Below are 143,237 nucleotides of genomic sequence, written 5' to 3'. Positions count from 1 at the left end.
AAAATAGTCAGATTAGGCCTTCTGCTAGTTTTCGTGAGCTAACTGTGCAACTGGGCTCACTCATCAATGCAAAAATAACACCCAGAAGGAAACCATAGCATTTCAAACTTAACACAAAAACTTAAGACTGAGCTATGCTATCCATATATGTTTGCTTCACACACAACCACAGGTTGCCACAAGTACCAGAGACTCTGAAATTAAGAGCACAGATGACCATCTTGTTGTGGAGGAAAAATGTACCACTTCTTCCCTCAACTGATGCTGCAGGACTGGCAGGACCGCAGCTTGAAGAGGGCTGTGTTGAAGCATGATGGAGGAGGTTGTTAGCAGCCTTTGATGATGGATGTAAAGGAAGAACAGCAAGCTGGAAGCATCCCCATTCCCCCAAGATGCTCAGCTATAAGGCCAAGAGGTACTTCCATGGGGTTGTGCTCACTGAGTGGCCAAGCCAGCCCCAGCACTGACCGCACTGAGAAGACTGCTTGTGAAACAGGAGATGCTTGAGGCATAAGGAAGATATGGCTAGAAAAGTGGTGGGTGAGAGCTCACTAGCCTGGGGATAGAGTACACAGAGCTGCTGGGCAGTCAGGAGCAGTGTGTAAAACAGCCAGGGCATGAGTTCTGCCAACAGTACAGCAGGCTTGAGCAGGAGCGCTAAAGCCACCTGAGAAGACCTTGTGTCATGTTAACATCAAAGTAAAAGAAGAAAGAAAAAAAAAAAAGAAAATAGTGGAATGAGGACTTCAAGAGTAAGAAAATGGAAAAGCAAAAGCTACAACCACAGAAAAAGCTGGAGAGAGAAAATGTAGCATCCAATGAAAAGATATGTGAAGGACATTAATGTTTTAAGGCTGGTATTTCTGGTGTTGTGAAAAGCTATCCAGAGCTGTGCAGCTCAGTTTCATACAGAAGAAAGAGGGAGAGGAGAAAGATCCTTTTTTAGCAATTTTCTGATCTGTTATTCAGTTTTGCCTCACTCATGGACTGGAGGCAGTGCAAAGTATCTGCTTCCCTGAGCTGCTGGCAGGGAGTCATCTGCCTGGCATGGAGCTGAAGTGTGCCACTGGGCTGGGAATGCATCCCGGCATGGACTACATGGCTCTGTGATCCACCTTACACATGCAGCAGGGCTCTTCTGTCACATGCAAACCCAAACTCAGCTCCTTCTCAGTATCAGATCCAATTACCATGTTCAGTGTGGGAGTTCAGGTTCACTCTGCTAATGCAGATACCCACGCTATTAGGCATGTGTCATCCTCACATACCTGTGTACCTTCAGGATACTGTGGCACTGTATGGCAAGGAGTTACACTGGTCTGCAGTGTCTTCTTGGGCCTTCGCTCCTGCTTCTGCTACAGAATTATCCTCCCTAGCTCCTAGAATGGTGTGGGAATGCCTGCTGCTCCCCAGAACAACGGCTAGCTTGGCCTGGACAGGTGGTTGAGCCCCAGGTTTACACAGTTTTAGAGGATTTCAGCTGGCTATGGTTCTCTTTGAACTGCTATCTGCACAAAGCAATGATTAGAGGAACTTAGTTCTGGTCAAGCTCATTTTTTGTCCTATTTATCTGAACACATTGGCTTAAGAACAATTCCCTAGAAATGTAGCCTCTGGACCTCTTTTTACAATAATGATCACAGACATGCCCACAGCCATCCTCAGCTATGCCCATCCAGGTGGTCAGTGCAGCCAGGACAATGCCCACAGTCATGCAGAAAGGCCCAGGAGGTAGCTCTGATCTCAGCACCTCATCTGATCTCAGCATCCCACCAAGCTGCATCCTTGAGCAAATGCAGCTGGGCTGCAGTATCAGCCAGAGACCTCTGCCAGGGCCAGAGCTCTGCCCCCAAGACACACAAAACAAGCGTCCCCAGCCAACTGCTCTAACTGCCATCCCAGTTAACACCCAGAACTCTGCAGGGAGGTTTAGGGCTTGCTGCAGATCCAGGAGAAGTCTGAGACCTGGGTGCAAGTACCCGAAATAGCAGAGCCTGTGCCAAGGGCTGTGGATTCTTCACATCTTACCAAGCCCGGAGCTGCCTTTGACTGGATGGTAAACCAGGATCTGTTTCAAAGCATGATGATTTAATCCAACAGAGCAGAGCTTTTAAGTGAGTATCTCCTTGCTTCTCCCTAGTCTTTCTCAAGACCTCAAAGTGGAATTACTCTCAAACACAGGAATTTTACTGCCTTCTTCCATTGTCTCCAACACTCCAGGAAAGCTTACCAATACACAAACTGGACACCAATGGAGTAAATTGGTGTGAAATGCCTCCATGGCAAGCAGGGCCCCAACACATCACTCCCCTAGGCAGGTAGCACACTCTCTCCCCTGGAGCCCTGCAGAAGGTCTGACAGGAGCATTTCCAACCGTAACTCACTCAATGGAGCACAGCATAAGCATAATGCCTCTGAACTGGAACAGTGGGAGAAACGTTGAAGAGAGGGAATAAAAAAGAAGAGGGGGAAGAGAAAACAAGTAAGCCCGTGTGAACGGACAAAAGAGAGAAGCAGTGCACAGGGACAGGGAAAAGATGCAATAGAGATGAGGTTGAACTACCATGCAAATGGGGAGCCGGCAGGTTGCTAGGCTTCCTAGTACACTGTCTGTGAACAGAAGCTATTCATGGGAACATGCCAGAATCAGTAGGCAGAATATTTTTATCCAACATCTTTATTAATGACCTGAAACAAAGGCAAACACCATATTAATTTGGAGCAGCAGCCAGAGACAAGAAACGCAAATGGATCCATGCAGGAACACAGAAAGTAAAGCTCTGAAAGATCTGCCTGGATAGAAGCAGCAAAGTAAAGTAGTTCTAGGGCATGATAACTGCACATAGGGATCTGCAACAAGCATGAGATGCTGAGGGAAGTGGAAGCCTGCAAGTAGGATTACCAACAGCTCATAAAATATTCTCAGTGTGCAATATGATGAGACAGCAAGATACCAGTGTGATTTTGAACAGCAGTCACAGAGATATCACCTCACTGTCACAGAGAGGCAGTGAAAACCGTACTATACAAAAAATTTAAAAATAGATGGGATGGGCGATCAATAACATAAAATATGTATAAAACATAAAACATAAAGCATAAAACACCTTTTTCAGAATAGCTCTTTATCCCCATGGCTGGAATTCCAGAAAACCTTTACCATGACCAGTATCAAACTCCTGAAATCCTGAGTGTCCAGAAGACTGACCTCTTAGAAAGATATTGCCACCATCTGTAGCTACTTCACAGGCATCAGGAAATCATCCTCTGCTTCAACTAGTTGCTTAAATTGGAGCAAATCTCTCCCCCCAAAAAACTGGAACTCTCTTGTATGTGTATTTGCTGTTTGCAGATCTAGCAGCTTCCAAATTGCTTTTGACTATTAGCTGGCTATAAAAAACAAAAAACCAAAACAAACCAAGCACTTCAACAAGCTCTGGGTTCACTCTGCACCATCTAAACAGACCATTCCAGCTCCTGAAAGGGAAGACTGGACATCCTTCTTAGACACAGAATACAAGGAGACACTGTGTCAGATCACAACCATCTGTGCATTACCAATGTCAAACATAACCTAGTTACATGGAGCAAACCACAATTGCCTCTGAGGGACAAAACATCAGACAAAAACAGCAGCAGTGAAACAACCAGCTGCATTTTCACAACAACACTACTGTCAATATAGAAAATGTCTTTAAAATACAGAATAAAGTCACACAACCATTCTGCTGGGGTACCAACACATGGAGCCTGGTACTGACAGGCACCCAGCACCTGCAGTCCCTGCTGAGGTGGGAGTAGGGGGTGAGGAAAGGAGCAACAGCAGGGCCAGGAGCAAGGAGAAAAATCTGCCCTTGCCAGTCCCACTGCTAGCATAGAATGGTCAGGGTTGGAAAGGATGATCTATAGATCATCTAGTCCAACCTCCTGCTAAAGCAGGTTCACCTTGAGCAGGTCACACAGAAACACACCCAGGTGGGTTTGTAAACCTCCAGAGGAGATTCCACAACCTCCCTGGGCAGCCAAGGCTCCCTCACAGGAAAGTTTTTCCTTGTGTTTCAGTGGAACTTCTTGTGTTCCAGCTTATGTCCATTACCCCTTGCCCTGTCACTGGACACTACATGAAAAAATGTAGTTGGATGGGACAGTGTTGTCCCATCCCCTGTTGCCGTTGACATCCACCCTTTAGGTTGTTGAGATTACTTCCCCCCTCAATCTTCTTTTATCTAGGCTAAAGAGGCAGTCTTTAGTCTCGCAGCCTAACATGTCATCTTGCAGCCTTTCCCGTAGGCATGTCTCTCATGTATGCCTAGAAACCTCACAGGCCCTTGCAGAAGCGATTTGGACACTACATTCAACCATAGCAAGGTGATCACTTTGAGCCTGATACAAGTCTGGAGAGCTGTCATCCCCACAGTTTGGTCTAGACGAGTTGTATCAAACACTGATGCCACCACAGCCCCATTTTCTAAGCAGACTTTGGCACTAGGGAAGTTTTGTGAACAGTTGAGCTTTTTTGGATGTTAAAAAATGAAACAAGTGTTTTTTTGGTCCTGACTCAGTTTTAAGTCAAGTGATTACCAATCTTAGGTCAGGCAGCAAGGGGATATACTACACCAAGTGCCTGGAAGCAGTACAGGTACTCCCAGGCCATCTCTGTCTCACCAGTACCAACAACAGGGAAAAACATCTGGTGAAGAGTACTCACAAAACAAGACAGATTGCATGCCTCATGAGATTAGAGCAGTAACTCACCTAGCCCAATACTTTTTTCCAACAAGGGTAAGAGGACTTGTTATACACAGACACAAAAAGAAAAAGACATAAAAAGGCGAAACAAGGCAACACAGCCCAGTTACTGTTGCACTAATAGCACCTGTTCACTGGTGGACTTCAACATACATGTGTATGGGTATGTGGAAAGTCACATTTGGAGGGTGATAGACAGATATCTTGGCTCAAGATAGCCATCAAGGGTCAGGGCCTTGATTTTATGTCTCATTCTGAGGACATCAACTCCATTTACTCCTGTGCTGATACTAAGTGCAGTGCAGAGAGCTCAAAACAAGCTGCATGAGCTTTGCTGTCTCCTAGGACTGGCTACTATCACTGGTATCACTGCCCAGTTTTGGCAGCTGCTGTTCCCATGGCCTCAATCCTGCAGGTAGGAACCCACAACTGCGGCTGTCAGATCCCCTTTCACTTCCTCTGTCTTCTCCCAGCATCCTACTCAATGAGGCTTCTGGCAGACAAAGAGATCACAAGTCAGCAAAGACTGGAGCACCAACAATGAAACATAGACTAGGAAAATATCCAGTGCACTACCTGTGGTGAGAAACAGGGCAGAAGAAACCTGCATACTCCAACCACAAAAATACACCTTGTTTGAACCTCTCTTTGGAGTTCATCTGATTTCACATTGTGGTTGCCTTTTTCTCCAGCTCTGTATTGCAGCCTCTGTCCAGCTGCTTCCTGCCAGCCCCCTGATGCAAAGCTTCACTCACAACCAAGCTGCAGTGCTATTTTACATCTGTTCAGGGGGATTAGTTTTCAGTTGCTATCATGGAAAAACTTTAGCTCCCCTACTGCCATAATTTTGAGGACAGCTACAGAAGCATACAGCACCCTGACTCTGTCTCACTGGGGTGATGATTACCCTAACACTGTTTAGCCTATAAGATCTGATGCTTTCCCAGACTCAGGTGGAAGTGCTTGGAATTACATTCAGTAAAGGTTTACACATTTTTGCACACACACTGTCTCTGTCAGTTCAAAGATCAGGAGGGAAGAACCCATGGATACAGGAAGGAATAATTTCTGTAGAAGACTTCAATTCTAGTGACACTAATGGCCAAGAGACCGTATCTTTTGCTTGAGGAAGCAAAGTTACCTGTTAGCACCTCAGCATTTTTAAGGTCAGTTGTTTCCAGCTGCCCTGTTGCTGTTGCATGATGAAGGCATTTTATGACATGATACGGTTTGGTGGAAATACTCTCTCCACAGATAGAGTAGTCAGAAAAGTCTCAAGCAAAACTTCGTGTAACAAAGCCTGGATAGAAATTTTCATCTCTGCACAGGCCAATTTTTTATCCCTTTATATAAAGGGTTATCATAACTTGACTTATTTATACAAATAACTGAGGATTTAAAATAAAATAAAATTAAAAAAAATAAAATAAAAATAAAATAATAGAAATGGACCTGCAATGTTTGTCCATTTTCACATCAGCACTTTACCCCTGCTTATTCAGTCAGATGGAAATGGCTTGCTAGGGAATTTTAATAATCGAATGCCTGTCTTCCATCAGGCTACAAGAACTGCATGAGAAATACACACAGCGAGTTTCTCAAGTACAAGGTGAGCATGATTAAGCTGATTGCCATAAACATGGAACATTTCCCTATCTTGCAGTTCAATTTTTTTTCCTTTCCAAAAATTAAATTACATCTGCATACCCTGCATCTACCTTCTCTTTCTCACTTGCATGTTTTTGCTGTTATTCAGTGGCAGATTTAGGACTAATGAACCACATCAGCTAATCTGACCAAACCAGGGAAAGCACTTCCAATAGTGCTGCGTGGTGCCTAACTCCACTCCCACTGAATCTCAGGGAAGCACTGACATCTATTTCAGTAGTTGCTCCATGCTTGGCCTCTTCCAAACACCTGAGAGATCCTTTGCTTCACTATGCACACAGACAGTGATAGAAGGCTCTCTCCTGATTCAATATCAGGGCTCAGACCAGAAATGCATCTAGTAATTTCATGGTGCCTCCTATCACAATGTTTTTTTGCAGTGTCATTAGATAACACGTCATCTAATATGTTTTCTTAAAATGCTGTGTCAGCCCCCAGAAAGGAAACTTTTCATTTGCCAAATTAGATCAACACTTGATCTACTCAAATATCCCATTTAAAAACACTGGCTGGTGTCACACACTGTGTTGGTGGGAGGGGGGCCAATATGATATCTAATCTAGATCCAATAACACTGCAAGTCTCCAGTACACATCTCTACTTCTGTCACCTTCCAGGGCAACCTGGGAGATCCCTTCCTCCACAGCAGACAGATATAAGAAGTAGCAATACAGCACTTAATCCACATCATCCTACCAAAAAAAGCCTTATTTCCTGACCTGGAACTACATTTACTAAGAAAGGAGAAATTTTCCACTTTAGATCTTAAATTGCTGGCAAGGAGAAATGTTGAATTAGTGCTCGGGCCCCGGAGTCTCTGAGAAGGAAATGCTTCTCTGCTAGCTGAGTGAATTGGCCAACTTGCTGAGCCCTGTTAACTATGAAAGGCTGTCACCAAAAGAACCTGAAGCTAGACTCAAACTAGCAACTGAGAATTGAAAAGCAGAGGCATGCAGCAGCACCAGCTCCCTGAGGCACCCACCACAGCATGTGCCAGCTCTCATGGGGAGCCCTACATTCCTGCAAAGTCCAAATGTGTGAAATCTCAGGCCAAATGTGGGTTCATCTAAAATTAGATCTACACATTCTCTGAGCTACTCAAAACTGAGCCAAGAGAGAAAGAGATAAGGGGAAGCATATCAAAGGCAAAGGAGGAGTAGGTAGAGTGCTTATGGATAAAAAATAATGAGGAGGGCAAGGCAGGTGGTATTGTTGTAGCAGTTTGCTACAGGCCACCTGATCAGGAGGAGCAAGTGGATAAGGCCTTCTATGAACAGCTGAGAGCTGCCTCATGTTCACAATCCCTGGTCCTCATGGGGGACTTCAACCTCCCTGATATTTGTTGGCAAAGCCACACAGCCAAGCACACATAGTCTAGGAGGTTCCTACAGATTCTTGACAACAATTTCCTGTTGCAGGTGACCGAGGAACCAACAAGGAGGGGTGTGCTGCTGGACCTGGTACTGATGAATAAGGAGGGCCTGGTTGGGGATGTGAAGGTTGGAGGCAACCTCAGCTGCAGTGACCATGAGATGGTAGAGTTCAAGTTTCTGTGTGGAAGGGGCAGGACACAAAGCAGGACTGTGACCCTGGATTTCAGGCGAGCCGATTTTGGCCTCTTCAAAGATCTACTTGGACAGATCTCATGGGATATGATTCTAGAAGTTAGAAGTGCCAATGAGAGCTGGTCAATCTTCAAGCACCACTTCCTCCAGGCCCAGGATCAGTGTGTCCCAAAGCACAAGAAAGGAGGAAAATGAGGTAGGAGGCCTCCATGGATGAGCAAGGATCAGCTAGGACAACTCAGGAAGAAAGCAGCCATGAGAGGTGGAAAGAGGGGCTGGCTTCTTGGGAAGAGTGGGAACATTGCCAGAGCATGCAGAGGTGCAACTAGGAAGGCTAGAGCCCTGCTAGAATTAAATTTAGCCAGGGAAGTTAAGGACAGTAATAAGGCATTTTTCAAATACATTAGCAGCAGGATGGCGAGGGGGAATGTGGGCCCACTGCTGAACACAGAGGGTGCCCTGGTGTCTGAGGATGCAGAGAAGGCCGAAGTACTGAATGCCGCCTTTGCTTCAGTCTTTACAGCCAAGGCCGACCCTTGGGAAGCCCAGTCAGGCAAGGATAACAGGATGGCCAGGACAGCAGAGGACTTGCCCTGGGTGCAAGAGGTTAAAGACTTGATGGCCAAGACTTAAGGCTCATAAGTCAATGGGTCCTGATGGGATGCATCCTAGAGTGCTGAGGGAGCTTGCTGATGTGATTGCTAAGCCTCTCTCTATCATTTTTGAACAATGACTAGATGATCTATAAAGGTCCCTTCCAACCCCTACCATTCTATGATTCTATGAAAGACAAAGGAGAAGGGGAGTTTTAGAGCTGCAGAGAAGCTGAGTTCAGATGAGGCCATTCTCCTGCCCTTCTGTACAGTAGTGGGGGAGCTCCAGGAGAAGCTGTCTGCCCTATCCTCTTGGCTCTTCCATCAACAGCTCATGACACTCAGCTGTCTCTGTCTGGAAGCACATGCCTGCGTACACATTTTCAGGAACATTCCCCAGAGCCAGTCCTTTCGGCTGAGTATACAAAAGACTATTCCAGTTGGAATAGCAGAAATGTTCACATTGACAACTGCAGCAAACATGACAAAAATATAGCAAAAAGAGCAACGGAAATCATGGCTGACAGCAAGTATTCCAGTAAATGCTAAAATTCCCTTAGGAAGCAAATACTGATTCCCTGAACTCAGCAGCAACTGAAGATTGCCTTAAGACACCAAAGAGTTTTTATACATTTTTAGACAAAAAGAGAAGGCTGGAAGATGCTCTAGTTTCTCTGAAATTTTTGATGCTTATATGTGGCCTCTCTCAGCTCAGCCAAATCCTGCGTCATTACAAATCTATGGGCAAATTTCACTTTTCTCCCAGTGACCTCACTACTGTCCTCAATCAGCATGCTGGATAGGGCTCTGGTGGGTTTTAAGAACTCTGTAACGCCAAGAAAGAATTAATGCCAATTTTGTCCCTCTTTTCAAGGACAGAGCAAAGCAGCAGTGCAGTTAAGCCATTAGCATGGCACTCCAGAGCCCTACATTCATCAGCCAGTTCTGCCTCAAGGATTAGTTATTTAGCACTCCTGTCAGCCAGCAGACAAAGCCAGCAGCAGTTAGTGGAAACAAAGATGTGGCACTCTACGTACTTATGATTTGGGCAAACTGAAAGCTTCCACTTTTTATGATCTCTAGGCCATAGGGCACAGGAAAGGAACAGGGCTCAGCAGGGAACAATCCCCTTCTGAGCTGCTTGGCCTCTGGGCACAATTCTCCAGGGAGGCAGCAGCCCCTTCGTCCCAGCCACCTGCCAAAAAAGAGTCCTCTGCACAGGACAGATCCTGCTCTGACCTGGTGCCCTCCCAGGCCAGCTAGCAGCTGCTGAAGTAGAGTTCTCATGACTTTGACTTCTCAGGACTTTGAACTCTGGATGATGTTGCTGACCCTCTGATTCACTCACTGCATTTTGCCCTGATGCTCTGTGCTGCTTCACCTGTATACTGTCAGCTCCTACAACTTGCCTCTTGCATCCAGCCAAACATGCTGCAGGCAGGTCAGTTACTCAGAGCTCTCAGGTTACAGGATGGTGCCCAGGGAGAGGAGGACACTTTTGTCTCCAGCACAGTGGGCAGGTTTGTGCTGTCAGTTCTTCGGGGGTACTCACAGGATAACTCCTTATCAGGCTTCCTGCATGACTGCTCACTGCATTCCTCCAGTCCAAACATCCCTAGCTCAGCCCAGTTATGCTCCTGCAGTGAGCTCTGGCACAGAGAGAAGGCCCACACATCAAGTCTCTGCCTCCACCTATCCAGCAAGATGCTTTTCATAATTCTCCGCTGCACTCCCACCCCGCCAACCCCTGCATAAGGAGGCCAGCTTTCATCTCCCTGTTGAAGAGTGACCAGGCAGTTTTCAGACAACTCAAGCACACATCTCTATTCCTCCGCATCAAAGGTAGGAGCCAAATCCAATGGAAATCAAGGAGAGCCTTGTTATGCCTCCTGTAAGCAGGTCTGGCCACACTTGTATGCTTGCCTCACTGCAGCTGAGTCCAACCAACTGCAGCAGAGGAAGAAGCAGCTTAGAATGAAAACAATCGTCCATGACCACCATTACAACTGAATGCTTCAGCTGACTATAAAGGTCCCATTTTCCACATGAACCAAATGAGTTCTGGACAGAACTTAGAACCTCGTGGTGCTGGACAAAAAAAAAAAAAAAAAAAAGGCAACCCCCCTTTTTATCACCCTTAATCTCCTATAAAAATCTTGAGTTTCTGACATTTTCATAAGACATGCTGTCATTTCCAACCTCCTCTGTTACGCAACACCCATAGCTTTCCCTTTTCAAGATCCTGAAGGATCAACCAAATATAGCAACAGACCCCAAGGGGGAGCCCAGGACTGCTCTTCCTCTACCCCACATGCTGCCAGGCCTCAGAAAACATATTTTCAGTCTTTCCTATCAGGATTTACTTCTACTGTCCTGCCCAAGCACTTCTCTACATGAGCTGCATCCCTTCTGCATCTCAACTCCTCCCTCTCCACTTATTAAGAACATGGAAGAAGCCTCAGAAACTCCTTGTCTCGCCTTGGCCTCCAGCTTCTTTCCAAGCTCTTGCGTGTCCAGGAGGGCACAGCAGCTTATGTGTCCAGCCCACCTGGATTGCAGCAACTGCCAGTTAGAGCAGTGCAAACCCCTTCCAAGTGCCTTCTCCTTTGCTCCTGAAATGCCACTCAAGAGCCTGGGCTGAAGTCCCTTCACCAATCCAGTTGTGTGGCCATGAAAGGAGACATCCTTGTCAACTACTCCAGATGCAGAGGGCAGGGTAGGAACAGCCAAACACTGCAGCCCCTTCCACTGACATAGCAGGATTCCACAGGCACAGAAGGCATTACAGTGAAGCAGGCTTGGGGAGGATAAGAAATGTTGAAAAACACAAAGTCAATCAAAGAACAGAGCCAAATATACAGGCAAAGAAAACATCCAGTCAAGAAGAGGTCCCTCATGTGCCAAGGCCAGGTTATTTTATTCTGAGTCGCTCAAAACATCATCTGAGAAACCATGGGCCAAAAATGGATTGAGAAATATCCCCATTTCAGTCTCCGTCCAGAAATCCCCATCCTCCTAGTGCTGAGGCCTCAGCACAAGAGGGATGGCATGTCAGATTCCTGGTGCCAGCACCTGATAAAAAGCCCTCCCCCCCTCTCTTTTATGTCAGCCTTGCTTTACTTAGCACAGTAATTATTACTGTTTCAGCTCTACAGTGGAACAGCACATTTTATTGTTAGTCTATATGGTAAAAAAAAAAAAATCTGATTGCAAGAAATTGTTTGGCTTCAATTATAATATCAGTGTTAATTATAAGTGCAACTGTAATTGCAGGGAGGAATGGCAGAGTGGCAGTGATGAGGAGGCATTTTAAATTCTGGTGGGTGAGCCAACACTTTCCAGACCGGTCTTCCAGGGGGGAGAGCAATACTTTTGCCTCCTTGACAGCAGTTGCAGCAATTCCCAGACAAGAAGGCCTGTGGGGCTCACACTTGCTCTGCCTGGTGGCACCTCCTAGAGAAGAGGCATCCCATCTCCTCCCTGACCTTTGAGACTTCCTTTGATACTGACACAACTCTGACCTATGCATTCCCCCTGTCTAGAGCAAAGTCCAGCCCAGTTCATCCATGGAAACTCCTCAGAGCCTGTATACTGCCATTGCCACCTCCACAGGTAACCAAAGACAAAAAGTCAGAGACACAAATCTCTGTTGCCTCCCCAAAGCCTGCCTGCATCAGTCCACGAGCTGGCAGACCAGAGCTGGAAGATGCATCTGACGCTTCCACAGCCCTTGGCTGGGTTTCTGGGTGTTTCATGGAGACAGCTCTGGGGCTGTCAATAAACCTCCCCTGCCCTCTCCTTCATAAGACTGCTTCAGAGGGACGCTTCTCCAAACTCTGCAATGTCAGGGGCCAGCCTAGAAGCCAACAATCCCTGTCAAATTCAGTAGGAGTAAAGACACGGTCTTCTACCTTTGCTGCATTCAGCTCTCATGTCAGTCCTCACTGTACAGGTCAAAGGGAAAGAGTATTTTGAGGTTCTTCTGGTTTACCCAGAGCACGCGTCAGAGCTGCCAAGGGCCTATTGTCCTGGTGTCTAAACACCAACAGCTTCACTGCTCACTCATTCACACTGCCCAACTGCAAGAACTCATTAAGAGTGCCTTGAATCCACCTCCTGAGAACAACGGGACCAAAGGGCCACCACATGCATCCAGAGCTCAGCACACACATGCTCTGTGCCCACAAGGACATTATATGTTCTTCTCCATTCCTTTATTATACTTATGGTGATGATGTGATAATGCAGCACACAAAACAGAGGGAAACAACGCAGAACACAAGCACTGTACTGGGGATGAAATCAAGACAGGGAACAAAAATACATACTTATAGGTGAACTGCATGAAGTTCACAGACAAGACCTTAAAGGAATGTTTTCCAAAAATAGTTGAAACGAGAGGCGTGAACACTGGGGAAAAGAAAATGTCTGATGGACAGGCAGGTACTCTACAGTAGAGCACCTCAGAGCAGGATTTGTAACAAGCTCAGGACCACTCTCATATGTCTATGCACTGCTAGGTGGAGGACACCTTCCTCAGTTTTACACTAGACAAAAAGCTCAGACCATCCCCAGATGGAAATGCTAAGAACAGCATATTACAGCCACCCCCAGCTCCAGGTCACTCACCATTTTTAATGAGAAGTACTATTTGAGAAAAGACTCTGTTCCCATCAGAGATGATGGGAGTTCAGCTCTGGATGGCAATGGGGAAGGAATAAGCCAAGAGCTTGACTATTAGAAGAGATGGCTTCAAAACAACACTTACAAGTGGGCCATGGGAGGAATAGCCAGTCCAAATGTGCTCCAAAGATAAGCAGGGCTGATGTGCACCTAAGAGATGCCATTCCCATTCTGAAGTTCCACCTCTTCTCAGCTGATCTAGTGGACCAGTTGCTGTCTTGAACTGCTGAAAGCGCAGCAGAGATAGGGGCTGATGGACAACAAAGCTGGCCTCCTGTATGTCCCAGAAACCTCTCTGAGCTGCTCACTGATCATGATCCAGGCTGTTCTGCAAGCCAGCAGACAGGAGCTCTCTCCAGGGACTAAAAGTGAGGTAAGGTCCTTCTGTTCATTAATCCCCTTCTGCCAAGATGGCTGCAGAAGTATCTAAGAGGAAAGCATTTAATACCTGTTTCCTGACCCAAAACCTTGCCTACAGAAGTCATCTAAGCATAAGCACTTTGCAAGACTCAGAAGGTACTCCTGGCTAGAGTGGCGGCAGGAGTGACACCAAGAGAAGTTTTAATCAAATGTCCCCATTTCATGTCTGTGAAACAGAGACAGTATTTCCACTCTTGTCTGCAGAGGCCTCAGAGGTATGGAGCAGAACTTCCTTGAAAGAGGTGATGATCTCAGTGGCATCCTACACGCACCACAGCAACCCAAAGCGCTAAGTCTACAATAGTTTTAATCTCTCTCATCAAAGGGATCCAGGTAGCACGATTTGGATACAGACCCATGCCTGGAAGCAGCTTGGATTTAGCAGGGATGCAGGCAAGCAGCCCTGCAACTCTGCACTCCCAGCCAGCCAGCACAAGAGTGCAGGGGAAAGCTGTTGCTAAGCATGGCAGTGGGCCTGCCACCACTGAATGTCATCAATCTGGCATTTTCAAGAGCATGATAATGTCTTCTAAACACTGCTAAAATAACAGCAACAAGCCTCTCGTCCCATATGAGCACCATCAGAACAAGGCTCTTGCTAGGCCTATCAGCCTACAAAATGACATCTGCTTGGCTGTCAGGCAACCCTGTGAAACACATTCAGATGATACAGGGTGGTTTCTGGGTGGCAATGGCTGTATCAGTTTTTGAAGTTGTTAGTACTAGTCATGCTCAGTAGCCCAAAAGAAAGGCTTTTAAAGCATGTAAACAGCTTATTCTGTTATGGGGCTTTTCCATTTCCTAGATTGCATTTGGCTACTTTGCTTCCTCACAAGATCCCTGTGAAGGCTAAAAGAGGCATCTTTCTCAAAAAAACAAAACAAAAAACAAAGAAAAACCCCAAACAAAAAACCCTGAGACCCTTACATGTCACATGATCCCCCAGAATTGAGTCTCTAAGAAAAAGGAGCTATGATGAGCCCATCAAAAACAGCAGGCCCTACAGCAAAACATGCTGGTAGTTTTTTGCTGTACAGGAATTTCAGAGTTTTGCTTTGCTTTCCTAACCCAAACAGATGAGTTCACTGGGTCTGCAACAGGATAGAACAAAGAGGTTTCTGGTTAAGAACAATCCTTTAACAGTACCTTACAAACTTAGGGGACAAACAGTGCCCAGAGTTTCCTACCAACTGGTTGGTGGAAGGAGGTGCAGCATGTCCAGCCCAAAAGAGGCCACTGGTGAACCCCAGACACATCCACAGCCCTAGCTGGCCACAAGGACCCCTTTGCATGAGTTCACTCCTGGGAAACCTGCAGGTCTGGCCAAGCCATCAGATCCACTGCACCACTCCCTGGTTTCTGGCCAGGGTGCTCCCATCCTGCTTCCGTTCCTGATGCCAGTCTGCAGGGAAAGGTGATTCTTCTCCTTCAATCCTCTCTACAGGGGGTGTTAAGTCCAAAGCTGCACAAAAACTGGTAGACAAAGAGAGGCCTGAAGGGTCCACTTGCTAGGTCCCTGAGCTGCACCATGCTCTGGGCTTTTCAGGATGGCCAGTGAATCCTGTCAAACCTGCCTGCTGTGCCCAGCAAGCATACTGGTGGGACTGGGAGCAGATGAGACTCAAGGCATGTTTCCTGAACAGTTCCCATCCTTTTCCAAGGTTGAGAACCCAGAGTGAAGGGATGCCCAAAAGCAGCAGCTGTCAGCAATGAAGCAGCATAGGCACAGGCAGCAAAGCACCAACAAAGAGGTCACAAGCTACCTAACTCTTGATCCAGAGTGAGATGGGAAGCAGCAGGGTCTTCTCCACACACGCAAACCACAGGTCCCAAACCACAAGTCAGGCTGGAAAAGAGCAAGGCAAGAGGGTTCCCATTGAGCACAATCAGGCTATCAAAGCGAGGGACATTTCAAAGGTACACTGCTAGCAGGATCTGCTAGGACAGCTACACAGCTGTTCTACCGACACAGCCCAGGGCTGCTGGATGCCTTCCATATACCATGTGCTGCCTCTTGGGTCAAGGCAGTTCCAAGCTCATGGAAAATTTTGACATGAGTAATTTTATTGGTTTTGTTCAGCTTGGTCTGAAAGAGTTTCACAAAAACACTGATCTGTACATCCCTTGAAAGATTAACCCAATTCCCAGTGCCTCCTGGGCAAGGTGGCTGTAACATCCCAGAATGCTGTTTGGGATCCCTCATGCAGCCCCAGCTCCATGGGGGGTGCAGGAAGCTACAACATAGGCCTCAAGATGTTACCGTGGGAGGCTATGGGAACAAGGCAGCACAGATAATCCTGACTAAAAAACCAGTCAAGCCTTCACTTGGCAGCGCTTTTCCATTGTCTATTACATACAGTTGGACAAACGTCAATAAATTGGCAATGGAAATGAGCCCTGTTAAGCAGTCAGTTTGGTTTAACAGCTGTTTTCTAGGTGGCACCCTGAGAGTCTCTCAGTGGGGCCTTGACACAGGTGTCCAACATGACATCAAGCTACTGTCGTCTGACATATTCTGCAGGAGATCCTGTATTTTCACCTGCCTGCCCCCCCACTCCTCACCTCTGGGGGGGCAGACACCACAGCAGCCAGCTACAAGAGTGGCACATGGTGTCCAGCTGGCCAGGACAGCTGGAACTAATGCACTTCCAGCTGTGCAGCCTCAGTAAAAAACACACCACAAACTCCCATTAAAAACTTTGTGATCTGCTTTTCGGCAGCTGTTAAAAATAATGACGTCACAAAACGGGAGGCTCTCACTTTCAGAAAGACATTAAGTTGCAAAGCCGTTGAGACCTACTCATTTTTTAGCATCTGGTAAATTTAAACTAGGAAAAAAATACCTTGGTGGATGGAGGGCTGAACTAGTAATTCAATCCTTCAGCTCCAGCCTTAGGAGGTTTTGTAATTAAGACACAGTGAAGTCAGACATGATTTCAACTTTTCTCCTTGGAAAGCCAAAACAGATAAAAAGAAAGCCTACTTGTCCCCATGCTATAGGAGCTGAAAGCAGACCACAGTTTGAGTGTTCTGACCATTCAGGCTCCTGCAGGCTCTCCTGGTCTCTCCAGCCATCAAGCTACAGCCAAGGTAAACTATGAAATCAGCCTGAACAAAACAAGGTCAGCAACAGGGAGGGGAAAGGATTAGAACTCACAATAAATCCCCGAACCTTTTCTGGTCATGAGAGAGACAGGTAACAGTCTATGCAAACCAGGCAGTCCATGAAAAACTACGTCCTTGCCAGGGACTCAGAAACACTTTCCCAATTAAGAACTTGTCAAGAGTACAGTAAACGACAGAAAGGTTCATTTCCCAGCTGCAAACTGCTATGGTTGCTATTTCTAAGGGTTTAAGACAGACTTAATATCAAAAGCTGAACCAGCACAAAACAGATTTAGGAATTCCTCAAACAGACAAACACGATTTCTAAAGCATTTGGCTGAGGCTTTTTGAGAGTCATCTCAACACTACTGATGGCAGTCTGAATTCCCTTCATCTATTTGTATAAAAGAATACTGGGCCACTACATTCTTCATTCACTGAAAAGCTCCCCAAAGCACGTCTTTGATCCAAGACACTGTGCCAACTACAAGCAGCATTCAAGTTTTATCCTCCTGGCCACCCATTTTTATGTGATTCAATATACAATTCTAACCGGATGACAACCACCAACCCCAAGAAGCCTTGCCCTGAGAAGCACTGCAGGGCTCCTATATAGCACTTCTCCCAGCATTGTTCTTTTGTGAAGAAAGGAGAATCTTGCTGTAGTATGGAAGATGCTGTATTTCACATTCTCCTTCCCAAATCCTCAGCTTTTCATAGCTAGCAAGATGCAGCAAACCAGCTCACCTCGGGAAGCACAGCAGGTCTTATTTGTTAGTTGCTAGCGTCTTGCAACTCTTTTTCAACTGTTAAGTCTTCCCTAATTAGAAGATGCAACACCTTCCCCAAGAGACAAAGGAAAGGGTGATTTTCTGCTCCCAAATGGAGCATGTGGGCATTCATAGAGTAACAAGAAGCACCAAATGCGTTTTTCATCAGACTTTTAAACTGAAATATCAGCCGCAAGAGTTTTTTAAGTAAAAAAAACTGGGGAATGTAACCAGAGGGCGAGTGCCTCCTGTTTCTACAGCAACCTAGGCCCCAGTTCGGCGCCGGTATCCTGGGAGCTGCCGGGGGCAGAGGGTCACGACACGTGAACAGAAGCGGCGGAGGGTGTGCGCCCCCTCGGCGCCCCGCGCCCGCCCGCCCGCGGACACGCGCCACGCCGCGCGCCGGGAAACAGCCGCACACGTTACCAGGAGCTGACGACACGGCGTGGTCTACTGCCCCCCGGCCCGTCGCGCACCGGAGCTGCCAGCCCCCGCCCCACCTGTGGCGCTGCGCAGCCGCCCCGCACTCACCCCAGAGGAGGGTGAGGGGCTGCGCTTGCGGCACCAGGCTGAGCGCGTAGATGGCGCCCAAGTGCAGCAGCCCCATCAGCACCACGTTGCGCCAGACGATGGCTTGCCCGTAAGCCGCCGAGCTTGTCTCGCCGCTCACCGCCCGCCGGGACGCGGCCATTTCGCCGGCGGGGCGCTCGCTGGGAGCGGCAGCTCCCTCGCAGCGCGGCGGCGGAACGGGTCAGGGATGGCCGGGCCGCGCAGCTGCATCTGTTGTTGCCGCCGCCTCCATGGACCTCCCGTGCCGCCGGCTGCGCCCCGCACCGCGGCGGTGGAGGGGCGGGCGGCCGCCGGCCCTGCATAGCGACAGCCAATGGCGGCTTCGGGCTGCGCCGCCCCGCCCCCGGCAGCGCGGCCACCGCCAGGCAGCCCGGCGGGGGGGTTCCGCGGCAAGGCTCGCGGTGGCGGTCCTCACCGCTGACCGACCGGCCCTGACCGCGGGGCTGTCGGCGAGCCGCGCCCGGTGGTCGGAGGCGTGGGCCCTGACCGCCCTGCTCGGCGCTTGAAGAACGGTGGGCGCTTCTCCCACCTGAGCGCCAGAGGACGCAAACGCGCCCCGCGGGCGATGGATTTCAAAGACGTTTAATTTGGGAAGCCCGTGCAAATTGAAGTAACAGATGGCACTGGTGCTGGAGAGGAGCAGAGATTAGAGGGACTGTTACTAAACTTTATCTGACTGAGAGTAACAAGGTGGGTATTGAACAGCCCTCCCCCCTAAAAAACCCAGACAGACAAACCAGCAAACATTTTATGAGCAGTGCCCAGCCTGATGAAGAGCATGTCGTGTTCTCTGTTTACCTCCTCCCACCAGGTTTGAGTGTTGTTTTAGTGCTGAGATGCGGTTTTCCGGCGATGCTGTCCACCAGTGCTGCCTTGGCCTCCTAGTGGGTGAGGAAGGGATGTGAGCATCACTCGTGATGCCGACATGGTGTTTGTTAATGGCGAGTTCACCCGTGTTAGAGGGATGACCCAGATACTTAGAGAAGCTGCAGGCAGAAAGTAGTTCACTGTCACTAGCGACGCCCTTTGCCTGCTGCAGAGTGGATAATGTCTTGCACGAGAAGTGTTTGGCGGGTTTAAGGCTTTAGCTGGGAACCAGAAACTAAGTCTGAATAAAACATTTGCCCACAGTGCATTTTGTTTAGCTCTGAATGTTTCTGGGAAGACAAGAGGGAAGGAGGGAGCAGGATAGATGTGTCATTTGGAGCGAGCTCCTCCGTGTTGTATAACATACTATGGCTTTCCACTGCTGCACCAAGACTGCATAATAGGGTGATTTAACTTAACTGGGCTTCTCTGCTCTGACTTCCTCTGAGTGCCCAAGGTCAGCTGTTAGGGCTCGGTTCAAGTGTACCTACTACTGGAGTAATATGTGATGCTTTCCTTCTAGGACTCTGCCATAGGGTGTTGAGGGCAGGTAGGAGGGAAGACTCTGTCCTTCAATGACTTTTCCATCTCTCAGTGTCCAAGAGCAGAAAGAAGCCCCCATCCCACACAGGCTGCTCCCCTGCTGCTGCTGGGCACACTACACTGTGAGTGACCCTCAAGCTTACTGGAGCAAACTGCACAGCCCAAGCTCACCTCCACACACCACAGCTTGCACAAGTATGCTGTCCTCGGTGTTTAATGAAAGAGGCTCAGGATGAGGGACATGGGAGTGCTACCAGGCAGCAAAGGAAATATGGCAACTGGAGAGTACATATCTTTGGAAAGGCAGGATGAAATAATTTGTCCTGGCCCAATTTCTTCAGGCTATTAAAGCATGGCATAGGATAGATACTAATCTTGTTCTCACAGATGCAAGTGGCACTGAAATCCAGCAGCTGCCTTCCACAGACATGCCTGCCACCCCAGCAAGAGGCAAATGCACAAAGAAACTGCTTTTTGAAATTTCTGACTATGCAGGGGTGCATCTGTGAAGGCTCTCTCTACCACCAGTGTGTATGTGATGGCTGGGTGCCAGATGCCCACCAAGTTGTTCTATCATTCTCCCTCCTAAACTGGACAGGGGAGAGAGAAATATAACAAGAGGTTTGTGAGTTAAGGACAAGGAAATCACTCATCAGTTACTGTCATGGGCAAAACCGACTCAATATGGGGAGAAAAGGTTTGCCTCACCTCCATCCTGGGAAAGGTAATGGAACGACTTATCCTGGCTGCCATCTCCAGGTATTTAAAGGACAAGAGGGTCACTGGGAGCAATCAACATGGTTTTGCCAAATGGAAGTCATGTCTGACCAACCTGATAGCCTTTAATGAAGATATAACCAGGTGGATAGATGGTGGTAGTGCAGTGGATGTGGTTTATCTTGTTTTTAGTAAAGAATTTCACACCATCTTTCACAGCATCCTTGCAGCAAAACTGAGAAAGTGTGGGCTACATATTCAGGTAGTGAGGTGCATTGTGAACTGGTTGAAGGAAAGAAGGCAGAGAGTTGTGATCAATGGGGTAGGGTCTAATTGGAGGTCTGTATCTAGTGGTGTCCCTGAAGGGTCAGTGCTGGGACCAGTACTGTTCAATATATTCATTAATGACTCTGATGAGGGAACAGAGGGCACTGTCAGCAAGTTTGCTGATGATACTAAACTGAGGGGAGTGGCTGACACACCAGAAGGCTGTGCTGCCATTCAACAAGACCTGGACTGGCTGGAGGGTTAGAAGGGGAGAAATCTGATGACATTCAACAAGGGCAAGTGTAGAGTCTTGCATCTGGGAAAGAATAAGCCCACATACCAGTACAGGCTGGGGAATGAGCTCTTAGAGAGTAGTGTAGGGTAAAGGGACCTGGGAGTGCTGGTGGACAGCAGGATGATCATGAGCCAGCAATGTGCCCTCATAGCTAAGAATGCCAATGGCATCCTGGGGTGTGGGCAGTAGGTCGAGAGAGGTTCTCCTCCCCCTCTACTCTGCCCTCATGAGACCACGTCTTGAATATTGTGTCCAGTTCTGGACCCCTCAGTTCAAGAAGGACAGGGAGCCAGTGCAGGGCCACCAGTTCAACCAGTTCAGCACAGGGCCAGAAAGTTGATGGAGTGGAGCGTCTCCCTTATGATCAAAGGCTGAGGGAGCTGGGGCTCTTCAGCTTGGAGGAGACCGAGGGGTGATCACATTAATGTTTACAAATATGTAAAGGGCAACTGTCAAGACGATGGAGCCAGGCTGTTCTCAATGATAGCCAATGATAGGACAAGGGGCAAAGGTACAAGCTGGAACATAAGATGTTCCAAAGAAACATGAGGAAGAATTTCTTCACTGTGAGGGTGACAGGGTTGATGGGGTTGTTGAGTTTCCTTCTCTGAAGTCATTCAAAACCCACCTGAATTAGTTCCTGTGTGACCTACTCTAGGTGATCCTGCTCTGGCCGGGGGGTTGGACTAGGTGATCTTTCGAGGTCCCTTCCAGCCTTTGAGATTCTGAGATTCTGTGGATTAATGAACAATCAGAACAGAGCAGGGAAAATAAGAAATAAAACTGAATCTCATAATATCTTCCCCTACCTTTCCTTCCTGGAATTCTCCCTTTGTCCCACCCCAGCGGTGCAGGGGATGGAGAATGAGGATCACAGATGGACTTTGCTGCTGTTTCTTCTGAGGTGGAGTCCCTCCCACAGGAGACAGTCCTCTTCAAACTTCTTCAACATGGGTCCTCCCCACAGGCTACAGTACTTCATGAACTGCTCCAGCATGGGTTCTTCCCATGAGGGCAGCTCTTCACACTCTCCCCCAATGTAGGTCATCCACAGTGAAAACAGTCCTTCAGAAACAGACTGCTCCAGTGGGTCTCTCACAGGATCACAAGTCCTGACAGCAAACCTGCTCTGGCATGGGCTCCCCACAGGCTCCCAGATCCTGCCAGAAACTTCAGGCAGCAGCACTTCAGTGACAACATCAGCCTTTGTCCAAAGATCACTGCAGTGGCTGTGAGCGGCAGCACGTTTTGGGATGGGATGCTGTGAAAACATCTCCTGTCTTTTAAAGAGCTACCCAGCCATGTGGATCATGATGTCAGGGCTACATGCTATAGACAGTGATCTGGACTGCCAAGCTAAGATTTTGCTAGTGTCCAGAGATGCAAAGAAAAGACTTTGCAAAATTGAGTCTTGTTTGCCTCAGTTAAAAATTATAGTGGAAAACATTCAGCGAGCCAGAATCACATAGAGAAGAAACATGAGGAGCTGCAAACAAAATAGCAACAAATTCAAAAGGCAATGTTTCTCAGTAAACACTCCAGAGTTCATATTTTTAAAAGCAAAGGATATGCAAGTGTGAAACAAAACCCAACCCTGAGTGTAGTTTAGAGATCTGGAAACTGCTGTACTTAATGGTGATGGTGTAGTGACTGCAGACACTGGAAATGAGAACTCAAGGCAGTGTTTCAAGAAGGTTACAGCCTTCCTCTCCCCGTGGCTTTGCTGGCAATCCCACTTTCTGCTGTTTTACATGTCCATCTGCTTGCTGAGTTTGGGCTCAATTGCTGCAATAGTGTCTTTTCTGTGCAGGTGAAAGAGGCATCTGACATTTAGATGAGGTTTGGGTGAGCTGTACATAGCCCTTGTGCTATCTTATGAGCTATCTTGTCAAACAAGTCTCACAACTTGTGTTCAGATCTCACTGATGGGTGAGAGGACTGGACAACCGTCTCAAATCCACTTGCAGGCAGCATGCAAGTGTGTTATTACCCCTGGGACAGACTGTGCCCTTCTGAGGCTGTCTGAAACACTGTGCCAGGTTCCTTAACAGATAGACACAGACTTAGACTGTTGCTTCAGCGCATCCTGCACATCACACAGCCTCACCAGTGAGAGAGGGCTCATTCATCATCTGCACTGAGGTGAGAAATGCTGCCTGTGACGTGAATCTCTGAATATCTCACTGGCAAGTTGCTACTGCTGACGGGGACTGCAGGGTTTCTTTTTCATTGTGCAGGGGTTCTTCTTTGTTGTGTGAGACAGGAGTGACCAGACACCAATATGATGTGCATCAGCTCCATTTTATTGTCACATAATCATCACTTCTATACCTTTTCCAAATGCTGTATACGTGCTACAATTCATGGCAAGTAGTTAATACTAAGGATCACGTGCTATGCATAAGGCCTCAAAGTTTCATTTTTGTAACAACTTAGACACCAACCTCATTGTGTAAAAACACCATCCTTATTGTGCTTAAAACATCACCCCATCTGTTCAGACTTCAGTTAGTTTTCTCTCTCACTAGACTATGGTTATGCTTACCTTACATTTACTTAACTTTATACTACTGTTAGTTACATATGTTACAATTTGTTAGTCAGGTGCAAGCAATCATACAATGCTAAATTGAATGCTCTATTCAGTCTTGTACTGCAAAGACACTTCTGTCTGGCTGGGAGGAAGGAGGTTGCAGGTTACTCTGCTAACACAACTGTGTGTCAGATAACCAACACAAGAATAACCAACACAAGAGCAAAGACATATATCTTGTAAGGCTTCCTGTTCCAATTGAAAATATTGTGCACTTGAAGGGATTCAACGCTGATACTGAAGTTAGAAAATATGCTTTTATCACTTTGAAGAGGGTAGCACAGGGGAATGCACTTATAGCTGCAACCAGCCCCAGCCTTTTGTGCTGTGCTCTGCCTGGCAGCGCAGGCGCAAGCAGCAGTGACTGTCAGGGTGATACGTATCCTACCAAAAACCCTTCCTGCCAAATAAGAAGAAACCTAGAGGCTCTTTGCCTTAGATAGCTGAGTTATGCTGGGACAGTGCTCTCAACCTAAGGCTGCAAACAGCTCAAAAGGCTTTGTAATGTCTTAGACAAAGAGTTTTACAGTTTTTTATTATCACAAAGGTTTGAGAAACATAGCAAAACCTGACCTCTAACATTGCATAGCTCCAGAATTTACTTGTCCTTCCTTAGTTATTTGTCCGTAGAGCATTACCCCTTTCAACCTTCAGAAAGATGCTCCAAGGAGTTCAGAGAGATACTCTTGCCAGAGCTGGAACACGGCATGGCAGGGGGAGGCAGGCAGACACCAACTCACAGGAGTCCTAAAAGGCTCCCGGTACAGGAGTGGCCTTGGCTTCTGATGGGCAACTGCGAGGGACACGGGGCTGGACCCAGGGGAGAGTGGCTTCAAGAATGATGTTGGTGCAAAGCACATTAGTCTGCTGTGCTTATTAGTTACTAACTATACCTCCTGAGGCAAATGAATCAACAGAGAGTAAGTAAACCCAAGATTGTATCTGATATATTTTAAACTTCTATAATTCCTCACCTGTAAGAATGAGGGCAGTGACAATTAAAGGTAGCAAATGATTCATGAGAGCACCATGGAATATCATTGTATGCTGCTGCTGCATGCTACTGATGTACTTAATAGCATGGAATTTTCCTTTAAGCAAGGACAAGTAGTTGAGTATCTTGGGAGACATGCTGTGGCAGACAGATGGAGGAGTTAATGCTGGGCTCTAGTAAAACTGTTTAGATTGGGATGACCATAAATCAACAGCTTTATTATGTGAACCTAAGTACACTGCCAGGTTCTATTACTCCCTTGAAGAGGAGCCAGAGACTGATAAGGAGGGAACCTCCCACTTCAGAAGGCCCAAAGTCTGGATGGTGCCTAATTAGCATGAGGTTGGCAAAAATCTCTGGTTACTGGGGGAAAGGTAATGGCAGCAGAGGTTGGTTATGATTACTGACTCAATTCAAGACCAAAAAGCCAGCCTGCCTGCCTGTAGAACTACAATCTAGCACCTAGCTTTGTGCAAACATGAGGTCAAGAGATAGCTCTGCTCTGTGTGTAAGACTGCCTTATTGCACACTTAATATTGACCCAGCTTATAGGACAACGGTACCATCACACTTCACCTCAGAACTATTTAAAGTGTTGGCGAGAGTTCTCTCTATTTCTTATCGTGCCATGAAAAAATAAATTACCTCAAAGCATTGTTCAAATGAAGGCTTAAAGTGGTAAAGAAAGAAGCAAAGCCTAAAGCATCAGAGGGACAAGAAATATGTGCTCTAAGTTTATGTATTGAAGTGCTTCTTGTGTACCTGGCAAAGAAGTTGAGCAAGAAGTATCCAGGCAAGCATGCACTTACCAGTGAGGTCAGCTGGAGTTGCCTTTTTAGGGTGCTTCTTAACAAATCCTCTCTTAATTACTCTCTTCTATAGAAGGAATTTCAATCCCTTTAGGCTCTTTTGAGTGAGGGTTTCACTAAATGTATCCATGCATCCTGCCTGGCCATTCAGGGATGTGTCTTACCTGCAGCACTCTCAAAGAAAACATGAGAATGACCAACTCAGCGAGTCAAGATTGGGACATTACCCTGAGCTTCCCCATTTAAGATTGGATATGTTCAAACTGTTCCTGGTATCAGTACATTATTTATTACACTCCTCGTTATACTTGACAGGGGCCTTGGCTCATGTTCAAGGCTGAGTGACTCAGCTCAGCCCCAGGCACCCTGGAGGGGAGGCAGAATCAGTTGGTGGCAGACATAAGCCTGTTTTCCCATTTAGCTTTGAGCCATGCCTAGCTCTTTTATACATGCAGCCCTGTCTTTACAACAGATGCTTAACACAGAACCCTTATGAATAAAAAGGCAAGAGGGATCACAGATGGGGAGGGGAGAGGGGAGAGGGGAGGAGAGGAGAGGAGAGGGGAGGAGAGGAGAGGAGAGGAGAGGAGAGGAGAGGAGAGGAGAGGAGAGGAGAGGAGAGGAGAGGAGAGGAGAGGAGAGGAGAGGCCAAGCTTACTTATAGCCAGCTCATACTACATTCTTTTTCATGCTAACATTGCTCTTTAGTTCCAATCAACCTGATTCACTCATGCTCATTATGTGAACAAGCTAAGTTTATTACTTAGTCTCCTCCCATTAAACAAATTCTTCAGTTCCCAACATCTGCTTGCCTCACTGAGTCTCTTCTCACTTGACATCCTTGTTTACACAGTTGGAAGCCTCACAAAAGCTTGTGCAATGTCACTAAATGTTCATACTGAGGAGCTCTTCCCAGCTCATCCTCTCAGGTCTGGCTGCTTCTTTTTATTCTCAATTTGTGGGCTTCCAATTTATAGCAATGCTTTTGCCCACCACTTTGCACACTATGCCTACTGGAGCGCATCCCCCTTCTGCTACTGCCATCAGACTCCACAGTTGTTACCGACACAGACAGCTTCAGAAACTGCAGCCCATCTGCACGTCTCTTTTGTCCAGGAGTACTCCCAAACACTCGGAGCATATGCAGGACCAGCTTCTGAATGCACCTGCAACACCTTCTTGCAACACCTCCCATTTGCTGGTTTGGTCCTGAAGATTTTTGGTTCCTTTCCTTCCTCAACAGCGTCTCACAGAACCAGAGAAACATCAGGCCAGCTCAGCACACCTGCTTTTCACCTCGCTAAAGTTTTATTTCTGACACCTTTGAATGTGGTCATTCTGTTAAAATCTATTATTTCCTGCCTTAAATCAAGACACAGCAGCTTGTGTTTCTCTGGCCAGACTGTGCCCAGGTTGCTCTGAGGGAAGCATCAGTACTGAAGTTGAGTGCAGCAGTCCTTCTCCCAGTTCTGGGGCACTAAGCTGTCCAAATGCTGCTGTTGCTGCAGGTGACACTGCTTCTGCCCCTGTGCAACCCCTTGTCTCTCTTCCCTTTATCAGGGCTCCAAAGGATTTAATTCCCAGCTTGCAGAAAGCAGTCCTGGGGCAGGAAAGGTGGAGCACATGGAGCTGTTACCATTCTCATGCCATTTACATGGCACTTCTGCATGGGGAAGTGCTGCCAAGTATTATTAGGTAATGTGGACCCAGCAATCAGGAGTGGAGGCTGGTGACCAGGTTTTTGTCACTGAGGCAGATGCCATTTACTTATTACTAGTTTCTGGCAGCAGTTTTTATTAGGAGCATGGATGAATAAAGGATGACAAGCAAAATACTACCTACTTATAACACTGCTTAAAAACCTATAATCTAAAAGGAATAAAATTGTTTTTTAAACTTCTGAAACAAAGCAACTGCAAAATGATGCTTTATGTTCAGCAATTGTAAAAGCTTATCAGGTCAGACAACACTGGAAAGGAAATAAAGTTAAGCTTACTTTTGTCAGAGGAATAGAACTTGTTTTGCCTGACAAATCTGTAACATAATCAGTTTAAGTCACAGGAGTCAGTAATGATTTGCATTGTTATGTAGAATATTTCTTGCAGTATGGATCACCAAATCTACATTCCACAGGTGCTGATATTTTATGTAGTTTTCAGGCAAAACTGTTTTTTTTTTTTTCTTTTTCCTTTTTTAAAAAACGATCTAGACTGTTCTTGCAGCCGCTGTTCTTCCTAGGCAATACTTGGTATTCATGGCACACGGTTTAAAAATTTTTCAACTTCAAGCCAACACCAACCGTGCCACAGGAAAGAACTGCATGCTGTCAAACTCACCCGATCCAGCTTGCTTACAGCCAGCAGAACCATGCTTGCAGTATCACAACACAGCATGCCCTCACAAGAGTAACAGTACAGCAAGCAACAGGTTCAGGAGACTGCAAGAAAGAATTTGCACCTTGTTTACACAAAAAATAGTAGCATCTCTCTGGTGGTTTGTATCACTCTGCATTATTTCCAGTCTTACCATTTAAAAATACATGCAAATGGCTTCAGAATCTTTGTTAAATCTTTCCTTGAACTGTAAATATCTCAGTAAAAATGTTGAACAGAGCTTTTAGTGATTGATGAGCATGGAGGAAAAAAAAAAAATATGCTCATGCCTAGGATGCAACAGAAAGTGACCCCACTGTACTCCAAGTTAAAAATAGATAGCTAAGTTGAACTCCATAAAGACATGTTTTAATAAATTAACATTTATTGAAAATATGACATTAGCCTTTATTTTGCTGATTTGCCTGAGTGCAAAATTAAGCTATTTAACATGTAAATTGTAGTAATAGAACTGCAAGCAGTTTCATGAAATGAAAGACCAAATACACTTAAAATACAATCAGACTCTTTAATCTGGTGGATAAGGAAGAGTAGGACAGAAGGGAAAAATCTGTTTTAGGGTCTGATACACAACCTGTCTTGTTTTAACACATGTATGTTATTAAAAGTCACTGTTTAGCAGTATAACATGCATCTAAAAATTGACAATGTGGGACACCATCCATTAAATATACTGCTCAAGAATATTGGACAAGAATCATTAGGGATGGGAAAAGGATTAAAATAAGAAGCACCAGGGCTCCACGGCCCTCCTAGAATGAGAGGTTTTGCAGGGAGAGTGTACTGCCATTTGTTAGCACTGTACCACAACGTGCCCTAAGGACTAGCATTTGGTCCATTTTCCTGCATGTTTGCTGTAGCAATGCACTTCTTTGGAAAAGCAGCTGTCAAGGCTTCTCAAATGCAGAGTTCCTTCAGACACCCAGCTTATTGGCCTGCGTGAGGACAACTTTCAGAACCGGCATGAAAGCAGAAGTCTCACTGAAGTTGCTGGTGCTGACTATGTGTGTGTGGATGTTCAGTCCTTCATGGTAGTTGCGGGTTTCGATGCTCTTCACAATGTTGTGCAAACCACTAACGATGGTAGGAGAGAGCTGCAAGAATGCCAGGTAAGGCAGGTCAGCAGAAAGTAAAACCAGTTCATATGCTAGTGTTAGAAAAACAGAAATCTCAAGCATAATGTTTAGCCCTGAGGAAGGTGCGGCAATTAGTTCCTTTCTTTTAAAGACAGTCATCTTCAGAGGTGCACCACACTTGGAACAGTCCCCAAGAAGTCCAAGAGCAGAATTCAACCAGAGTGTACCTCCTCTGCAGTACTGCCAAGCCCTGCAAGCCTTCACTGCCAGCCCCTGGATGCAACTCTCTGAGACAGGAGACCTGCCATGACAGACTGGCATATGAAAAACCTACTGAGCTTTCAAGCTTTTGGGTAAAGTTAATTATTGAGTAAAGATGGCCTGACAATGATAGGATGTGATGGGTTTGTGTGGAGCCACTTGTGCTTGGTAACAGGAGGAGGGAGTTGCAGTGCTACCCCATTAAATACTTCCCAAAACTTCCCCCAGGCTCTGGGTTTGCACCCACCTCTGGCCCAGGCCAATCTGCCACCTCTGCCACCACTATTTAAAAAAGGAAATTTGTGGTGCATGAGGAGGTGGAAAGGAAAGGCAAGATGGAGATGGCCACACGGACCCTGCAGTCAGAGAAGGAGGAGCAATGCCAGATGGAAGAAATCCCCTGTAGCTCAAGACAAGAATACAGGCTGTGCCCCTGCAACTCATGGAGGACAATGGCAGGGCTAATAATTGCCAGCAGCTCCAAGAGGACCCTTAGGAGTGTTTTGGATACCAACCCAGAGGAGGCAGAGAGGAGCTGCAGCCCTCGAGGTGAACATACATCAAAGCAGCCCATGCAGGGATGCCCAGCCTGGGAGGCACCCTGTGCTGCAGCAGGGAGGACCAGTGAGGAGCCCACCTGCTAAGCAGTAGGAGCTATCAGGAAAGAACTGACTGAAACCCCCACTCCCTGCCCTCCAGAGCTGCCTGTGTGGGGGAGGGAGAGGGGAGGGGTGGTAGGGGAAGGGGATTTTAAAGGGCTGCTTGCACTTTTCATAATTTGCCATACTCTGTATTGCATTCAGTTGGGTTTTTTGTTATGTTTTTGGGTTTTATGTTTTTGGTTGTTGCTGAATTGCTTTATCCAGTTGGGTAGTATTGTATGTTTTGTCTGCGACCAAACAGCAATTGAGCTCTCCCTGTCCTTACGGCTTTCCCAAGGCTGATTGTGCTCCTTTGTTCCTGGATAGGCCTAAACCAGGTACTAAGAGATTTAAGCCCAGTCCTTTATTTTGCCACAGGCAAGGCTTTGAAAAAATTACTAGATCTTCAGAAGTACTTGCACATCTGCCTTTCAGTGAAGTCAGTGAGCCTTCAACATCTAAATCTTCTGGAGTTTTCCTTTTTGACCCTAAACTGTGTGTCTGACCTTCTTGCTGGGAGTAGAGAAGGAGGATCTTGCTGTGTTGGCTCATTCTGCCAGTAGCTGGAGCTGGAGACAGGGACCCTTCCCAATGCATTCACCTTAGTGCCTACTACAAGGAGTTCTGCTCTTTGGCTCCATATAGTCTCTACACAGCCCCAGAAAACTCATACATGACCTCAAAACACTTGTTAAGATCTGCACAGGCACTGAAGGCTCCAGCACTCTGCCTAGCTGTTTCTAGGAAATGCACAGAAAACTACAATAAAAGGGTCTGAATCATGCTTCCAAAGAAAGAAGCAGCACTTCCTAGATATTGCAGAGATCCACATCACCAACTAAGTTGTTGGCCACACTTGCAATATGGGAGGGAGGGGGGCAGGGCAGGGATCAGGAAGTAAAAGAGAACTTACTGTTTGTTCTCTAAGTTTGTCATACAGAAACTCCAAGCGCTTATTTGCATCATCTAGTTTCCTTTTGGTTTGCTGCAAGAGAAATAAATACAACACAGCAATTTTAAGAACACCACATTGATCTGATATGATTGCAAAGAGGTCCAGGCAGCACATGATATTCTTTTCTCAGCAACATTTTCCTAATACATCATTTGAGTTCTTTGCTCTGTACTTTTCTCTCCTGATTTTGCTAGGAAAGACCATATGATGTGACTGTAGTTCTCCATATGTAACTGCTCTAGTTAGCTACATGGAAGAGTAAACTGGAGAGGTACATCTCAGAAGCTACTGGTGACTTGCAAAACCCACTGGTATACAGAATTCTGAGTTGCAGCAGGTATTCTTTTTCCTTCTATGTTTTACTGGCAAAGCTGGATATAGTTATTACTAGAATTCAGCATCCAGCAATACCAATGAGAGCTTAAAAGCACATCCAGTCATTGAAGTATAAGTATGTACAACTCAGTCATCGTTTATGGCACATCATAATTACATTTTTCATTATGTGACTAGTAAAGTGAAGGGTTTGTTTGCAAGTTTTTACTGTCAACAGAAAAACTGATAGCATAACCCAAACTGTCCTTGCAGATCCTTTTATTCATGATTTCATATAGGGTAAACTACCCATTGATGTGTCCAGAATTATTTTGCCACCAAAGTCTCTTAAAATAATCCCAACTATATTCCACCTGGAGTGCCACAGCAGCATTTTTATCCACTTTTTTTTTTAAAGCAAACAGCTACAGAAACTGAAGATTATAGTCCATAATAATAAACACTAATAAACGATCAAGGTTACAGTTATAGAAGCATGAAAAAAGAAGGTACTCAACAACAACTTCCTCCTAATTCAGTATGCATGTCAATCCATCTCCACTTGGGATAGTGCCATTTCCCCTGTCAACTGGAAACGTTTCCCTGGATTAAATAATTACCCAGAGAGAAAACAACAAAGTGTATGAGAATGCTCTAGCTCAGGGGTAAAGACAGACTAGTGGCTACCTGTTGTGCCTAGGGAAAGCCTTTTGGATGACAAAAGGCATAAAGAATGCAGCACATGGATCTCAAGCCATGAGATCCATGAGTGAAAAACACCGCAGCAGTAGCTGCCCAGGAACTGAGACAAGCAAGGAAAAAGTTCCCCAGAAGGAGCAGATAAGAAAGTGGCTCATTATTTTGGACTGGTTAACTCTCTCAGATACATGGCCTCAGAACATTAGTTTCAAAACCTGTGGAAATGTACACATGCTGCTTTCATTTTACAGATGGCCAACTAGGGCAGGGAGGAATAAATTGTGCTTATTGAACAGCAAGACATCTCTCCAGCCAAATGAAATTAGATGGAAGAATTGCCACCTGGTTGTTCTGCTCACTCTTTGCCTCCTGTTCCCATTTTCCCCTCCCAAATGTAACAACAGTAGTGTCTGTGTTCATTCTGACTATAACTGATGTACACAGGCAAGGGAGTGTGTCTCAGCTCACTCTTACTCTGCCTAATGCTTACTCTGCCTAAGGAAATCAGACAAATATAAAACAAGCAAAACACACTGGCAGACCAGGAAAGCAATTTCTGGGTACAGATGGGAACTGAATGTTTTTGCCTTCTTTGTGTGCCTGGGAGAGGGGGCACTATGAGGAAGAAAAGGTTAAAAGGTCTGTGCAGTATACAGCTTCTATTCCTGCACTCTGCAGCCTAACCTTTAAAGAAAGGATTTTGAAGCAACTGAGTGTTACTGAGCCTTATGCGGTCTGTCCAAAAGAAAGGTCTATGGCCTCAAAAAGCTTCTGTAAAAGAGTGTGTGGGCAGGTCTACCCTGAAACTGCTGGGCTGAGACTCACAGTAGAAAGGAGTACATAAATAGAAATGGTAAGTCTAAACTACAGAGCCAGCTGAAATTGTCCAATGGCTGCAAGACAAGTGACACTGAATGCTACCACAGAGGCCTCGGACAGCTCAGTTGCCAGTCACTGTAACAGGAGTGAGAGTCTGTGTTGCTGACCAAGTACATTTTGTGCACAAAGCCCTCTGCACACTGTCAGTCTGTCTTTTGTTATCCATGCTGCTGCAGGCATGAGCTGAACAGTTTGCATCTGGAATTTGGGGTAGCATGTCATTTACTGACTGTTGAAAATAAATGAGCAGCTTTGAGACAGATGGCTCCTTTAGAAAGTACTGACTGCCACAGGAAATGTTTTTCCTATCCAGCTCCAGTGGCTGTGTTCAAGTTCATAACCTTCCACTTCTCTGCTACCAGTTGTTTCCTTCTCAAATGAATTTGTTATCAGAAATCACAGATAAAAATCTGAGCCATGTATTCATTTACATGAGCCTCAGCTCAGAACTGCTGTAATTCCAGCTGCTTTCTGCTCTGTACTAAGAAGCACTTAAGCAAATGCACAGGGCATGCCTCCAGAGTGATCACGTGATGGAAGGAAGGACAGCTCTTTCTGAAAGTTTTAGATTTGTTAATAATCGACATCAAAACCTCAACTCTAACCAATGCCAAGCCTCCTTAGAAGAGAGCAGCATGAGGAGCTGCAACGGGTCAATTCTCTCCCCATAAACAGCATCACTATGTTCTACCTGTGCTGAGGGCTGTAAGAACCAGATTCAAAGACCAAGAACTGTGCTGTGCTCTGACACCAAACTGCCACATCCTATGAAGTCATTGCTTGTGTCTACTTGAAGCAGCCTTTAGAAGGAAAGAGCTATCTCAGGAGAGGCTGCGGTGGCTAGTGGTGCTGCAGGTACGAGCACATTCACCTCAACACAGGGGTACTCTGGGAACACCAGAGACCTACCGGATCAGAGGCAGACAGCAGGCACCTCTGGATAAGAGCTTCAAATGTAGTCTTCAGAATAAGGTGCTCCTCAGGGATGGGCTTCTTGGTAATCTTCTCTGTTGGCAGTGCCTGCACGTGCTGAGAAGCAGAGAGCAGGTAAGGCTTTTCCAGGTCACTGTGACCATACATTGTTTTCAACTAAATCAAGAAGAATTATTAGCCAGCTTGGAACAAATCCTATTTCTTCCCTGTGGGTGTGTGGAGGTGACATTTTCAGCATCTGCTGTTGCTCCCTCTGGACAGCTGTAAAACTGGAATGAGGCAGCTTATTGGTCCATACTGGCTAGAGTACTGCCTGCAAACAGGTAGTGTCTAAGTGGAGATTGCAACAGCAAAATGCCAGCATGGTGCTGCACATCTTTCAACTAAACACCCTGCAGTAGGCTTTGGTGGGACAACAAATGCCTGGCCACCAGGCTCCCAGTTGGCAAGGTTCTGCTAACGTACAAACCCAAAGACTGTAGTGCCAGGGCTCATTACCTGAATGGCGCTGCCGACTGGGGCCCCAGGGGCCCCTTCCATGCTGGGTTTGGAAGAGGTGGGCGGCCCAAGGCAGGGACCCAGGGGCTGGTGAGCAGGTGGGTAGCCACCCTGAAACATGGGCTGCCCCACAGGCAGCTGGGGAGGCTGGAAGCTGGATGCAGCTGTGGGTGCTGCCGGAGCCGGAGGCTGCTGCATCTGAGACTGTGGATCCACCAGTGGGTTCATGATGGGAGAGGTGATGGGAACAGGAGGCAGGAAGTTATCAGGGACCTAGGGAAAAAACAAACAGTGCTTTTGTGCTGTGGTGGCTGCTGAAGGCAGAGCACAGACACCCAGCCTCTCCAGACTTTCCCAATCCATCGCAACTGAATGCTCTGCTAAGCAGATCACTGAGCCCATAGTATACAGAAAAAACAGGGACAGGCAATACAGAACTGCACTCTGGCTAAACAAACCCATTCCTCTGGATGCAGCTGCACAGCAAGAAATGCCTTGGGGCAGTAATATTCTCCAGCATTTCCAGTCCTGTGTGCTCTGCCCGTTCTCCTGACTGCACAAGGCAGGAGCAACCTGTCCAGCCTACTCCTGGCCACAAGAGCTGAGTAGAGCCACCTCAAATCAGAGCCATTCTCCCTCTGCTAAGGGCACAAAACCAGAGGTTTGGCAGACCAGCACTAAAAGAAGAAGAGTTGCACTAATGAAAACTAATGCATATCTGTATCTGTTCCTTACTGTTGGGTCACTGTATTTAGATTTTTGCATCTCAGTTCGAAGGGTACAATTTTGACCATGTAGTACACAGGTCACAGCTACCAACCTGCACCAATAAAGCTTCTGAAAGCCTCTCAAGCCTCTCGGAAAAAAGTGTGCACTAAGGTTATGAACACATTTCAGATTCATCCTTGAGCATCTGTCAGTCTTTTACACCGGGGTGTTTCAGAAACATTTGGGAAAGAAACAACCAAGTGAGCTACTGGCCTCTGCTACTTATGATACAGGAACGAAAACAAAAGACAGAGACCCCATGGGAACGCACACATTCCTTTGGGAGTGCACAGAAAAGGGAAAGATTACAGAACTGTCAATACTACCCTTAATCAATTATGCCAGAATTAAGCTAGTGGTTTGGAACAAGAAGAAAGATACTTCCAATCCAGCAAAGTCAGTTACAAAAGCAATGAACTAGGCTGGTGGATAAGTTCTAAGGTGGGAAACAGTTGCAAGTTATCCTGTGGCTTGAAATGCCAGACAGTTTTCTGTTTTACAATAGCCTATGAGGTGAGTCATTTTATAATATCCTAAGCCATCCCTCAAACAGTGGACACAAGGGAAAACAGCCAGAGAAACATTCCTACAGAGGTTTGTTAAATACCCAGCAGGGAATGCAAACAAACACAACTTCTCATTTAGAAGGGAGCTAACCCTCAAGCCCTGCCTATGGCAGAAACTCTGTGACACACACAGAGCAGTAGCAGCTCCAAAGCCCTGTTTGCAGAATATGGCTTCTCAAGCTCTCAGGTTCAGCAGTTTTTCTGACAGCTTTTCCTCCTTCTACTTAAGAGCCTGAAGCCCCAAAAGGCAGCATGCCAGCTGCTGTGTGACAAACTTCCCAACACTGGCATAGTCAGGAGCACACAAAGCATCCCCAATCCAGCCTCCAAAAGCTTCTTAATCTTGAACTGCAGAGACCAAAACCCAAGGGGTGAAGGAGACTTCTACTTTCACCTTCACACAGACCTTATTTTCTCTGCTCAAACTTCCTTTTTCTCCCTACACTTTGCAACTCTCACTTCCCAAACACATCAGGCTCAGAGAGCAGCAGATGACACTGCTGTGGAGATACATAATACAGCAGCACCAGAGGATGAAAAGGCTCACTCTGCTTCGTGCCAAGTGTCTCTGGTTATTGTCTTGCTGCAATCAAACCTGTTTTACAAAATTACCTTATCTCCCATCATGAAAATTGTCTTACTCTCAGCAGATCTCTCAGGGTCAGACCCTTAATCCAGGACAAGTTGCTTTCAGTTCCAGTAAAGTCAGTTATCTGTAACAATTTGCACAGCCTCATATTTTTGCCTTAATATCTCCTGCAAAACTCATCTGCTTCATTGCAGATGAAAATAGTCTGAGGTATTTTCCTCTCTCAAACCAGGATCAATTTTGTTATTAACAACCACAACATTTAGCAAAAGCCACCATCTCTTTAGAGGTTTAAATATTTTGAGAGACAATGCATAATTGGAAAGGCAAAAATGTCATTTCTGCTCAGGAGGTGCAGTTTTTGTTTGCTACAAGCCCTTCTTTATCCTTCTCCCGCCAACAAGTTTCCCAGGCGCAGCTTAAGTTACTGCTTTCCAAGTTGCTGAGATAGGATTTCCTAGAATACCTTCTTCTTGGCAGCTCTGTTGAGGGTGGGAGGGTCATTCCAGCCATTCTGAGGCCCTGGGACAGAAAGAAAACAGAAACTGTAAGGACCTTGGAGGAGGGCAGTGATGTCTTCTTGACTTCAGCTGGGCTCCTCACCATGGTTTTATCATCCAGTGCTTGGCAGAGGTCACCTGCCTGCTTGTCTGCCCTTCCCTGGGGGCCAGAACAGCTTCTGTGCTAGTCAGAGCCTTCCAACACCCAAGCCATCAGACCCTTGAGGCTGTGCACCCACTGTGCAGGTTTGGTATCTTGACCAACTGTTCTCGAGTTTGACAGAGGTTGGTTACTTTTTTTTGTAATTAACCTTTTCTTCTCTTGCAGGAATAAACTTTTGAGCAGACATGCCTTTGAAAAGGCAGGTAGCTGTCTACCAATGCCCCAAACACAACTCTACTACACAGACAGTACGTATTAAAACAGCTTCAGTTAGCACTGCAAGTTTCTCCCAAGAAAGAAGAAATAAGAATTGGTTTTGAACTTCTTTTCCATGACCACCACAACATTATTATAAACACTAATCAGCAGAGAGATCAGAAAACACAGATGAATAAGAACATCAGTAAGCTGCATCCATCTTCTAACAGCTGTTGCTGTGATTACATACTGTGATGTATTTATACACAACAGTTAAGACCTGTTCCCCAGCAGCACAACAGAGAGGCATAAGAAGCAACAGCGTTAAACATTTCAGGATAGATTCACCCAGAGATGCAAAATAGTCACGAAACCATGTCAGGTTCCCCCTGCTAGCTACAGCATGTTTACGAGAGCGTTGTGTCCCAAAAGCAGAGTAGAGCTGTTGAAGCAAGATGGCAAAATCTAGCTTTTTGCACCAAGGTAAATTTGCTTCAAATTAGAAGCACAGAAAGATGCCTGAGCAGATTTGCTCTGGGTCTGGAGTGTTATTCTGTACCAAACCTTCTGCTCTTCCAAGAAAACACACTCCACACCAAGGCTCGTCTTAGTGCATTAGAAATAGTCCCCCAACTCATCACGGAGCATATGTAATCAGGACCACTGCATTGTATCTGAGCATCACTACAGCCCCACTGAGTGACTAGGATTGTGTGGAGCTACAAAATGCCAACAAAACCAAATCCCTACTCAATAGACTTTTTCACCAGGGTTTTCCACTTTGAAGATGGTGAATTCACCTTACATAGCCAAACTTAATGTCACTGCAGAGTTTGCTCAATTTATCTGAAATTTCATTTGCTCCTAAGCCTTTGTTAAACAATTCCTCATCCAGAGCATGTCAAAGGGGTGAATGAAAAACAATTTAAACCCCTTCCACACCTGCTTTCTCTTCAAACAAAGGCAGTGCCATCTCCTGACAGCTATGTGCCCCCAGAGACTTCTCTGTTCACCTCTATCCAGAAAATCCCAGGGTATTTCTGACATAGCAAGTCTTAACATCTGCAGTGCTGACAGTGATAACACATGAAGAAAATCTCCCAGACTGTTACCACCATCAGTTTCCTGGAATAATTTGCTTTAAAAACCCCAAAAGAACAGCATTTGTTTCTGTAGTTAAAAACTCCAGATACATTGTAATTAGAATTAATTAAGGAATTAAGAAACTATTTGATTACACTCTAATTGGCGAACAGCACTGCATTTAATATTGTTTGAAGAAGATATGCATTATTAATGTCTGCTCAATTAACTTAATGTAGTGGCTGTAATTATTTTCAGATTAGGTAGTACCTAGTTCACCTGTAAAGGGAGAGGGTTGGTCTTGAGTTGGTAGGCTTTCTGCAGAGAAAATGCAAAGAGAACTCAAAAAAGTTTTTCTTTGAAAATAATAAAACTCTTATTAGCAATTTAGTTTCAATAAGCACAAGAAGTCAGGAGAATAAACACTTAACCTAATTACAATGACAAGTAATTTCTCCAAATAACCTTGGGGAATTGTTTTTGTCTGCCTTCCCTGAAAATAGGTCTGTTGCTCTTTCCATGCAGTAAATAAATGTTTCTAGGTGTTTCTAACAAATATTGCAGAGCCCTGGACCATTTATCTCTCCTGGTATTCTTATGTTCTATTCCTACGTGCCAGTTGCAGACAACAGACCATTAAACTTAGCAACAGTCTTCTTACCATCATTTTACTATTTCAGAAATCAGTACCTGACATCAAGATGGATGTCAAGTATTTTCCCAATCAAGGCATGCTCTCAACTGCATCCGGCCCAGCAAAAAAACCAATTCTTTTCACACAGCAGCTGCACATTCATGTAAAGACACGTTACCTGCTCAGACTGAGCAACAAATCCAAGCGGCAAAACACAGTTAATAAGGCCTTTGCGATTTCAAAGAGAAGTGCTACGGATGAGGTAACTCTTGTCTCTAGGCTTGGTCTGGCGCACTTACTGTTCTGGTGCAAAGCCTTCCTTTAGCTTAGAATTGCTCTATCACAATTTCAAATAAATTCAAGTGCACCGGAACAGGCTGCCCAGGGAGGGTGTGGAGTCTCCTTCCTTGGAGGTCTTCAAGTCCCGCCTGGACACGTTCCTATGCAACCTGAACTAGGTGGACCTGCTTCTGCAGGGGGCTTGGACTAGATGATCTCTAAAGGTCCCTTCCAACCCCTACCATTCTATGATTCTATGACTCTGAAATTCCTTTGAAAGCAGGTTCGGAGATCTATCACAAAACAAAATGAGGTAGGTTGACAAGGAAATTTGGTTTTTTGTTTTTGGGGTTTTTTTTGGCTTACTGGAGCTTCAACCACAGCACATTAACATATGTGCATTTGCAAAAACCAGAAGGTATTTATAGAACTGATTCTTCATGTGCATGGCTGAGGAGCCTCCGTCCTTGGAGGTCTTCAAGTACTGGACATGTTCCTATGTGACCTGATCTAGGTGAACTTGCTTCTGCAAGAGGGTTGGACTAGATGATCTCTAAAGATCCCTTCTAACCCTACCATTCTATGATTCTATGATTTTTAAATCCAAGGCAGTTCAGAGGTTGGATGTCTTTCAAGACATCAAATTTGACATCTTTTGTCCTTCCTCCCTTACCCTCCTTTAAATGAATCATATCTGCAAAATGAAACGTAATATTCCCAGATTCCTGACCACACACAAAACCATACCACTTCAGAGCCAAGATTAGCATCACTATATGTCCTGCACTGGAACATTCAGAGTTACAGTCAAGATCTACTTCTGGCTGCAGATTTCTGTGGCTCTATAGGATCTCATACCAAGGCGTCCTTCCCTAAGCAATGCAGCTACTCTTGAAAATATTAAACACATACACTGTCATTTCTGCATTTATGGTGTTTATTTCCTTCTTGTTTCTGCAGCTAGAAGACAATCAAGTGTGCTCTTCAGATACCTCATGATTTTTGCATAGTTCTCCAGCTGCAGCATGCAGCTACCTGGCCCTGGCATCCCACCCTGCCCTGGACTGCATCTCTGCCTTTACTCCCAAGGCTGGCATTTGCCAGGAATCAGAGATGATGCTGAAGTTTGGGTTCCTGACATTTTGCACTGGCTGCCTTCTCACCACAGCCACTGGCAAAAACAAGCAGCACCAACAGCTCTTGGAAGGTTTCTATAAAAAGCTGAGTATGGCCAACTTTTAATTTTGAAAGGAAATCTGGCACGGCAATGTGGATAATGACTACTTCAATTCCTCTTAAAGTGACATAAGGCAAGATGTGTTAAGACTGTGTGGATTACACAAGGTTACAAATCAATCAGTATTGTCACAGCATTGTCCCTGATTTCAGTTGTCTGGAGTTCAGACCTTTGTTCGCTCTGAGTGTGCCACATGGACTATGTCACTTCACTGTTAATGCAAGAAACTTAGCAGACCTGGAGTGACAGACCTGCCAGTGACACAAGTAGTAAAATGGGTAAGAAAGAACAATTTTCTTGATCCTTGCATTTACTTGGTGTTGCAGAAGCTATGCCGTCTGCATTGTAGTGTGCTGCTTCACATCCCAGACCTAGAACCCTATCGAATACCTCTTTCTCTGTCCAATTTAGTAAGTCTTCTTGGCTTGTAGAGATACAAGTTTGACATGCTTCTTAACATGGGGCCAGGAGAGGTCACAGTACAGCATCTTCAAGAACAGAAGGATGCCAAATTTGTCTGCAGGATGGAGGTAAAAGGCCTCTTCTCCCCTTGTAGCCCTGCTGGCTGCTCTATGCCAGTCCTCTCTCTTTTTTGACAGAGCAAAAGAGTATTTCTTCCCAAAACACAATGCCACGATGCCAGCAAAGGTAATGCCATGAGAGCTGCGGGCTCTCAGCCTCATGGACACCAGGAGCACCATGGATACCAGGACACCATGGACACGTGGACACCCATAGGACTGCTGCTGCTGAGACAAAGGCAGTGTGCCTTTTCTGAGAGGGGGTCACAGTAGAGTCCCTAGGGCCTATGAGCAGACATAGCATCCCTGCAACGTTCCTTGAATCCTATCTTAATATTTCCTCCACTTCCAGCTTCCCAGATCTGGTCCTTGATTCTCCAAGCTGGACCACCTGGATGTGAGGTATGTTTATGCCCAGGTTTAGAAAAGGACCACTCCCTGCACAGTCTGATGTATGCGAAGCTGTTTCACAGGCTGTTAAGTGAAGAGACAGGTTTGTGGACACAAGTTAGGTCATCGTTCCACAACAAACAGCTATATCTTGGCAGTCACAGGGAGACGTTAAGCCCCAACCATGCCATGCTCAAACATGCTCTGATGTGTCAGCCACACACACAAGCTTTAATTAACATTTAGGAAAGAAACATGTGCAAAGCATTTCTAATGCACTCCTGATTATCCCTTAAGACATTCACAGCTACAGTAAATCCCATCACACTAAGTGGATAGAAAAAAAAAAATAATGGAAGTGAGCTTGTGCCACAGAAAATGCTGTTTGAATTAAACATGCTGCCAATTCTGGGCTTGAAATGCTGCTCACAAATCAGGGACCAACTATGTTTGCAAAACAGTTCGGTGGTAATTGGGATCATATTCTCTGCAGCAATTAGGAAAACTTGATCATTTTTTTATTTTATGCTCCAGCTACACAACAGCTTTTCACATCAGCCTCACAAGATTAAAACTGTGTCACCATCTGTCCTCAGTATACAACAGCCTCTTAACAAGACTTGTCCCCATCTCAGGCAAAAAGTTCAGTGCTTGTGGCAATGTTTGACTAGCAAGAGAAAGAGAATTGCTCGCACCTCTCAGCAAGTGCTCCCCACAGCAGTCTATGGCTGTATAATTGCTAGTTGCGCAGGGTAGGTGGTGTGTTTTAGAAATGCTTTGAATTGACCTCTAAGCAAAAGCAAACTTGGTACAGAGCATTCAACAAGGAGAAAGGGGCCCATTTTAACTGAGTGAGTAACAAAGAGAAACCATCCCTCTCCCTGCCTGCCCCTGTCCAAGCGCAGACCTGTTCTCTGGGATGCAGGGAGGTCAGTTGTTGCAGGCAGAGTACCTGTTGGTCCAGTAGGTAATGCATAAGCCACAGAAGTTGCTGGAGGTCCTGGCCTGCCATGCTGAAAAGATGCACCAGAAGGAGGAAGAGCGAAGGAAGGGACAGAGTTCAGGCTTGTTGGGGAGAGTTGAGGTTGGCCAGGGTACAGTGGGGAGGGCATGGAGTGGGAGAGGGCAGAGGACAGGTAGGGAGGGGTGATGTTAGGGGCAGGACTTGAGTAAGAGGCTGAAGCAGGGACAGCGACAGGTTGCTGAGGCTGATAAAGATCTGGTCCCCCTGTTCCACAAGAGTAGTGCTGTGTGGCCTGATACGCTACAAACGGAGAAAAAAACATATAGTCAGTGAAGTCATAACAAGATGAGCATCTGCCCCTGCTTCCTCCTTCTCTCTTCCTGCCCTTTCCCCCTAAAACCACTTACCTGCCCAGCTCTCACATCTCTGCCTGCACTTCAGCAGGACAGATAAAAACCATGGCCTGCCACTGGAAGCAGTGGGCCAGTGAAAGGACTGCCTTGGCTGTAAGGAAATTCTCCTGTCCAAAGCCACCATGCCACTTGGAGTGGGACTGGGGCACATGGATGCTGCTGCTCTGGTTGTTTACTGTACCACTGCAGTCCTCACAGTGCCTCTCAGGGAAGGGAAACTCCCATCCCCTATCCCAGATCTGCACAAAGGGAAACCCTAGACCAAGGAAGTGCACAGCAGTCTCTGGAAGTGAATGCAAGCTCACAGTCTTTCATTGTGGGCTCTGCAGCTTAACTCACTACCTCTTCTCTGTCCACTGATGTTCACTTCTTCCTCCCTAGTGCCTAGATTTGAGAGTGTATCAGTGCTGTACCCCCTTCCTCACTCACTTCTACTACCACCCTTGCCTCCTCATCCCCTTCCCCACCTTCATTCACCTCTTTGCCAGGCCCATGCTGCTTCTTCGGGACTCACACTGGAAGCTTTGATGCCAGCCTACCCTTGGCCAGCTGAGGAGTGAGTCTAAGAGCTGCGGGCACCTTCTCAGTAGAAGAGACCATGTCTGACAGAGGGTGCCTGATGTCTGGACCACGCCAAGAAATGACAATCCTCTAATGTCATCTCGGGAGCTCTTTTTCCCCCCAAGAATTGAGGGACTGGACTGGTTTGAACTCTTCCAACCCCAAGGGAAGGAATAGGATAACCCCAAGTAAGTGTGGTCTCATCACCTGGCTGGCTCACCTGTATGAGAGGGAGAGGGGAGCTGCTGCTACTCACTGTGTGGGTATGTTGGCCGGGCCCCTGCTTGTGAGTACATGCTGTAACTGGAACACGTGGCTTGCTGTGGTGGCACAATGGGCTTAACAACACCTGGCATGATACCTGGAGGAGGTGGGTTGTTTCCCTGTAAACAAAAAATTGCAGGAAAAAGAGCAGGGGGGGGACAGGATTTAGTCAGCAACAGTAATGTAGTGTTGAAGCAGAAACATAACAAAACAATCAGTTCACATTTCAGGACCTGAAACCACACTCCCTGGAAGAGGCAACACAGGGGCAAATATGTCCAACCATCCCAGTGCTGTAGGATGCTCAGTCTAACACGGAAAGCACAGTCTGTATGTGCTGTGCCCTTGCCAGTGTCTGCTACTCAGGCAGTCTGAGCACACCCTGCCACCACAGCGTTCAGCTAAATCACTTCAGTATTAACTCTGAAACTTCCAATTTCCAGTGTGAGGTGAGGGCTGGAGGATGCTCAGGTCATGTTGAGCTTCCTCTCAAAGGCTTTCCAGAGCCACTCATCTGGGCATTGGTGAAAATATATCTAACATGAGACACACAGGAGCAAACTCAGAGCATGTGTGTAAGCTGCTCCTTCCATCTATCCATACCAGACTGTGCCAAGCACACAGACTACATCAGGGGACATATCGGGGTGGAGCAAGGGCTCAGAGAGGAATAATGAAGGTTATACCTGTGTGTCAGAGGGACAGCCTGCAGGAAGATGGCTGGGAAGGGCAGTAGGAGTTTTGTTACTCCAGGTAGTGACAGTAGGGGCAATTCTAACCTGAATTAAACAAAGAAATACCAATAATGGAAAACAAAACAATAAAAAAAAGTCTGAAGGATTTCACAGAACAGATGCAAAGGAGCGAACACAAAAACATTTGCATGCTGGCACTTGTTACACAGCCACAAAATCTCAGAGGAGGAAGGAAAAGCACATTCGAGACAGACAAAATCACTGTGCACTGAAGTGAATTGCAGAGTGAAGACAAAGGACGGTGGAGACACAGCTACAAGCAGCTGTGGAGCGAGTGCAGTACTACATGTGCCAGTGAGTCACATCTGCCTTTTTCATTACACTTTCCTACTGCAGATGCTCCTCTAAGGCTAGTGCATGACACCCAGCATCACTAACCGCAGTTTGAAGTCCCAAGTTCCACGTTAAATTCAAATACACTGCCTCACACAAAAGCAGTCTATCTAAATCAAGCTTAATTTAAAAAAGGTTAAAATCTGATATTCAGCTCTTGCGCATGCACAAACATATACCTTAATGCTAGTTGCTGCCTAGACAGTCTCCCATAGCTCCCTTTCTCCATCTTCCTTCTTTGCCACTTCAAAGCCCTTCCGTTCCATACAACCATTACTACCTTTCTGACAGGACAGAACCCAAGAACCTCCTATGCCTGCGATGTCCCTGAGCTTGCTGCCCAGCAGTGGGATTCACAGCTGGATCAGGACCTTGACACCACAACCTAAGCACACACAGAGGTAGGTAGAGCTGTGGTCCTGAAGTTCCAGGTGGCTCAGCTGGCTTCTGTCTAACCCTGTGCAGTGCTGGACTAATGGTACAGTCAGCCATACAACAACCACCGTTAATGTCTGCATAACTCAGCAATAGAATAACCTAAAATACTTTTCTATCCCTTCAAGCCATTTTTTTTCTCTGATGAAAAAGAGTTCAAAACTTATAATGAAAGGAAGCCAAGTTTTAAGTATATGTTCCTATTTGTGATAGCAATTAAAGAAAGGTTGACTCTGCTTGAACAAGCCCTATGTACACATGCTCTTAAAACAAAGTCAAACAAAATAAGTATCCTAAGACTCAAATATGTAATTTCTTTCTGCTCTGGTTTATCAGCATACTGCTGTACACCTTTCTGATGTGGCACCTGTCCCCTTCAAGCCTTTCCTGCTGAGCATGGAAAGTCAAGAACACAGTGGGTAACTCGCACTGTGCTTCAGGGCTTGTGATAAACACAGTCTTTATTAATGAGCAGGGCTTGCTTAAATAATAGCTGAAACAGGATAAAGAGAGAACTCTGGTTTAAAAAGCATTGCTATGGTCATGCAATGTTGAGGACAGCTGCTGTTTTCCACAGCCAAAGGGGAAACAAGCAGCATTGGTCACAAGGAGGGGGGTCAAACACACAGGAACAAATCGTACAGTTAGCTATATAACATGTTAGTTATAATCAGTGATGTATATAAGTCATATGCAACGGTGTTAGCAAGGTAATCTTGTGTGAACAGGATGAAGGCTTTGTCTTTTGTGAAATCTACATTGTTAACACTCTGGACAGAAGATGAAGGCACATTTGTTAATATTAACAGGGAGAGAAACAAAGCCTAACTCCCCTCCCCCCCCCCCCATTTTTAAGCCCTTTTTCCTTCCTGCCCCCATTTTTCTGGCAGGCAGTGCTGACGTACTCTGCTTGTGCCAGCCTCCTCTGTGTAAGGACAGCACCTGCAGCACTAACACAGCTCCACTATCAGAAAAGCCCAGCCCAGAGCCCCTTTGTTTAGCAGGGCCATATGAGATCTAGTGCTGCACTGAGGGATTAGGGACTTGGTGATGCTCCTTTTAGACACACACATAGCCAGGGCTTCCCACCACACCACACTCCCATGACAGCCAATGTTGTCTGATGCAGTGCTGTCCTCAGGCAAAAAAAAAAACCAAAAACCAAAACCACACAAGCCATCTGCTTTCCCAATTTCTCCTCTTCTTCCCTGCACAGGTCTCAGCTCCTGTGTTAGTCCCATACTTACTAGGTCTTTCTTCTGCCACAGCTTACTCTCAGCCCAGGCCTGCCTCCCAGTATCCATCTCATTCCCTGCCCCTGCTGCCTGTGCCCCCTCACACCTGGCTAGGAAAGTGTTTTCATAGTAGACTATACCCACAATGTGCCCTTAAGCTTGATATTGCCTCTGCTCAGCAACTTCTGCAGCCAGTATAAGAGCTAGGGGTACAGAAATAATGAGCCCCAGAAGAGGTTGGTGAAAAGCTTCAAGGTCTGAAGGGATGAGACAACATCAGGGCATATGAGAGCAAGCACAGGAAAATCCTGCAGCGCTCTCCCACACAGTTACTCTGAGCACAGAAGGACATTTTCAAGCAAAGGGGAAAAGCCTTCTCCTACTTGACAAGGTGTTTAATGGACATTTCCAGACAAGGGGTAAAGGAGCCATCTGTATTGACTGAAAATTAGCACCAATGACTTCCACCACAAGGCTTTCACTAGAGGTATGTCATACAGCCCCAGCCCAGATAAAAAGAAAAAAACAATTACTCTGTTCATCACTCTCCAGAGCTCAAGCACCAGGTCTCTTCCCTGGCTGCCAAAATCCATTTACCTGTTGGTAATACTGTTGGGCTGGAGCCTGGGGCCCTTGCATCTGTCCAGCCACAGGGCCAGCTCGTCCTTTGGGCATGGGCTGTCTCTCAAATGGTAGCTTGAGGGCCTCCTGTCCCACTGCAAGTTCCCCCTGGGCTCTGCAAAGCCTGTCCCGCAACAGCATGATGTTGAGCTGCAATCAGAAAAGGACAGCAAAGGAAGGTTAACTGCCCTGCCTGTCACCTACTGCATCAACACCAAGAGGCCGACTGGCCACACACTAATGAGCTCTCTCTCAAAAGTCTGCTCTGCTTTGTTTGACCAGAGTCTTTCTACATGACACTGTAACTGCCTTACATTTGCCTTTCTCCCACCTTGGGCTGCATCATTCCCAAGCCAGCTTGTCTGCCAACACCAGCTGATGGAAGATAAGAATTCCAAGAAAATAACCAACCATGTGTTAAGTTACATGTTTCACTGTGCCTGGCTTGCCAGAAGGACTGCTGCCCCTTTGGCAGCCACTGGCTGCAACAAGAAGGGTGTGAAATGAAGAGGGAGAAGAGCAAGGCTGTGTACTGTCAGATCAGCAAGCCCAACACACGGAGAGGGAAGACAACCGGACTGCACATCCCAAGGTGCATTTCAAACGGCAGTCCTGCTGGCTAATTGCAGAAACCTTGGCTCGAAGCACACAGAGAAAAGAAGGAGAAACCCTGAAGGCCCTGTACCTGGTTGGTGTTCACAGGGAGGAAGGTCAAAGCTGCAGCAATGCTGCCCTGGGCAGCCAGGAGGTTGGCATACTGGCTCATCTTCTCAGCCAAAAGGGCCCCCACAGCACTGGGCTCTGCAGCCTGGGTGAGCTGCACAGCTTTGCGTAAGATTATCACCTTCTCTATTAAATCCTGGAAGATCAGAAAAAAACCCCAAAAATGTGAACAGAGTGAAGTATGGCTAATGACTGTTGTGATTCCTGCTGTGAAGGAACCCCTCTCACCCAACACAAGCCCAATTCAAGTGCAGGTGTCCTGGACAGTTACAGCTGCAAAGGTGCAACCTTCCTGGCACAAGAGACAATAAAATGGCAAACGGCAACTGCACACTAAATGGCTTCCAACAGCAAAACCAGCAGTGCATTGGGCAGAGCTCAAAGCCAAAATAACTGATTTTCTTAAACAGGATTTCAGGACCCTATCAGAACTGAGCATGCCCACTAGAAGAGTATACTTTTATAAAAGTATCTGGTGAGAGCCATGAGAACAAATGGAAAACATCATGCCCATCACCACTATTAGTGCTGGGGTGACATACATTAATTTAAAATCTTATAACAGATTGAAGGACAGCATACCACACAGAATTTCAACCTTAGCACTAACAAGGACTATTTCCTGACTGCTAAATAGTATGTTTTTCTTTTTCCCAACAAAGCATCACTTTAAAAAAGGCAAGTTAAAAAAAACCCACATCAAGATAGCCAAATGCTTCTACAAGTTTCAGCGATTCCACATCATAGCAAACAAGCAGCCTAATTATGACTCCAACAATATTTTTCAATGTTGGTCCCCAAGTGAACAAAGCAATGTCATCAAAATGCAAATTCACACTGTAAGGTAAATCTGAAAATGAATCCCTCACAATCAGGTTGGAAAGTAATTTTGATAATTCAAAATCAGAGAGAGTTCATAATGCAAAGCAAAACTAACACTGTAGTTCCTTCAACTAACTAAACAGACTCACAGCACCATCTGGTAACATGGCTGTAAGTACTTTCTAAAATTTGTCCTTCAAAGGTCCTGAACAGATTATACTACAAGCTGAATTAGTTCATAATTGCTTCATCTCACTGGCATCAATCCTATTTTTCCAAGATACTTGTTATATATGCAATGTATTTTGCTGCTGGAAACCAAACCCTGTATGTGCAACTCCCTAGAGAAAACTCTCATGAGAGCCCTCCTACAGCATCCTCTCCAGATTTAAGTCTATAACCTGTTAGATTTCTTCCCCTGAATATCCAAGCCATCTCTTCCAAAAGCAAAATGTCCAAGCATTCTCCTATTGCAAAAGGCCAGTATTCAATGCCCCTTCTTTAACAAAACACTCTAAGCCCTACAACTATCATTTTACATGTGAAGCATATTAGCATGCCTGCCTAAAGAACAGAGTAGACATGAGGTCCACTGTGTTTCACATGTTTTCCAATAGCATATTTATGTTTCATTTCTACAAAAGCAACCTATTCCAGAACAAAAAGATACATCCTGAGATACATGCAGCTATCAGGACAGCATCAAAGCTCTACACTAGATCATTTGATTTAAGTGCCAAAATCTTTCCAACAGTTACCAACCTGAAGGGACAAGGGGCTGTTTCCATCCTGAACTTTGGTCCAACAAGCAATGAGTTTTTCCACATTACCGGCACAAATGTAACAGAGACAAGCCTGTGTCTGCAGAAGGCTGTCTCCCTCACTTTCTAGTCTGTCACCCAGGAGATCTAGGAAAAATATGGACAAAGATGATGCTGGTGAATCACTTTGGTGTTTTGCTCCATCACTGACGAGGCTGGGGAAGCCTGCAACACCTGTTATGTCTCTGCTCTGTGCAGTGAGAAGGAATTAAGTGGCAAGATTCCTGTGTTCAGCACAGACTATCTCATGGGAATCCAGGGCACTTCAGAGGCAGTTCATGTCATAGCAGCAAATATTTGTCTAACATTTGCAAACCTGAGGCACATCAGAGGGGATTGTCTATCTGCTGACATGACAAATGACAAGAGACCGGGTGCAGGTTCAATTCTCCCCTCCACCACTCACTTGTTGCGGTCCTTCATTTCAGGAGCGCAGCCTGAGCATGCCACTGGTCAAGGACCTGTGAGAAACAACACCATGACACTGCTCTGGGTCAGTGCACAAACTGAGAGGCACAGGGGTGCCAGGCATACAGCTACTGGCAATGTAACTTCCCCACGAGTTAAATCCAGCCAGCTGTCTGCCATGCAGCAGGCATTGAGGGCAGGCATGCTCACTGCCTGTGAAAGAGGACTCCTTCCAAGAAGTCAAAATTTCTCTTGAGAAAGAAGAGTGAAGGGCCTCCCTGAAATGTTTCCACTTGTGTCTCATGCACAAATACTTCAGGACATTGGTCCCTTGGCTGAGACACCTGTCACATCAACACCATCATCATCCCTCAAGAGATGATGGTAAGAGACCAGCGGCTGTGCACCTCACAGGTGATGCCAGGAAACAGCTGCTCATAGGGTCTAGGCTCTGTTCCCAGAAAATCAGGAAACGTACTGGGAACACAGCACACCAGAGGTCCCTCTCCTCCTCTGCAACAAGTCCAAAGAACTATATTATCCATCAAAGAAGCTAATGAGGCATTATAATAGTTCACCAGAAGGAAAATAACTGTGGTAAACTGTCATTTTACTGTAAGTGGACGTCTTGGGTACAGGAATAAATAACATCCAGTGTGTAAACTGTCCTTACCGCAAAGGGCTGCAAACTCATCTGGGCTGGCATAAGTCAGCACAGCAGCCAAAGCCTCTCTCCAATTCTGCAGATCACAAGACTGCACGATCTCTTTCCAGTTCTTCATTACTACTGCAGTGATGAGCTAGACCAGAATGAAAGAGACCACAGTTAAGATCTTGGTAGGATTTCCTTTGTTTTTTTCCAATACAGTATAATTTGTATCTATTGCAGTGTATTCATTCCCACTTGTATGCAGGGTCACGGCAGACACTGCACTGCAACTCAAGAGTAGCACAAGAATACATTTTACTTCAAAAGGAGTTCAGTGAAAGTCACAAAACAAGCTCAGATAACACAGGCCAATTACTCTTGCTACAAAATGTGCAAGAAAAGAATGCACAGATCTCTGCAAGCTGGGGCTGATGCAGATGGTTTTTAGCACTGGTTTTGCAGATAAAGACAACATATCAGGTACTTAGCTACAAATCTTCTACAAAATGCTCTGCAAAGTGTATGAACTTTTTTTGTTAATCTGTTTAATTCAGCTTTAAGCTCTTAGCCTCAGGCTGACCAGTGGGGGCAGCTAAAAATGCTGCTTGAAGGAAGAAGCAAGTGGTGGCAATATCAACCTGAGCTGGCTACAATATCCCTGCTCTGCACCCTCACACACAATCTGCTTGGCCACAAGCCCTCAGAATGAAATTTCAGCTGCTTCTGTCTCAAATTCTGCATCCAGTTATTGTGCTTCACACAAAAGACAGACTTGGCAGCTGTGCTGCCATTTAGTGAATGAAGCCCCGTCATGCTAAGACTTCAAGCTCATAAAACAGCTGAACAATCGGTAATTGTGCACTTTGGGACCAGAAAAGAAAAAAACTACACTCAAACAACAAATGCAAGGTGCTAACTTTAAGGTCAACACTCGCTTGTTAGTGTGGGCACAGGTAACTGGTCAGCTCTCCAAAAAAACACCTTTTCCCAAAGGCTGAACTACAGTGGAGAAATTTCCCATGCAATGCAAAATTCTCCTTCCTCTTTTCAGGCCAGAGGAGGGAAAAGAATTGGAGGTAAGGGAAGAAAGATGACCCTAGTCTGTGGTGCTACATGCCTTACTTCCCCAAGTGACTGTGCTTGTGGCCTTCAGGCCTGCACAGAACAGCACTTAAGCACAAGTTCATTTTATAGGCTGCATCCTGCCACTACAAAGTGTACATGAGCAGCTTCATGTTCTCCTCTCAAAGCTCCATCCTTGCCAAACCCATCGTCCTGCGCTCTTTTAAGGCCACTTCTCTGGTTTCATCCTCCTGTTGCTACTTTCTCATGTCAGTAATGAAGAAGAAATATTTGAATGAGCAGCATTGCAAAAGCTGAAAAGAACAATAACCTGCTGGCCATAACATGCTGCCTCCTAGATAAAAGGTGATTAATCTACCCTGGTCATACTTATCACAGATCACAGACAGAAATCATCATAATGCTGCTGGCACTAACCATGGGTCATGTACAACTCCTGAAACAACTGACAAGATAACAGACTGCTTAAGACACTTATCAGCAAGAATCTAATAGTGTATATGCAACTCAGAGACATGGTAACAAATACTCTTTGTGTGTATTGCTATCCAGGTAATACTGCTATCCAGGTGTGCCTCTTCTCTCCTTATCAATGCATTAAATAAAAGAGATCCTTCTGCTCTTGAAATATTGTGGATGACTTGAATACTTATTTATGCTTCTCAGAAAGAAAAACTGGGAGTTGGACTAGATGATCTCTAAAGGTTCCCTCCAACCCTACCATTCTATGATTCTATGAAATGGCAAGAAAACCTTTAAGGTGATAAAGAGAATTGTCAAAGGCCTACATGCATGTTGTTTCTTAATCAAAAAGACATACCCTGGTAATTTTGCTCTGCATCTTAGCAAAGTACTTTTCCTGTGTCCTAGAAAGTAGCTCTTGTCCGCCCGCAACGGCCAAGATTATGGCATCCGCCATGCGGTTATCATGCAAGCAGAGATCTACTGCGCTCTCAAAGTTGCCCATCAGCAAAGCCTGGGTAATCAAACCGTCCACATCTGCAACAAGAGAGGGGTGTATTTTCAAATGATGGCACAAAAGGCACTTAATATGCAATAGCAGGTGATTCCTTCCAACTGTACAATGAAGTGCTCCAAGTTCACAGCAAAACAGCCTGCTCCAGGCAGGTACTTACTCAAGTTCAACTCCAGTCTCAAACACACTATGGTCACAGCCATGTCAGGTGAAGCACTGTCAAGCATCACTTACCTTGAGCAGAGCAAGATGCTAGAGGTCTAAATAATCTCTGAACCAACCACCCTGAATACAGTGCCAGAAACAAAAATCAAACTTAGACAAGGGTCAACGCCTTCTGTGTTCAAGAATCCCTGCGAGTTTCTGTACAAGCAGCAATGTTAGCACTTCAAGCCTGATCAGGCGTGTGTTCTTTAATATCAGTGTAGTGGGTCTAGGATGGTAGTGATTTTCCATACCAGCTCTTGCAGTGCTGTGCTTACTGTTGGTATCAATATTATGACTACTGCTCACACAGCATCGGGGCTGTCCCTCCAGCACTCTTTCCCCTACCTTCACCAAGAGCTGTGGGTGGGCATGATCTTGGGAGGGACCACGGCCAGAACAGCTGACCCAGGCTGACCGGGGAGATATCCCATACCATATGACGTCAGCTCAGTAATATAAACTGGGAGAGAGGAGCAGGAAGGGGAGGCAAGATTCATTTTGGCCTTCCAAAAGCAACCGCTACGCGTACCGAAGCCCTGCTTCTCGGGAGGTGGCCGGACATCGCTGCTGATGGGAAGTAGAGAGTAACAGCTTTTTATCTGCTTTTGCTTCGCTTCCTGCATGTGTGGCTTTGCTGTCTCTTTATTAAACTGCTTTTATCTCAACCCACGAGACTCTCATTTTCTCCCCATCCCTGGCTTGCTGAGGAGGTGGGGGATAGAGCGGTGTGGTGGGCACCTGGCATTCAGCCAGGGTCAAACTACCACAATCAGAAATCACTCAGAGTAGTTGAGTATCATTTCAGTGATGGGGTATACATGTGCTGTACACTTCCTTTCCTTCCCTAAAGAAGCTGTATTTTCAATTGCCTCAAGACCACTGGGAAATGAGAGGAAAGACACAATCTTTCAAAATCTGTGCAGAAATTTCCTTCTCGCTGGAACACCAGTATCAACATTAGCATTTATAAATATCCATGAAATCAATACCAAGACTGTTTTTACCTCCACTAACAGAGATGTTAAATTTCTTCTTTGCAGATCCCAAATCTTCAGTTTCTTGCTTATGGTCTTTGACTCTCTAAGAGAAAAGCATAATTTGTTTTATTATGTCAACAGTTGGAATATATATAGACATGTTAAAAAAAAATGGCTCTTGCATTACAAATTAAAGATTCAGACTAACAGCTGCTTAAGAGATCATTAACTTGGAAGGGAAGAGTACCCCTGTCATTTGTTAGAACACCATTTCAGCACAAGGTAATCAACTTCCCCTGATGCCTGCACAAAGTCACTGCCTAAGCACAGTGAGAATTGGCCTGAACACAAAATTGCTCATAGATCAGTGAACCATTTTTTAAAAATTAATGCCAAGGGGAAAAGGTGCTGGAAGCCCTAGTTTTCTAACTACTAAGGAAGGCTTGTGCAAGCACAAGTGTGCATATGGAGAGATCACAAATACCAGCAACCAGACACCTGGATCCTGTGTAATGACTTGCATAGGTGCACCTGTGCCCATATACACAACCCTTTCTAAGCAAAACATCCACAACCACAAAATTAGAAACCTTCTCCCTTCCTTCCTATTTCAACTTCAACCTCTACCAAGAACAGTCCACCAGAATACTACCTAGGATTCACTTCGCTGTACTTAAAACTTTCAATTCATCTTTGAAACATTATGCACTAGTCATACACTCTAGTTTAACTAAGCAAAAGACACAAACACATGCTTAATTTCCAACACAGAAGTCTAGCGTGGTCCCCATAGACTTAAGCATTTTGCACTCGGTACAGGACTGCTGAGCAGACTGCTGCTGAGCAGAAGCTATTTTTTTATAAAACTCCCCCAGGAATTAAGACAGAGAGCATTTCCTGCAAGTACTTGGATTCTGGGGTCTCAAACAAAACACTTCCATAATAAAAATAATGCCAAAACAGAAGTCTCTCCCCACCATCAGTTTTCACAGCACAGACTAAGAAGAATACAAAAACTGCCCCACAAACTGCCACCATTGTCCTTAAGCTATTTCTATGCTAGTACACGCAGCGGGAGTTTCAGGAGACTGATGAGAACACCCATCATATGCTGATCAGTGAAACTGTACTTCAGAAGATGAAAAACAAGTACACAGACCTTTGGGATGGGGAGGCAAGTCTGAAACAAACTTTCTTTGGCTTATGAAAGGAGGCAGCATCTGTAAAATTATTTTCCTGTCAAATAATGTGTGATGTGTGTTTGGTATCAGTTGAGAGCATGTTATGATTATCATTGGGACAGTGTGACTTTTTGTATGTGTCAGTATTCCCAGATACATCCCCAGCAGCTTCAGGCCAATCCTGCAAATATTTACCACCTATCCTGGTAGGCTAAGGTCATGTTTGGCCGTGATCACTCTCCTAGAACAGACATTTGTTATTAGACACCTAATATCTTCACAATGGCACACAGCAAAATCCTTGTGCGGTCAGATATGTGTGTCTGCCACTGTCTAATGAACTAACATGTAACCAAGCACCTAACTTAAGGAGAGTGCTCTGTTTTGGTGTCCTTAACAGCATTGACTCCTTTATTACATGGAGTCAAGAAGTGCACCACTTCAACCTGTATGAGTCTTAAACCACTGTCTTCATCTTCACAGACAGCTGCAGGCAGGCATCAAGCACAAGTTTAAGTATAAAGAGTTTTGGGCTAACAATTCCAGTTCTAAACAAAAAAGAGACTGAGGGAATGGGAAAGAATGAAGCTGGCCTGTTCACATAGTGCTATTAACTTCATATGGCAGAGGCTGGGTCATTAGTTCTATTAGAGACTTGCCCCTATATTTAAAACACAGGGCTGAAAACATTGTTGCTGAAACAGAGATATGAACAAAAGCTGTAGGAACTCAAAGGCAGATGTGGAAGAGCACAGACTGCCTGCAATAAAGCTGGCTGAACGGCTGCAAGACATTCACAAGGCAGCTAACTACCAAAGCCTTGATGCTGCTTGGGTGCAAAGGGAATAGAGGACATGGATGTCAATGGGAGTAACACAGAGAATCACAGAATGTTAGGGGTTGGAAGGGACCTTTAGAGATCACCCAGTCCAACCTCCCTGCAGAAGCAGGTCAACATTCCTGCTCTCCTCCAGTACCACAGCTGCAGCTCTGCAGAAAGTTTGGTAATGACCAACCAGAGGGAGGGAAGAAAGGAATGAGGAGGGGGACGGAGGGGGTGTGTGTATGTGTTAAAAAAATGGAATGCATTAGGGTTGTGGCAGCAGATAGCTTAGTATACCTTAAGAAAATGTCAGAGAAAATTATGGCAGACCTTGAGTCTATTGCCAACTGGACTGTTACAAAACAAGCTTCTTCTTCATTGTCACCAAAATCTAGTCACATGATGTCTAAGGCAGATGGCAAAGTCTCAAGCAACTTAACAAAAGCCCATGTTTCACACATTCTAAATAACTTCTTGTACTTATATATATACATTGAGCATTAGAAAAAGACAATCGAATAAAATGTAATAAAACAGTAACCAACTAAATACATAAGAGGTCAACAGAGCTAGCCTAGCGGGCAACAGATACCTCTCCCAAGAAGTGCTCTGTAGTCCTGTCCCCCTCGTTCAGCATAGATTGATCAGATTCTGTAGGAGCCTTTGGCAGAAAAAAGGTGACATAAAAAGCCAGTAAGGTGAAGAAGTACTTTGCACTGCAGAGTATAGCCATCTTCCCACCAACAATAGCCAGAATTAGACTGCAAACCACAGAAATACATTGCCAATATATGCTTGATGATGACAAACATGGTAGAGGCTCTCCATTTCTTTGCTCTGTTGTTACACAGTACTTTATGCTGTTTTAATCTTTGCAGCCTGAAAACATGATGCAAAACTTCTCTTCCTCATTGGGCAATTACAGATGACAATCTGAAACATCCACAGCACAAAAGCAATGCAGTCCCCCTGTTGTAGACTCAGGCCATTGCAATCAGAACAGGCAACACTTCAGCTGTATTTATCACTCCTGCAGGGAAGCATTACAAGACCATGCTCCCACTCCTGCCTTTTTTAAAGCCTGAGGAAGTGCAGCTTTTGAAACCAGCTGCTAGGCAGTAAGGCTCTGCCCCATCTCATATGCAGTAAGAAGTGTCACAGTGGGCAAGACACAGGCAGCAAAAAGGTGGAGGGACATCAATGAGACCCCAAACTAAAACACGTGTCAGAGCTCTTCACTGGGAAAAGGGAGGACATTTCAGTGGAGAAAAGTGGTTGTTTTTTTAAGTAAGTACTTTCATCCTGCTGAATGTAGGAACTTGTCATATCCTGGGCTATCTGTGCCTTATTTTGGGACAGTTACTGTTGTGATTTAACCCTAGCCAGTAACTGAGCACTATGCAACTGCTCACTCATACCTGCCCTCATCCCAGTGGGATGGGGAGAAGAACTGGGGGGAAAAAAAGTTAAATCTCGTGGGTTAAAATAAGAACAGTTTTATAACTAAAATGAAATTGAACATAATACTATATAATAATAATGAAAAGAAATATAACAGAGAAATAAAACTGAAGGAAAAAATCTAAAACCACACAACCCAAAAGCAAATGATGCCCAGTGCAATTCAACACCCACTGACTGATGCCTGAGCAGGAACCTGCTCCCCCTGCCAACTCTCCCCAGCTTCTATACTGGGCATAACCTTCTGTAGTATGGAATAGCCCTTTGATTGTTTTGGCTCAGCTGTCCTGGCCATGCTCCCTCCCAGCTTCTTGTGCTTCCCCTAGCCCAATCACTAGCAGGCCAGGGTGAGAAGCAGAAAAGGCCTTCATACTATGCACGCACTGCTCAGTGGTAACCAAAATATCCTTGTGTAACCAACAGTGTTGACAGCACGAATCCAAAACACTGTACTAGGAAGAAAATTAGCTCTATCACAGCTGAAACCAGGACAGTTACCAAGCAGAAAGAAAAACTATTCTTACTTGGTGCATAATTATGGCATTACAAAACTAAACCCAGATGTACACATCTTTGCTTACCTCTCCCAAGTTACCATCTGCAAGACCCTGTTTATTCAGAGTGGATGCAATCTAGAAAACAAGCAAAATTTAAGTAAGTATCCTTTTATTTTTGAGAGGCAGAGCTTTCAGTGATTCTCAGATTGCAAAGCTGACACATGTAGCCAATATGCTGCTTGCAGAACAGTTAAGACAAAACTGAAGTAATTTCTTTTCCCAGCCTGGTGATGGATTTGCACTGCCAAGACCCCTGCACTCCGAGCTCTGATGGAAATAACAGCTGCTCTACATTTTTAAACCTCTAATTATTAACTTGAGGGCATCAAACCTCACTAGAGTTGCTGGAAACCGCAGCAATAAAAACAGTATCAGAGCATGCAGGCCAAAATCCTGTCTGCTCTCATTCAGGAAAATACAGCAGTGACAATCCTTGTGGAGCAGGCAGCCTGTCAGGAAGCTGTGGTTTCAAGCACATCAGGCACATGACTGAGGTCTAGGATTTTCCAAGGTACAGAAGGCTTAAAATGCCCAGCTTTTACTGCTTTGCAAAGCAAATTGTGACTCTAGATTCAACTACGGCACTCAAAAGGGTCAATGTAGAGTTTAGAATTCATGCAGAAATCCTCTCTCCAGGAGACCGGGTTCCCTCATGCTGCCAACATTAGCTGCTGCTTTTAGTACTGGGGGCTTTCTTTTACTCCTGTTGGGTGGCTTTCACAAAGAGTTGAGCTCAAGTTGCTGGAGATTGGCTTTCTCTTTCTTATTTAAGGTGAAATCCAAGGAATTGACTTGCAGATAAGAACCACATGCTTTAGGAAGATAAAACCAAAACCAGATTATTCTGAGAAGCTGAAATCTGCGACCCCTTTTTACTTTCCTTCCTCTACCAGAACAAGTCGTTATTTAGTGAGTTTATCATCTGGGTATCACAAATTTTCAGGCAAGCTGCCCTCTACTCCTTCTTGACACTAAAAACGCAGACTCAACTTCAATGTTTGAATGCTTTGTTGAGAAACAGCTACATGAAAACACAGCCTTACAGCTCCCCTCACTTGTTCCTCAAATACTGAAATAACAGGATAAACCCAGCATTTCAGGACACTCAATTCAGCTATGCCCATTTTCCCAGCCTCCTCTCATGCACATCCAGAGCAACAGCAGCAGCAGGCTCCAGTCTTTATGAGACTGCTTTGCAGGAACACTACTAAATTTCAACTGGATTTTCTAATTGAGATCTGCTTTTCAAAAACAGGATTTCCTTTGCTGTGCTTGTCTTTGAGTCATGCAAAAAAAATTTAGACGTTAACAAGAGACTGTTAGCAGAAACATTATTAGAATGTTTGCCTTGGAGGACATGTAATTTGTAACCATAATGACCTTTTTATGGAACCAGTCTTTGAGAATAAAACATTAGTTCAATACAATGAAAGTGACTCAAACATTCAAATCCACTGAATAGAACCAAAGAAATACTAGCCAGCATTGAAAGCAACAAAGAGCCAAAATGCACAGTAGATACTGTGACATTGAGATAAGAATCTCTTCCAGTTTGTGCAACTTTGCACACTTAACGTGTAAGCTGCCTCTTAGTAATCCAAATTTTGCCTTTCCAAATGTAACCAGGTTTGATATTTGCTTTCTTTTTTTAGTAAAAATAAATGGTGTCACACACACATAAAAAAAGGACTATTCCGGATTTTCCAAGGTAGTTAGTGAAACCCTGAGGACTAGTTACATGTTCTTCAACCAGAATACCTAAAACCAGTTCAGATTCCGTGATGCTGCAGCAGAGAAGGATATCACGGAATAAAGTTACATGAATAGCTTGAACCAAATATATCAGAACTTCTTGATGGGTGAGAATTTCAGTTCAACACTGTACAGTTAGATGCAGACATGCCTATATAGTCTGTTACTTGCTTTGAAATATTTAACATTTATATTGCAAGAAGATGACATAGCTATATTAAAAAAAAAAATCACAAAGAAGCAAATTACTTGCTGTAAGAATTCTGAGGTTACTTATGGGTTGTTTACATAGAAAAAATATAAAGAGCAGAGGAAAATGTCTGGTGTCCTTTGGAACAAAGAAATTCCTTAAATAACACAAGTATTCAAGTCAATCATGTTCTAACAGATGCTTTGGCACCACGGGTAACAGCTATTAGGAGAGTTGCAGCACTGACAAATATTGTCCACTGGGAAACACACCCAAAATAATACTGTATAAATATGTTTATTATATTGAACAGCCTGTGGATACTGATAATTACTCTCCAGACAAATGAGTACAGTCAACATTTTAGGCTGTACTCTGTGGATACATCCATCAATTAAGCATTTAACAAAAACAGACTCCACACACATTTACCTTCTTCCTCAGATCATCTTTCCTGTATCCCAAGAGCTCAAGGTATTTATCACGTGAATCTTCTTCAAAGTTCACCTTCAAAAAGCAAAAGTTAAAAAATATATTGCAATTCACAATTTTTCACTTTCCCCCTCAATGGCTTTTTACTTGACTGGCACAAATTATGCAGTGAGAGCTACTGGTTGTGGAGACCGTGTGTAATGAAGAGAACCGAAAAGGTCTCCAGTGACTTGGGAACCCAAGCAAGTAGGTAAGGTATCAATTTTGTTATTGTAGGTAAAAAATCAGCTTAGCTGTTTCACCGAGAAACCTCTAAATGTTCACAGTAAGCAGAGAAAAGCACATCTAAAGCTATCCCAAAGCTTTATCCCATCTCACCATCTCTCTGTACAAAGACGGGGGATATCAAAAAACATGAGGATACTTTCCCCCAAGCCCTGGCTTCTGCCATGATTCCTCATGAACCCCACTAACAGCCCTGGCCCTGAGGATCCTCTTCTGGCAGACTACCTCCAACAACAGGACTTATGGCACTATTTGGTTCCCAGAATCTCTTCTGCTACAACACCATCATGTGCAGAATGAACCATTTCTGCACTGGCTTTCCAAGTCAGGGTAGAACTTCTGAACTGCCATTATCCTCTTACCTTTAAGAAGGCCCACACGTTTTTTTCAAAGTCAGCCTGGGCCATGTTAATTTTCTTCTGGCAGTAGCTGACGAAGCCTTCGGACTGCACAGCTTCCTGCAACTGGTTTGAGCGAGCCAGGAACTCCTTCTCTGTAACAACCTGGCTCACGTAGACGTAGTGACGCTGTTGCTGCTCCATACCTGATTGCTGCTGAGACTTGGCATTCTCAAATGTAACCAGTTTGCCTCCAAACTGGAATTAAGACATATGTACAGTATGTAAAAATACAAGTATACACTGTGGTGTATATGAAAAAGGTATGTGCATACAGCACACAGATGTGTTACACAGCATTCATATGCTGATCATCCAACAGACATACATTCCTGACATCAACTGACTGATGTTTTTTGGCACCAATCTGTACTTCTAGGCAGGTAAGGAGCTTGCTGGTTAAGTGAGTTCACATTTAGTGAAGCACAGTTACTCTGCCTACTTTTTCCTCATGCAAAAGATTGACCAGAAACTGAGAATTGGAGCTGGGAGCCTGTACAGTGACCAGTATAAATGGAGTATCTCATGACATTGCAATATAATTACCAAGAAATTTATGTACCATTAAATAAGTGCTGATTGCATGATGCTCTTGACAGGCCGTTTACCAGTTAAAATCCTACTGAGAGATGAGAAGTTGTGTTAACATTTGAAAGGAAGTAAAATCAACAGAACAAAAACGAGAATGAGCTTATAATATTTCATGCTATAGCTCAAAGTTAATTTACACAGGCCAGTCTAATAAACGGCAAGGTGAGCATTACGAAAATCAAAAAGCCTAGCCAAGAAAAAGATGGCTCCTGGAAAACTAAGATGAATGTGGGAATAAATACCATTATAAAATGACACATCAGTCACTGCTCTTTGATGGAAACAAATTACATTCAATTTATGCATCAGATCATGAAAAAACAGATATGTAATGCTGAAAACTGAGCAATATTTCAGCACAAGAATCCATTTCAAGTGGACAGGCTAAAACCGCCAGGAGATGTCTAAATAACCTGTGGGTCTAGAAAATAAGCCAAAGGAGAAGCTAAAGACGTGACTACTCTGCTCTCACAAAAAGCTCGACCTTGCCCCTCTCTCACCAGTCTCCTTGGCAAATCAACCAGTGATGGAGAAGCCTAGCCACGTGCTGCTACAGCAACTCCTCCTACCTTGACCACAGCTAACCTCCACGACACTGACTCACATAACAGCTTCAAACTACACTCAAGTCTCAGATATTTGCCCAGTTTGGTCTTGTTCTCCCCTCCCAACACATATTTGTTTATTCCAAAGTAAGCATTGCATATAAATAAAAGCAAAGCCCCAATTCCAAAACAATTGCCTGTTGGCAACACAACATCCTCCTGTTTCTTTTTCCCAAGTTTTTTTGCCACACTTCCACTGGCTTGCTGTCCCAAACACCCAGTCTGGAAGCTGTCATGAGCATCTCCTACAACAGCAAAAAAGGGGAAGTTCTCCCAAGGTAGAACACAATATTGAACTCCTCTCTTCCTAAAGTGTTTTGCAGGTGCTACTATTATCTCCCTCCCTGCCAGGTCAGCCATGTCTTACCGAGAACGATGCTCCCACAGGCCGCCGGATCCATTTGGGTGGCTTCTTTAGAGGCAAAATGACACTCTGTGGGGCAGTCTCCTGCAGAAGCTGCAGAGGTGGGAGAGGCTGTCCTGTACCAAATGGATCTAGGTTCCCAAAAGACGATGAAAGCTTCAATAACAAAAAAGGGATAAAACCAGAAGTGACGTATCTCTAATATACAAAACACAAGCATTTATTTGCATCAAATTTGTAGTCCTGCAAGCAGGGCACCAAACAGACACTGAAGACTTCCCATAAGCTCGTGATCTTTCCCCTCTCTTCCCATGCATATCCTTAGATAAAAATTTCTCAGCACCTGGTCAACTTGCTTCTGCCTCAAGCCATCCGTGCTGCCTCCCATGATGGAGTAAATGCTGATCCGCCCATCGAACGATGCTGCAGATAAGACAGAGGGGTTCCTGGGACACCACTGGATATCAAAGCACCACTGTGTGTTTGTGGGCAACTCATACAGCACCTAGGCAGCAAAACCAAGTCCATCAAATCAGGGCTTTTATAGAACATCATGTCCAATAGCAACACTTCTCCTGCCTGCCCTGAGAATGGTCTGCTCTTCTTCCTCCTCAGCAGCCTCCATGTGACCATATACACTGACAGTGGGCAAACCCTGAGAATCATCAAACAGGACATTATCACACACCACTATTCAGTTTCCTTCTCATTAAATCTTCCATTTAATCCATACAGGACCAACTATGCAGGCAGAGTATGTCTTTGCTGTCCTACTGTAAGATGTGAGCTGGCACACGTATTTATACTAACTCACTCAAAGCTAATCTGGGTATCTCTACACATTATATGGAGACATGTCCAGGCTTCAAAGTAAGTCTTTTTTCACAAGAAAAACAGGAAAGTTAAAACTTGCACTCTAGGTAGACAGCCTCTCCTGCCCTGGAACAGACAAGTCTACCACTGCAGCAGATGTTTAACCATAAACTAGGAAAAACTCAAAGAGCAAAACTCCAACTACCGTGCTATCTCCCAGGAAACTTTATTTTTAATTAAAAAAAAGCAGTCTGAAGTTTCCTAAAAATAGGATCTGCATCCCCTGCAAAAGGTATCCCCAGGCCCAAAAGTGTTGGTTAGGAACACATTAAATCAGCTGTTACCGATTTGCCACTATTATGGTAACCTAAAAAAACCCTCTGGTCTGAAAAGTTACAAACTGACAAAGGCAATTGAAACAGTAATCCAGCCACATCTGATCCAAATCAGAAAAGCATGAAGCAAACAGTAATCCAGCCACATCTGATCCAAATCAGAAAAGCATGAAGCAAACAGTTTAAGTGAGGCCATTTCTATCCCTTTCGATGAGCAGGGACCCTACTGAGCAGGAGAGAAGTAAAGACAAACATCTAGCATCTGCTATAGTAGGAAGGAATCCTGTACCAAGCTGTCGTGGTTTGGCCCAGCTAGCATAGCAGCACCATGACAGTCTCTCGCTCAGTGCCCCCATTCACCCCCACCTTCATTAGGATGGCAGAGGCCCCAGCAAAATGGGAGGAAAAAGATAAGCAAGATTGTTGGGGATTAAGACAAGGGCAGGGAGGGCTCGCTGCCAATTATGGATCCAGGCAAAACAGACTCTAGTACTTGACTTAGAGAGGAAAGTAGTAAAGTTTCTTCTACAAGAAACAGACCGCAGTTACAGGGTCCCTCCCTCAGGACAAGCCTCTTTTGAGCATAAGTTTAATGAGCTGCTTTGTTGTGGGTTCCTCTCCACAGTTACAGCTTCACTGAATATTGGGTCCCTCCCATGGGACATGGCCTCCTCCAGCCATAGTCACCATCCCTGGCTTAGGGCCTTTAACAAAGTGAATCCCTGTCCCTGGCTCTGGTTTGTAGAAAAATGAGTCTCTGCCCCTGATATGGGGTCATTATCAAAAGGAGTCTCTACTGCTGATGCGGGGTCTTTAAAGAAATTAAAATAAATCTCAGCTTCACCAGTCCTCTCCGTATAATGCCAGGGAGTCTCTGCTCCAGCACACCTCCTCCTCTCTTTCATCACTGACCTTGGAGTCTGCATAGTTGTTTCTCTTCCTACTCCTTGCACCACCACCAGCCAGAAGAAGAAGGGACAGAAGAAGGAAGAAACAGGAAGAAGTTTCCTCTTCCAGCTTCTTCTTAAAAAGTGATTGTGGAGATGTCCAATTGGCTCAGCCCCAGAACTGGGTCTAGCTCAGAGCTGGGGAGAGTTTTGAGCAACTTCTTACAGGAGCCATCTTAACAGCCCCTTCCCCCTTACTGGAAAAGGGTGTCATGTCAAACCATGACACAAGCTCAGAAGGCAAATATACCAAACACACATACACAGGACAGGAAGAAACATCCCACAAAAGCATCATTCCTAGGAATGCAAACTCACCAACACCTGCTTTGCATATGCCAGTGCCACTTCTGAACAGATATTTTTCCAGTGCTGTGCATACCATACCTCGCCTGTGTTAGGGTTGGAGCAGAGAATTCTAGCATCCTTCCCACAGCTAAGCAGCAGGTCTGAATCCACCATACTCCAAGCAATGGCCAATATACCCCTGCATGAAAAGTCACAACCAAAAAAGCGAAGTGGTGATAAATAGTGCACAGTTACATGTAGAGTTTCTATGTTAACTGAGCATCCCACCTCAAAATGCTTTCCCCCCCCTTACAAATGAGAATTTTTTTCAATTATCAGCACTTTGCTGAAATAGATGCTGTCTATTTTCTGCATTAAAAGGTAGAAAGATGCAGTCATATCTGACAATTAAAAGCAACAGTCATGCAGGAGGACCTGGACGGACACCAACATAACAAAATGGTTTGTTTGCCAGCAGTATTATTAACATACAGGTAATGGTGGACACTTCAAAGTTTGACAGTTTCTTTTTATTAGCAGGAAATTCAAGTCAACAGAACCACTGGCAGCAGTTTTCGTTGAAGCTGCAACACAGACTTATTGCTGTTCTCTCCTTAAATCAAGCACTGGTTTTGGGCAATCAAGAAAGTTTCATAAACAATTGAGGAGTTTAAAAAAGAAATTAAACAAAATCTATCCTTGCACCCAAATTTGAGGCATTTAGGGGACTGAGGGGCAGAGAGACTGTGCATATCCACATGTGGGGATGTGCCCAGGTACACTTTCAGTCCACTGTTCAGGGAAACGGAACTATTATTAGCTTTTTGCATCTCAGCTCCCTCTTCTCAAACAACACATAAACAAACTAAAATTTCAGTGTTCCAGCAGGACGGTGGGTCGTTTTTATTTTGGGGCCTGTTCCCATCAAACCAGTAGGTTCCCTTTCAGGACACAGGGTTGGCTATTCAGCAAGGTAGCATTTAACACTGTCTGCCACTGGAATTGCTGTCTCTAAGCGCACCTTTAAAGAGAACTGAGCAAGAAGTGAGATGTACAAACTGGTATTGCAGCCACCAACAGTGAAAATACCATGGAGCAGCAGGCTATGTAAGACTCATACCTTGTATGGTTTTCTAGAACACGAAGTGGCGAGGACGCAAATCTTAAGTCCCACATCTGAATCACCGGCAATCTGTCGTCCTCTGAGGCCAAAACCATCTGAGTGGCAACATCAGGGTGCCACGCCAGGCCTGAGCAGTGCATCTGAGGGACAATATTGCAACACACCATAAAATAACCAGCCAGTGCTAGACAACAAAAAACAACTAGCCCATGTTTAAATGCATGGCAAAACACTGTTGTGAAGAAATTTGCAGCTGTGTTTCTGTCTGCATTCAGACTGAGAGATTAATTTCCATGAGTGAGGAGACTTGCAGTTAGTTTCCCAAGGTCTTTTCAAAGTGAGGACTTTGTGCTGTTTTAACTGAAGAAAACAAAAAAGCCCTTTGTACAAATCTTTTCCTCTAATATTTTTATCGATATTTTAACACAAGCCCGTGTAATGCAGAGGTTATTGTCACAGGAACACTGTAACACTAGACTACAATCACATGACAAAGACAGCCTACTATGCTGCTGTTACCACAAACACCTAAACCATTGAGAGTTACCTTGTTTATCAGAATAAGAATGCAGTGACCGAGCAGCTGCTTCAGGAGCACCTGTTTGTAAATTTAGTTTTGAACTCTTGCTACACCTTTGAAGTTTGTTATAGTAATTTTCCATTTAAAGTATACAGGATTATAGAAATGTGTCACTCTCTGTAAGTTCAACAGGCTCATTTTTACATTTACACTGCCTGAGGACCAGAAGTGGTGCTTGTAAGTATACAAGATAGCATTCCCTGTAACCTGCTCAATGCTCTGTGGTGCTTTCCACCACAGACCCTACCCTCTCCAAGCTTGGCTGCAGCTTACTTCCATTTCTATGTCCAAAAGAGAAGCAGCACAGGCTCCATCAGTGTCCTTGTGCTCATCTCATCTGTGATGCCAAGCAGGAAGCTTTCTCTTGATTGAGCACGAAGTCTTGATGTAACTGCTCTGTGAAACTAAATGTGCTCACCCAATACATCAGCTGCAACCTCATTCTCTAGTATACAAAGCATATCATTTATGACTGGCTGAATAAAGATCTTCCAGTGTAGAAGGAATGGCTGCCTCTAAACTACCACTCCAGTAGGAAATCTGAGAGCCTTGCTTCAATCTACACATTTTCATTTAAAAACCTGACAATCTCTCTGCATAAACATAGCCCTTTCAGGGAAAACATTAGATATTTAGCATGTTGTATAAAACTGGGCCAGACATCAGTTATCTGTCATGTAAGAAAGGGTACTAGGACCTCACCCCACATGCCAAGAGACATGCCTCTCTACAAGTGCCCATGCAGCCCTGCGAGAGTTAACTCACCCTGTTATTGTGGTCGCTGACTTTGATGATGGGTTCGTTCTTCCTGAGATCCCACACGGTAGCTCGCCCAGTAGGGCTGGCAGATGCCAGGATGTGCTGGACTTGCCTGTTCCATGCAATGCAGCTGATGTCCTCAAGAGGCTGTTGCACACACAAAAAAACCTGTCACAGTCTTTCAAATCTAAGATTCAAACCCTGCTATTTTCAAGACTTGCTAAAGGACAAATTTCCAAGCAGATTCATCCCAGGTACTGCCCTGTATTCTGGTTTCCTATGTACACATACTTTGTACACATGTCCTGGTTTGGGCTAGCATAGGGTTAACTTGAGTCAGGAGGAAGGAGTACAGCATGGGCAGCTGACCCAGGCTGGCCAACAGGTATTCGATACCTTACAGACCTCATGCCCAGTAGGTATAGACAGGGAGCTAGGCGGGAGGGGTGCTGGGGAACCACTGGTTGGGAGCAGTTGTGTCCGGTCCAGGGTGGTGAGTTGTAGCAATGTACCTGAAAGAAAGTGGACATGTGGTCCACCCAGACTTTAGTTATATGAGACCGTAAGCTACACAGGCTCAGACACAGGCCTTGGATGCAGGCTCAGACTTCAGACAGTGAACAATGGGCCTTAAGAATAGTCAAGGACAAGTTGCTTATTAGAATGTAATTATGAAGGCAGCTGTAAGTGGGAAAGAAACTGTGTAAGCTTAGAACAGAAATTAGATAAAGCAGGAATTAGGTAAAAGAATGTAGAAACTGCTACTATCAAGATACTAACACAATTAAGCTTAACAAATCATATTCTGCTATTAGGCGCGTGAACAGAGCACTATAGACTGAGCTATCCAATCATAATAGATTGCATCATGTATTTAGAAAAGAATAACACATATAATGGAATTGAATGCTAAAATAAACAGCTTCTGCATTGATCTGATGCGTGGTCCACGAATCCTGTCCCGTGAGGTGGTCCCTGCAAGTGCCGCCTGAACAGGGACCCTAATCAACTTTTTTACTTACTAAATAATTAAAAGAAGAAGAAGACAGTGGGAGAAAAAAAAGGGAAAGTCCAGCTGGTGACAGACCAACAGAGTCTGGGAGTTGCAGGCAAACAGTGAGGGAGCAACTCAAGAGGAAAAACGCTGTGCAGCAGTACACCCGAAACAGAGGTGCGCAGCTGGGAGGGAGGAGTATGGGAACACAATTAAGTAAAGAAGAAGCAGCAGCAGTAAATCTCCTCCAACATATGCTCTCTAAGAGAGGACTTAGAGGTTCTTCTCCCTCTCTACTCTGCCCTGATGAGGGCTCATCTGGAGTACTGTGTCCAGTTCTGGGCTCCTCAGCTCAAGAGGGACAGGGAAGTGCTGGAGAGAGTCCAGTGCAGGGCCACCAAGATGATGAGGGGTATGGAACATCTTTCATATGAGGAAAGGCTGCAGGAACTGGGGCTGTTCAGTCTGGAGGGGATTGAGGGGTGATCCTATTAATGTTTATAAATATCTAAATAATATCTGGCTTTACGCTGATTGTTGCCGTGGAGTCGGGAAAAGGGAATAATAACTGATTCCGCTACAGCATTTGATCTCTCCAGCTGGGAGAAACTCGGCAGTGCTCTGTGAGAAGAGTTGAGCCTAGGATCACAGGAGGCACGGGGCTTTGCTATCACTTGGTGACTTATCAAAGAGACTCTACAGGAGTTAAAGGCTGAATACAAAGCTGCCGCTGATGCCTTTGCAGCTGTAACTTCAGGGGAGAAAAAGGGGAATACGTTAATGTTTGAGGAGGTTTGCATACCAGGACCGGCAGCCCAGCCCATGTCTTTGCTGCCTCTCCCTCCACACTATTGGCGCCACCGTTATCTTTCCCGCTGGAAGAAACGGAGCACTCTCCTCCTCCTCGAATCGCACTAAAATCTCCCTCTGATCCCAAAGTTCCATCAGGGGAAGAAAAACCTAGAATAATAACTCTAATAACTCAGTTGCTCCAGATTTTGAATTGCAGTCACCAAAAACATCAGCAACGGTGCGGGTACCAGGGCCGCCGACCAGGGAGCCGACCGCGCGTGCCACTTCCCCTCCACGCCGCCCCGTCCCGTCCCGCCATCATTTCACCCGTCTCGCCGCCATTTGAGAGGAAACCGCCGCAAACGAGCGGAGAGTGCGCTTTACTAGTGCAACAGCGCCACCTAGCGCCTTAAGTACTGACGTGCCTTTACCACTTTTTGCTCCACAGACTCCGGTTGCAGCCTGCCTTAAGGGAGCTCCGGAGGGATGGGTGGAAGAAGTGAGGAAGAAATTGCAACCATTACAGGAGAATATTGAAAAATGGAGACTAGAAGCTGCTCCAACAGCTCCAGCTCCTACGAGACCTTCAACAGCACTGCTACAACAGGAACCAGTTTTGCATGAACCAGGACAAAAATGGAGAGGGATTTTTAAAGATGCTTCGATAGAAGGGTTTATGTTACCTGAGGCATTTCCTGTGATTATGGGAGATCAGAATCAACCAAATCAGTGGTAAATCTGGACTGGAAATTGTTAAAAGAGCTTAAACAAGCGGTTACCAATATGGTTTAAATTCTTCTTATACTCAAGGGTTTTTGCAACACATATTCCTCGGTATGGTTGGTAACTCCATCAGACACTAATCATATAGTACAGTTACTGCTGTCGCCAGCTCAAAGACTTAATTTTCGTAATGACTGGGAGTGTCTTTGTCATGAAGCGTCCCTGGAAAATTCAAACCAGGGGCAAAATGATCTGTTATTTGGTATAACACATGAAATGTTGTTGGGAAGAGGTCCTTTTGCAAATGAACAAGTACAGGCTAGGCTTGTTGTTCAGGCTTTGCAGCTAGCTGCAATCATTAGCTTTACAAGTGTTGAAAAGTGTGCCAGATTTAGGGAAGACAGTTGTGTCCTGTAGCACCATACGTCAACAAGATAAGGAACCCTATGGGTCTTTTTAAAACAGGCTCACAGAGCCTTGGAAAAACATTCAGACTTAGATAATGAGGTGAATGAGAAACTTTTAGTATCACTGGCACTTGAGAATGCTAATTCGCAATGCAAACATATTCTCTGTACATGCCTAAATCTGCTATGCTTGCTGAGATGTTAGAAGCCTGCTCACTGGCAGGGTCTAATGAGGAACAAGTGGAGCTTTTAGCCAATGTTTTTGCTACAGCAGCAAAGTCTTTAGTACAGCAGGGGCATGAAGGTAAAGGATTAAATTGTTTTAAATGCAGAAAAACTGGTCACACTAAAGCTCAGTGTAAAAACAAAGCAAAAATTTCAAACTCGGCAGAAACAAGAAATTGTGATTGTGAAAATTTTGGTCACAGAGTAGGAGATTGTCGTTTGAGATTTCACACAGATGGCAGGGTGTTGGGAAACTCAATAACCAGCGCTACTGCTCCATGCACCATGACACAAACACAGGGTGCCTGGGTTGCCTCTCCTCCACAACCTCAGGGAGTGCAGGAGTGGACTTGACAACGGCAATAGACATTACTATAGTATGTAATATAGCGAGCAACTGTGGCACGCACCATTCCTGTTGTATATCCCCTCATCTACTGTTATAACTGCTTTTTTTCCTTAACTTGTTTCTTCTTATTGTTGTTCTATTAAACTGTTCTTATTTCAACCTACGTGCATCTTCCCTTTTCTCCAGTTCCCCTCCTTGTTCCGCCAGGAGAGGGAGGAGTGAGGAAGCACCCTTGTGGCTCTTTGTCCTGGGCTGGACAAAACCACGGTAACATATAATTTAAGCCTGAAATCCCAACATATAAACTGTAAGTATTTCTTTGATAACTGCATTTTCTGCTTTATGATGTGATACAGTAGTCCCCAAGCTAAGCACAACTGTCTTCAAAAACAGAAAAATTAGTCCATGAAACTATATCCAGGTATGTTAACTGCCCTTTTGTCTTGGATCATTAGGTTTTTATTTTTTTTAAAAAAGTCCGTGTCACTGTTTGACCCCCATCAGCAACTAAGCACCACAGTCACTCACACACTCCTCTGCCTTCCCAGTGGGATGGAGCAGAGAGTCAGGAAAAACAAAAAAAGTAAAACTCATGGGTTGAGATAAGAACAGTGTAGTAACAACAATAATAATAGTCATGAAAAGGAATATAACAAAGAGACAGAAATAAACCCCAAGAAAGACAAGTGATGCCCAATGCAGTTGCTGACCACTCACTGACTGACATCTCCAGTAGTGATCCACCTATGCCTACCAACTCCCCTCAGTTTCTATACTGGCCTTGGTATCATTCCATGGTGTGAAATAGCCCTGTGGCTAGCTTGGCTCAGCTGCCCTGCCCTCTGCCACGTCCTGACTGGCAGAGTATGGGAAACTGAAAAGCCCTTTGCTTACCCTAGGTAGCACAACTAAATTGCAAGTCTGTAATCAACAATGTTCAAATCACAGCTCTGTAACAACTACTAGGAAAAAACAATTAACTCTATCCCAGCTGAAACCTGGAGAGTTTGCTTGGAGGAATTTTATGTGTTTTTTTAATTATTATTATTCCTCAACTACTTATTTTCAGTCCAAGAATTAAAATAAATATTAACCTAGCTGCTGTTGTACTATTATTTCCAGTTGTCAGCATATAGACTACAAGATTCCTCAGCCTATAAAATTACTATTAGATATTAAAAAAAAACATACACAGGAATCTTTAAGTCAAGCATCCTCTAAAATGCCCAAATAGTAATAAACTCAGACTAAGCACAGTACCCAAATCCAAACAGACTTCAAACTAAAAATCTCCAAATGGAAAATTATTTCTCATCCCTTTTTCTGACTTTGTCATCTCCAAGTTATCATGCAGGAACAAACTCATTTTCCAGTAACCACAAACTTCTTGTGCAATTTGAAACAGCTACAGAAACTTATATGCATTGAAACAACTTCCTCTCATTCTACTATCTCCCTCACAAGGCAAACATTTTTCCCCATAGATCTTCTTTAAGAGACAACGGGTAAACACTGTTCCTTAAGTACAGCAATTAAACACTCCCTGAAAGCCCTGAAAGTAACTGCCAAATCTACTGCCTCTCATCTCCTGACTTCTCAGTAGCTGCTTGTTATCTTGCTCCTAGTTTCTGCAATCATGCTTTTCAGATCCATCCATACAGAGAAACATGCAGAGGAAGAACATGTTAATAGTTATGGATATTTAAAAAGTGCTATAACCTGGGTGACTCTGTTTGTTATTACTTCCTGCTTGATAAATGCAATGTTTTTCAAAGACTGAGGGGATACTTCATCCTTCCCCAGACAAAAAAACCCTACAAAAAACCAGAAACACAAAAAACAAACAAAAAAACCCCACCAGGTGAAGACGTGAAAGAACTGCTTGTGCAGCCAGACAAAACTACAGGTCTGTCACCAATAAATGTGACTGCACATCCAGAGTTGCTGCATGGGAAGTAGGGCAAACCACTTATTGCATGGACCTCTGCATGCTCACAGGCACAGTCAGGAAACAGCACTTCAAGGGCTAGAAAAGCAGCAGTGCAAAAACTCAGGTCTAGACACAAAGTGTGGCAAAATAGTACTGACACAACCGACTTCCTTCCAAAAGCAGTCACTGAAAGTTACCTACACTGCTGCTCAGAGAATAGGGGACATGGGCTCCTGCCACATGTCACAAGGAGAAAATGATCTCAAACTTCACAAATTAAGTACCAGTAGAAGGCCCATTTGTCTTGGCCTTTGGGAAAGTCACTGGAGAAAAACATGCAAGAACATACTTTTATTTTGATACTGAGAGATCTGTCATCCCACCCCTTAAGCACCGTAGCTAAAATTGCCAGAAACATACCTCATACAATTAATTGCTACTCAAGTTAGACTTTGAAATGACACCTCCACGCACACCCCTTCCTCCTGACAGCTTCAAAGCTTTAGCTCTGAATGAGCTCTCAACTTAATTGACATGCATATTTTTCACTAGTCTGTTCTGCAGTATTTAGAAAATATTAATGTGGTACCTGTGTCTTCACTCCTGGTGTCATTGGTGTGGCAAAATTGTTCAAGTCCCAGATATAGATTTCAGACTCATTAGCACCAGAAGCCACCAGATTAGTCTGTAAGACACATTAATAGATGTTAAAGAGTATTTTCAGCATCATCTTTCACATTTTTAGCTGCTGGGAGGCACCGGATGCAGAGGATTGTGACAATTTCTCCTGTCAACTCAGGATGTTGCCCTCAGCTCACACAAAGCATCTCAGAGAAAAAAAGCAAGGGTGTTTTGAGATTGCAGGTAAGACTGAGTTAATTTAAAAAAAAAAAAAACAAAACAAACCCATACACCATGCTAGACTGGCATGCCAAGACCAAAATTCCTGTTTTGTGGAGTGCTCCTCCCTGTATGGTAAACACCCATGAGAAGGCTGCAGAAGTGCAGTCAGGGACAGCTGAGCAGAAAGCAATTGCAGGTCTGAAGGGGGAAGATGAGGAAACGGTGCTGCCACAGCTTCACTCCAGGCAGATGATGACACGCAGGGTCCCTATCAGGCTGGACAGAGTGTGGCATTTGTGCCTCCAGCAGCAGACAGCACCCTGTCCACAGCAAGTGCAAGCACCCAGAGCAATTCTGTGCCTGGTATGCGAAAGTCCAGGCATAGCAACCAGGCACCTTTCATCACATGTCGTGGCTGGTGACAAGCAAGCCCTGGCTTCACAACAGGCAGAAAGGGAAAGGAATCAATTCAGAGAGGACACAATAAACACAGGGTAGTCATGCTGAAAGCAAGTGTACAGGGACAGGAGTGCAATTTAGGAAACTAATTACACTGGATTCTTGCACAGCTGGTGCAGACAAGGAAAAAAAACCCCTTGTATGTAGGAGGACATAAATGTTCAGGCTTGCTGGTTTTGCTGCTCTTCTGCTAAAGAGGCCATGTTGCCATGTTTCCTGTTCTGTCTCCTCCTTCCAGGTAACAATACTTAAGAGGTCTTAAAGATGGATCCTACCCAATCCCCAAAGGAGATACCTAAAATCTGATGTCACTGGAAACATGAGTGAGAACACGCAAATACTATGTGTGATGAGAACAATATTGGCACAAAATGCAGAAGCTAAAAAAAGGAGGCTGTGTAAAAAACAGCACAGAAGATCACCTCTACTTTACATGTAAGTCTTGCTAAGAAGAGCCACTAAATTAACATAAACTGATGACAGGAAGGAATGAACCAGGCATCATAAACTCATTCCCCATCTGGAAATGCCAGTAACAGGACAGGTTTTTTGTAGTAAATCAAACAGACACTAAAATTTAGATCAAATTTAGTTGATACTTTTCAGGGGAGGGGAAAGGGATAAAGACATTTAAGGTTGCAAGTTAAGACAGACCATTCATCTATGATATTATCCAATGAAGAAGAGCAGAAAACCAACCTGGAACACGTTGACATCGAGAGCTCTTACTGGTCCTGTGTGCTTGTCTTTCTGGGCAATTACTACTCCAGTGTCTCCAGCTGTGATTTTAGCTGGGTCATACAAAATGACATTTCCATTTTCACCCCCCGCAATCAGGACTCCAGAGACTCTGTCACCTGTGGTCATGCTGTACGGCCCCCAGATCAGCTTATGGTACCTGGTAAGACAGATCAGCTTATGGTACCTGGTAAGGCAGAGGTCCCCAGAGCCTACATCTATCCACCACCAGCATATTTCTGGTCATAACTATGCAAGGTTATGAGAACACCGACAGGGTTTTCTGAACACTAGTATTACATCAAGATTCAACAGGACTTAAGATAATCCAAAGTGGAGGCAACAACAAGGAACAAAAAACAGAGTTAACTGTGCAATTACTTTCTTCTTGACCTTTGTTCTTTGCAAGATTAAGTGTGGTTTTAAAAGCAGTGCTAAACTTTCCTTAGAGGACAAAGCCTAATGCAGGATTTCTCTTTTGCTGTTTTTATCACCTGAACATTCTCATTTGCTGCAAACCAAAATAGTCTGACATATATGTTGCTAGCTGGGACACTTTTTTTTATCTTTAATAAAAAATAACCAACCTCCTTTCTAATGCATTGTCTAGCACAAAGTTACCTTCTTGTGTTGCTCACACAAATACATGATGAAAATTCAGTAAGAAAATGTCACTTGGCAAGCCTTGAAAAATCTCAGTCATTGTTAAAACAAGGTAGAACAAGCAAATTTCAAAACACCGAACACCTCATCCTGCTCTCAGCAGGTCAGCAAGAAGTGTTAACATCAAATTTGATCCCAGAGCAGGACATTAAAGAGAGACTGTGGCTGTTTCCCACAAGCTCCACATACTAAAACATGGGCAACACAAGGCATAGACTGTGAGTTGCCTGCTACCACAACTCTTCTGTCAGACCCATGAATCATTACAACAAAACTGACAGCGCAAAGCCAGTAGCCTATACCCTGTGTTTCCTCCTGCAAAAGCTACTGCAACCATTATTTACCCAAATAAGGAAATATCCCTAAACAGGGTCACAAACGTATTGTGTGCAAATGTGCATGATTTCAATCCCCCTCTTAGCCTCTTGGAAGCCAGAAAACTGCACCTGGTCAAGAACTTTAAGAAACAGCTGTCAGTCTCAGATCTTGAAGCTACAGTTTTAGAACACATAATGAAGACTCACTACTCATGTCAGAGGTGGGCAGATGGCAACTGTGTCTCTAGAAATGTCAAATTCCCACTTGAAGGTACGAGCCAAATGCTGTAATTGCCTGCACCTCTCATCACGTCACCAGGGAAAGCACTGGTTACACTGACACTGTAGGTCATAAGAAAAACTCATGGATCCAATCCAATGGCAATGAAAAATTTCCACTCCTCCTCTACACCCAGAAATATCCTGCACTTCTATCTATATTGTTTCTGCTCTCCTACAACGAGGACAGACACTGGACCATCAGAGAGCCACTACAACTGCTGCAATCAAATCTGGATGCTCTGATGCCAACATTTCTTTGGACAAGCACACTGCAAGGGATTAAGTAGAGTTGTACAGTTGGGAACTCTGCTTCCCAGCTGTGGGTTGAGGCATAATACTACACACACAACATGACCCAGTTTAGTCATTTTTCAGGAGTCTCCCTGAAACACTTAAGTGCAAAAAGGATAGGGCAATGTGAAAAGTCATGATTCCATATTTTTCCTGTTCTCTGGAGAATCACAGAGAATCCCCAAGATAAATGGTCTGCACACATATGCAAATCTACCAGCCAATGTCAGATTTTGTTTAGGTTTATGTCAGAGCATCATCTGCTTGCAACAACTTGCAGTCCAAGCTCACTGGTTTCACCATGACACTTCACTGTCCTATAACATCAATGGTACTCACATGCCTTCATCCTTCAGTATAGAACTTCTGCTCCTCTCTAAAAACTACAGATCAGTCTCATGAAGCGGCCTTTCCATGCACACCTTGTACAACAGCTCCACAGCCATTACTTTGTTCTTACAACCCCACTGCTTACCTGTGAGAGGAGGAGAAGGTGGCACAGGACTTCATATCCAGTGAAGGATCTGCCAAGTCCAACTCAAATATTTCTAGAGAAGCATTTGTACTGAAGGTTGCATCCAGCTGCTGAGCTGATGTACCTGCAAAGAAGCATGATGGGCAGTCAGAAAGTTGTGATACACAAAAGAACAACTTCAAAAGCAGCACAAAGAGTAGCATAAAAACATCATCCTTGCAAAAAAGAATCCTGAGATGGGCTGTTATTTATATATTTATATATGCTAGCACTTATTTTCCAGAAACTCACCTGTGGCCAGGTAAATGGGGTGGTACTGGGCAGGGCTCCATGCCTGCATGGCAGTACGATCAATCTCCTTCAGCTTCATTTTACTAAAAAATAAAACCAAGACAGGTAGTGGGTAAACGGAGTATAGGGAGATTATATTGCCACAGACCGATCAACTGCATTAGGACCTGGCAGAAGCAGCCAAGGTGATTGTTTTCTTAAAGAAAGACAGATCACAAAACTCACAAAACAAACCCACTCTCGAGAAAACCCTCCTTGTCGCAAACATCCTCAACAGCCAGCCGGATCACAGTGCGAAAAACGGCTTAAAAGAGTCCACCGTTATATTCTGAGCTCTTCTTTCAACCCTCCCTGAAGCTCGCCTCGGAAACACCTTGCAGAGCCGGTGGGCGGAGATCGCCTCATCGACCGGAACGTGCACCCCACTCCCAACAGGAACGTAATTTAAAAAAGGTAGAAAAACGAGGGTTTTTTTTCTCTCACCTCTGTGTCGCCGCCGCTCACTCGCACTCGGCCAACTCCAACGTGGCAGCCGCGACACCACCTACCGCCCGTCGCCTGCAACTTCCGGGCGCGCCCCGCAACTTCCGGGTGCCAGGGACCGCGGCTCCGCCTGCCCATCCGCGGGAAGCGAGTGTGTGCGTGGCGGAGGAGGGGTGGTGTGCGTGTACAGCTGTCTCGTTCTTCGGGATCTCCTCCGGCTTTCTCGGGGCAGGAGCAGCGATGGGCCCTGGGGAAGAGGAAGAGAGGCATTAGGGACTGCTGCATCGCTAGGGGGTTGGAGCAACTGGGACAAGGGGTTCTCCGGTGCTGCCTGTCCTCCTCAGCTCAATGGTAGTAATCACAGTGTTGTCATGATGTGAACAGCAGTGAGGCTCATCATCGGACAGGGGCCGGACCTACGAGCCGTTGGACGCGGGGGATTAGCACCGACACACCAGAGTCAGTGGTGTAATGGAAAAGATCATGTTCGTTAATCAAATAATGAAAGAATAGTTGTGCAAGGAACCGTTTAAAGTCATTATAAAAGTCTTGTAAAACTTTAACCGTAAACTTCCTACAATGTGAACAGGTGCAGTTGGCTAAGATGTTTACAGGAGGTACAATAGGTTGCACATGAGCTGATAAGAGCCAACAGAAGAGTTCATGAGCGGGCCACTAGAGGAAGACTACTGACTTCATCCCAGCGACCACCCTACGACCACCAAGAGGCAGAAGAAGACCCCCTAGTAACAAGACGGGCACATGCGCAGAGTCCACTAGGGAACGATGTAGCCGACCGATAAGGACTGTATAAAAGGACTCTGATAGGGGGTGGGGGTCGCGCGCCGTTGGTGGAACAGAGTGTCCCGGCCGCCCAGCGCTGTTTTGCTTATTTGCCACTTGCTTAATAAATTTGATCTATGAGTCACTTAAATTGGCTTGTGAACTTTTTCACAGCAACTTATAACAGTGCCACAACCACTGCACTCTGCGACTCCCTGGCTTTCCCGGGCCCGGAAAGGCCACACGGACAGAGTTCGTGGCTGGGGGTGCGTCTGGACGCGGCTCCGACTCACCTCTCACGTCACTCGAAGGACAGCTCCACTGCCGCCTCCTGCCGCCAGATGCCGCGGCCCCTCAGGAAGGGCGTGCCCGGGACAAGCGCTGCCCCAGCGCTATAGCGCGGCGGCACCCTGAAGCCGAGCTCCGTGAAGACAAGCGGCCTCGTGCAGAAGACCTGCCGCCAGCCATGAGGCGCTAGCGTTACTAGCCGCCGCGCAGCCGGAAAGACAGCCTACCCTCCCGGGCTCGCCATGTATGCGAAGTGGAAGAGCTGCTCCCATTCGCTGCGAGGATTACCGTTTGTTATTGGCTGCTTCTTCCTGTGCCGCTGCTACGGGTTGGCTTAGTTCAGTTTGCATTCCCACCGTCTGCTTCACTGCTGACGTTACATCAAGCCGGAAGTGCAGCAGCGCCGCCACGCTCCATGGAGAGGCGGCTGCCGACGGGAAGTCAGGGGGCTGTGGCTCGCCAGCCAGTGGGAGGGAGGAAGCGGAAAGAGTGGGCAGCGGCAGCCAACAGGCAGGCGTGTTTCATGCCGGAGTGACGGCGCTGGCGGGGCAGCCATGAGACGGAGCTGCTCGGTGCAGGGCTGCGCCGCCCGTGACAACTGGCGGAGCCGGGAGCGCGGCATCTCCTTTCACCAGTGAGTGCGGCCGCCCCCGCGGCGGCTGCCTGTGCCTCGCCCGTGCGGCGTGGCGGAACGTGCATACTGCCTCAGCACCCGCCTCCCCCCACCTTTCTGTCTACCGCGGGTTCCCGGTGGATGCCGCGCATCGCCGCGAGTGGATCCGCGCTGTGGACCCGTAGAGCCGGCAGCCCTGGCAGCCTGGCCCTCTGTTCGGGGCAGTTCGCAGAGACTGACTTCGAGCGCTAGGGGCTGCGGCGGAAGCTGCCGCGTGGGGCCGTACCCTCCCGCTTTCCTCTCCCTGTGCGTGCGTGTAGTTGCCGTGTCTCCCTCTGCCCCCAGCCGCGCCGTGACCTCCCCTCTCCCTTCCTTGCCAGGAGCCGCCGGACGCCGGCCGGAGGAGCAAGCTCCCTGCTCGAGCCCCGAAGGGGCCTCTCCCCAGCCCCACTGCTGGCGTCGCCGTCGAGGACCACAACTACAGCCTGAAGAGGCAGCGGCCAGTGGGCGGGGAGGCCAAGCCGTCCCTGGAGGCCCCGCAAGAGCAGTGCTCCTCAGCCGGGAGATGCTCCCCTGTGCCTTGGCCCAGAAAGGTGTTGAACATCCAGGAGCTGGCAGAGAAGCATCAGCTTTCTGAAGAAACTGTGAGCTTGCTGCATGCCCAGTTTTCAGGTACTGCTGGTGGCATTTGCTGAGCCATAGTGCTTCAGGACCTGTGCTCCCTTGTGCCAGTGTTATGTTTGACTTTATAGTATGAGTAATCCCTTGTTATTAGGCTCCTAGGTCAAATACTGTAGTGTGAAGGCTTTGTGATTTGTAGGTCCAGAATGCAACAATCCTTCAAAGGATTGAAATCTCTCTGAAAAGTTCACTTACTTGAGGCTGGTTGTGGTGCTCAGGTCAAACCTGTAACCAAGGCTGCTAAATCAAACCCTACCACCATTCAACTAATGAATGACTCAAGAATAGAGTATATTTAACTTGGAAAACCTCATCTTTTGTGCTGTCCAGAAGCGAGCTCTGTTAACATTAATAACATATCCTGAAGTAGCCATTTCAAAATGTGGAGTCATCTGTAAGGTAATGGCTTCTCTCCTGTTACATCAATTTTTAAGCAGCACTTGCATGTAAGACACAGCCTTTACGCAAAAGCATGGAATGACATGAACTAGGAGAAGGGGAGACAGATGTGTTAGGGACTTGGCCTCGGATAGTATGGTAGGGCACATGCTCTCTGACCACCACCCTTGCCTAGGAAGATTTCCAAAATCATAGTGATTGGTTTTTAAAAAAAATATCAGTCTCTTTGTTTTAGTAACAACTAAGGTAACCTAACAAATACATATACCCAGGTCTTGTCTGAACAGGTCCTTATCAGGTGTGGTATGTAACTCTTGCAGTTTGGTAGTTATGCAATTCAAATGAATACTTAAGTGATTCATGAATCATTAGGTGATTGAGCTATTTGCAAATGCTTAGCTAATTGATTAAACTATTACCACGTGCTTACCAAGTTATTGTGGTGTTATTAACTAAAATAATTGTGTATCTGCAACAGCCTTACCCTGTCAGAAAGAAAAGGATGCTTGCTGTCACTTGAAGAATGCAAGTTTTTATTCATGACACAACTAGAGAACTCTAGTAGAGGCACCACACTCCACACCCTGGCTCCAGTCTTCAGCCAGGCACTTCACTGCTACAGCTTTCAATTACAAGCACTTCATGGCTCCCACCACATGTAGCCCAAGGCCTGCTAGCACATATTTTCCAGAAACTCACCTGTGGCCAGGTAAATGGGGAACTGCTGGGCAGGGCTCTATGCCTGCATGGCAGTACGATTTCATTTTCCTTCAGCTTCATTCTGCTCTCCAGAACACACACAGGGGGAAGGAGGAAGAGAATTCTTTACTGGCGGAACAACACTGATACGTGGAATAAAATGACGGTTGCTGAACAGACACAAGAAAATGTGAGCAAATCTTCAGCTGCTCAGAAAAAACCCTTTCTTAACAGCATCAAGGCACTCATCCGGTACCCAAGTGCAGCCTTCAGCCTAAACTCACAAAACAAACCCACTCTCGAGAAAACCCTCACTAGATCCTTGCCGCAAACATCCTCAACAGACAGCCAGGTCAGAGGGCAAAAAACGGCTTAAAAGAGTCCACTGTCATATTCCGAGTTCTTCTTTCAACCCTCCCTGAAGCTCACCTCGGAAACATCTTGCAGAGCCGGTGGGCGGAGATCGCCTCATCGACCGGAACGTGCACCCCACTCCCAACAGGAACGTAAGGAAAAAAACGAGGGGTTTTCTCTCTCACCTCTGTGTCGCCGGCGCTCACTCGCACTCGGCCAACTCCAACGTGGCAGCCGCAACACCACCTACCGCCCGTCGCCAGCAACTTCTGGGCGCCCCGCGACTTCCGGGTGCCAGGGACCGCAGCTCTACCTGCCCCTCCGCGGGAAGCGAGTGTGTGCGTGGCGGGGAGGTGGAGCGGTGTGCGTGTGCCGCTGTCTCGTTCTTCGGGATCTCCTCCGGCTTTCTCGGGGCAGGAGCAGCGATCGACACTGGGGAAGACAAAGACAGGCATTAGAGGCTGGCGCCCCACTAGGGAGTTGGACCAACTGGGACAAGGGGGTTCTCCGGTGCCGCCTGTCCTCCTCAGCTCAATAGTAGTAATCACAGTGTTGTCATGATGTGAACAGCAGTGAGACTCATCATCGGACAGGGGCCGGACCTACGAGCCGTTGGACGCAGGGGGTTAACACTTACACAACAGAGTCAGTGGCACAACCACCGCACCCAGCGACTCGCCGTTTTTCGTGGGCTCGAAGTCCACACAGTTCGTGGTTGGGGGTGCGTCTGGACGCGGCTCCGACCCACCTCTTACGGCATCCGAAGGACAGCTCCACTGCCGCCTCCTGCCGCCAGATGCCGCGGCCCCTCAGCGGGCAGAAGCCGTTGCCCGGGGCAAGCGCTGCCCCAGCGCTATAGCGCAGCGGCACCTCCCGCCTCCGTGGAGGCAAGCGCCCTCGGGCGGCAGGCCTGCCGCCAGCCATGAGGCGCTAGCGTTGCTAGTCGCCGCGCAGCCGGAAAGACAGCCTACCCTCCCGGCCTCGAAATATATGCGGAGTGGAAGCGCTGCTCCCATTCGCTGCGAGGATTACCGTTTGTTATTGGCTGCTTCTTTCTGTGCCGCTGCTACGGGTTGGCTTAGTTCAGTTTGCATTCCCACCGTCTGCTTCACTGCTGACGTTACATCAAGCCGGAAGTACAGCAGCGCCGCCACGCTCCATGGAGAGGCGGCTGCTGACGGGAAGTCAGGGGGCTGTGGCTCGCCAGCCAGTGGGAGGGAGGAAGCGGAAAGAGTGGGCAGCGGCAGCCATCAGGCAGGCGTGTTTCATGCCGGAGTGACGGCGCTGGCGGGGCAGCCTTGAGACGGAGCTGCTCGGTGCAGGGCTGCGCCGCCCGTGACAACTGGCGGAGCCGGGAGCGCGGCATCTCCTTTCACCAGTGAGTGCGGCCGCCCCCGCGGCGGCTGCCTGTGCCTCGCCCGTGCGGCGTGGCGGAACGTGCATACTGCCTCAGCACCCGCCTCCCCCCACCTTTCTGTCTACCGCAGGTTCCCGGTGGATGCCGCGCATCGCCGCGAGTGGATCCGCGCTGTGGACCCGTAGAGCCGGCAGCCCTGGCAGCCTGGCCCTCTGTTCGGGGCAGTTCGCAGAGACTGACTTCGAGCGCTAGGGGCTGCTACGCAAAAGACTGTAGTGCAGTTGGAGGATGCCCAACTTATAAATTCTCCATGGCAGCCTGGGGGGGTTTCACACAGCTTCCTCCAAAGAATCAGCTCAAAGGGGTGCCAGAAGGTGGTGGACAGAGAGTGTGGTGAGGAGAGTGGCATTCCCTATGGGCTGCCCTGCCCTATCTTCCAAACTGGATTACAGTGTACGGGGTGGAGAAAGGCAGTTGGAAAGGAGAGCAGCCTGGTGTTGCTGGCCCTCTGCATTACCTTGATTTGCACTCTATGGTTGTTTGTTTTTGTTTTTTTTTTTTTTTTTCCCCCCTTGTTGTCCTGATCTCCTATGGAGAGAAACAGGAAGGTGCTCCACAGTCAGTACTTCTGTTTGGCTTCCCAGCACTAGGGTGTGAGAAAAGAAATTCAGACTATTCATTACGAAAGGTAGGACTGTTTGCTTTATACGCCATGTCTTAGCCTGCTCTACAGCTTCAGATGTGGCTGACAAAGAGGTAAAAGGTACTGACTGTTGCTTCAGTTTTCTCAGAATCACATCTTCTAATTACATCCACCTTTTCTTTTTTGGTTTTTTTTTTCCAGTTGGCTGTCTAACGATAAGGCTGCTGCTGGCTTCAGCAATCACATTTTTCTGTGCCTTCAAGAAAAGGTGGAGAGGGGAGAACAGGCCTACCACTACTGTGCCCTGATGGTACAAGACATGTCCCTGCAGAAGCAGCAGGAGTGGGACCCGCAGACGCAGCGCTTTACGGGCTTTGTTTACTTAGGAGCAGGAGTCCTTGATGCTGATAAAGCTCCGCTGGCCTCAGAAGCTATAATCCTTAAGGCAGTTGGCATTTCAAGTCCCTGGACAGCTCCACTGGGCTACTTCTTTGTGAACACAACTGGCCACTTGCACAGCTGCTTCATCAGACCATTAGTAAGCTGAACAATATTGGCATCACGGTGCTAGCTGTGACATCAGGTGCCTCTGCTTGTGGTGCTGAGACTGCCAGAGCCCTGAGGATCAGGATAGATCCCAAAAGGATTCAGTGCACTTTCCAACATCTGCCCAGCTCTGCTCACAGCATCACATACTTTGACATTTGCCATGTGCTCCAGCTGATACTCTGCAGTACTTCCAGAAGATAGAGTGGCTCAATGACACCGTGCGGTGTCAGCATGTGGTTGAGCTGGCAGCTTTGAAGGAGCAGAGAGTATTAGAGCTGTGCAGTCACAGGTCAGGTGGATGTGGGAGGAGGGGCAGTTACCACTTGAAGGTCAACTTTGCTACCCTGTTGTTCAAGGAGGGTGTTGCTGATGTACTGGAACACCTCCAGAAGCTGGGCTTGGCCTCATTCCAGAACCGTGGTGGTACTGTCAAGTTTGTGCATGTGATTAGCCATCTGTGCAATGTATTTCATGGCAGAGGTCCCTATAGAAGGGGATGGAAGGAGCCTTTGCTAGTTGAAAACTACACCAAAATAAGCCACCTCTTTAATGAGGCCAAGAGCTTCTTTGTCACCTTAACAGACTCTATAGGGAGATGCATTATTAAGAGCAAACGCAGACCAGGATTTCAGACTTTCTTGCTGAAAGCCTCAAGTGGTTCTACACCAACTATGTGTGTTCAGAGGGTACGCCCTCCCACCAGTTTATGACCTACGCTTTCGGCCTTGACCCTCTGGAGGTGTTTCTCAGGGCCCTCCAGCAAGCCTGTGGCAGCAGCAGGAGCCCCACCTGCACAGCATTCCAGGCTGCTTATCATAAAGTGCTGGTCAGCTGCAGCCTGGAGCCAGGCTCACCACACAGGAGTGGCTCAGGCAGTACAAGTTCCTTGGATGTATCCCTCTCATAGGAAAGATCTGACCCTTGGCATCTTGACCCTTGACCATCTGACTGGGCATTTGTGCCCAGTATAGCCCAGTTTGTGGGAAGACACTGGCAACAGAGTACCCCTATTGTGCAGGTCTTCTTTTGCATGGCTCTGCACTGAGTAATGCGCTGACAGACCTATCCCTGTGTGCATAGAGCATCACCTCTACCACAGGCTTCATTGCTGAGCAGTTGGCCTCTGACTTGCAATGTGAAGCTTGTCTTGCTTCCCTCTGAGTCAGATGAGAGCAGACTGAGATGCAGGGCAGTGCTCTACATAAAAAAGTTGGGTGGAGTGAATTTGCCCTCAGCAAGTGTATACTACATAACAAGGATTTCAGAACAAGTCCTAAACCGGTATGGCAAAGTAGGAGATGGCCACAAAACCACAGAAAGTCTTCCAGGAGCTTCGAGGGGAAAGTTCCCTCTTCCCCACCCTCACAGACCATTTCTTCAATGGGGAGTTGTGTGTCAACAATCACTATACAATCTTGGTAAGGGAAATAACACAATGTTACTTAAACATTAGAACAAACCGTGCCCAACATCTGCATTTGAAATACCATCGTGAAAGGTACAGATTAAAGAGACTGAAGGGAAAACATTTGTTTCCACTGGCACTAGAACCCACACAGGTCACAAGTACTGGATGATGTTGCAAAGATGGCTGTTGCTGTTGCTTCCTGTAGCTCAATGTTCAGATCTAGACAATGTGTACAAACAAATGGTGTGGTGCACTCCCACAATCTGGCTGTCAAAATGGTTGCTGATAAGCAGTGAGGTGGTGGGGCCACTGAAAACCCTCTGGTCAGAGTTTGGCTGAGCAAAGGAAGTAAGTTATCTGATCCCATGTTCCAATTAGCCCTCCTGCAAAGCAGTCATGTATTTCATGATACTCACAGGGCACGTCAGGATGGACAAGGGTTACTCAAGATGCCTGGGAAGGTGATAAGGGATACTGCAGAGTGTTCCTTGGAAGTGTGGGGTGGCTTAGTGCTGTGAGTGCGTTTGCCGGGAGAAAACTCACACATCTTCCACATGCTTGAGGGGTGAATCAGGTGCTGGCAGTTCGGTTTCACTAAAGTAGATCTACTTAAAAAGCAGCTAGAGCAAGAAAGCTTGCAGGGCTTTTACTTGAAAAGCAAGATAAAGATGTGAAAAGAAAATGGCACTCAAGTCATACACGAGCTCTACACTACACGTCAAAAAAAAAACCCCTTTCTCATTAAAAAGTTTAAAAGAAATTGAGAAATAAATATATGGGCTCAGCCACCTGGTGCTGGCTTGGTAGACACATATTGTCCTTTTATGAACTGTGACACAATGTGCCATAAACTGCTATGCATGTTTATAGGCTAGTAACCAAGGGCTCACCTCTGGAAGGATTCGATCAGATACTGAAAATCCAAGCCAGTACTTCCATCAGAAGTGGACCTAGTGTTAACAGACCTACTTTGACATTTTAATGAAAATCTTCCATGTATATTTGTCAATGCTGAAGGAAAGGAATGCAAAAAATATTGTATTTACAGAACAGTATAAATGTTTATTTTTCTTTGTGATTTATCTGTTTTATTTGTACAATATAGAAAAGTGTATTCTTAGAATAGGTCTAGTAAATATAAATTTAATTTTTCTACTTTCAGATGTAAACAACTAGAAAATGAACCCTTGCCCCATTCCCAATTACTTTTATGTAACTGGATGAACTTGACTGTAAATCTTGTCCAGCAGTTTGATGCAAATGGCTAAGGAAGTACAAAAAACAATTCACACATTCTACACCAGGGAGAGGCGAGAAAAAAAATCCAAGCTTATCTGTGAAAGCTTGTTCAAAACAAAACAGAAGAACTAAGAGCATTTGATTGCACCTTCAAAGTCTTTACCAGCAAAATAATCTCAAGCAATGCCATCATACATAATTACAAGTGTAATCTAAATTTCACAAGTGTTTTTGCATACTGTATATAAATACACATCACAAAAGTTGCAATTTAGAGTAAGATACAGAATATATACAAAATTAACATGGATTGGAGTCTAAACAAAAGGCATATTGCAATCTGTTTGAAAAATAACATAAGTAGGTATTATTTTATTCACTTACACTAGTTTACATTTATACAAATCCTACTGAATGTACTATATTAGGTCACTACAAGTAAACTGAGTATCTGCACTATCTACATGTAAAGTTACTGCACTGATTTTTTTAGTAAATCCAAGTCCTAATTATGAGAAAAATGACATTTAATTACACAAGAGGTGGATTCCCTTTTCAGAGAGTTGCACAAATATACTTGCTGTTTATGCTCAGGGAGATGGCTCTTCAGACAGTGACTGGCAGATCAAACCTTTTCTGCAATGGCCACCCAATGGGCCCAGCACTGCTCCTGGATGCCTCTTAGGCCCTCTGCACTCCCAAGACATTTTGAGGAGGCACCAGAGAACGGTCAAGGAGAAAGGGTGTTCTGTTCAGTGTACAGGATCATGTAAGTAAAGACAAGAGTGGAAGCCTCCTCTGATCCTACTGCGATCAGATGTGTAGGCACTTAGCTCTGCTGCTGGTTTACCAATTCCCTACCTTTCCCCAGCCTGGCTCTGCTGGAAAAGATGAAGAGCTCTGCTGCATTTCTCCATATTTGCAATTTTACAGGAGGAATACAAAATCCCTTTTGGAGAACCTAGTTAGTCCAGGCTTCAATGAGACAGGTAAAAAAAATGCCTGTGTTTAAACTTGGTTACTGACTTGCATGGTAGGTAAGTAACCTACCAGGTTAATTTTGCAAATGCGTTCCACTATCAAAAGCGTGATCTGAGATTGCCCGTAACAAATACTGAAAAAAAAAAATCCCTTGCCTTGGTCTATGCCTCTGTATAGTACTTTCCCTGTTCCCCTCACTATGTGTAAAAGGGTCTGTGCGTCCATTTTGGTAGCAATCCTGATTCTGTCCTAGCATTCTCTCTGATCACAACCCTCAAAGACATTTTAAACAACACTTAAAAGTTTTCATCAAGTAAATTGCCAACACGAAGAGAAGCAGCATCCTGAAGACTCACAACCAGGCTGAACATGATCCCTACCTGAGTTTGCAAGTGGATTGGGGTGGAGATTGTCTCCAGTCTTCATTAAGACAACTGTAGTTCCACATGTGGTCTCCTGTGACCTCAGCTTCTCCGACCTAAAACACTTTTCCAGGGTTACAGCTCAATCCTAGAAAACACAATGGACCGCACAACCCTACCTCTGGTGAGAGATAAGGCTGCTGCAGACCTCTGAAAAACCACAGCACAGCATCCACCTGCTGCACACTTAGGTAATAATGTACACTGGTCAATCACTCCACTATAGTAGCATAGATGCTCTTCCTTGCTTCTGAGCCTTCAAGTTCCAGTTTAAGAAATATCTGAGCTCTTGGCCATATTCCTATTAAAAAAATTCCATTAATTCAATTCACCTCTAAATTCCTTGGGCCCCACTCCATCAAGATTCTCCACCAGTTGCCCAACACCGAATCTCCAAGCAACCCCCTTGCCTTATTGCCTGTGCATTTCACAGTGCTCCATACACTAGAGGAAAATGCTGTGTCAAATACTAAGTACAAGTACTACTTTCCATTTAGATGCTCCTTTTTACACACTTCCTTTCAGAAGTCTCTCAGATACACTGATACCTCCTTATTATGGGCCTGTCAACAAAAGCGTCTCTTAGCTGTTGACATCACCTGTGTTTTCCTGTATGCACAAAGTGATGCAACTCCATCATATGTAATAATTTACATATGCCCTTCAGGCAATTATTCTGGGAGAAAGGAGAGAACACATCTAACTTTTAAGAAACCCAAGGTAAAAGCTGTACATTGGGAAGAAGAACTGAGGCATTGTCTTTAGAAGAAGAGTTAGCTAAGATTTAAAAAGCTCTACATCTCATCATAAAAGATTTTGTTGTTTCAATCTTATGCAGGTCAATTTACAAGCAGCACCAAATTAACAAATATTATTAAATCCTCTGTGCCAAACCAAAGTGTCCCTGTGCCTTAAGTGTTCTGTTCAGTCCGTTTCATTGTGGCTCATGTGCATGAGTCAGCAGTTCATGGCACAAGGGTCACTTTTGGACTTCCCAGCAGAGTTAATAACTCTCATCAAACAGCGTCCAAACTCTTCCAGGATCATGCGCTCTGCTGCGGCTTTTGACTTCCCCATCTTCTCTGCCTGTTCTGCCTGCGCGAGAAGGCATTCACAGGTTGCATCAGCTACTTCCTTGGTTACAAATGTAAAGGGCAGTCTGAAACAAAAAAAAGATGCACTCTCAGCAAAATGTACCTGGCTGGGCAACTTTTTAGTACCAGGATTTCATCTGCCCCATTGCTTGCAAGAGCCTTTAGACAACCCACAGTTACAGTCAAATGAACTGGTGGGCCATTGTGCTTTGGTGCCTGCCTCCACTAATGTACATTTTGAGATATACTTTGAAATGCCTAGGTACCTGGAACAATTCTCCAGATTTTACTGTAAGGACAGCTCAAAGATTATATCCTTTCAGTAAATAGGACACTTGTACTCGATGCTGTCTGTAAGCACATGGGCAAACCATGAGATGACATCAGTTAGTTACATGCTCAAATGTAGCCTGAGGTTAGCACACCCTAGGTTCCACAGAAAGCACAGTTACGTGAACAAAAAGCACCATTCACCTGAGTGCTCCTGCTTCTACAGCTTATGCAGATAACATTCACAGATGACAGGGACATACCTGTCACACACATCAGAAAAAAAAACGTTAGAAGTAGCTGAAACAGAGTGCTGCATTAACTTACTTCCCACCACCACTGTTGAGTGCTGGTGTTGGCCTTGTCAGCAGATCTGAGATCTGGGAAGATAACTTGGTCTTTGCAGCTGTTTGCTGCTGGACCCTAACTTCTGCAGCATCTGCTAAATGCATCAATGTCTTTCGCTCTGGGCTTTCTTCAAAATTTTTACAGCCAATGCATTTGCATATGGAAGAACACATGATTTTTGCCTGAAAGAAACAAATAAAATGTGAGAATCCTGTTGCAACCTCGATACCCTTTATGATAACCCACAACAAAAAGATCTTGTTTTAATCTCTTACCAATTAGTCACTGAAATAACCCCCCCAAGTACTAGCCCTGTCTCTAAATTATCACCTCAAACCGAGATACCTTCCCAGAATTTATATTTGAATCAAATGCCAATCAATGGCTTCCCACTCATCACTTTCTTCAACAGCCTGCTATTTTCAGTGGAATTCAGGTAGTTGAGATCAGTCTGCTACTGTCTCAAGAGCCACAGACTGATCAGTTAGCTGACACAAAGTCAACTTTTGCTTTTGTCTTCCACAGACATATTCTATTCCAGAACATCTGTGGGATGCTGCTTCAACTTCTCCTAGAGACCTGGTGCAGTAATTTTTTATAGGAAATACTGCTCTTCAGTAAAGGTCAAATCCAAGCCCGAGTTCAAAACCACTATGTGGTTTAAAATTAAAGTGATACAACCAAAACGATTAATTTTGCCAAATACATGGTTGTTGACATGCCAACTGCTAGAAGAAGAGATAATATTACAGCAATAGAAAAGAATTGAAAAGGAGACTTTATATAAAGAAGAGACAAAGCAAATCAGAGAAGTTGCAGCACTAAAGGAAAAAAAACCCATCTTTAAGTATGATAATGCTTCATACCTCATAACATTCACAGTAGTTTTTCAGACATCCTGAGCGTTTACAGTTACACCCTTTGCTGTGTCTCCGGTCAGATTCTCCTTCCTTTCCTTTGCCTATTTTGGGCTTGAAGGCTTCAGGGTTTCTGTCAAGGCAGGCCTGTCAATGCAGACCCAAAGGGTCAGTCACTGTATATGGGGAGCATTATACACTCACTCTACCCCATGCTGTAGCTTCAGAAGATACAAGCTTCATTTCGGGGGCAGGGGAAGAGGTTCCTCACCTTTATTGCTTTTTGTCTATCATTTTCATGGTCCAGGTTGTTATAACAATTTGTACAGTTGCAGTTATTGCAGAATTCACCATTTGCAAAACAATCACAATACCTGAAACAGAAGATGCAGAAGGCATTTGTAAATGTGACTATTATGTTGCCAGTAGCAAAAGTTACCAGTGGTATGCACATACACAAAAAAGGTTAAGGGCCACTCTACACTCAACTACATGTATACAAGTGGTATCTGCCTCATTGCAAAGCCTAAATCCTCTAGTTGCTGTCTAAAGACAAAGGTATCTGTCTGAGCTGACGTTCACAAATCACAGGTCCCCAGAGCAGCAAGAGAAGCTAATGTGACTATTTTTTGGGCGACGCCTGGGTGGCTGACCTACATATTGAGAGCCGTTCTGCTGCAGGCACATTAACCAGTTCAAGTCAGCCTTCAGGAGTTTCCATATAGCCAAAACAAAGGCAAGTGCCAATCAACAGGCAAACTGACACAGCCACACGTCTTTTTTTGTTAAGTTTACTCTGTAAGCAGTTTGCAGCTGTGAACTGAGGCAGAGGCCACTAAAGCAGGGATGAAAGACTAGAAAAGGAGTAACAAGTGATGCACTTCACAGGCTTTGAAGCACTATAGAAAGGATCTGAATGAAGAGAAACCTGTAGTTATCAGAGACTTTTTAAAGGGATAAGTATATGAATAAAAGGCAGCAACACATTGACAGGAAAGGCCAATCTTATGTGCCTCTGCTACCTCTCACCAAAACCAAGACTTCATCATCCCACAGATTTGATCCATGGAAGCACCACATTCATTCCCAGTTCAAACAATGCTTTGCTTACATTACCACTTCCAGTTCAAGTAAATTGAGCTATAGCTCTTCAGTTGCTTTTCAAACCCTGCTGGCAGTGCATATTCATTTTTAGGAGTCTAAACCCCTTGCAAAATTGGCTTCCTGTTACCCTTGCCCAAGGTACCACTATAAGAACTAGATTAGGATTGGTTGAATAGCATTCTGAGGATTTTTAGCATCCCAAATATTTCCAGGGACAAGCTACATCAAAAGATTTTCCAAATTCTAATAGTTTCCCTTTATGTCCTGCTTAAAACTCAGCGGTGGCATGGTCTTGGTTTTAAAACAAACAGCATAAGCAATCAACCCAGAGCACCATTGAGCAAATGACTTCTCCAAGGTCTCTTTGTAGAAAAGGGTACAAGCCTACCTTCAATACTCATTTGGGAAAAAAAGCAACTTTCCTGATGGGAACATGTTTTATTAGTGAGAAAGCACCTTTGACAGACTGAATTAGCCATTTGCTCTGCACAAATGCCTAGCCACCTAAAGATATCACTATAGTAATTTACAAGAGAAGTTTTCTTTCCAAACAACTTCTGAAGGTATAAAGCATTATTAGTGATGCCATTACTCTCCCAGAATTTCTAGAGCATTTAAGCACCAAAGACTGGTATAAATGGAAAACCCTAAGCATCTAACATACATTTGGCACTATTAAGTCAGTCATGTCTGTTGTAAAACATCTGAAAAAAACCTACACATCTTCCCATTTCCCATGTCTTCTATGCAACTGACAATTTTGAGGCTAAGAAGCACAGAGCACACCTCTCCACGGAAAGGTGAGGTGTACTACACAGAAAGAAATCCAAGCTGAAAAGTTTGAACACACTTCTTAACTTGGGTTCAGATACTGTTACATCATTTTCCCTTTGAGTAGCACACCGCCAATTCCCTCTTCACTGTCTAGGATTCAGGGAACCACAGATTAATTTAGTATCTCCTCCAGTTATTGTCCAAAAATTGGTACACTGTCTTTGTCTCAAGTTAAAGACACTTAGCATTTCCTCAGCTTAAAATGCTTTTATATCAAATTCTTACAAAGACATTGAGTGGAACAGCATCTCATGAGGATAAGCAAGACTCAAAGTATCAATGAAGAATCACTTGTCTATTCAGTCATTTAAGAAAAGATATACCAGCCAGTTTTTTTTTCAGTACTTGATACAGTATGGTATTACTGATGTGCATCAAAGTATAGTAGATGCCTACTGATGGTACCATGAGATGTCATAGCAACAACAATGCAACTTCAGCTTTTGAGTGGAATTGGATCTACCACAGAACAATGCTGCAAAGTTAGAAATTTATAAAATGTTAGGGTGCAAATCCTGCAAGCTGTGTGGAAAGTTACACAGGCACTGCAACTTCTCTACCAATACCAACAGCAGCCTAAATCATAGAATGGTAGGGGTTGGAAGGGACTTATAGAGATCATCTAGTCCAATCTCTCTGCATAAGCAGGTTCACCTAGATCAGGTCATATAGGAACATGTCCAGGTGGGTCTTGAAGATCTCCAAGGAAGGAGATTAAGGAGACTCCACAACCTCTCTGGGCAGCTTCTGCCAGTGCTCTGTCATCCTCACAGTAAAATATTTTTTTCTTATATTTAAGTGGAACTTTTTGTGTTCCAGCTTCATCCCATTACCCTTTGTCCTGTTGCTAACTACAATAGAAAAAAGGGATGTCCCAATCATAGATATTACATTTCTGACATACCTAAAAACATTATATTCTAATACTCAGCATAAATTTATGGTGTTACAAATAAGGTTTAAAACACCCAAACCCAAACTGTACTTACAATTTCAAACATAGAGACTTAGTACAATTACAAGGCTTCCTTGGGCGGTTTGCAGATTCAGAAGGAATTATTCTGTGGGAGGGAAAAGGGTGCATTTATATACACACACACACAGTTTTATCTTTTTCTTCCCACTTTAAATTTAAATAAATAACTCATAATAAAAACTTTGGAAAAAACCTTTATATTCCCTTTCCATTAGGTTTATGGCTGACTGCATTTAAGTAAGTGCCTTTCAAACCCAGAAAGAGATGATATTTTCTGCAAATTTGGCTGCATGCCTAAAGTAGAAATGGCTTAAAGCTAGAAGCAGCAACATAACTGAAAACTGGAATCAGGGAAAGCTCTCCCAGAACCGCTCTAAATAAATAGCCATCAAAAGTTCACTCAATACGATTGTGCCTTTAACTGCCTTAAAACTCAGATTTTGTGTAGCTAATTGCTTGTTATGAGATTTGTTCCACCTCCATCCAGCATGTTCTGCATGTTATACTAGGGAGATTAAACTAAATCCATTTGTTTGAATAGCTGCATCTGGATTTGGGATTAGATTGAGTGAGTTGAGCATGCAGCAACAGAAAGCACCTTGACATTTACAATTTGTGCTATTGTTTGCTGGAAAAAGAAGGCTGCTGGACTGGAAAAGTGGAAATAATACCTGCTAGTTGTCATTTTCATCCATAAAAGAAAACCACAAGACTTGAAAAACCCAAATCCTCCTATCAGGATCCATTTTGGGCTTTAGTTTCATTTTACTGTTCAGTTGGATTATTGCGTGTGCTAAACATCTACATCTTTCCAGCAATGTCATCCAGCACCTCTTTCCAGCAACGCTGAGAAATAGCTGAGGCCTGTAGCTCCCAGATGCTGACCCAAAATGAAGAAGGAACAATAGGGAACTTTAAGGTCAACTTCCTGCTACACAAGTTAAAAATCCAGAAAGCAAATATATAATTTCTTGGAAAATCCTACAAACTAAACTCCAACTCCTCAGGCTTCCATGGTTCCTTAAAATGTGACTGAAAGAAGATGCTAATTCAGGAGCTTATACTGTAGGACTCTTGCTTTTGTGTTGTTTTTTTGGCTCTTTTGTTTTTTTAAAAACACTCACCCATTGAATGGTAACCGTGCTTGGGACTGGATACTAGATGTCCCTGTAAAGGCAGTGTTGCTTGCTATAGATACATATGATGATTGCTGTAGCTAACAAAAACAAAAAGGTTCATACATAACATAAAAGAAATTAAAATATACTCAAGAAGATGTGTAGCTCATTTTTAATTAGTTTTCCAGATATTGTTACAAAAATGATAGGCTTGCAAGCACAATTTTAGACATTTGTAGAACTTGGACCAGCCTCCATACTTAGCATAAAACCATTCTTTTAGATGGTATCTTTGTTCTCTATTACAATGTTTACAGCAGAGACTACACAAAGAATTGTTTGCACCACAAACAGTTCAAGCTCCCCAAAACATGCTCATTTTCCCAAAATCTTTTCTTAAGCAACCCCGCCCCAATAGAGGGAGATTGTTTCCTGCACAAATTTCTTTAAGTCACTTCCTTAACATACATCCACTTATTACACAATTAAATAAAAGCAAGTAAAAGTATTTGCTTTTCAACTGCTCTGCATACCTGGACTCATAATTTGTTTTTTTTACATTAAAAGACCAAAACCTCAGAAAGAACCTGATAAACAGTACTGTTTTGGGCTCCCTGCTTTTGTATTACCTACACGCAGACATTTTCTCCTGCTGGGATGTGTTCTGTAGACAGATTGGCACAGATTAAGATATGGACCTACTGGGGCCAGATCATGTCTGGAACCCAAAACCTCTGAGAAGAGGTTCAACAAATGGTATTATTTAATTTAAGGTAAGATTTGTGGAAGTGGACTGGAAGGTCAGAGTCCTCAGGGTCAAAATACAGCTGTAACAAAATCAGAAGGGAACCAGAAATGAGGCTGGTACCAGTAATGCCATGAGCTGACAGAGCCCCTTGTCTGCAGACTGCCTGGTCAGTCTTCAGCAGAGATTTCAGGTACACTTTCTTTCATTCCAAATGTTGGTCAGACTTTGGCAAAGAGCAAAAAACTAATCCCTGACCTGGCTGGTGTGACTGGTATGCCCTGCTCCTGATCCTTGTTAATGTGGTTAGCACAACTAACATCATTTTATAATCCAAGTGACCAATATCTGTGACCACGTAAGTCAAATAATTGTTCTCTTTCATCCCATCATCAGGCCCTGAAGGTCATGTAACCAACCAGACAAACCTAGAAGATTTTTTTCCCCTCATTATTGGCCTCCAGATTGCTGGGCACCAGGCACTCTCATCCTTTACTGGCCATGAGAGTCTCAGGCACCTGGACAACTAACTAAGTGGTAGTGATGACTGTGTCATAGAACACGGAAACATAACTGCACATAGACAACAGTCTATAAAATCAAGCTGTTTCAAGTCCTAAGAAAAGAACTTGGACTGGAATTGCTGCTGGACTGTGAAACGTGTGACTCTGTGGCTAGGAACACCTCTATTGACATCTGCTTCCTCCAATCACTGAGTGACTTGCATTCTTTTATATGAGTTTTGCATCTAGATTTTGTTATATTGATAAGGTTAACCATGTATTAAGATATGACCAGATCCGCAGAGGGTCTAGGTGATTAGAAATAATAAGTTGTATTACAAATGGTGTACTATGTTGCATGTAAAATTGTACTACATTGGTTCTGCTTATAGAAATCCTGTGGTATTCTGATTACAAATTCTATGCTATGCTAATAAAAAAAAAGCTTTAATTTTAAATACTAATTAGTGCCATGATCATTCTAACAAGAAGCCTTCAAATAAACTGTCTGCCCCCTTAGTGTCAGGTGACATCTGGGGAATCAGTAGAATCACAGAATGGTAGGGCTGGAAGGAACTTTTAGAGATCATCTAGTCCAACTCCCCTGCAGAAGCAGGTCAACCTAGATCAGGTCACATAGGAACATGTCCAGGTGGGTCTTGAAGAACTTTTAAAAGTAAGACAGTATGTTCCAAAACTGCACTATTTCTTTATTTATCTCTGTGTTAATACCATACCTGTGTGACATACTGAGCTGGAAGGACTGCATACCCAACGTTTCCCGTGCCAGGTGCTGGTGCCAGTACAGTGCCTGGTGGGAGGTTGGTGAGGTTGGGCTGTATCTGTGGCAGTGGAGTGGCCGGCATAATAAGCCTTTGTTGGGGCTGACTAGTAGTAACTATCTGGGAAGTTGGGTTGATTGGTTTTGGCACCACCTGGAAAGAAAAAGGGAGATCTTTACAAAATCATTGTTCTGCTCATTCAGAATGCACTTTTATTATCAGAACACTTCATTACAATGCTGAAACCAGACTATCCAGCCAAAATAGGTCAGGAATATGCCTTTTACATTTAGCTCACCTGTTTCACAGTCTGTGCTGGCACTATGGGAACAGACATCCGCACTGGGGTAGTGTTCACTACCACTGGCTTTGCTAGTATCAAGAAACAACATAATGTTAACTCACATTAGTCACTCCAAGTCCACAATCCAGTTCTCCAGACTTTCACAGTGCATAATGCAAATATATATGCTAAGATTAATTGACTGAACTCAAGGCACCCAACACTTACGTCCAAATAACATTTGTAAACAGGTATTTGGCACAAGAGTGCTCGCACATATTTCACAGCAGTGCCTTAAAAGAACAGTTTCGGTGCGGAGCTCCTCAGGACACTGGATTTCCCGTATCAACAGGAGAACACAAAAAACATAGCTTAGTTTGTAGTATTTATTCAATCACAGCTGCAAAGCATGGATAGAGAGCAGCAGAAACATCTGGCACTTCTAAAGCATTTTAAATGGAGCAATATTTTTGTGGGCTGTGATGGCTTCAAACTTTTCCTACAGAGGAACTGTGACCATAAAACTAAGTATATCTGTCAGTCTTGATGGATCTTTATTACATACTCATTTTAATCACTACAAAATAAACATGAAAAAACACCCAACAAAATTAAAACTTAATTAAGACAAGACATTAGCACCAGCACGTACCCTGTTGAAGAGGCTGTGTATTCGTACTTGGATTTTGACTAGCTGATTGAGTTGAACTATTGGCTGTTGTGGCAGTAACAAGTCTGACATAATGGAACTTGCTTCCAGGTACCTGAATCTGCTGAACATTGGGTGCAGTTGCCAAGGGAATAATTGTCTTAAATTGAGAGGTACCCACTCCTCCTACAGTAATGGTCTGCACTGTTGATTTCACAGCCTGTTAAGTCAACACAGATAGCACAGAGTTATTTGTACAAAGGCAGAAATAACATCAACGTGTTTACTCCTTGATTTGTTAGTAAGGAACTCTTAAATCCATCCGTATCCTTGAGAAGCACATCCGTTATCCACAGTTTTGCTTTAAAAAGTAAAACAAATGTGAAGAGATTAATGCCTCTCAACAGCTCAGAACAAACTCCTATCCATTTTCAATACTACACACCAAACACCAAAATAAACTAATATTTACATGAACAGAGTGACAGTCCACTTCCCCAGACGCAATGTCTGCCAAAACACTTCAGGTGGTTACAAAGAACACTGTTCAGTTTGTTTTCAAAATCAAGCAATGAACAAAACTAGAAATACTTCTACTAATAAAAACATGTGGTAAGAATTTGCAGAACTGTTTGTGCTGGACTGCAGCATGATTTATCTCTGAGTGTACAGATATGTCCTGTTAAGACAGTTTGCAATTAACACACAGGAATCCCTGTGCAGTTCCTGAGAAGGAAATATGAGGAAATATGAGTCCATAAACTGACAGATGAAGACATGAGAAAGAGGGCACAATTAGAGAAAAGAAAGAAGCAAGAACAATGAAGAACAGCAAAACAAACTTATTAAGAAAAAAAAGCAAAAAGGGGAAAGAAATGGAATTTGGCAGACTTGTGCTACCTCACAGCTGGAGTAATGGTACATGTACAATTTGCAAGACTTGCTGACAACATCAAACCTTGGTTTATTTCTCCTTTTTCTCCTTCCACCTAACTTCTTCTGGAGCTCAGCTTTTTCTTCCTCAATATCTTTTAATATCTATATTAAATGTATCATTGTTCTTGACATTAAGTTTCAGTATTAAATTTGGTAGATGGTATAATATGACTTCTTATTAGAACATTTTCCCAGCTCCCTAGCTTTCAGCAACTACACAATCTCAAATTGCACATAGTTCTTTGGACATGAAAGTTCATTTTTCTAGAGTAAAGCATTTTCTTGGAATTTATAACTTTTTTAAATATAAAGAAACCTCAACAACCCAGAGCAATTCAAAAGCAGTACTAACTGCAAGCATAGTCATAGCCTAAGTATTATCAGAGGGAAGCCAGCATGGGCAAAGTTCCCTCTAGCACACAAATTAATGGCTGTTACCCAAGGCCAACTAGGAAAATTGTAAAACTCAAGTTAGAGCTCTTCTAAGGGCAAGTTCTTGAGCCCACAGAAGACAGGTGAAACCATTGTGTTGTCAGATAGCTTTGGATCAGAATACACACACTATATATATACACACATACTATAATATATATATATATACACTGTAATATATACCACCATATATCAGTATCTATACCACACAGCTATCTCTATTTTTTCCACTTAAGAGTGCTTAGAGTGACTTAATCTTTTAACAGTTGTTTTGAAAAGACTATTGCTGCCAGTTTTACTTTGAAAAAATAAATGCAAATCATGCTGGTGTCCATGTCCCAGTACCAGCATTCTAATTAGCATCTGTATTATTAAGTCGATTCTGTCTGAGTCTCTGGGCTTGTGCTGTACGTGCAACTGTGTCCATTCCCTGCCATATTTCTGGTTATTTACACTCCAACACATCCGTTCATGTTTACCAAATCACGAATACGAACATTAAGGAAGAAAAAACCTAAGAACTATAGTTTGTAAGAAAGGTCATTTTGTCTGGTCATTCATTAATGAAAATTAATTTATCAGTTATTATAGAAAATCCTGATATTTTTCTAGACAGGAAACATAGGAAATAAAAAAAATCTGTAAGTTTCAGAACATGGAATCCCACTTGTGCAGACCTCTACCACAAGAATGGGAACTCCACTGTTGCAAACCTCAGAAATATCTGGAAAGCAGCCCTAGTCAGTGGTATAGAAACAATGGTAGAAGAGACAGAACCACCCAAAGAACATTTCCTCATGTCACTGGAAGCCTTCCAGATGACTTAGGAGATTCAGTATACTAACACAAAAACTTGCACCAAGTGGGGCTTTCCAGCCTGGAAAGCTGCCCTCTACCAGTATGCACTTCTATGGGCTTGCAATTGATTGCATCCCTCAACTGTGGAAGTGTTCACTCCTCAGGGTAATGCTTTTGCTAATTCTTAAGCAAACACCATCCCAAGAACACCCTGGAACTGAACACTGCAAATCTGCAGTTTAACACTCCAGTTCCCTACAGGTGATGGGACAGAGACACACTAGAAGATAAAGGAAAGTCAGTCTGTACCTGGGTGGTTGTGTGGTTGACAATAGCCTTCCCAGGGGAGGAGGGTGCTGACTGCTGCACTGTGAGGATCTGCTGTCCTAACGCTACATTCAGTGGGACGCCCACCGTCTTCTGGGGGGAGTTGGGAGGCTGGGAGGCCACTGACACCACTGTTAGCTGCTTGGCAAAACAAAGAGGCAGTTTAAATCTATTAGCAGGATAAAAGACCCTGTACATATACATTCTCCTCCTCACAAAAGTACAGTTCACCACCAGTACGAAGTTCCAGGATGCTGTATTTAATGGTGACTCACACAGGTGTGACCATGCAACAACAGCACATAGACATGTTAGAAACTTTAAGGCATTGCTGGTTTCCAGCTCCAAAAGGCCCCTGCAGAAAGCTAGCAGACCTTCTGGTTTTTAGTTTGGGTTTATTTTCATTGTTTTTTTTTTTTTTAAGGAAACTAGTTCACTGAAACCTGAGCATTGTCAGGATGGATTTACTTATTTATAATTGGTAAAAAGACCATTTAATCAAAAATGGAAATTTTAAAGGAGAGCTGTGGAAAAAAATTCTCACTTTACACTTCATCCAAATTATAAGAACATCAGTGTTTTCAAATCTCTTTCCAAATTCCTGTAGAGATCCAGTGTTCTGATTGCATTTCTACAGAGTGCAGCATTTAAATATTCTGCATAGCCATATCCCTTCCAAGACTGGTTTTCTACTTTTTGTTCTAAACATCCTTCTTTGGTTTAAGAAAACTTTCAAGTTTTGAAACCACTTCTTTTCAAAATATACTTAGAATTACTTATCTACAGTAAATTCAAGATGTAACCAAGGAGTCTTCACTCATGCTAGTATTTATTCTAGATCTGTATTTCTTTCCACTTCTTCCTCATGTTGCTTCCCTTGCTAAGAATTCTCAACACAAGTCCTTCACTCCACTTGCATAACATCTCATAGCTAAAGCACCTCCAAGCTTAGAGAACTCTTCACTTACGCTATTTTAGTTTGCATGCACTATACATATTGCCCCTAACTATGACTCTTCCTTTCTCCAGCAACATTCCTCTTCTCAAGACAGTTTTGTAAGTGTAAAATACAAGCACCAGCTACTCCTCTGTAATGCAGCTTTCAATGGACAAGTTATCTTTTCCATCTGTTGCCCACCTGTGTCTATCTCCAGCTCTGCATTTGTCAAGGGCCACTGCAAATCTCATTTACTTCAGACATAAATAGGTAAGGCTAAATTATCTATACAATGGAAAGGAACAGCTAATAAGTGCTGATCTATTAACATCATTGAGGTCTCCTCTCAAACAGCCTGTTGACATTTTATGAAGGCATTAAAGAACTGTTTTAGCACTTGGCTAAGAAAGAAGAGCTGCTCTTGGAAAAGATGCTTAGTGAATGTAAAGAAATGGGAGGCATGAGAAACTAATACAGTAATCCATATTTAAACCCGGAGTAAGAGTCAATTGCAAAAAACACAAAACATCAAACCCCTAGCTTAGGCCATTATCACAGAACATTGTGATATATAAGGAGACTCCAGAAGAGCAGGATCATAAACAGCTTGAAGCAAAGACACAGAGAGCTCCGTTTAGAGGAAAGTGCAGGAAAGATAGAAGGCCGCTGAAGCCTGAATCAAATCCTTACCTTATTAGGGGATTTGAGTGGTGAGATAGCTATTTTATTTGGTGTCTGGTGTGTTGTTGTAGCCAAAGATGATCCAACGACTCCACTCTCTGAGATTGTTATTGTCTTTGGTGGTGTTCCTGGAGAAGACTGTGAAAGAACCCTACCTATAAACAATGAAGATACCATCAGCACATTCTCTGTTTACACTAACTTTTACAGCAACGTTTTCTCTGAATCTTGTGCAACTGATTTCTACTTCTCAGAGTGTTTTACCTGGTAGGAAGCGTATCAGCATTCTTGAAGCTAAATTTAGCAACAAAGAAGAAAACCACTGTCATTATTGCAAATAAAAAGACAGTTCATTCAGGTTTAAAAATGTTAAAATATACATTCAGCTTTCTGTGATATTCAACTTTAAAGCCAGGACAGCATCCTGAGGCATGCAGTCCCCCAATACAGCTTCACTGTGCACAAACATCCAGACCAACTGGCAGTTTGCTAGCAACTCGCTGGGCTGCTGCCAATGTACAGAGAAACTGAGCATCTGTGAGAGGGCTACTTCCTTTTAAAACCTCAGCCATCAGAAAGAAGTTGTGTTACAGTGGCCAAGAAAAAGGTGTTTGGTCTGTTTGCCCTTAACTATTTTTTTTTTCTTTTTTGCTCTCAGTGTTAAGTTTTTGGTTTTTTTTTTTTCACTGCCTAACAGAAAATATGACACTCCCAAGAAAATATGAGTGGTAGTGTAACTCTAAAAACTATCTGGTTTTAGAGTGGCAAAAAAGGTTAAATATCAAAACCAGCATCTCCAAATCGTAAAGTCAGTCTTAGGAATATTGCAGAACTCCCAGAGTGGAAAATAGATTTTTCCTTTATTCATACTTTTAAACTTCTTTCCAAATAGTGCTTGATCGTTGAGCTTTCCTTTGCTGCACTTTGTCTCAGACTTATTTCTGTCATACATTCTCTTTTATTACATTTATTGAAATAAGAAACAAAAAATAGCATAATTTCTCCAACCAAAACCAATCAGTGGCATGACAATTTAATCAGCTGGAACTAACAAGAAAGAGTATCATCCTCATGAAAAGCTACCTTGCTCTGAGATCTACATGCTCTAAAATAACCTTCACTTGTGTGGAGCCTAAGTAATAGTGCAGATAGTTCCCAGCAGCTGCTAGAGCCATATGCAACCTGAAAAATGTTAGTCTATGGGAATTTTACCATCTACAGCATTCAATGCTTTGAGCTTGTTTCTTTCTGGTGACAGCTTTTCCCTTTTTGCTACATCCCCTCTGCACCTCTTTGCATCAGCTTCCTAAACAGAATCTGGTTGCATATATTCAAATATTCAAAAAAGTCTTTCAAATTTACAACTTCCACCTCAGTTTACATAAATTCCCAGGCAATTTATCATATTCATAAATACATACACAAAATCAAAATGCAACATACAAATGTTACACCTTCCCCTCAGTTACACCTCAGCTTCTCTGAGCTGGCAAGCTATGCTGGCAGTCTGAGATACTGAGAGGAAAGGCAGATGTTCAAAAAGATTTCATTCTCAATCAAAGCAGCATCTTCACCTCTCACTGATGTTTCTGTCATAGGCTCAGGGACAAGTAGTCTTGATTTTCCAACATGTTGATTTAAAAGATAGAAATTGTATATTTCAATGCATCTACTTGCCAATGTTATATAGGTATGTTTTGATTTTGACATTTCCCTTCTCTCTGAAGGCAGCAAACTTCAAAACTTGCTTTTGTTAGTATAATTTTTGTTGTGGTTCCTTATTGTTTACCAGTTTTCATGTATTGACAGACAATAATGTAATGCAGCTCAAATTAGCCATTTCAGGCTTTTTCATGGTTTTGAGATGTTTGGCTTTTTTTTTTTTTTTTTTCAAATCACACAAATAGTTTAAATCAAATGTTTATAAACATAATGTAGTAATCTTTGTATTTACAGGTCGATAGGTAAGAAATTGTTTGAGAAAGGTGGAAAACTGGAGAGTGGGATGAGGAATCTCTCTTTCACATGAAACACGAGTCAGGCTTCAGGGTGTAGGCAGTCTGACAGCTCAAAGAAAAGATTATGTTTCAGTTATGTGCCATTCACTTGAATCTATCAAAATTTTCAATACAGGAGACAGTTGCACTCTTAAAATCAGTTCTAGTTCTGTAAAGGGTTAACAGATTTTTTTAAATACATGGAAAATATTTTAGGTCTACTTGGTCAATCTGGAAGCAGTTGAAGACATCTTTCAAAGCTCTGAACAAGACTGGCTTCCTACATTTGTCCTTTTGAGATTATTTACACGTCTCAGGTATTACTTGCATACATGCAGGTATGCATTTAGCATCAGTTCCACTGCCATAATAAACAAATAATTACACTTTTTTTTTTCCTTAAAAGACACAAACATAGAATTTTTGAAGACACAAATAATTTCTTACCTAACTTCATTTCTTACTCTTCTGCAATGATTATTTTTGAAGTAGGTGATCAACTTAACCAAAACAATACAGCTTTATTCACTTTTTTCCACCCAAATGCTTGCATCTATTACACTTAGGTCCAAATACAAGCAGGTTAAAATAATACAAGACCATATGTCTCCTTTTCCCCTTGTGTACAATGTATCTACAAATACTTTGTTTATTGAATAGTCATTTACCTGGCTGTGAGGTATTTTTTTCTCCTCCTCAAAATCCACAAAGTAAAAGCAAAATGATCAAACTTGGCAATCACAAAGATAATTCTAAATGAGCAGAATGTAAAGGTACCAACACTTTCATTTATCTGCTTCTACCCACAAAATTATTTGATTTTTTTTCCAGTTGCTTAACATACTTCAGCAGAAACTACAGTAAAATTGAGACAGAAAAATGTCAACAGTCTTTGAATTTCAACTCTTTGAACAGCATTTAAAAAACCAGTAAAGCAAAACAAGTCAAGTAGTACAACCTGCAATAACTGGTGACACTTGAGTAGTCTGCCCTGTAACAGCTTTGCTATTGATTGGTTTTGCAAAGATCAGCTTGGTGATGACCGGGCCAGAAGTTGGAGTTCGGGTCTTCTTTGCAATCTGAAAGATAGAGAAAAAAAAAAACAACTAACTCTATCATTTTGGATCTAAATTTTTGTACTGTTAAGTACATGAGAAAATAAAGAGGGCAATACTTGCACACATAATTAGAAGAATAATTGCATTTCACCTCTATTTATCACTACAGCAAGAATTAGGATATCATCTGTGCCACTTTAAAAAAACAGCCATCAAAGCAGGATAGTCAAATTCCTTGCAGCTTTTTTTTTTTAAGATATCTTTGTGCAAACATACCTCATCTTTGAGATGCTGAAATTATTTCTTACATGCCATTAAAACTAAACATACAACTCTCAATATTTAAATCTTAAAAATAAAGTTTATTCTTCTTCAGCCAACCAGGACAAAACTTGTCATGTTTAAATCGCTTGAGGAACAACTGCAGCTCTAAAACATCTCTTGACCTATTGTGACATGGCAGCACGCTTTTATCTTGCAAATGGGCAAACAGCCTTCTGCAACAGTTCTCAAAAAGTATGTGGATCATCAGTTGCAGTTTGGACTTCTGACTAGCCAATAACAAATCAGCTGCCTGCATCCAGGTACAAGGGGCTCTATTGGGCTTTCTGTAATCCAGTCTCCTGGATCACAGAAACATAGCTGGACCAGCAACATGCACATGCAATTCTATGAGATCACTTCGACATGAAATCTTTACAAGCAGAATTTTATAGTCTTAAAAAGTCTTACACAAGACTTTTCCCCCCTTTCCACACTGACAGAAGTTAACTACTACATTAATTTTCCTAATAGTTTCTTCCATACACTAGCATCCAACTGGTAAATTGGTCAATTAAGTGGTTGACTTATTTCAAAGACTATCTCAAAGACTATTATTGACTGCAGATGTGGGCTATCACTATCTTCCCCAAGTCCAAGTAAGCACACTGGAAGGCATTACTGAAGCCTTTACACTCATCCCATACTGCCTCTCCTCCACCACACATGCCCAGCCACAACCCATGGGCATCAGCCACCAGAGCAGTGAGCCACCTCTCAAAAGTGCAGAAGCACCTTTGTTATTCAAGTAGCTAACTGGACATATAATGTTGACATGCAAAGATAGAGATGACAGCTACTTTTAACAGTCTGAGAAAGTTTTGAGTGCTTAAATGAAGCCATTAAGCAGGCTGTATGTTATGGTTTCCTACAAAAAACCTATTTATAAAATTTGCTGACTGAAAACACTTCCTTTACAGTAGAGTAAGATCAAAACATCTGAAGTATTTAGTAGCACATAACAAATTCCTCAGCTGTCCTGCAAAGAGCACACATGAAGCTGTTTCAGATCCCAGAAGCACACTCACAGCATAGCCAGGGAAGCTAGAGTTCCCCCTTCCTATGGTGCTGGAGCTCTCCAGCTTCCTGTGGAAAGCAAATGCTGCCTCTCCGCGTGCCCAAGCTGTGCATAGACAAGGGAAGCCAGCAATGAGCAGCTCTGACACTGGGCAGTATCAGAAAACAGTCTTCACTTAAAGCCATGCGCTCCTCAGAGGAAACCTCCACCTCAGACCACTGGCAGGGGAAGGTCAAATACCCAAGTATGCTGCACCCAGGCCACATTAGCTGCTTTATAGATGGTGTACAATAGTCAAGGTTTAAAATGAAACAGAGAATAAAAAATAGCCCATGCTCTTTTTGGAGACGTATTAACTAAAACTGTAAAACACAAGTTGTTTGAAGAAGGAAGCTTCATCCAGACTTGAAAAATTTAACTCAAAGCCACTTGAACAATTCAAGCATTCAGTTCTCTTAGCAAATACATAGCTGACAGCTGAGCAGGCATTAGATCAATATTATTATTTTCACACATTTTAATTTGATTACTTCCTCACATCTGCTTGATCTGAGATTACATGCCATAAGGTATTACGATAACTCATAAGATAACTCAACTGTTATTGCTTTTACTCTGAAGTGAGGGCAAAGTCTGTCTCAGAACATGATCAACATTCAGCAGGTACAGACAGCTCTGTATGACAGCAGTCATTTCCCACTAACAGTCAGTAAGTGTGCCTAAATGACTTACATGAATATGTGTAAAATATTTTGTGTTAACGGGTATCTAGTATCTCAGAAAAAAACATAAAAATCCCAAAGCAATAGGTGGTCAACACAAGTAGCCCTGCTTCCCTCAGACTGAACTTGAAATACCCTCTTCAGCTAACTTACCCTCTGCTTTTTGGGCGAATTGTTTATTTATAAAGAATTGAATCCCCTCAGGGCTTAGCAAATGTGGCAAACATGGTTAGTTGTAGGTGAGGAAAAGCCCTTGACACCCAAGTGCAGGCCACATACTCCTGCCCTTACTGCCAAGCAAATGTTTCTAAGGCTTTTACCACAGGAGCTGATAACCCCAGTCACCTGTGAGAGCTTTTTAGGCATCAGTGGGAAATTCTCTACCCTGGAGTAGCCAGAGGAAATATCTAAGATGACAGACTACCCCTCTGATGCTTCAGAAAGAGCATAATTTCTCTGGAGCCCTCTGCCATTGCCTGTACTAATCACCAGAAGCTTAGCATTATTTCTCTGCCTATATAAGATGAGCATTTTCTCTGCAAATTACTTTGACTTAGACTGCAAGAATATTTCCTGGGGCAACAAGCTCTTCTGTAAGAAAATAATTATATTTAGAAGCACACACCAACCTTCTTCACCCTACAAAAGAGATTTGAAAGCATCTTTAAATAAAGGGTCAATTTGTATCTTAAGCAATCTCCACTAAACAACATGAACTGGCAAGTTTCTAAAGCTGGACTTTGTTTTCAGCTGTCATTCTCTTCATACAGAAAGAGGTATATGCTTACCTTGCATTTACTGCTGGACTGAATACCTACATAGACAGCTACCACGAAGGAGCTAACATACTACACATCTACTTCCTAGATGACCTCATGGGAGCCAGTCCATGTAGCCCCACCCTATATAATCCATATTTCCCATAATATGAACAAATCAGGGACTCTAGAAATAAAACAGTGCACTTCAGAGATGAAGAAACTGAATGAGGAATGGGAGATTGCTCTGAGATTAGGGAGTGTATGAGGTCACTTTTCCATGATGAAATGAAGCCACAATGATGGTTTAGCAGTTGGCGTGCTATGGTAGCAATTCCACTATGGACACATAGCTGAAATGCAGAGCAAGTAACCACATAAAGACAAATTCAAGTTAGACCAGCTTAGTGACAGCAATGGTGATGGGTCTGGACATTTGGCTAAGAGACACCTGCAAAGCCAAACGCCTGCTTGATGCACTTGGACTGAAGTAATACACCAGCAGGTACAGTATTGTTTTCAAGCCCATACACAGGCAGGAGCCACAGGCTGAAAGCAGATGCACTTGTCCAGTAGTTTTGTTCATGCATGAAGGGAAAGTGGTTTCAACTAAATTAGGACAATCTGCTAAGAGACAGTAACAAATCACTGTATACAGATGAAGCTCAAATTCCTGACACATTTTAGACCTCACAGATTCATACCTCTAAAACTGTAAATCAGAGACGGAGCCAGAACCCAATGATCATTTTGCTCAGCTCTGCCAATTATGCCTTTTTTAAGTGTTGAGATTTCAAATGTCATAATTGAGTACATCAAGGCTAATTGAGTTCCTCTCATGACCTGCAAAGCCCCTAAGGCATCGAGGATGTAAGGGGAAATGAAGAGAACTCTTTAGCATCTAATCATTTACTGATTCACTTTTCAACTGAGTCTAACTGCTGTGCTGCCTTGCATCTGAAATACTTGATTTACAAAGCCACAAGAGCCAAGTTACACAAGACCCTTGGGAGGCAGGGGGGCATTCATAGCTTCCTTTTCCACTCACTGAAATGTTAAGAGGCTTGTTCAGAGTGATTGGGTAAATCAGGACTTAATTTTCTAAGCCAGAGACTCACTCAAGGCATAGGTTACCTCCCCTGTCATTTCATGACAGGCTGGACTATCAGTCTCTCACCTAGCCTGATACTGCAACTAACTAGATTTACAAATGGATTCAAGTCCATTTGTAAAAGCTTCTATTAAGATGAATTTCTATTAAGTAGAATTTGCAATGACAAACAGTAGATGCCAACTGCCAAATCACTGTATTTCAGTCACTGATGGCACCAGTCATCTCATGCAAGCAAAAGCACCTTAGATAATTTTTTCTCCTCAGCTTCCTATATCTGTCATTTGCCATTGAATACATTCATTACAGCCAAGTAATAGGAACTAATCCACTCTTAAAAAAAAACCCTATGCTCAGTCAAGAGCAGAAGCTTTTTGAAGGCCAATGACAACCATATCATTAATGATCAAGGTACAAAAGTAAGTCGCTTAAGAAAACTGATGACCCAAGCAGCCATTACTAAAAATGTTTTCCACGGTTATGATGTAGCAACAAAAAAGGAGAAAGAAGAAATTAGTGCTGGGATCATCTGCGGCTTTATCACAAACCATCTTAAGTTCCTTGCATTTGCTTGCCATGAAATAGAAGTCAGAATTTACCAGTTGGCTGATAACATGCTTGAAGTTTATAATTTTTCAAGTACAGCAAATTAGGTTTTTATTTACATACTTTAGGAAAAAAAGGGGTTTTTTACCAAAAAAAAAAAAAAAGTAAAAGTAGTATTTTTCCATCATAACCTACATCAAGTTGTACTTTTACTTCACTTCCATAAGGTCTTTATTCTAGTTGGCAGTGAAGCAGAAATAAGGCCCTCACGCTTAGTTCTGCCATGTACCAGATGAAAATCAGACCCTTTGGGTCACAACCCAAGTCTTTTCAACATTTTCCGATACCAGCAGATTGTGGTTTCAGGTATCTCAAGATCCATGTCAGAGATCAGGAACAAGACCTTGAACTGTCCAGTTTATGACAGCACTTAGTCTATCAGAATATGTTAACAAGCCTAACATATCTGAGGCAGACAGGACGTACCTTTCTGTTCCTCTTCTAATGCTGTAAAGATTTTTCAGTTTACTTAAAACAAACTAAATAAAATTGCTAGAAGCTACTTTTTCATAAAGCAGCATACATTTTGAATGAAGAACAGCATACAGAATTCAATTCAGTCTTCCTGAAAGCATATAGGTTTTTATAAAATTAAAATAATAGGAAGATTATCTTCACTTTACTGATTTTTAATAGAATTTGCCTCAGAGAAAGAGAGCTAAGTTTCTAGACATTAGCTAGAGGTAAAGGACATAAAAAGGTAAATGCATCCAGAAAAAAGCATGGGCTAAGAGTAGCACTGTGTTTTTTTTAATACAAGGAAGAAAAGCAAAGGCTGAAAAACAACTGTGTTTCAATCAGTGAAGGATTTGCAGCAGCAAAATTGTTTTTAAGATGTTTCATCAGCATAATGCATTTTACCTGTACTGTTTTTAATTGCTGAGTCTGCAAAACAGAAGGCTGGGCTGCAGTGTTTATAAGCTGACTTCCTTGTGTTAAAGCTGAGACATCAACAACAGGCTTTGCATCTGATCGACCTCCAATAACAACTTTGATCTGCTGGCCTTGTACCTTGGAGTCTCCACCTTGGGCCTGGGACATGGCCTTCTGGGCCTGTGGGAGCTGGCTGTGGGGTAATGCTAAAACAATAGGTTGGCCAGACTTGCCTAAAGTTGTTACAATTAGCTTTTGCCCATCTGGTTTAATGCTCTGATTGCCTATTTTAATATCTGCAGTCTTGTTCAGAATTATTTGATTGGTTGATATAGTGACAGGGGTCTGAGCACCAAGTTTATGGAGGCCACTTGGAAAGGAAGGCTTTACTACTGCATTCACATCAATTTTTGGGGTTGTGGTGTTCACTGTCATGTCGTCTGAGTGATTGCTGGGTGCAGTAACTGATTCTGAGGTGACTGCGGCCACAGTCGTAGCTGAGGAGTCACTGGTGGAGCTTATGTTCACTATTTCTTCCAGTTCCGTTTCCATGGGAATAGAGTCTCCCATTGGTGATGACACGATAACGGCTTCAATGCTGTCATCTTCCACTAGAGTTATACCAGTGTCCATTATTTCCTCAGGGAGTAAGCTGTTGACTTCAGCTGAAACCACCTCCATTTTAGCAGTTGTGGCAGTGATGACTGGAGCAGGTACTGCAATAATATTTTGAAAAGTTATTGGTTTCCAGAAAACATACATTTTCAAAGCTTTATGAATAATATTACCACAGAAGAAAATGCAGCAGCAGACTTTTTTCAGACAAGGTATTTTGCATGCACAGGACAGAAATCATTAAAAAAATTATCAAAACATTAAAAGTTTTATATCAAACTTACTCTCAGTAAGCATATATATCAAACCTCTTCAATATCATCCATCAATGTCAAATTAAGGCAAGAATGACCAATTTATATTTAAAAAAATTACAGCAAGATTTAAGATGAGAGTCACTTCATACTTGAGAAATCTCAAAGACATTACTGGAAATGGTCACATCTACCATTCCCACTAAAACTATATCACTGTCAGAAGCTGAAAGAAGATGAATTTAAGGTGTTTTCCCCACTTGCTGACCCATCAGCATGCCTGTGCACTACACGGGCAAGCATACTGCACATGTGTTCACACTTTTGAGTAGCTCAAGAGAACGGGATCCCTGCCAGTTCAGTTTCCCACTTGCTTGGATAAACTAAGTTGAGTTACTCATACTAAGCAAAATTCATAATTAAGGAACTAAGCCTCTAAAACCACTGACCAAAACCAGAGGTGACACTGATTACTCCAGAGTCATTATGGTTCCATTTTGCACAGCAGCTAACTATAGAGGACAGCTGCATTTTACCACAAGATAGGAAGGTTGGTGAAAAAAAGCCCCTGCTATAATTAACCTATCTCATTTCCATACTAAGCTCAAGAAGGAGGCTGTGCTGGAATCTTCCTGGTCATGAAGAGTGACATCCCGATTCCCCTCATCTCCGGAGTACAAGCCATATTAAATTGCCATGAAGTTTAGAAGCCTAAGCTGTGAAAAGAACTTGTTCAGATAACCAGTAGTCAAACTCACAGAGAGCTCACTTATTAGAAGGTAATTAAAGATAAAAAGTTCTCACGTCACTGCCAGAAATATCTCATTTGGAAAACATTTCTCCCAAAGTAATGCCAGTACAGCTTGCAGTGATGCCAGCCTTGGTAACTAGTGCTAGACAAAACAGCTAAGGACACATTAGTAATATTGTGACATCAATGTCTTAAAAATAAAATTGGTTAACTGCATATGAGATTACATAAAAATAGGAATAGTAAAAGCAGATTGTTTTAGCATATGCCAAGGCCATTAGCTCTCCTCCTGAGCTGTATCAACATTATTGGCACCTCAACCTGCACAGGCTTGTGTCTTAGATCTTATAACTTCAAAGAAAATAATTTGAAAAAACCCAACCTTGTTGCCCTATTCTATTCTATACTGACAAGCACAAGGGGCTTGGATCCAGATGTTAGACTGCTAGGCTCAACTGTAATCCAAATAATGATTGCATCATGTTTGATAAGTTAGGGAATCAGACATTGGAAAAACGACCAGACTCCGTAATGACAAATAACTTTATTTATTTACTTTAGGTTGGCATTTTTACATGTTACCCCCTAAAAGAAAGGCTATTCTTAGTATATTTTAACAGTATGACCAGTTGACATATTTAACTAGTTACACAGTTCCACAGTTATTTATATTCTTCATTCTTACCACTTGGTTATGTTGCAAAGCAGTAAATGGTTTTTAAATACCTGTATCTAGTTGAAAGGATATTTATGTTAAAATGCACAGAGCTATAGTTTAAAACTGCCTTCTGACCTCAAACAAACCATCTACAAGTCAGAATATAGAGGAAAAGAATACATCAAGTCTGGAATCAGAAACTTGACAAGTTACACACTATGTGCAGATACCGAGTTAACAGTTTATGGCCATCACATTTGAAGATTTTACAGTTATTAGGTCTCATCATTTAAAAGCTGGGTGCCATTAAACACACTCCAGCTAGTGTCAACACCACCAAAAAAAGAATCACAATACAACCCACTTTTTATATGACTGAAGCATACATGAAATGCAAGAATGAAAATCTCATCCTACCTATATGAAAGAGTGTTGCCATCAGAGGCAGCTTCAACATCCCAGCAGATGTACTTTTAGGTATTTAGTCAGGATTTCTCAACAGTTCAACTGTTTATTTTTTTCCTAATGCTTTTATACTAAACATAGTTTCCATTTTTTCCAGCTCCTCCAACATCAAAAGAATGCCAATTGCTTTTAAGATTCTAACAGCTCTGAGATCTCCAAGACAAGGTAGAGAATTATTTTAACTATTTTTAAGAGACTTGAAAGTTTCCTTGCCTTCCTCAATTATGTTTTGAGACACTTGATAATGCAAGAGCTATATATATACAACCCTCCAAAAAGTTGCATCAGTAAATGTCTATACTTACCTAAAAATCTGAAGAAAAAACCATTCTAAACAAAGAAAGTGAATAAACATACTACTAGATCAGGGAACTCCACAAAACAAACAGATAATTTTAACCTATAAAACAATGACCACACAACAAAACCAACAGCTCAAGAAGTTATAATAAAGATTTGTTTAGGAAAAAAAGATTGTCCCAGCATAGCTCAGGACACCTAATCAGGTGAATGCATATAAACAAAATAGAGATTAAAGCATATTGTTAAAATCTTGGAGAGACAACTTTCAAAAATGCTCAGTACTGTTTGGAGGACAGAGGGAAAAGCTCAGCTTGACTGAACCACCTCTCATTATCTTATCTCTTGTACAGATCTCTATACTTGATAGTCACAAAGGACAAAACATTTATAATCCTCTTGACTCTTCTTAACATAAGGAAGGGGATAAAGAACGCTATTGTTGGCAAAAATACAGTATAGTGCCTGAGAGGTACCTGTGAACTTTGATCTATTTTTTCCTTCTCTGCCACTAGCATGCTAGTGCACAACCTGTAAGAAACTAACACTGTTAAAAGTATTGAGATTGATTATATCAACATCTTTGTTGCTAAAACATGCAAACCAGCCACACTATACAGGAAAATCAAAAGAAAAAAAAATTTCATCTGCAAACAATAAAATGCAAGATATATAGCAATGCCTGTATTTTGCATTAACTAACTGCATCTTCTTAAATCTCCAGAAAAGGCCCCGTTTCACTAAGATAAGGATAACCTTCCAGTCCACAAACACAAGCAGCTCAAGTGCAGCACCTACATGAGCATGTGTTAGAAAGTCATCAGCAAGGCTACATACTACAAGGAAATCTGTTCAGAAATTCACAATACCCAGACACAAGTTTGCTGAGATCAACTTTATGGGATGTCCTGGGATGGTGCTGTATGTTAGCAAAGTCCTTGCAATGAAGCAGTGGACCAAGGGACTTGTCAGCATTTGTGGCCTCACTGATGGTCTCCTTCTTGTTCTCTTTTCAGTATACAACAAAGGTCTGGAGGCCCTCAGTCATGCGATGACTCCGGTATAACTTGACTTGTTTAAGAATATTAGCCAGACCTCAATGTTCACTTTAAATTCTTAAGTGTCACTTTCACCAGAAAATAGTGAAATCAAATCGGTAACAGCTTTTGTATGAGCACCTATCTTGAATTACAATAAATCCCCATCTCAAAATAAAAAACTTCATAAATGTATTAATTTCAACAGAGCCCCTGAAAATAGCAGCGATCCTCCTGGGATCAGTAAAATCGTTGCTGCATGCTGAACAAATGCTAACTGAAACCAAGTATCTTTCACAGACACAGCAGCTAGTGGTTCTTTAAAGCTGGGACAGATGCACACAGTTAAGTGTGTAATTATTAGGAGCAACCAATGGTAAACACTTTCAACTTCCTGAGCTGGGAATTGCAAAAAACACATAAAATGTACAAATGAAAAAATGTTGGACCTGCTTCTGCAGGAGGGTTAGATGATCTCTAGAAGTCCCTTCCAACCCCTACCATTCTGTGATTTTGTGAAAATACCACAAAAAAATCATTTCCCTCAAGAGGCAGATTGTCTAGGAGACAAATCTCATTCATGGGCATGTAAAATTTATAACTATATCTAGTTATCGTATCTAGTTACTAGAAACTAGTTACTATATCCCCTAAAGGATGTAACATAGGATACAGTTTTAAAGCTCCTGAAAAAAGGAAATTTAGGATCCTTGCAATAAGGGACTTGTGTTTTCTGGAGATCAATAAAATTAGATGATATAATTAGCTTTTAGGAGAATCAAAAGGTATGCCTATTAACTTGTGTAGTGTAAGGGAGAACACCAAGAGTTGCCAGGTGGGGAGGAACAAGGCTGGAAAAGAGTCAGGTAAATGTCAGAAAAGTAAAAGTGGACAAGGTAACAAATTACTGAAAGTACAATGAACTCTAATGGTGGGAAAATCCAAAACAATATAGTACCACCAGTTAGCCAATACAAAAGGAGCTACATTTAGCCTTTCTTTTATCAAACAAAAATTTGACACCACCATCATTTACCTTTCAAACAAGGTGGAGAAGGGGATTGTTTTCAGACAATGGCTCAGATTTGAGATTTTAAAGCTCAAAAATACCAAGTATTTATATGAGGTTATATTAATAAAATCAGCATATTTCTCTTAACTAGTAAAGGTTTAAATACACATTTTATTTTGACACTAAAGCTATTCATTAGTACAAAGGCAAGAGCAGGAAGAACTAGGAGAAATACAGACAGGATCATTGATTTATTTGAGATGTATGAGATGCTGTAAGCCACATGCAATCAAAGTTTAGGTGCTTAAACACTTTCCAAATTTTTCAGCTTCTGCTTATCTGCCTTTTCCAACAGTATGCAAACTCCAGATATGTAACCGTATGTAAACTCCAGAAGGCTTCTGAGCTGGAAAAAAAATCCAATTTCTTTTTGGTCTTAATACTTAGAGATTAAGCAGTTTAAAATTACCAGACTTTGACTAGTTGGAAGCTAGAAGATCCAAGAAAGATCCACAAAAGAAAGATCCAAGTATGATCCAGTAGGAACACTGCAACAGCAATTCAGTCAGCTGCTTCCCTTCCTAATCTTCCAGCTCTTGGGATGGGGAGGAAAAAAATCCCAAAACATCTTGCAACTATTGAACTGTGGACCAGTTACTAATCTCTCCATGTTGCTATCATTGACATATAACACTACAAAATATTGACAAGGACAGTTAAAACATAATGAGCAAAAAAAATACATGTCTCCTTTGGAGACATACTGTTAAAAAACCCCATTTACTTATGTTTCCAAAAAATTGTGTCCTACTGTCTACAAAATAAAACTGTTTTTCCAACATATTGATATGAAATATACTGCCTTCACCACAAAAATCTTCAGTTATACCCAATTATACCCAATGCTTTAGCAGCACTGCATGCAGCACAACTGTATCTTCTTCTTCCACCACAACCTGCTACAAATATACTTTAAAACTCAGCTATCCTGTGACCTGTAGCTGCTCTTTTTCACAACAAAATTAATTCTCACATACAATGAATCACAGCATGCTACCACAGAAATTAAGATTATACACACTAAGTACAAAAGCAATTTTTACAAAGACCTTAGATATAGTACATAACTACAAATCCCTGTGAGTCAGAGAACCTTTCAGGCAAAAGAGAAGCCACAAAGAGGGAAAAAAAGCCACACTAAGTTCTTGATGAAAGCAGCATGCCATACAAATTCAAAATGGTTCAATTACATTACGTGTACGTGCATTGCTTGCTGGAAAAAACAGATATCTAACTCCAGATTGAATAACTCCCTTTTCACTCCAAGAATAATTGACTAAATGTACCATCAATTACAAAACGGGATTAGTAAGGAAGACTATTCTAGCCTTTGTGAGGTATTGGCCAGTATTACCAAAAAAGAAACCAACATAATACCCCAACAGAACTCCAGCACTTGCCAAGAATTATTAGGATCTAGAAAACTCAGACACTTAAAGGTAAAACCACATGCACACTCACAGCTGTTGCCTCTCTCTCACGTGGTAGTTAAATGTCCATTAAGAAGGGGACAAACACACACATTTTTACCAATATTAGTTTGCATTTCAAGCCGTGTCTACATTTCAAATTTGCATCAATATCTATATCATCAACCTATTGATACTTTCAGTCTACTTTTTGTTGCTTACAGCAACTTCCATGACATTCTGAAGACCGACCAGGACCAAGAAGCTGATATTAAATCTGCTTCTTGAGAACTACTTAGGGCCCTTTAAGGATCTAATCCTCACCGGTGCTAAGTAAATTCCAACGTGCACTGAAGTGCAAAGGCATTACTATTATGGGAACACTGCCTGCCAACTTCACAGTGCAATGTTCTGCAGAAGTAAAATAACATAGAGATGAGTATTTTTTTCAAATGATTGGCATGTCCAGGCTAAGAAGGCAGAAATAATTAAGATACCAGTTTATGCTTTGATTGTCAACAAAGGCACACTGTCAACCACAGAAAGAGATTCTATATACAAACATCTATACGTCCTCCATTTCTCTTAAAAAGGAGTGCTGAAGCTCACTTTATCTGGGTAAGGCTAAAGTCTTAAACGCTGTTTATTTAGCACACATCTCACTTATAGCAACTTTCCAGTAAAAGTTGCTGGAAATAACAGTCATTGCAGCAGAATGCTTCAAAGCAGTTCAGTTTGCTTCCTGTAACTCGAAACAATGTTCTACTTTCAGGCAGAGTTTTGTGCAAACTAAAAATAAAATAGAAACCACAAATCAGAATATTTCTCTTCAACCCTTTCCTTGGTTTGCATGCTAGTTTCAGTCATTTTCACAACATACAGTAGCAAGAGAGACGAAAAACAAAACTGCACAGGTATTCTTACCATCATTTAGGTCTATGATTAAATACATTCTGAAGATGTTCACTGCTATGAACAATCAGTATTTGGGGTTGTAGATTCCAGGGCTTTTACATTTAATGAAGCATTTCTAACCTTATGCTCTACACAAACTTTGTGTCAAGACCCACAAAGACAAAAAAATACCATGAAAATAACTTCAAATTATTTGATTTTCTGCAAGTCAATGGAGGCCAAAATTAAAGCCTATATAGTGAACTTTGCTTCAGTGGAAAAAACCCCAACAAATGTGAAGAGTTCTTATCTCCAGATGCCAAACAAGCAGATTTCAGTCTTCTAAATACAGCTTGAAATAAAAAGTCTTGCTTTTAAAATTCCAGATGCCTCTTGACTGTAGGGCTACAGAATAATCCAGAACACACAGTGATATCATATTAAGAACACTCTTAAAAACAACAAGCATGAAAACTGCCATCATAGGCTTAATATCAGATGTTAGCAAGGTTCATCACAACAGGATTGTAACCTATCAATTTTATTGAGGCTTTGGAAGTTGGGAAGCACAGTGATTATGTGGTCTGTTACATCTATACTTCGGCAGTCCTGCCCAGTCAGAAGGTACAATACATGAAGTTTATTCCGACTGAAACAAAACCACTCCCAATGCTGATTTCAGTGGGGCATTTCATTTACAAAAATATGCTAATTTTCACAGAAAAGCATTTTGTCCTGGAAACTTAATTCCTTATGTGTCTTACAGAATCATCCAATTCTTTTTAAAGATACTAGAATGAAGAGATTAAAAACAATAAAAATCTAAGACCATAAACTGCAATGCTTTCAGGGAAGGGCTGTCAAGATTTACACAGCAGTGAAGGCTATTACAGCCTACTTTTTAAACTTATACTATAAATCTAAGTTGTCTTTCTTCATTTTATAGTTCAATGGAACGTTGAAATAAAAGCAAAAATAGTTCAGCAGTTATATCAGAATCATTTGCCAGAAACCATGCTTCTAGCTGCAGATCTCAGCAGCACTACCAGCCTTAAACATGGCAATGCTTAACAAGTACAGAATATGTTTTCTTGCAGGAGGCCTGAGATGAAGATAAATAGTTTGCCTGCAGGCAAACTCTGACTTGGTTCAGATGACAAACTACGCTATTACCCCTTCCCTCCCAGTTTAATCTCTAGATAAAGCACATCCATACTCCTTCTGGGGAAACATATTTAAATAACCAGGATGATACCCCTTTTGGGGAAAACTTATTTAAATAAGTTTCTTTTTGTGGAAAGAAATTTCATATTAAGATTTTGAGTCAAAATAAAAATTCAATAAGAGAAATAGGAATTTCAGTAGAATCATTGACTGGTAGGGTTGGAAGGGACCTTTAGAGATCATCTAGTCCAACCCCCCTGCAGAAGCAGGGTCACCTAGATAAAGTCGCATAGAAACATGTCCAGGCAGATATTGAAGACCTCCAAAGAAGGAGACTCCACAACCCCTCCGGACAGCCTGTTCCACTGTTCTGTCACCTTCACAGTAAAATAGTTTTTTCTTATATTTAAATGGAACTTTTTGTGTTCCTGCTTCATCTCGTTACCCCTTGTCCCGTTCTCTAGATACAACAAAGTGATGCCCCAATCTCCTGACAACCACCCTTCAGATATTTGTAAATATTAATAAGATCCCCCCTCAGTCTCCTCTTCTCTAGACTAAACAGCCCCAGTTATGTAGCCTTTCCATGTATGAAAGATGTTCCAGTCCCCTGATCATCTTGGTGGTCCTGCACTGGGCTCTTTCCAGAAGTTCTCTGTCCCTCTTGAGCTGAGAAGCCCAGAACCGGACACAGGACTCCAGATGAGGCCTCACCAGGGCAGAGTAGAGGGGGAGAAGAACCTCCCTTGACCTGCTGGCCACACTCTTGTTGATGCATCCCAGGATGCCATTGGCCACCTTGGCCATTGAGGGCACATTGCTGGCTCATGTTTAGTTTATTAGCATCCAGGACTCCCAGGTCTCTCTCTGCAGAGCTGCTCTCTAGCAGAGAACCTCATGATGTTCCTTCTCTGCCGAACTCTCAAGCCGGTCAAGATCCCGCTGAATGGCAGCATAGCCTTCTGGGGAATCTGCCAGTCCTCCCACTTTGTTGTCTGATGACCTCAGCAAACTTGCTGATGGTACACTCTGTCCCCTCATCCAGGTCACTGATGAAGATGTTGAACAAGACTCGCCTTAGAACCAAGCTCTGTGGAACTACCCTGGTTACTGAGGCCTCCAACTCAATTCTGTGCCATTGATCACCACCCTCTGGGCTCTGTCATTCAGCCAGCTCTCCATCCACCTCACTGTCCACTCATCCAATCCACACTCCTTGAGCTTTCTGATGAGGATGTTATGGGAGACAGTGTCAAAAGCCTTGCTGAAGTCAAGGTAGATGGCATCTGCTGCTCTCCCCTCATCTAGCCTGCTGGTTATGCACTCATAGAAGGCTATCAGGTTGGTTAAACAGGATTTCCCCTTAGTGAATCCATGTTGACTCCCCCTGAAAACACCTTTCCTTCATATGTTTAGTGATGACTTTCAGGATCAGCTGTTTCATCACCTTTCCAGGGATGGAGGTGAGGCTGACCAGCCTGTAGTTTCCTGGGTCGTCCTTCTTGCCTTTTTTGAAGACTGGAGTGACATTAGCCTTTCTCCAGCCCTCAGACACCTGGCCTATCCTCCATGATTTTTCAAAAATGACATTGAAAAAATATTCATCTCTGCTCCAGAACCATGTGAGCTACTTCAAATGCAGGCTTCTCAGACTTCAGAAGTGATAAAATTCATTTATCATAAGCCAAAAAAAGTTGTAGAGCTTTTGAAAAACAAACTAATAAGTTTCATTATGTGTACATAAGAAAACCAGAATTTAAACTTTTGGATAAGTACTTCCAAAAGCTCCATCCTGAACTACAAAAAAATTAGATAGGACTAGTCAGAGAGAACCATTTCAGTTACTAGGACCACACATTCTCTCTTACAAGCTCCATTTTCAATGTCTTGAAAGTGACACAGACAGGTATTTAATCTTAATCTCTCCCTGGATATGTTTTATTTCAGACAGCACACCAAGGTCACCTGAAGAGTCCCTTGCATGCACTCTCTGTGCTGCTCAATGTATTCCTTTCTGTCCTCACGGGTTTTTCTTTCCAATTTGACTTCCATGGCAAACGTTCTACCACAAGTTAGACAAGTCATCACTACACTGAACTGAAATGGGTCCAGAAAGTTCATCTAATTCTCAGAATTACCAGAAGAAAGCAAAGTCTTAATAGTGTTTCTCCACAGAAAAAGTTTTTCTTTTTTTTAACGTTACAAGATGTTGTAGCTCATAGCTTCATTATTTACTATATGCAATACAACTTTTGTGTATACACAAAATAAGCTTTTGTCATCTGTCATTTTAAAATTTTGGGGATTGGAGATTAGATGTGTTGTTATATATAACAGCACATCACAGCTTATCTGTAGCCTTGGTAGGTTATCTGCTACGTCTGTGCTACCCATGTCAATCACTACACTGTGTTAAAGCACCACATACCCACAAAGAGCTGGATGTACCCAAATCAGAGAGTGTCTCAGCACCTCAGCAGGTTCCAACAGAACCCAGTGTGTCTATCAAAACCAACTGATCCGTAGCAATTTAACTTAAAAGTGACTATGAGATGAGTTTGCGTAAACTTGTGTAGCATCTGTCTTTATCTAGACAACTAAGAGATTGTCTCTTCCAAGGACAGCTTATCTTGCAGTCATAAACAAATATTAGAAGCAGAAGTAAATGTCAAAATGCATTATAACAATGGAATTTAAGGTTTTATTAATGAATCTAGGCCAATCAACTTGTCAAAGCTCTTAACTGGTAGGTCTTTTTCCACAGACATAACAGCAAAACTCACTTTCCTATTCAACAGAGAATGAAATCTTATTTTTGTCTTTCCAGTAGCAATGGTAAAAAAGAAATAAAAATAATTCCTCTTTCGTGTTTCCTGCTTCTGGAAAAATACAAATATAATATATAAATTATATAATTATATCTTTTTTTTTTTTAATTTCTTCACAGGAAACAGATGTGACAGTCTTTGCTAATATCATTGTAGGTGCTAAATTGACTACAGCATTGTTGGTCCCTCTGCTATGGCCACTTTACATACAGCACTGGGATCAGAACTATTCTTTGCAAGTGGAAAAAACCCACTCTTCATTTAATGTCACAGACATTAACCCAGCAAACAGAAGAAATTTATTCAAAAAAGGATGAAATACATACATAAAACCAGAAAGCTTGTAGTTCCCATAGATTCTTGATTGTTTGCTGGTACAAGTGACATAGAACATCTACCTATGCAAAGCAGAAACAAGCTAAGAGTTAGCAAAACAAGCAACCTTCACTTTAAGTTGATTTCACAGAATCACAAGGGCTGGACCTCAAAAGATCATCTAGTCCAACCCCTTTGCCAGAGCAGGGCCATCTAGAGCAGGTCACACAGGAATTCATCCAGGTGGGTTTTGAATGTCTGCAGAGAAGGAGACTCAAAAACTCATCTGGGCAGCCCCTTCCAGTGCTCTGTAATTGTCATTTGAAAGGGGAAAAAAAATTCTTAGAGCAACAAATAATTTTATTGGATCATTTTATAACCAAAACAAAATGGAGAATATTCCAATTAATTTCCTCATTTGCTGTGCTCTCCTATCCCTTTTTGCCATGTACATACAAGTACACATCAACTATCTCAGACAACTGAAATTAACAAAGATCTACAGCACAAAAAGATAGGAAGTACAGTTCTTAAACTCTTGACACTGGACATATTTTCTCTTGTTTGCTAGAAAAGCTTTCACAGAAGAATATATATACCCAAGATTAGTCTCACACTGCTAGCATATTGTCAAATGAAAGACCATAACTGCACGAAGGCAATCAAACTGCACTACAATTCTAATTTATTGTCATCCTTCAATTTTGGTATGATTTCAACAATGTGCCATCCATTTTATGCATTCCCTGTTTTCTTACTCTTTCTGACACTCTGTTTTGTCTCTAAAACTGAAAGGTTTGTTCTGTTGTAAGCAAAAAATTACAAAATCACTCAGTACTGCAGTTTTTCAACAGACTTTTGGAGTTAGAGATTGTGTTAAAAAATACATGTTATGAAGCAAAAAAAAAATCCCGATTAATCTGTAAGAAAGTTGTGATTAACAAAGTTAAGTGGAAAAATTAACCCTCTAAGACTGCTAACTCACCAAGTTTGCATACACAACAGCAGAGTGAAAGGAAATAATTTTAACAGTTATAAAACATGCATGTGGAACACAGACAAAATAGTGTCCATTCTCTTTCACATTCTCTAAAGAAGATGAGATACAGAGGTAGTTTGTCTGCATGCTTCCTAGAAGACCATGGTTCTAGATTTATCAAAGACAATACAAGATAATACCAGTGTCAAATTATAGTAAGGAAAACCTCACAATCTTGCTGAATATATAATGAGTATAAAGATCCAGTCTCTTTTCATTCAGTTACAAGGAATACTATGAAATTATTAGGTGCTCTTCACCACAAATTTTAATGCCTGTCACTGCAAAATTTAAAATAATAGTTCCCAAGGCAACCATAATTTACTCAACTAACGCATACCACTCCCTTCCCATTACGGTCTGTTAAGTGAATGCTCCCTATGTGATGTACCATACGTACAACTCTGTGCAGGATATCAGAGGATCAGGCAAGGTACACCAACTGACAACTCCCATGTGTTTAAAGTGACAGTTATCAAGTGATATGGACACATGAATTTTATATTACTCAGCTAAAGTTTTTGGTTGTGAGATTTTTTTCATGGGAGAAAAATATTAAACTAATGTCACCACTGCCGTATTTATAACAGAGGCACTAGCTGTTTTCTTCTTAAGAATGTCTGGAAGAAAAAAAAACCAAAAACAAAAACAAAAACAAACCAAAATCCCAAACTAACCACTTGCCCATGTACTGGTTATGAGGAGATCCTTTTTGCCTCGGTAAGTTCTGGGTGACATAAGTTTCAACCATAATTTTAAAAGGAAGACCAACAGCTAAACCCCCTTACCTGTCAAGAAATTGGTAATTACATACTAATAAAACAAACACCTGCTACAATTTTAAGGATTTACTGTGAAAAACATCCTAGCGCTATCTTTGTTGCATGATGATTCTGAATAGCTTCCTTTACTACTTTCAGCCCTGTTTTTTCCACATTGATGTTCAACCCAGGAAGAAAACTACTCTGCAGTGGGCAAATTCTCACGGGTCAGCGTCTACGAGCACTGGAATGGCAACAAGGAATTGCCACAGCCAACAATTCAACTGGGTCAGGGAGCTGGGAAAACCCAGAAATCTCCCTCCCCAGCACCCATACTGCCTGTAGAGGAAAGAGTACAACCGACATTCAGTGGTGGCACTACACTAGACTAGATCAGGTCATTTCATGTAGATTCACTAGAACAAAAGCCAGGTTAGTTTTAATGCAGAATAGTCCTTAACTGTGGTCTACACTTAGCTGCTTAGATGCTTACAAAGCATAACAGAAAACAAAAGCATGGAAGAGAAGAAACTGACAGGGAAGAGAAGAGTCACCTTCCCCACCAGCAAAGCAGCATGAGACTGTAACAGTGCATAGGCTCATCTTCTCCCAAATAAATGAGAGTAGTGTTTAGGAAAATAACCCAAAAAACCAAAACAACAAAAAATTGAAAACAAACACAAAACCTGCCAGGAAAGCTCTGCAACTAACTAGACTTTAAACTAGAAATTTTTACGTGTTTGTAGATTGTGTCTCCCGTTTCATTCAAACTTAGATGGCAAGAGGAGGTTAAGCTATACAGGCACATCTGAGACCACTGGGAACTTTTTGATAAAAATATTATTATAAAAAACAAACACAAGACGAAATGAAACTTTTCACAGGAAAAACAGATTCAACTAAAGAAGTTTCTAAATCGTTTTTCAGATAGGCTTCTTGAGTCCATAGCAGAAACTATGGGTTGGACTAGGTCATCTTTTGAGGTTGCTTCCAACTCTTAAGATTCTGTGAACTACCGCTACTCCAAAAGAACAGAAACAATCCAGCCAGACTATAGAGATGAGGACTGGGATATACCTGGAACACATATGACACATCAGAGCCAAGCCCAGACCTCATGTGGGTAGCCATATGTTCAATTGCAGAAGGACAGCTTGTGAGGGGGAAAGGCACACAAGTTTTAAGAGTAAAGGAATCACTTATCTACAGCTCGATCTGGAACATGTAGCCATGTGTCCCTATCACTGAACAAGGGACTATTCCAGCACTCTCATTCTTTCTCATGTTTTCTAATGTTGTCAAGTGAGCAGGCCTAGTCACAGGCTGTAGTGAAATCCACACGTTGCACTCTGGTTTTCTAAGCAAGTGAGGAAACCAAGCTATTCAAATGTAAGTCCTGGGAAAATAGAAACACTTGAATCAAGAGTTCAGGAAAATAAATCCATTTCTTTTTTGGGAGCTCCTGCAGTCAAGAACAAACACAAAACAAAAAACAACCATAAATTTCTTCTTTATGTACTTGTTATGAATCCCACCAATGTAGTATAAAAATTCTGTAGGACATTAAGATGTGCTTCTAATAGCATGTGAAGCACAGGAAAGGAACAGAAAAAATCATAAGTAGACCAAAGGACAGATAAGGAAGTATAGTTTGTTGCTGAAGCAGACATCACAATCAAAACACATACCCTGCCATTTACCTTATCTTCCCCCCCCTAAATAATTTTCAAAAAAGTGTAAGGGAAAAGAATCTAAAGGGCCTTGACTACTTTTCAAAACCTAAAATAAAAGATAATGTCTCTAAGGCTGAAATCTGACAGCACTTCATCATCACACTTCAAATTTACCTGTGGTCAGCAGACATCCAACGTGAAACCAGTTAAAGCTTTTTGAGCATTCTAGCATTTAGTTACGAACTACTTGAGCTTGGATATCAGAGAAATACAAGCAAAAAACCGAACAGATAGTTCTTGATACATAATCAGAAAAACCAATCTTGCATAATAAACTTTTGAAACTTACCATATTATACAACAAGCATAAAGTACCTTTTTAAGCCATTAGAAAAGTTGGGCTGTATTTTCCAATATAGTCTCCAAGCCAGCCTTTGGATTGGCCTCCAGAGCAATATAGACATACGTCCCTCTGTAAGCTGATACAAGTCTGTACAAGGCATGCAGCCAACAATTACCACTTGCTGATGCCTAGGGAAACTAGATGTCTTTGAGAGTAATAAAAAAGACATTTGTTATTTTACAAAAGGATTCCTCTAACTGAAGAAATATTCTTAGCTCATAACCCACTACTCTTCGTGCCTCTAATAAGTCAAAAAGCTATTGTGAAGAAGCTAACTGCACATACAAGGTATTACCACACAAGGTTATTACCTGTTACTGACAGCTTCATGTAAACACTGCAAAGAACAGTCTGAATTTCTTTTCTATATTATTTTCTACAACAACTATATTCCAAACAACTGTTCAGAGGGATAAATCTAATGAAAGATTACTTAAATATCTATTCTTTCTTCACTTGAAAACTTAAGCCCAAGAGCTTTCCTCCCATTCACACTATGTTCCAGTGGACAATTTCACATGCTCTCAATATCACAGTGCTTTCCAGAACTCAAGACCATATGAAATGTTACATAATTAATACAGTGCTTCAAAATCATGGCCACAAGTAATTAATAACACATTCTGACCACCCATATACCTCCTAAGGAGCATAAGCAATGAAGAGAGAAGCTGAGACTATCCCAAAGCATGGCCTAGTTACATTTACTTTGGGCTCGGGAGACTGTTCTTGGCCATGCAGCAGTATGCTGACGGCACAGGCACGCCCTCACACTTGGGTGCGTTAAGGAGGTGTGGAAAACACTCTATGTTGCTTTCTACAGGGCAGAGCCCGGGCGAGCATCTCTGCAGACAAAGGCTGGACATCCTCACCCCCGACCAGGGTGGCAGCCTAGTCCCCTCCGGCAACGCATGCAGACAAGTTTGGCAACGAAAACGTCCCCGGGCCTAAGGCAGCTGCCACCGCCGCCGCCACGGCTAGGGCTCTCCACCACCCGAAGCCGTGTCCCGTAGGCCAGAGTGGCCGAGCTCCATCAGCCCCAGGCCCAGTGCGGTGAATTCCAGCGGCCACGACTGGTGGCACCCTGCAACACCACCAACTGCTTCCTCGCCCGCGCAACCGTCACCCTCACGCGCCCCCCCATGGCCTGACGTCATCGGTGGGCGGCGCGGGGGTGGCCGGGAGCCGCTGGTCTCCGTCAGCGGCCGCCACTGTATTTCGAAAGATCCGCCATTTTCACGCCGTCACCGCCGCCCCCCTGGGCCCGCCCCCCACGCACCTGCCCCCACCGTGCCGCGCGGGCGCCCCGCCCCTGCCTCCGAGCTGCCCCGCTGCCAAACCCCGGCTGCTTCCGGACCGGCGGGGAAGCGGGCGGTAGCGGGTCCCTTACGGACCCTCGGTCCGAGGAGAAAGCCTCACCTCCAACTCCCCGACACTCCCCAGGTCCGTTTTAACGCCACCACTCCGCTGCAGCTTTAGGCGTAGCTGATCTCAGCGAGCAGCGGTGATGAGAACCGCCGAGCACGGATACTCTACGGCGGAGGGGCGACTGGGACCGGCTGTCCCCACAAACCTCGGGGAGGTCGGCGGAGCAGCCGGGGAGCCCGCCCCGTGCTCAGCGGGACCGGGCCTGTGTTTTCCCGGCGAAAGGCGGCTGTCAGCGCTCCGCCGCTCCTGCCCCGCCAAGTGTGGCCGGTCGTGCCCGCACTCCCTTTTTCGTCTTCCCGCTGCTGCTTTGCCGCCCCTCATACTCACCAGGCGAGCGGGCGGGCGCTCTTTCTCCTCCTCTGCAGCTACCGATGCCTCTCTCGGTCGCCGTCGCCGGACGCCCTCCGCGCCTCGCGCCACCGCCGGCCCCCTCCGCTCCACTACCGCGCCCGGCGGCGGCGACAGCGCCCGTGACGAAGCCACCGTGTTTGTTCAAAATCACGCGCCCCGCGCCATTCCCCCGCCGCATCCCATAATACTGCGCCGCGCCGCCCTGGCAACCGCCGGCGCAGCGCCCCGCGCGCGCTGTCCCGCCCCACCCCACGCTTCCGGGCTAGCTCCACGCCACCCGCTTCCGGGGGCGCGTGCACCACTCCAGGAGGATGCAGCGCTGCAGCGTTTTAAGGCCGCCGGCATGCGTGTACACCGACGCTCGATTATAGACATATATGCCTCTATACGTGCCACCCTATAGGCCTGAGGGGCGGTGTGCGGAGGGTCCACTCCAGCTTTGTCCTTTGCGGCCGAGCTCTGCCCGCGCTTACGCTCCCCGCCACGTGACCGCGCCGTGGGGAGCCTCTCTAGCCGGCAGCCTCTCTAGCCGGCCGGCGGCGCGACTCTATGGTAGAACGAGGTTTGGGGCGCGCCCGAGACGAGCGGCGGCTCCTCGGCGAAGATGGCGGCCGCGGTGAGGCATGACCTAGCGCAGCTGATGAACTCCAGCGGCTCTCACAAGGACCTGGCGGGCAAGTAAGTACCGGCGCCGATTTCCATAAGCGGGACGAGGCGAGTGAGCGGCTGTTTGGGCTTACAGTCGTTGAGGGAGCGATGAGGGACTGCCGGGCCCTGGGCGGGCGCGGCCGCTCTTGCCCAGTGGCAGCGCTACTTTAAATAAAAAGAAGAAAAAAAGGAAAGATTTCACCTCATGATTCCTTTTAAAATTTGTTTTATTTCTGATAATGTCTTGCTTTATTTCGGTGACGTCGTAGCTCAGGCTCCCGCGCGGGGCTTTGGCCCTTCGCCGTAGCTCCCTCGTGTCTGCCTACTGCTCCTCAGAGCTGCGCGAAATTGCTAAGTCGGAGAATTATTTTCTGGGACTCCTGTAAATATGTCAGTAACTCCTTTATTATTATTTTCATTTGGTGGATATTTTGGATGTCAAACCTTGAGGTTAGAGTTAGTCGCAGTGTTAATAGGCCAACATAGATTTTTCTTGCACCTCGAGGGATCAGTCGACTGAAATTCTTTGAGTCCCAGCTCAGTTGCTTGTTTTCTAGAGGAGTTATGTCACTGGTAGGAGTTTCATGTAAAAACTTGGAAATGTTTCCCACAAAATGCAGCTTCAATGTGAATGTAGTGCTTAATCAGTATTATGCACTGGGGCTGTGGCTCAGGAAAAATTTGATTAGCTTTGTGAAACATGAAAATGAGAGTTGCTTTTTTTTGTAGGAGTGAGCACTTAAAGAGCATAGTCTGTGTCTATGTACATGTCAAGTGGCTGTAACATACCTCCTGTTCCAAGCACTGTTTCTTAGTCTCATTGAATATGGCATTTTGAACATTATTAATCTTAATCTATGGGCAACATAGTTTTCGTTGCCTTTCCTGTGCACAATCCTAGGGATGTGATTTTTAAATTTTTTTTTTAGCCTTCAAAGTTGCACCTATATTCACAGATTAAAAAAACGTGAGCTATGTGAGCTCACGTGAGCTATCTGAGAATCTGGTCCTGAGGTTTAAAAAAAGTGAGACCAGTTCCAGGTGAATGTTTTTGACATTTGAACATAAACACTTTGGAAAATTACCATGTCAAAGGTATAGAAAATATGAGCAAAAGTAGGGCTGAAACACAGAAAATAAGCAGAGAAAACAGAAGATGTTAGTGGAAAATGTTTGTGAATGTTTAATTTTTTTTTTTTTTTTTAATCTATGGACAGATATCGTCAAATATTGGATAAAGCCGTTCAGCTGTCAGGTGTAGAGCAACTTGAAGCTTTGAAAGCTTTTGTAGAAGCAAGTAAGTGTGTCTGGTATAATGAGTTGCACGCTGAGTGATAGCCAAAGGTCTGTGGGGTTCCATAGTTGTTAGCTCTATGTGAGGCTATGTAAATACATGACATTTTGGTCCTATCGAACTCAGACACAACTATAAGAGGAACCATCATCACCATATTCGGAAGTTAAGGGAGGATGGACTTGTAAGCTTTCTAAGTTATTACACCTTTCCAGCCTGTCACTGTGGCAGTGTTGATAGATGAAAACATAGTCTCTGTTGAATGCTAAATCTAATGCTGGATGCCAAGAAGTATTTAAACTAATAACCCCCTTATTCCCTTGTCTCAAATGATTTGGAAAAACCATCAAGAAGTTATTAGGGTTTTGGGGTGGATGCTTGGCTTACTGAATACCTCTATAACTATTGTAGTTTTTTTTAAGTTGAGAATAAACCTAGTGAAATTTAGCCTAAAGGTTTACTTGTACAAGACTTTTTTTATCAACTGAGAATAGTGATTTAGAGTGAGACATCTCTAAATTATAAATCAAAGTGAGAAATTCTTTCTTGTCTGTTAGGGGTTAGAACTCAGGTGACCTCTAGTGTAAACAAATTTTCTGAGAGAAAAAATAATTCATCTTATTAAAACAATGAGAAAACTCCCCTTCACTTGGGTACCAATTTTTGAAAACTCAAAATAGTCAAATTTAATATAAAAACAAATGATAACTTACAGTGAAGGCACTAACAAGCATTCCATCCATCTTGTGTTCTCCTTGCATGTCTCTCTGAACCAGTGGTGAACGAAAATGTCAGTCTAGTGATCTCACGTCAGCTACTGACAGATTTCTGTACTCATCTTCCAAGTCTTCCTGACAGCACGGCCAAAGAAATTTACCACTTCACCTTGGAAAAGATACAGCCTAGAGTAATTTCATTTGAAGAACAGGTGAGAGATCAGTGATGATGGATTTTAGGTTTGCAGGCATGGCTTTGTTTGTTGGGTTTTTTTCTGCTTATCTGCTGACTATTTTAAGTCTTTAAAGAAACTGTTCAAAACAGATATTCCTACACAGAGTTAAATTTTGCATTCCTGTACGTGAAAAACCTGAAATACAGATAGTATTTAGGAGTGTGCAAAGAATACAGACTTTGTCTCTTCCATCAGTATGCTGGGCATGTAATTCCTCTGCTACTAGGAAATGTCTTTTTACAATGAAACTATACTTGAGCTACCGGATGTCCTGTAGTGAGACAAACTGGTACTCACTGTGTTGCTTTTTACCCAACTAATGGAACAGAGAGAAGCACCTTGACAAATAGCTTTTGTTTCAAAATAAATAACTTTGTATGTCTGTGTACTTTAGCTGTAATATTTAGCTGTAAAAATTTTAGCACCAGGATAAAATGTTTTCTTGAAATCCCAATTCTAGTTAACTGCTGAATGTGCTGCAATTCTTTTTCAATTCACTTCTTGATTTTGTTATATGACTGTTCACCATCATCTGAGAATTCTTGATGATGTCTTTAAGATCTAGTATTTGAGAAGAAAAACAAGACAGTTTCTGTCATGATTTGTGTTTACTTCTTTCTTGTCTTTCTAAGCAGCTTTTATGCTAAACCTTTACTGAACGTGCTTGCCTGTATGTTATAGTGATTATGCTTAAATTAAATCCAAGACATCAGATGATTAATTTTTTTTACTCACGCTTCTGCCTATAACACCCAGATTGTAAGAACTGATATTTTACTTCTGACAGTTGCTCTACAACGTAGAAATTTTTGCATCATAGTTCATATCTAAACAGGTGTAATTCCAAGAAATGGCTTGTAAATCTTGGTACTGCGGTTCTTGAAAGTCTTGTTTCATCTTTTCAAAAACTTTATTAAAGATTATTACTTACCATGGTCTGAAGATAAACTTCTTTTATCTTGATACAAGCTTAAGAGGAAATGCTCCAAACCAGCACTCATATTTGAAAAGCTTGATATTAAAAGCTTGGTCCAGGAGTCCCGCACAGGACTGCTCATGTGGAAAGAGCTGCATGCTTCCAGGTTGCTGTGTCTGTGAAGCTGGAGTATTGGCTGAAGGAGTTCTTGAACAAGAGGAAGTACTGTGAAAGTTAATACAGAACCGTTCAGCTCTTATAGCATTTGCTGTTTGATTTTATTATTGTTTAGGTTGCTTCAATAAGGCAGCATCTTGCATCAATCTATGAGAAAGAAGAAGACTGGAGAAATGCCGCACAAGTATTGGTGGGAATCCCTTTGGAAACTGGGCAAAAGTAAGTATTCTGCTAGACACAACTCTGTGTTGTTAAATATTCTTGCTTCCTTTGTACTTAACTAGACCAGCACGTGAGAATTTTGGGGTTGCATATTTTCCCAGAGTTTTAGTATTTCAGGCCAGAACTACTGACAGATGAAAAGTATAGTGTGATGACTGTGTGCTACAGTAAACAGTGTAGTGGATAAAAATACTGCACTAGAAGTTTTTCACTATTTATTAATCGTGTTGATAAACACCCTTTTTGTTAGTATTTTCAAAAATGGCTTCTAAGGTTCTTGAAAGGTGGCAATTCTTCCACATTAGCCTTTGCCATTCAAAATGAAGACATAGTTTGAAATTGGATATTAACAAATACAGTTGAGGGGGTTTTTGTGGTTTTGTTAGTGAGTTTGGGGTGTTTTTTCCTTTTAAGTCTAGAACCCTCACTGTTACTTTGTCTGTTCTTTCTGTCCTTTCTCTGTATGCTTGTAGAGGGAATTGCTGTAGGTTTTATCTGTTTAGCACCTAATTGTTCCACTGCAAGTTTACTTTTTAACTCAAGTGACTTACCACTTACGGAGAACTTCCAGTCCACTAAAACCAGATTATTAGTGTATGTTTGTGCCTTGGTGTACAGCATTATTTCTACTGGTGTTTGTCGAGCCAGTTCTGTATTGGCTTTCCTCTCGAATTTCTTTGCCCTGAACTGAGAGCACTAATTTTGATGTTAGGGAAGAAGCAAGCAGGGCAAAGCAAATGGTTGCCAACTGCTTTAGAATCATATGTTTAGAACAGCTAAGAGCAAGAGTATTTGTGGAGCCACTCTGAGAACTTGCTTTTCTGTTTCTCTACAGACAATATAATGTAGACTATAAACTGGAGACCTACCTGAAAATTGCCAGACTGTATCTGGAGGATGATGACCCAGTTCAAGCAGAAGCTTATATTAATCGAGCTTCTCTGCTTCAGAATGAATCAACTAATGAACAGCTGCAAATCCATTATAAGGTTGTTGTAACTTGCATTATTGATTTTCCTTTCTAAAGGGAGGTGATTCCACATTGAGATTTTTTATGGAATGCCACTAAAACTTACATAATGAGAAAAGAAATGGAAAAGCTTCTAAGTAGTTTTAGGAGCTTGAGAGCCGCATCTTCACAACAATGAGCTTAAACAAACTCATTCCTTATGATTTCGAGATAAGTCTGTAAAGGTTCCTTAAATGCCAGCTTTACTGATAAAACTTAGGCTTCAAAAAAAAATGTTTAAAATATTGTTAGGACAACAGCAGCTACCTGCCTACCCCCCACAAGGAAATAGTAAGTCCCATCCATAAAAGTAGCTTTAAGTCTCAAGTAGTTACCGCTGACTTTTCTGCTTATTTGTGGGTTTAGCTTGAGCTGTAACTCAAGATGTGATGGTTTTGGTTTGTTGTTTTTTCCTTTTTTTTTAATCTCCCAAAGCTATATTTTGAAGTGTGCACTCAGTTGGAAGTGTAAATATTTTCTGTAACCATTAGAAAAGATTTAAGGAAGGGAAAGAAGAAATATCAGATGCTAAAAGCAAACACTTGAAACATATACATTGCTACATAAGTGCTAGCTGTTAGTGTTAGTATACAATATCCACTGTACAATATTTCATTTACTTAGTTTCTGGTATTTAGACATCTGCAATGTTTAACATGTGAATGATTCTGGAAAATGCCCTTACAGTTTCTTTTAATGATACTTCAATGTAAGGGCTTTACGGGTCAAGAAAATGCTTTGAAGATATGAATTTCCTCAGGATGCAGTATGGCAATATTTATGGAGCTGTTGCTTGATAATGTGGCAATTTATACACACCTATATTGTACAGCCACACCTGTTAGTTTTCTTTTTCCAAGACATACTTTCTTTCTAGGTTTGCTATGCTCGAGTTCTTGATTACAGAAGAAAGTTCATTGAGGCTGCCCAAAGATATAATGAGCTTTCCTATAAGAGCATAGTCCACGAAACTGAGCGACTGGAGGCACTGAAGCATGCTTTGCATTGTACTATTTTGGCATCGGCAGGTAAAAAACTCATTATATATTTTATTATAAGACCCAACAGAGGTATTTCATATCTCCCAAAGCAAGTGTGCATTATTTGTATGGGGGAATATTGTCACTAAAATTTGGTGAGGAATCCAAAATTGTGAACATGGTGTCCAAATTACCTGTTGGCTTCTTGTTAACTCAGAGTTGGATGACTTCCATCTCTTTGCCAGTGATAAGGTGACATTTTGTCTAAAAGCACAAAAGATACTCGGTGATAATCAGTGTTTTGAAACTGGACACAACCAAGTTCCATCTTTGATAGAGCTTTGTTAGTTAATTGCATGTATTGGGGAAAAAAAGAAAAAGTTTATGTTGTTTGCCTCTAAATAATGTTTTGGTGATTATTTGTGAGTATTTTTCTTGACTCTCCTAGGACAGCAGCGTTCTCGCATGCTTGCTACACTCTTCAAAGATGAGAGATGCCAACAACTTGCAGCCTATGGTATCTTGGAGAAAATGTATCTTGACAGAATTATCCGTGGAAATCAATTGCAAGAGTTTGCAGCTATGCTAATGCCTCACCAGAAGGCAACTACAGCTGATGGTACTTGTTTCCCTAAAGCCTCACTGTGTGCATCCATAGGAATTACACTTGTCCATTGCAGCCAAGAAGTGTGATGGAAAAGAATTATTTAAAAGCTATTTTCCAACATGTTACCCTCATGAGTAAAGCTTCTTAGCCATAGTTCATCTTTCCAATTGGCTATGAAGATTGTGAATTACTTTTTTTATAAGATAAAATTCTAATTTCTCTGAGCATCTACAGTCCACTGACAACCTTGTAGTATTCCTAACCTTGCCTTATACTCGAGTCTCAGTCCTTTTGAGCTTATCCAATTTGAAGGCAGTTATAGATAGGATGCCTAGAAACATGTGACATACATGTAAGCTGTAAATGGTATGTGCAGATGATAAATGTATTTGAACTCCTTCCTGACTTGACAAGAAGATGGCAAATAGTGAGCGGATGACTTGAACTTTGCCCTATTTCCAAAATGATTTCTTATCTTCCTGGAACTTCTGAACAGTGAGGAAATAATGTGAAGGAATGGCTTCACTGGAATACTAAACACACTGTTTTCAGTTTTCTAAATTAGAAAAATATTGAAGTTGAAAAATACATATGCATAAATGCTTCTGAATCAGGAAAACCTTCTTAGTTAACAATACTTATTGATAAAGGAAAAATAAACAGAGTTGGAAACTGGTTAAGGGTACTTACTAACAATAAGCTGCCATCCTTTCCTTGGCACAGTTTATTTATAACCTGTACAGTTTATCTATATAAGTTAAAGAATGCAGGTTAGTTGGTATTTAATAACATGTTTATCTTTCACTTGCCCCTTAACCTCTAGTTAGTTAAATTGTTAAATCAAAAAGAGAGAAATTAGATGAGGGTTTATTGCCATATAAGCACAGTAAGAGCTGTAATGAATTTAAAAAAAACCCCAATGCTCTTTCCATTTGGCAAGCTAGGAACTGATCACAGGTAGTCAAACTCTCAATTCACATGTTGAGTCTTGTAGCAAAACCAAGGGCTCCTGCCTAAAAATTGAAGATTTAAGCCACTTGTCTTAAAATCGACAACGTGCCATCCATCTTGATAATAAGCTAAATATGAGCCAGCAACATGCCCTCGTGGCCAAGAAGGCCAGTGGCATCCTGGGATGCATCATGAAGAGCATGGCCAGCAGGTCAAGGGAGGTTCTTCTCCCCCTCTACTCTGCCCTGGTGAGGCCTCATCTGGAGTCCTGTGTCCAATTCTGGGCTCCTCAGCTCAAGAGGGACGGGGAAGTGCTGGAGAGAGTTTAGTGGAGGACCACCAAGATGATCAGGGGACTGGAACATCTTTTATATGAGGAAAGGCTGCGGGAACAGGGGCTGTTTAGTCTAGAAAAGAGAAGACTGAAGGGGGGATCTTATTAACATTCATAAATACCTAAAGGGTGGGTGTCAGGAGGTTGGGACATCTCTTTTTTTTTATTGTAGATAGCAAGAGGACAAGGGGTAATGGGATGAAGCTGGAACACAGAAAGTTCTACTTAAACATAAAAAAACCCTATTTCACTGTGAGGGTGACGGAGCAGTGGAACAGGCTGTCCAGAGGGGTTGTGGAGTCTCCTTCCTTGGAGGTCTTCAAGACTCTCCTGGACATGTTTCTATGTGACCTGATCTAGGTGACCCTCCTTCTGCAGGGGGTTGGAACAGATGATCTCTAAAGGTCCCTTCCAAGCCCTACCATTCTATGATTCTATGATCTCTTTTTTTTTCACTTTCTTCTTTGTAGCATAACACTAATGGAAGGTAGATGCATCTGGATGTTCCACACAAGTAACCCTTGGGAAAAATAGCGTTTTTCATCTGCTCTACAATATAAATTAAGTCTTTTGATCTTACAGTAATGGAATTTTTTTCTCATCTAACCCCTAAGGTTCCAGTATCTTGGACAGAGCTGTTATTGAACACAATTTACTGTCTGCGAGCAAACTTTACAACAACATTACTTTTGAAGAGCTTGGAGCATTACTAGAGATCCCTGCAGCTAAGGTACTGGTTTTCCACATGTTTTTATAAAAATCAGAGATGTGAGAAAGTAGATGTGGTAAATATTAGGAGAAGTAGCTCACTCTTCAGAAATAATTAAATATAATGAGGTAGGTTAAATATGTAGCACATCTTATGAGAAGGTACACGACGTAAATGAACAGTATAGGAGTTAGATGCCATGGTGATAGTATGTCTAATCATTTCATAATTATTGTGGTCTGTAAGGTCCCTCTGCCCCACCAATGTGTGGAGATGTTGGAAAAACCCAAAAGAAGAATTAAGTCTTAATGATTTTCAACTTCTCTCACAATGAAAGAAGTTTCTAACATGTTTCTCTTAATTATTTCAGGCAGAAAAGATAGCTTCTCAGATGATAACTGAAGGTCGCATGAATGGATTCATTGATCAGATTGATGGAATTGTTCATTTTGAGAGTAAGTTTGACCACAATAGTTTATTTTTTAGCACCATTCAGAGTAAATTTTTGGAGTTTCTACTTTATAGGATAAGGAAATTAAGTTTCTTAGTATCTTCCATCTTAAGTGAGCTTGCTGTGGCCAAGAAGTTGCCTCACTGGAGGACCACATTTCACCCACCCTCCCTGCTACATAGTCTCTTACCCACCGGAAAATGTGAATTTATTCCTTTGGTGTCCTTGTAGAAACAGCTTCACCAGGAAGTTCTCTGTTCAGTTCTACTTTGCAATGCAGAACTTAGGCTTGTAACAGACAGCTGAACTCGTAGCTGCTTTTGAATACAGAAATGAGCATGATGTAGCTGCAAGGAAGGCTTCCTCTGTGAGCTGAGGGCAACATCATAAGAAAAGGTTGCAGTTGAAAAAGCAAGGGCACTACTAATGTAATTATGTTTTATTATAAGGGCATTACTATGTTTTGTATGAGTTGTTTTGTTGTTTTCTGTTTTTGCAGCTCGTGAAGCTTTGCCAACATGGGACAAACAGATTCAGTCACTGTGTTTCCAGGTGAACAACCTGCTTGAGAAGATAAGTCAGACAGCCCCAGAATGGACGGCCCAGGCAATGGAGGCCCAGATGGCTCAGTGACTGTGCAGTCGTCGTTTGAATAGAGGCAATCAACTGCCTGCTGCGCTGGAAGAAGGGAACCGAGTAGGACTGTGAATCAAATAACCCACCTTCATTTCCCCAGCTTCTACTTTCACTCTGGCTTAGGATGCAATCAGGACATGTTTAGTGTGACGATTCCCCAGATCTCTAAGGATAGAATGATGCAGTTACTGCCTTGGCATTGCACCCTGCTGTCCTGAAATCAGTGCTTTCCATGTAAAAGAAGCTGTAATGTCTGCTGGTTTTGGTTTATTTATTTATTTTTTTCATTGTATTGCTATAGCTTTGTGTCCATTACTTCCTATGATGCTTGTCCTGTTGTGAAAATTTAACTGCCACGTTTCTTTTAGTTGTAATTATTCTAATAAAGGCTGGAATGAGCCACTAAGTTTAAGTGTTCCAGAGACCTTTTTTTTTTTTCTTTAAGAACTAACTTGGAATAAGTCGAATTTGTGGAATTATCAGTTTCAGCCCCTGAAAATGTAATATGAAATCGAGGTTTTTTTCCTTCTTCACTGCTTATAAAATGCAAGTCTGAAATCTTAATTGAAGAAAATGCTGACCTTTCTCCTGCAGTGGTGCAGCAGGGCACAGAGTTGTTGCTGCTGAGATGGGGTAAAGGCCAGTGTTCCTAAGAGAGCTTGTTGGATGATACAGTAAGTGACGAGAACATAGCATGTGCCAAGTACACTAAGCCAAGCATGCTCTTTGTTTTATTTTGTAGGTCAACAGGAGTTCAATATTTTACCAAAGTGTTCATAGTGTTTTTTGGGAACTGGAAGTGTAGCAAGAGGCTGTGCCAAATAGAGATTCTGCACTACAAAAGATTAAACACGTTCTGAAACTAGAGTGGCTGGAAAATTACAGAATGGTAGGTGTTGGAAGTGACTTCTAGAGATCATTTAGTCCAGCTCTGCTAAAGCAGGTTCACTTCCATCAGGTCACAGGAATGTGTCCAGATGGGTTTGAAAACCTCCATGAAGGAGACTCCACAACTTGCCTGGACAGCCTGTGCTCACAGCAAAGAAGTTTCACAGCAAACCTGCCTCACCCTCACAGCAAAGAAGTTTCTCTTCATGGTCAAGTAGAACTTCCTGTGTTCCAGCTTGTTTCTTGTTACCCCTTGTCCTGGCACTGGGAAAAAAAGACTGACACAGAAAAAAAGACTTACCTCATCCTCTGAACACCCACCCTTTAGGTATTTTTAAGTGTTGATAAGTCCTCCCTCAGTCTTTTCCAGACTAAACAGCCCCAGATTTCTCAGCCTTTCCTCATAAGGGAGGTGTTCCATACCCAAATTATCTTTGTAGCCTCAAAGAAGACTGTACAGAACATGTACATAATGAAATACAATGACTAGGTGAAGGTGATGAGCAGGACTAACTTGGAATGCCTATGCACAGCAACAAATAATTAAAGTGGCTCTTCTGACATCTGCCAGTCTGGAGTTGAGCACTCTTTAGCCGTTTGGTCTGACAGATACAAGTCTTACTGTGTGGTTTACTGGGGAGGTTTTCACAGCTGTTGTAATGGAGAGCCAAGACAATTTCATCAATAACTGTTCTTGTTGAGAGGTTATATTTTAGTTTCAGGTGTAATTCCAGCTTTAATGTGAATTATCTTAGCTCCTTTCTCATTTCAGTGAAGTAATGATACTATTAATGAGTTTTAACTCTGTGTTCATCCTAAGCTTTTTTTTTTTTCAAAATCTGGGGGATGATGATAAAGGTTTTGGCTTAATGCACAACCCTTGTGGATCCTTAATCTACAAGCCTTGATTTAACTTTTTTTTTTTTTTTTTTTTTTTTTTTTAAGTCTTCGTGTATTTAGATTTGTAGCTCTGTTAGATTTTTAGAAAAGCTAGGAGCAGTTCATTGAAGTGCAGGGACTTCCTTGAAATAAGAACAGAAACTTCAACTGATGTGGTAAATTCATTCCCTTAAGTAATCATACTGCTACATCTTGAGATTTGCAGTGTAACCTTGGTTAACAGCAGTTCTGTAGAGGATCAGATATCCTGTTCATTTCTTTAGAGCAGGTTCTTTGTTTGTCTGGCTTATCCAGAAATTATCACGATTTAACTTTGTTTATATTCTCTTTTACTCTGAAATGCTTCCATGACCCATGAAACTTAAGTTACGCAGGGATTTGGGGTTAAGTTGGATGCAGAAGCTCTTACCTGTTGAATTCTACAAGGAGATTTATTCATGGTTTTGCAACAATAAAAATTTAACAAAGTATTCATTGCCAAGATGAGAATTTCTGAGAATTTTCTTCAAGAGAAGTAGTTGCTATTTGTCTGAAGCCTCTTGGTTTTCTTCTTACTTTTTCTTTTTTTTTTTGGTACTAAAAAGCAATTCACACTGACTTCTGCACACAGCTCTTCTCTTGGGAGCATGCCCTTGGGAGCAGATGGAGGTGTGCTGTGTATGCCTTTCAAATATATCCTGATTTAGGGCATTTGCTGCTTTGCTTGGCTACTTCAGTTCTAAAAAGCAGTTACAAGATGTGTTCACAGCTGCTTTGTGGAGTATCTTTTCTACCTGTGGGCCACGAGTAACTTCTGCAAAGCAATAAACAGATCTACTGAACCATTTCTGAGAGGAGAAACCCACGTGACCAGCTCTAGCCTCAAAACCAAGATGACCTGTGGTAGTTAGCTGACAATATGCAAACAGGTCAGTGCTGTACTCTAGCCCATGCCCCACTTCAGCCAGGGCTTGCCGGGAGCCGCCCACTAGATGGAGAACTAAGCATACATAACCAACGTGGAGGCCTCTGCTCATGTGGAAGTCTACCAGCACATTCACGGCTTTATTTTGTGATTAAACTACATTTATCTTTAGCAAGTACCTAAAAACAAAATAAGCCTCTGGACTTTGTAGATGTCTGAGCCTTTATCTGTACTAAAAGCATGTCACAAATTTGCTTCTCACATGCATGGCTTAGGTTATACTTCAACTAATGAGTTGCTTGATACCAGAAAATGTTTCCTCCACTAGAGGGAAAAATAACAGGAATACAAATTAACTCAGAATAAAGGGACAGATTGCAACTGGGCTTTGTAGAGTGATGCAAAACAGTAGATGTTATATGTGAGACTGAACATGCGATTCATGATGTCTTGGTGTTTTTACAATTTTTTTCAATAAAATCTTAGTACACTGAATTGCATTTATTTGGTAAAAAGAAAAAGGAAACTTGAAAACAATTTAAGTAATCTATTAGGGAGCCAACACCTATACAAATGCCTCTATTTTTTTGATGATGTTCAGAGACTTTGCTTTGCACATGGTAAATACTTATCTGTGAAATGTTTTGTTCTTTGTAGTAGTTACTACTCAAACTTTGTTACTCATTACAAAAGCTAATCCAGAAACAAAGAAAAAAGATTAGCACACTGAGTCTACAACTTTCAAATTTATGTTGTTATAATAAAATTAAGTTATGACCATTTAGGAAAAAAAACATTACCAGAACACTTGCATAAAACATTTTTTCTTTTTTAAAACAATGTTAAAAATGAACCTGGACAGCTAGTCTAGTAGTAAGATTCTCTGTGCTGTTTTATCAAAACTCATAGAATCATAGAATGTTAGGGGTTGTGTGAAATGTGTTCCCTTGATTTGTGTCAATGTGGATCAACGAATATGGATGATAATTTTTGGTAGCTTTATTTGTTCGTGTGTAACTTGTTCTTGCTTTTCATAACAGCAGCTTGACAGGTGTCTTGGAAGACTAGCTTGAACCAGGTTTTGATAAGGAGGGTGCTTCTGCTTCTTGTAACGGCAGCTTGGCAGATGTTTTGGGGAGATTAGCTTGAACCAGTTTTGCAGAGATATACACACGGAGGTCGCCTGGGGGACACCGTGAGGAAGACTACTGACTTCCTCCAACGACCACCTAAAGAGGGTGAAAAAGACCCCCAAGATGGAACAAAGCATGCGTGAGAAGGAGAGGACCCCTTCCCAGAAATGATTAACATTTTTCAGCGCCTTCGAGGAAAAGTCATGAATACATATAAGGCCTACCCTACTTAATGCGAACTCGGGATGTGACGGGTGTGCGTCCTTATAGAGCAGAGGCTCTCGGTGCACCCAGCGCTGTTTGCTTGCTCTTATTCATCCAATAAATTCCTAAACTCAACCAGAATCCTGTTCGGGGTTGCTTCATTTATCACAGTTGGAAGGGACCTTTATAGATCTAGTCCAACCCCCCTGCAGAAGCAGGTCCAAAATTTTGTCATTTATACTTCTCAAGCCAGCCGTGATCCCACTGAATGGCAGCATAGCCTTCTGGGAAATCAGACAGTTCTCCCAGTTTGGTGTCATCAGCTAACTTGCTGAGGGTACACTATGTCCCCTCATCCAGGTCACTGATGAAGATGTTGAACAAGACTGGCCCCAAAACTGATTCCTGTGGAACTCCACTGGCCACAGGCTTCCAACTCAATTCTATGCCATTGATCACCACCCTCTGGGCTCTGTCATTCAGCCAGTTCTTGATCCACCTCACTGTCCACTCATCCAAGCCATACTACCTGAGCTTTCTGATGAGGATGTTGTGGGAGACAGTGTCAAAAGCCTTGCTGAAGTCCAGGTAGATGACATCCGCTGCTCTCCCCTCATCTAGCCAGCCGGTTATGCCCTATTAGAAGACTATCAGGTTGGTCAAGCAGGATTTCCCCTTGGTGAAGCCACGTTGACTCCCCGTGATAACCATCTTTTCCTTCATATGTTTAGGACTTTCAGGATCAGTTGTTCCATCACCTTTTCAGGGATGGAAGTGAGGCTAATCGGCCTGTAGTTTCCTGGGTCATCCTTCTTGCCCTTTTTGAAGGCTGGAGTGACATTGCCCTTTCTCCAGTCCTCAGACACCTCACTAGTCCTCCACGATTGTTTGAAAATGATGGAAAGTGGCTTAGCAACCACATTAGCCAACTTCCTCAGCACTCTCAATTGCTTTCATTGCTTTCAAGCTTTCATTGCCTGCATAACTACGTGCATTCCTATCACACTTGAAAAAAATTGTTTTATCCAATAGAAAAAAAAAAGAGATATATTGAAGTAGCCTAGAATTTCATTGCCAGCTGTGAATGCTTTTCTATTATTTTGGATCTTCTTAACAATCTCAGGACACTGAATATAAAATCCAAAATACATAAGCTGAGAAATATTTATCTAGAACATGTACTTTATGTGCTACGTGTTAATAAGCCAAAATATCCATACTTACGTTTGTCCTCTCCATTCTGCTAATTACTAGTCTAAATCAAATACCTGTAAATGAAATCTTCCTTTTATGACAAGGATAGGTTTTCATCAAACAGTCCTATAAAAGAACCCCAAACAATGAAACCTCAGCCATGGTAACAACCTTGTCAGTCATATACTACCTGAAAAAACAGCTTTAGTAAACTTTTGTCATATCTTTAACTACAACAATGCGTCACTTGTCTCTTTAAAACCTGTAAAATCATAACACAACCTAAACATTCTCTTTCATAACAACTGATTTGGGTTGAGCTGCTTTTAACTAATGTGTCCCTTCACTTAATCAGTGCCTTGACTTTGGGCCAATTGCCTGAATTTATATAAGCTTGTAGTGTAGGCTAAGAGGAGTTTTTTCTTAGATTGGTTAGTATGTTGGGTTTTATGCCACTCTAGGAAGAAAATTTTTTCCTAGCGCTCTATGTATGTTGTTTCTTATGTTGCTAAGTGTTGTGGGGAAATTCTGAATCTGGAACATTTTATGGTGGGGCTTCAATGGAGAGCAGGTTGCTGAAAAGCTTTAGGCTTGCCTTTAGCTATCTGCGTCTTTATCAGTGTATTCAATTATGTATGTGAGAGAACTAACAGTATGTCAATGATGTACATGATAAGGGAAGGTCTGAAATATGAGTTTGTACACATTTAAAGAAGGTCTAAACTATTCAACTTGATTCACTCTTGTTTCTAAGAAACTGTTTATTTACTCAGCTCCTTTAATCAGTTGAGTTGATTAAAGTGAATTCATTTACATTGTTTATCTGAAAAGATGCAGTAAGGTAGCTGATCATTGTGTCTCACAAGCTTGGTGGTTTCTGATAAACTTTGATGTTACAGGGCAAAGAAAGGCGTCTTTTTAATAGATATAAATATATAGTCACCATTTGCTGTTTCATGCTTTCATTAATGCAAAATTTGTTTAATTTCATTATTTTATTGGATGGAAAGATAAATTCTTTGCTCTAATCACAAAATGGTAGGGTAGGAAGGAACCTCTAGAAATATCTAGTCCAACCCCTTGCTAAAGTAGGTTCACCTCCATCAAGTTGCACTGAAACACATCCAGGCAGTTTTGAAAACCTCCACAACCTCCCTAGGCAGCCTGTGCCAGGGCTCCCTCATAATCACAGGAAAGTTTCTCCTCATGTTCAAGTGGAACTTCCTGTGTTCCAGGTTGTGCCCATTACCCCTTGTCCTGTCACAGGGCTCTACAGAAAAAAGACTCGCCCCATCCTCTTGATATTTGCCCTACAGGTATTTGTAAGTGTTGATGGGGTCCCTCCTCATTGTTCTCCAGTCTAAACAGTCCCAGGTCT

The 143,237-nt window shown here is 43.2% G+C and overlaps 5 protein-coding genes and 1 non-coding gene across 27 annotated transcripts in view; 2 read left to right on the top strand and 4 right to left on the bottom strand.

Annotated features, from left to right (window-relative positions):
- SCD5 (stearoyl-CoA desaturase 5) overlaps window positions 1-18,376 on the bottom strand; it is a 39,276-nt gene extending 20,900 nt beyond the window's left edge. The window contains exon 1 of the mRNA XM_061992155.1: window positions 18,085-18,376. Coding sequence (XP_061848139.1) covers window positions 18,085-18,244 — 160 coding nt within the window. The 5' untranslated portion in view covers window positions 18,245-18,376. The remainder of the gene's footprint in view (window positions 1-18,084) is intronic.
- A 9,719-nt stretch (window positions 18,377-28,095) lies between these two features.
- On the bottom strand, window positions 28,096-78,270 carry SEC31A (SEC31 homolog A, COPII coat complex component). Of its 14 annotated transcripts, none has more exons than XM_061992140.1 (30): window positions 77,856-78,270; window positions 76,780-77,026; window positions 76,297-76,379; window positions 76,006-76,129; window positions 73,939-74,137; window positions 72,527-72,622; window positions 66,524-66,664; window positions 65,176-65,318; window positions 64,155-64,254; window positions 62,016-62,177; window positions 61,676-61,828; window positions 60,077-60,310; window positions 59,430-59,504; window positions 57,080-57,130; window positions 55,630-55,698; window positions 53,061-53,136; window positions 51,694-51,872; window positions 49,815-49,941; window positions 48,675-48,820; window positions 47,053-47,226; window positions 46,344-46,517; window positions 43,675-43,767; window positions 42,981-43,107; window positions 41,694-42,050; window positions 37,996-38,043; window positions 36,248-36,303; window positions 33,859-34,131; window positions 33,337-33,456; window positions 30,493-30,564; window positions 28,096-28,695 (listed from the first exon to the last, which is right to left on the bottom strand). In XM_061992140.1, exons 3-30 carry the CDS (start codon window positions 76,373-76,375, stop codon window positions 28,516-28,518), a joined length of 3,828 nt encoding a protein of 1,275 aa, XP_061848124.1. In that variant the 5' UTR covers window positions 76,376-76,379; window positions 76,780-77,026; window positions 77,856-78,270; the 3' UTR covers window positions 28,096-28,515. The 14 variants fall into 14 exon arrangements, with proteins under 14 accessions (XP_061848124.1, XP_061848127.1, XP_061848125.1 ...); XM_061992143.1 differs by having other exon boundaries at window positions 41,739-42,050; XM_061992141.1 differs by having other exon boundaries at window positions 78,139-78,270.
- LOC104556347 (uncharacterized) lies at window positions 77,952-85,575 on the top strand. Of its 3 annotated transcripts, XR_009818394.1 has the most exons (5): window positions 77,952-78,484; window positions 78,844-79,135; window positions 80,022-81,974; window positions 82,084-82,641; window positions 82,798-85,575. It is a non-coding gene; the product is annotated as an uncharacterized LOC104556347 (transcript). The 3 variants fall into 3 exon arrangements; XR_009818395.1 differs by having other exon boundaries at window positions 80,022-82,346; XR_009818393.1 differs by having other exon boundaries at window positions 80,022-82,641.
- On the bottom strand, window positions 80,060-81,587 carry LOC133625103 (uncharacterized). Of its 4 annotated transcripts, none has more exons than XM_061992158.1 (3): window positions 81,234-81,584; window positions 80,782-81,028; window positions 80,060-80,412 (listed from the first exon to the last, which is right to left on the bottom strand). In XM_061992158.1, exons 1-3 carry the CDS (start codon window positions 81,518-81,520, stop codon window positions 80,320-80,322), a joined length of 627 nt encoding a protein of 208 aa, XP_061848142.1. In that variant the 5' UTR covers window positions 81,521-81,584; the 3' UTR covers window positions 80,060-80,319. The 4 variants fall into 4 exon arrangements, with proteins under 4 accessions (XP_061848142.1, XP_061848143.1, XP_061848144.1 ...); XM_061992159.1 differs by having other exon boundaries at window positions 80,060-80,324; XM_061992160.1 differs by having other exon boundaries at window positions 80,060-81,028; window positions 81,345-81,587.
- Window positions 85,576-85,632: 57 nt separating the features above from the next.
- LIN54 (lin-54 DREAM MuvB core complex component) lies at window positions 85,633-126,985 on the bottom strand. Of its 3 annotated transcripts, XM_061994359.1 has the most exons (14): window positions 126,727-126,985; window positions 109,322-110,049; window positions 103,825-103,945; window positions 100,879-101,024; window positions 99,234-99,389; window positions 96,762-96,978; window positions 96,125-96,198; window positions 95,782-95,979; window positions 93,803-93,894; window positions 92,692-92,763; window positions 90,036-90,138; window positions 89,774-89,911; window positions 88,887-89,089; window positions 85,633-88,354 (listed from the first exon to the last, which is right to left on the bottom strand). In XM_061994359.1, the coding sequence occupies exons 1-14, from the start codon at window positions 126,926-126,928 to the stop codon at window positions 88,153-88,155; spliced, it is 2,652 nt and encodes an 883-aa protein (XP_061850343.1). In that variant the 5' UTR covers window positions 126,929-126,985; the 3' UTR covers window positions 85,633-88,152. The 3 variants fall into 3 exon arrangements, with proteins under 3 accessions (XP_061850343.1, XP_061850344.1, XP_061850345.1); XM_061994360.1 differs by lacking the exon at window positions 99,234-99,389; XM_061994361.1 differs by lacking the exon at window positions 88,887-89,089 and having other exon boundaries at window positions 88,237-88,354.
- Window positions 126,986-127,042: 57 nt separating this feature from the next.
- On the top strand, window positions 127,043-137,042 carry COPS4 (COP9 signalosome subunit 4). Of its 2 annotated transcripts, XM_061994362.1 has the most exons (10): window positions 127,043-127,428; window positions 128,616-128,695; window positions 129,469-129,620; window positions 130,853-130,956; window positions 131,795-131,948; window positions 132,846-132,996; window positions 133,397-133,567; window positions 135,455-135,570; window positions 135,920-136,004; window positions 136,500-137,042. In XM_061994362.1, exons 1-10 carry the CDS (start codon window positions 127,355-127,357, stop codon window positions 136,631-136,633), a joined length of 1,221 nt encoding a protein of 406 aa, XP_061850346.1. In that variant the 5' UTR covers window positions 127,043-127,354; the 3' UTR covers window positions 136,634-137,042. The 2 variants fall into 2 exon arrangements, with proteins under 2 accessions (XP_061850346.1, XP_061850348.1); XM_061994364.1 differs by lacking the exon at window positions 128,616-128,695 and having other exon boundaries at window positions 127,351-127,428.
- Window positions 137,043-143,237: the final 6,195 nt, after the last annotated feature.

Source organism: Colius striatus, chromosome 3 (assembly GCF_028858725.1).
Source record: "Colius striatus isolate bColStr4 chromosome 3, bColStr4.1.hap1, whole genome shotgun sequence".
Lineage (NCBI taxonomy): Eukaryota > Metazoa > Chordata > Aves > Coliiformes > Coliidae > Colius > Colius striatus.
Note: the sequence above shows the minus strand (reverse complement) of the source record. Positions and strands in the feature narration are given on the sequence as shown.

Bases quoted from the DNA above. Each gene is read 5' to 3' on its own strand.
- COPS4 (XM_061994362.1), top strand. From the start codon at position 127,355: ATGGCGGCCGCGGTGAGGCATGACCTAGCGCAGCTGATGAACTCCAGC. The intron at 129,621-130,852 runs GTGAGAGATCAG...ATTATTGTTTAG, and splicing joins TAATTTCATTTGAAGAACAG to GTTGCTTCAATAAGGCAGCA. The intron at 133,568-135,454 runs GTACTTGTTTCC...CTAACCCCTAAG, and splicing joins GAAGGCAACTACAGCTGATG to GTTCCAGTATCTTGGACAGA.
- SEC31A (XM_061992140.1), bottom strand. From the start codon at position 76,375: ATGAAGCTGAAGGAGATTGATCGTACTGCCATGCAGGCATGGAGCCCT. The intron at 72,623-73,938 runs GTTGGTTTTCTG...TGTGTCTTACAG, and splicing joins TCGATGTCAACGTGTTCCAG to ACTAATCTGGTGGCTTCTGG. The intron at 65,319-66,523 runs GTGAGTTAACTC...ATTGTCCCTCAG, and splicing joins TCAGCGACCACAATAACAGG to ATGCACTGCTCAGGCCTGGC.
- LIN54 (XM_061994359.1), bottom strand. From the start codon at position 126,928: ATGCGGCGGGGGAATGGCGCGGGGCGCGTGATTTTGAACAAACACGGT. The intron at 95,980-96,124 runs GTGAGCTAAATG...TTTTCTTTCCAG, and splicing joins CAGCACAGACTGTGAAACAG to GTGGTGCCAAAACCAATCAA. The intron at 89,090-89,773 runs GTATGAAGCATT...TGTTTCTTTCAG, and splicing joins ACTACTGTGAATGTTATGAG to GCAAAAATCATGTGTTCTTC.
- LOC133625103 (XM_061992156.1), bottom strand. From the start codon at position 81,520: ATGGCTGGCGGCAGGCCTGCCGCCCGAGGGCGCTTGCCTCCACGGAGG. The intron at 81,029-81,233 runs GTAAGTGTTAAC...TGTCTTCCCCAG, and splicing joins TGTGCCACTGACTCTGTTGT to TGTCGATCGCTGCTCCTGCC.